This window comes from Onychomys torridus, chromosome 8 (genome assembly GCF_903995425.1).
Source record: "Onychomys torridus chromosome 8, mOncTor1.1, whole genome shotgun sequence".
NCBI classification, from domain to species: Eukaryota; Metazoa; Chordata; class Mammalia; order Rodentia; family Cricetidae; genus Onychomys; species Onychomys torridus.
The window spans coordinates 37,528,579-37,672,757 of NC_050450.1; the positions used below are offsets into that span (position 1 = coordinate 37,528,579).

At 42.4% G+C, this 144,179-nt stretch overlaps 5 protein-coding genes across 11 annotated transcripts; all 5 read left to right on the forward strand.

Moving 5' to 3' along the window:
* The first annotated feature begins 20,581 nt into the window (after positions 1-20,581).
* Zfp62 (ZFP62 zinc finger protein) lies at positions 20,582-39,385 on the forward strand. Of its 3 annotated transcripts, none has more exons than XM_036197969.1 (3): positions 20,582-20,648; positions 32,253-32,301; positions 33,762-39,385. In XM_036197969.1, exon 3 carries the CDS (start codon positions 33,782-33,784, stop codon positions 36,536-36,538), a length of 2,757 nt encoding a protein of 918 aa, XP_036053862.1. In that variant the 5' UTR covers positions 20,582-20,648; positions 32,253-32,301; positions 33,762-33,781; the 3' UTR covers positions 36,539-39,385. The 3 variants fall into 3 exon arrangements, with proteins under 3 accessions (XP_036053862.1, XP_036053863.1, XP_036053861.1); XM_036197970.1 differs by having other exon boundaries at positions 20,584-20,652; XM_036197968.1 differs by lacking the exon at positions 32,253-32,301 and having other exon boundaries at positions 20,592-20,648.
* Positions 20,625-83,056, forward strand: Mgat1 (alpha-1,3-mannosyl-glycoprotein 2-beta-N-acetylglucosaminyltransferase). Of its 5 annotated transcripts, none has more exons than XM_036197975.1 (3): positions 20,625-20,648; positions 64,852-65,266; positions 80,517-83,056. In XM_036197975.1, exon 3 carries the CDS (start codon positions 80,641-80,643, stop codon positions 81,982-81,984), a length of 1,344 nt encoding a protein of 447 aa, XP_036053868.1. In that variant the 5' UTR covers positions 20,625-20,648; positions 64,852-65,266; positions 80,517-80,640; the 3' UTR covers positions 81,985-83,056. The 5 variants fall into 5 exon arrangements, with proteins under 5 accessions (XP_036053868.1, XP_036053866.1, XP_036053864.1 ...); XM_036197973.1 differs by lacking the exon at positions 20,625-20,648 and adding an exon at positions 63,603-63,860; XM_036197971.1 differs by lacking the exon at positions 20,625-20,648 and adding an exon at positions 63,925-64,015.
* A 30,552-nt stretch (positions 83,057-113,608) lies between these two features.
* Positions 113,609-114,579, forward strand: LOC118588384 (olfactory receptor 10-like). Its single transcript, XM_036194654.1, has one exon. The coding sequence runs from the start codon at positions 113,613-113,615 to the stop codon at positions 114,546-114,548; it is 936 nt and encodes a 311-aa protein (XP_036050547.1). The 5' UTR covers positions 113,609-113,612; the 3' UTR covers positions 114,549-114,579.
* Positions 114,580-128,495: 13,916 nt separating this feature from the next.
* Positions 128,496-129,433, forward strand: LOC118588383 (olfactory receptor 10). Its single transcript, XM_036194653.1, has one exon. It carries the CDS (start codon positions 128,496-128,498, stop codon positions 129,429-129,431), a length of 936 nt encoding a protein of 311 aa, XP_036050546.1. The 3' UTR covers positions 129,432-129,433.
* Positions 129,434-143,038: 13,605 nt separating this feature from the next.
* Positions 143,039-143,974, forward strand: LOC118589868 (olfactory receptor 10-like). The gene has a single exon (XM_036197519.1). The coding sequence runs from the start codon at positions 143,039-143,041 to the stop codon at positions 143,972-143,974; it is 936 nt and encodes a 311-aa protein (XP_036053412.1).
* The last annotated feature ends 205 nt before the right edge of the window (positions 143,975-144,179 follow it).

A 144,179-nucleotide genomic window follows, 5' to 3' on the forward strand; every position in this document is an offset into this window, starting at 1 on the left:
CCCAAAATTTGACACAAGGGTGTGTTTATTTCTCTCTTTAAATATTTGGTTGGTTTTGTTGATAAAATATTGTGACTTCGGTGTCTTCTAGGAGGGAAGACTGACTTGATGTCCATTGGCTCTGAGGCATTTGTGAAACACTTTCTTTGACTTAGATTTGAACTGTATATTCGTCTATGAAATTTTTGTTCTGCCACATTCAAGCATGCAGTTATTTCAAACAGTTTACCATGTAAATATCCACTCCACCCATAGTGCCTCCCCTGGCTGTTCCCTGTGCAATATGACCATGCCATTTCCCTTGGCTTTAGTCTTTGGTGCCAGACGCTCTTCCGTATCAGTAGTATTTTATGCTTTTTTTTTCTTTTTGGGAGGCAGAGTCTTTGTATGTCAGGCTGGCCTCAAGCTTCCTATATAGCTAAGGGTTACCTTGAAAACTCAACATCTTTCTTCATCTGTCTGTCAAGTGATGGGATGACAGATGTGCACCACCTGGCCGACATGTTAACAGTGCCTTGCACTGTCAAAGTTTACTGTGTTTCTCTGCACTCCTTGTCAATTTATTCAATTCTTGCTTGTGGTTTCCATCCTTCTTTCTCTTTCAGCTCATTTCAAAGTAAATATTAATATTTTAAGATACTAAAATGCTAACTGCAAATATAAAAATACAATAAAACAACATTCTTATGTATAACTCCATATACATTATCTACGGTCTTTTTACTTTGTTGTTTTCGAGACAGGGTTTCTCTGTATAGCCTTGGCTGTCCTGGAACTCACTCTGTAGAGCAGGCTGGCCTCAAATTCACAGAGATCCACCTGCCTCTGCCTTCTGAGTGTTGGAATTGAAGGCGTGCGCCGCCATCACCACCCTCTTTCCACTTCTAACATAAATATATAACTTAGACTCAAAATTTACATTAGCTACTTTTCACAATCAATGACATCATTTTGTTATAATTCATTCTAAGAATTTATAAACTGCCACTATAATTTTAATGACTGCTTTGGTTACTTTACAATTTTTGTATTTTACAAACATAGATTTTAAAATTATCCTCTATTGTTGCCACTTAGCACAACTGAATGGTGATTACTGAGTACTGTCTGAATGACATCAATTCCTTGAAAATTCTTGAGTGCCATCACATGTAACTGTACCTGGTGAATGTTTATAAATGTCCAGCCTGTGCTTCAAAATCATTTCTGAGCAACACCACTCTTATAAAACTGCCCACTAGGTCAAGCTTATTAATTTTAATTCACATTTCTATACTGTAACTTAGTCTATGGATGTAACCAGTTTTAGGGAGTACCACACACAGTTTCCTTATATTTATGCCTTACTTGATTTATATGTCTTATACATATATTAATGTCATGATAGATCAGTATGTTTTAAAAATTTATTCCATCCTGACCTTGGTTTTCTTTCCCTCCTCTCCTCCCAGTTCTCCCCCGACCCATATCCCTTTGCCCCCAGATCCACTCCTCCTCCTTCCCCTCAGAAAAGAGCAGGCCTCCCAGGAATATCAACCAAACATGGCATGTCAAGTTATAATAGAACCAGGCACATACCCTGATATTAAAGCTGGATGAGGCAACCTAGTAGGAGGAAAAGGGTCCCCAAAGCAGGCAAAAGAGTCAGAGACAGCCCCCATGCCCACTGTTAGGTGTCCCACAGGAACACTAAGCTACACAACCAAGGACACTTGCTCAACTATGTTCATAGCAGCTTTATTCATAATAGCTAGAAAATAGAAACAACCTAGATGTCCATCAACTGTTTATTGCTCAACTGTTAAAAAAAAATCATGAAATTTGCAGACAAATGGATGGAACTAGTAAGAATCATCCTGAGTGAGGTAACCCAGACTCAGAAAGACAGACATGGTATGTACTCACTTATAAGTGGCTATTAGCTGTAAAATAATAATAATCATGATACAATCTGTAGGTCCAGGGAAGCTAAGTAACAAGGAGGGTCCAAGGGGAGACACGTGGATCTCCCTGGGAAGGGGAAATAGAATAGATTTTGTGGGCAGACTAGGGGTAGGTGGGGATGGGAACGGGACTGATTAGGTAGGGGAAAGGGTGGTGAGAGAGAGAGAACTGGAAGAGACAACTGGAATTGCATTTCAGAGGTGAGGTAGAAATCTAGCGCAATGGAAACTCCCAGGAATCCATGAGGGTGACCCTAGCAGGACTCCTAGTAATGGGTCCATCTGAACTGGCCACCTTCTGTAACCAGGCAAGGCTTCCAGTAGAGGGATTGGGACACCAACCCAGCCACAAAACTTCAACCTACAATTAGACCTGCCTGCAAGATGTGCTGGGGCAATAGAGGTGCAGAACTTGTAGGAGCAGCCAATCAATGACTGGTCCAAACTGAGACCCATGGCATGAGAGGGAACCCATGCCTGACACATCTGGGAGGGTCAGGAACCAGAGTCTGTGTAGCCCAGAGACCAACGGTAGAACCAAATGTGATCAGGAGGGGTGTGTGTTGGGGAAGTCTGTAGCTAAAAGTTTTCCTGTGTCCCACCTGGTCTGCAGCCATTCAGAACCAACTCAACACACAGAGGCTTATATCAATTAAAACTGTACAATAACTGTATATGATATATACAAGCAATAAATATTGTACTTACTATATATAGATGTTCTTACATTAGTTATAACTTTTTTATCGGATTTTTATTACACAAAAAAAAAGGGGAAGAGGAATGCTGAGTCAGTGGACGCCAGCCTGCCATCCGGGGAGCAGCATGTAATGGCACACAGGTAAAGCCACGGAACACGTGGCAATATACAGATTAACAGAAATGGGCTGAGTTTAAATGTAAAAGCTAGTCAGTAGTTAGCCTGAGCTAATGGCCCAGCAGTTTTGTTTGATATGAACCTCTGTGTGTTGACTTGATTCTGAATGGCTGCAGACCAGGTGGGACACAGGAAAACTTTCAGCTACAGACTTCCCCAACACACACCCCTCCTGATCACATTTGGTTCTACCGTTGGTCTCTGGGCTACACAGACTCTGGTTCCTGACCCTCCCAGATGTGTCAGGCATGGGTTCCCTCTCATGCCATGGGTCTCAATTTGGACCAGTCATTGATTGGCTGCTCCTACAAGTTCTGCACCTCTATTGCCCCAGCACATCTTGCAGGCAGGTCTAATTGTAGGTTGAAGTTTTGTGGCTGGGTTGGTGTCCCAATCCCTCTACTGGAAGCCTTGCCTGGTTACAGAAGGTGGCCAGTTCAGATGGACCCATTACTAGGAGTCCTGCTAGGGTCACCCTCATGGATTCCTGGGAGTTTCCATTGCGCTAGATTTCTACCTCACCTCTGAAATGTCACGCAATTCCAGTTGTCTCTTCCAGTTCTCTCTCTCTCTCCACCCTTCCCCCTACCTAATCAGTCCCGTTCCCATCCCCACCTACCCCTAGTCTGCCCACAAAATCTATTCTATTTCCCCTTCCCAGAGAGATCCACGTGTCTCCCCTTGGACCCTCCTTGTTACTTAGCCTCCCTGGCCCTGCAGGTTGTATCATGATTATTTTTTTTTTTTTACAGCTAATAGCCACTTATAAGTGAGTACATACCATGTCTGTCTTTCTGAGTCTGGGTTACCTCACTCAGGATGATTTTTACTAGTTCCATCCATTTGCCTGCAGATTTCATGATTTTGTTTTAATAGCTGAGTAATAAACAGTTGATGGACATCTAGGTTGTTTCCATTTTCTGGCTATTATGAATAAAGCTGCTGTGAACAGAGTTGAGCAAGTGTCCTTGTTGTAGACTGGAGCATCCTTTGGGTGTGTGCCCAGGAGTGACATAGATGGATCTTGAGGTAGTTTGTTGTCATTTTCCTGAGGGATGTCCACATTGATTTCCATGGTGGCTCTACAAATTTGCACTCCCACCAGCCCTGGAGGAGCTCCACGTCCTCATCAGCAGGGGCTGTCACTTGTAGTTTCGATCTTTGTCATTCCAACAGGCGTCAGCTGGAATCTTAGAGTCGTTTTGATTTGCGTTTCCCTGATGGCTAAGGATTAACATTTCTCTGGGTGCTTCTTGGCCATTTGAGATTCCTCTGTTGAGAATTATCTGATTAGTTAGATCTGTACCCCACTTTTTAATCAAACTATTTGGTTTGTTGATATCTAGTTTGTCGAGTTCCTTGTGTATTTTGGGTATCAGCCCTCTGTCAGATGTGAGGTTGGAGAAAATCTTTTCCCATTCTGTAGGCTGCTGTTTTGTCCTGTTGAGAGTGTCCTTTGCCTTACAAAAGCTTTTCAGTTTCATGAGGTCCCATTTATTAATTGTAGATCTTAGTGCCTGTGCTATTAGTGTTTTGTCTCCTGTGCCAATGCATTCACGGCTATTCCCTACTTTCTTTTCTATCAAGTTCAGTGATATCTGGTTTTATGTTGAGGTCTTTGATCCACGTGGACTTGAATTTTGTGCAGAGTAATAGATATGGATCTATTTGCATTCTTCTATATGCAAACATCCAGTTAAAATAGCACCATCTGTTGAAAATGCTTTCTTTTTTCCACTGTCTATTTCTGGCATCTTTGTAAAAAATCTAGTGTTCATAGGTGTGTGGATTTATCAGGGTCTTTGATTCGATTCCATTGATCAGCATGTTTGTTTTTCTGCCAATACTACATAGTTTTTATTACTATTTCTCTGTAGTACAGCTTGAAATCAGGGATGATGATACTGAGAAGAAAGTGTATTCTTTTGTGTTTGGGTAAAATGTTCTGTAGATTATATATTAGGCTCATTTGGTTAATAATGTCTGCTAACTTGAGTATTTCTCTGTTTAGTTTTTGCCTGGATGACCTGCCCATTAGTGAGAGTGGTGTATTGAAGTCTCTCACTATCAATGCATGAGGGTAAATGCATGGTTTAAACCTTAGTAATATTTCCTTTGTAAATGCTGGTGCCCTTGTGTTTGGGGCATAGATGTTAAGAACTGAAAAATCATCTTGGTTGATTTTTTTCCTTTAATGAGTATGAAGTGTCTCTCTCTGTCTCTTTTGATTAACTTTCGTTTGAAGTCTATTTTGTTAGCTAGTAGAATGGCTACAGCAGCTTGTTTCTTAGGTCCATTTGCTTGGAAAATCTTTTTCCAACCCTTTACGAAGAGGTAATGTCTATCTTTGATGTTGAAGTATGTTTCTTGTATGCAACGGAAGGATGGATCCCATCTTCACATCTATTCTGTTATTCTGTGTCTTTTTATTGGGGAATTGAATCCATTGATATTAAGAAATATCAATGACCAATGATTGCCAATTCCTGTTATTATGCTGCTGCTGCTGCTGCTGCTGCTGGTGGTGGTGGTGTGTGTGTGCATGTTTTCCTTCTTAGGGTTTTGCTGGTGTGAAATTATTTATTGCCTGTATTTTTATGGGTGTAGTTAACCTCCTTGGAGTTTTCCTTTTATTATTTTTTGTGTGGCTGGATTTGTGGACAGATACTGTTTTAAATTGATTTTATCAATGGAATATCTTGTTTTCTCCATCTACGGTGATTGAAAGTTTTACTGGATACAGGAATCTGAGTTGGCATCTGTGTTCTCTTAGAGTCTGCAGAACATCTGTCCAGGACCTTCTGACTTTTAGAATCTCCATTTAGATGATGGGTATAATTCCAATAGGTCTGTCTCCATATATTACCTGGCCTTTTCCTTTTCAGCTTTTAGTATCCTTTCTTTGTTCTGTATGTTTAGTGTTTTGATTAGTATGTGGCAAGGGGACTTTCTTTTCTGATTCATTCTATTTGGTGTTCTGTATGCTTCTTGTACCTTCATAGGCATACCCTTCTTTAGGTTATGGAAATAATTTCTTTTATTATTTTGTTAAAAATGTTTTCTGGGCCTTTGAGCAAGGATTCTTCTCCTTCTTTTATTCCCTTCATTCTTAGGTTTGGTCTTCTCATGGTGTCCCAGATTTTCTGGATATTTTGTGTCAGGAATTTTTTAGATTTTATATTTTCTTTGACAGATGTTTTTGTTTCTTCTATCATATCTTCAACACCTGAGATTCTTTTTCCCATCTCTTGTATTCTGCTGGTGAAACTTGCATCTGTAGTTCCTGTTCACTTACCAAGATTTTCCATTTCCAGAATTCCCTCAGTTCATTGCTTCTATTTCCATTTTCAGGTTTTGAACAGTTTTATCCATTTCCTTCAACAGATTTCTTTTTTCTTGGCTTCCTTCAAGGGATTTATTCATTACCTCCAGTTGTTTATTTGTATTTTCCTGGATGTCTTTAAGAGATTTGTTCACTTCCTCTTTAAGGGCCTCTAGCATCTTTACAGAGGTGGTTTTAAGATCATTTTCTTGTACTCTGGCTGTGTTGGAATATTCAGGGATTACTGTAATAGAATGGCTGATATCTGCTGGTGACATATTACCCTGGATATTAGTGATTGTGTTCTTACAGTGGCATTTAGGATCTGGGTTTGTGGTGATTATAGGTCTAGGTGCCAATTTCTGAGTTTGTCTTTGTTGGATGGGGGTTTTGTTCCTTGGTTTTCTTGCTGGTCTTCTTGCTGGAGTGACCTGTGGTTGAGTAGAGGGTCTCCATCCAAGTTAGAGGCTAGAGATTTGACAACTGGAGTGGCCTCTGGCTAGCTGGGGGTCTCTGGGGATTTGGGTGCTGGAGTGGCCTCTGGTGGAACAGGGAGTTTTGGCTGGAGGTGGTGCAGGCAGGATAGATAGAGGAGAGGCGGGGCTATTGGAGTTAGTCTGGGCAGGTTCTGGGGGAGTGTTGGTGGCCCTTGAGTGGGGATGGGGGGCTTACCTGGGATCTGAGTGATGGTGTGGTCTCTGGTTGAGATCGATATTTTTCAATGCTAATTTTTCATGATGAATGAACTCTTTTGTTTATGAAATAAATATATTTATAGCAGTGCTTTTTCTTTCTTAAATCTTTTTCTTTTCCAGACACATACACATTATGGTTCTCCTCTGGTTAATGAAAAAAATAAAAAGAAAGAAAGAAAAAGCAAAGGATAGGAAACAGAACTGCTCCTAGGTTTAGTGGAGGATAAAGTTTATTGTAGCTATGTGGGAGAGTATAGCCAGAGGCAGAGACATCTGAGATAGTCTAGAGTGGGCATGACCCTGAGCTGTGCCATGTGGGGAGAGGGGTAGGGAGAGGGAAGAAAGGAGGACCAGGTGCAGCAGCCAGGAGGCCAGAAGGTACAAAGAAAGCAGGCAACCAAAATGGTTGGATTATATAGGGAAGAGCAGCCCAGCCCCTAGGCTGGAGAGCTCAGGGTAGGGGGTAGGGTATGACAGCCAGGAGGGCCCTGTAATAGGTAAGAACTGAGGGATGTAGGGAGAACCCGGCAGCCAGGTCAGCTTTGATATGTTAAATAGACACCTCAGCCATTGGTCTGAAACCTAACAGTCTGTATGTGTCTTTAACAGTTTTCCTTTTCCAGTGAACAGTTGTCTTTTCTGTGGGGAGATGGACTCGGTGTCCATCGGTTATAAGACATTTTTAAATACTTCCCTGACTTAGACTTGTATGTGGTCCTCATCCTTCTTTCACAACTTCCCTGCTATTCCATCTCGTGGATCAGGCTGGGGTGCTGAATGGAGTGGGATACGTTCCCAGAGGTCTCCTGAGCCATGAGAGAGGACTGCACATGAAACAGGCCTTGCATGTCTTTACCCAACAGCGGATTCTGGGAATAAATCGTGTGCATCTTTCCACTTCACCAAGGGCTGAGGGAACCGTCCTGAAATCTCACAGAGTAGCAGAATGCCACCATCGACATTTCTCATGATGGAAATCAGAGGAGCTGAGTCACACAGAGAGAAAGCACACAGAAAGGGAACTTCTAAATTGGAAGTCAACTGTGAAATACATTCTGTTGCGGAAGGTGCAAACTGCAGAAGCTGTGACTGTGTTAGCACCAAGGGGAGAACAACTAACCACGACTTCTGCAAGTGGCATTTGCACCTGCTATGCCAAATAAATTGTTTTGCAAGATGAGTGGACAAGAATGAGAAGTATGCCAGGTGGAAGCACACATATGTAATGTCATGGGAGGGTGACTTCTCTATGACCATTATGTTTTGCCTATGACATCACCACAAAGAGAAGCAAAATTCCATGTGCTGTTTCTGTGATTCCTCAGGGTATTGGCAGTGCAAAAGTCTGATAAATATTTGCTGAGCAGATAAATGAGTGAAAGAATAATAGTATAAACACTAAGAAATTGAGTCTGTATAAGATTCATGTCTCCCTGCTCCTCTGCCTAAGTAAGAATATTAAACCCTATAAACAGCAGAAGTGTTCTGGCAGGTAGAAAAGGGAATCAACTGAAGAAAGGGAACTGAACAATCTTATGTCTACCTTCAGCCTAGCAAGAGAAGGTGGCCGGAGTAACCCCACTTCTCACCAGGATGACTGGCAGCAGGCAGAGCGAGTGGGCTCCCCCTGCTCTCCAGCTTCACCCCGAGAAGGCAAGGGGAAATGACTGTGAAAAGGACAGGTCTAAAGTTCATGAGCTCCCACAAGTTTGGTTTGGTTTTCTCTGACATTTCCCCATCATGATCTTGATGCCATTTGTTCGTAGAATCCCTTTTCTCTCTCTTTGACTAGACTGCTGGAGCTCAGCCTTGGTGCTTGGCTGTGGATCTCTGCATGTGCTTCCATCAGTTACTGGATGAAGGCTCTGTGATGACAGTTAGGGTATTCACCAATCTGATTACTGGAGTAGGCCAATTCAGGCACCCTCTCCACTATTGCTAGTAGTCTAAGCTGGGTCATCCTTATAGATTTCTGGGAACTTCCCTAGCACCCAGTTTCTCCCTATCCCCATGATGACTCCCTCTATCATGGTATCTCTTTCATTGCTCTCCCATGTCTCCTTTGGACTGGACTAGGCCCTCTGCAAGACAGTTGTGTAGCTTGATCTGCTTAAGGGGTCCCCTGGCAGTAGGATCAAGATCCATTCCTAGTGTATGAGCTGGCTTTTTGGAGCCCACTACCTATGGTGGGACACCTCGCACAGTCTTGATGCAGGGGGAGGGGCTTGGACCTCCCTCTACTGAATAGACCAGGCTCTGCTGACTCCCCATGGGTAGGCCATACCTTATTGGAGGAGGGAATGGGGGATGAGTTGGGGGGGGGGTCCTGGAGGGGTGGAAGGAGGAAAGAGAGGGGGATCTGTAGTTGGTATATAAAATGAATAAAACATTCCTTGAGAGAGAGAGAGAGAGAGAGAGAGAGAGAGAGAGAGAGAGAGAAAGGAAGAAAGAAAAAAAAAAGAAAGGACAGGTAGGTAGGTGCTGGCCTGTGCTTCTAGTAGTATGGTACCTATTAGTTGGACTCATCAATGGCAAGAAAGCCAAATTCTAAATCTTGGCATGGGGAAATTGTGGGAACTTGGCCTGTAACCTGATAGGGGAGTCAGTCAGCAGTACCAACCATAGTTCATAAATGAAATCCCCAATCCTCCCTGCATTCTTAGCCTTTTTGAGGTTTGGGGTTTTTACAAACTTAATAACATTTACAGAGATGGTTCCTTGACTTTTTTCTCTAATGCTGATTCTTATTTTGTCTTAAAGTTAATACTTTAATTCCCAGAGGGCATTCTTTCTCCTGTCTCAGTGGTCCCTAGAGTAAAGAGAGGATGTCTTGCTGTGGACCCCACCCATGCATGGCTGGACTGGTGCTTGTCAAGGTGGATTGGACAGATCCTAAGACTGAGTATCAGCTTTGGTGGTCCCGCCGAGATCCTGGAGCAAACCACTCAGTCCAGGGCAGGCCCCTTGATGCCATGATCAGAATTCTCATGCTGCTGATTCTGATGACGGTCCTGGAGTGATACCATATGCAGGGCTTGTGTCACCTCCCTGTCCTGAAGAGCCTATATCTCTTAGCCACATGTGTCATACTGCGTCCCTCCACTGTCGTAGTCAGATGACAGAGTGGCCTTTATTATTCAAAGTCTGTCATCATCTTTATTTCACACCTGAGTAAAACTCTCATAACCTGAGGATTTGGGGTATCTGGCAAAAGGTGGCATTGAGCTACACAGTTCTTCTGGCGCCCATCCCCCTAACTGATCATCACCAACTCTTGTGTACTGAGCTCTTACACTATCTGCAACACACCCCACCCCAAGTCAATCCCACTCTCAGAACAATTACTGCTGTGCTGGGAGCAGGTTGTCTAGCTCTCTAGTCATTCCCTTCGATGGGGAAAGATGCCAGCATCCTCTCGGGGAGGGCTTTTGCTGCCCACTCTCCCCCATGCTATTTCCCTGTTGCACTTTGTATACACTATTACAATTACATGCCCCCGAGGTCCACCCTATCAGAGAATTTGTGGTCAGACTTAAACTTTCTTGGCTACTGCAGTATTTCAGGCTACTTGGACATGACAGTAGTAAACAGGTTAGTGTAACCAAGTAGGCAGTCCATTAATAGGCCGTTTTCTACAAAGTGCTTTAATGTAATAAAGTATTTCAAATCAATAAGGACATTAATGAGTAAAGGGTAACTGATAATCAGTTATTTGAAGGGGAAGGAGCTGTTTAAAATTTATGGTTTAACATTATGTTCACAAATGCTTTTATGTTCTTTTTAAAGAGATGGAGTCTAGTTGCCCTCCCCTTGAGGATGAGCTTGTCTTACTGACTCAGTTCTAAAAACTACTATGTTAGTTCCTTTCCTCTTGTTGTAATAAAACATCATGACCAAAGCAACTTACAAAAAGAAACATTTAATTGGGCTAATGGTTTCAGGGCACTAAGAGTTCATCATGGCAGGGCAGCCTGGTAGCAAGCAGCAGGAATGAACGGCTGAGAGCTCACATCTTGATCTGCAAGCAGGAAGCAGGGAGGCAACACTGGAAATGCCCATGTCTTCTGAAACCCCAGAGCCCAACCCTGGTGACACACCTTCTCCAACAAGACCGCACCTCCAATGCCTTTCCAAACAGCCACCAACTGGGAACTAGCTGGGAACCAGGCACTCAGACACCCAAGCCTGGGGGGGCTTTCTCATTCAAAGCACCACAGCTTCAGAGGCTAGGATGCAAAAAGCTCTACGGAGTTTTTTTTTTCTTTGCTTTTTCTTGCATCATTTGTTACCATTCCATAAGGACACTCAACTAGACCTGTGGAGGGGCCCACATTGTCAGCAGCCACATATGTGAGCCCATTTGGAAGTAGATCCATCTCTAACTAAGACACTTCTTCAAATGAGAGACCTTGTGTCGAAACCACTCAGTGAAGGAGAATAGGGTGAATATGAGCAAAGGACACTGTATACCTACCTGAGTGGAAACATCATAAATGTGACTATAAAAATAAAATGCATTTAAGTTCCTGGCCAAAAGAAACATTATAGAACAATAAGTGCTTTTATGCTATCATATTTTATGAATAATTGATATATATATATATATATATATATATATATATATATATATATATCAAGCTATAACTAGTTCAAAGATCAAAAAGCAGTATTTTAAAAGATAGAACAGAACAGAGTTTGGAAGGAAAAGGATCTTTTGATTCTCATGAAAAATTCTCACATCACTTGAATATATATTTCACCAGCTCATACAACAAATAAAGCCACATTGACCATGTTGTTGAATGATGCCAGCTTTCATTTCAGAGTTAAACATGGTCCTTGGATTCCCCACCCCCCCACACGTTTTTGAGGTGCCATGGCAGTGAAAAGTCTGTCAGTGTCCACCAAATATCCACAGCTCCTCTTGTTGGCAGCCTCCTTTGCAGCTATAATGAATGAGTCTGTACAGCTCAGTCTGGCCAAAAAGATACAGGTGTGACAAAAGACACCCTTAGGCCCAAACCTTAAAAACTATACCCTGGGGTTAGAGGGCCCCAAAGAGACAGCTCCCCAGTTAAAGAACACTTGCTGCTCTTACAGAGAACTAAGAGTTGGTTCCTAGCACCCACATCAGACAACTTAAAGCCATTCTTAACTCCAGCTCATGAGTTTCTAGGGCCCTTTTCTGACCTCTGTGGGCACTGCATATATGTGGTACACATACAGCCAAGCAGGCACACACATATACACAAATCAATAAAAGTAAAAATTTAATAATTAATCAAAAGTACATGATGGAATCCTCCAGCCTTCTCTTCCTCTACAGTGGTAACTCCAGATACTTCAGCTGCAAGACAGAAGAGGGAAGAATTGACTTCAACTGAAAATTGTATGAGACTGACAAATCTTGAGTTACTGGAGTGAAAGGTTTAGTTGTTACTTCAACCAAATCTGACCCAGCCTGACTACCCCTTTCTAGAGTCTCTGGATCTTTGAAGGGTATTCTTCAGAACCAGAGGGCCAATTCAAGATATGTGTGTCTGTCTAGGTGGCTATCTCATTCAGTTTGTGTGTGTGTGTGTGTGTGTGTGTGTGTGTGTGTGTGTGTGTGTCCTAACTCAGAGTCCTGTGCATGCTATTGAGCTTTCTCTTAGTGAGCTACACTTCTAGCCAATTAGAATGCAGACAGTTGACTTATAGAGTTTGGTGTATCCTGGTTGTTTGATGGCAAGTTTCTAAATCCAGCCTGCTCTCCCCTCCAACACAGCTCAACAGCGCCACCTGCCACACACTGCACAACCCAAGGGTCCAGGTCTGCAAGGAAAAGGGAATCAATCACTGGGCAAAGGGGAAGTCAATTCCAAAGGACAGATTCCAAAAATGACTCTCTCCTTAAGGCAGCAGATGTTCCTGAAATGAAGAACAAGTCCACACAGGACTTTGAGAAGATACCGCCTCTAACATAAGGACAGGTAGTCCCTAGAGAAGTCACAGAACCAGACAAAAAGTAAGTTGAGCCACCATATCCTCTCAGCCCGCACATTTGGAGAGAAATCAAGCTGTGAAGCACAGAACCAAGGAAGTAGTTCGCTTCAGGTCGGTTTATTCACCAGTACATATGAGTCCCTTGAGAATTTAGCAGTCTGACTCAATTTAGGTTTGATTTAATTTTTCACTCACGAATGCATTTATTTATTATTGCAAGTATTTATTAATGCAAATATTTACTCAATAGATAGCACATACCAGTTGACTTTGCCCCAATCCTTGAGCATACAAGGACGGGTAAGACTTGTTATATTTTTTGTGGCTCTCGTATTCTCATTGTATTGTGTATTGATTGTGATTAGGGTCATGGAATAAGCTGGTATAATAAGGAGGTGAAATCTTTTATCCTTCTAGTTACCTTATTATATTTAAATTTAAATTTGAATAAACAAATAAGTCTCCTGGTTCAGAGTACAAGGATAGGCACTGAAAATTATTCTTCTCCCCTCATTTTCCAGCAGCCCAGGCATCTCATCATCAGCTAATGTCAGTGGTTTCTGACCAAATGCTTGGGAACATTTTTATAAGCATGCATGAGTATGTTCATGTTTGTTTATCTTACATAAATTATATAGTATTAATGATTGTATTGTAGGGGTTTTCTTGTTGTTATATTGGCTTCTTAAAGCATATCTTTTATTATTATTATTACTGTTGTTATTTTGTTTCTCAGATGATTCTCCTGCATAAGTTTCTTGAGTTTCTGGGACTACAGATCTAGACCACAGCACCTGGTTTATGGCACTTTATAAAGAGTTCCTCTCTTTCTTCTTCATAACTGAGTATGGTATTATGGTTTAAATGTGTTCTCCTCAAAGTTCATACCTTCATGTTCTAGCCCCCAACACCCAAGAATATAATCTATTTGGCTCTAGGGTCAGTTCAGATATAAACAAGTTGTAGTGAAGAAGGTGAGCACAGTGTAACTGATTTCTGTGTAAAAGATAGAGGTGAGCACATCCACACATCCAGGCAGAGCACTGGAGACAAAGGAAGAGACCGGGGCTATGTGTCCACATGCGGAGGAACACTGAAGATTTTCGGCAGGGTGCCAGGAGCTAAGTAAGAAGTGTGGAATAGATCCCTGTCTGAAGGCCCCAGAAAAAACTGACCCTGAACTCTTTTTTTAAAAGTGTGTGTGTGTGTGTGTGTGTGTGTGTGTGTGTGTGTAATGCACATGTGTATGCATGGGTGTGTAGGGCCAAGATCAACAATGGGTGTCTACCTCTGTTGTTATCCACCTTACTCTTTGAGACAAGGTCTCTCATTGAATAAACCCAACGCTCTCTGATTCAGCCAGCTACACAGAGCTGCTCATCTCTGCAACCTGGTGCTGGGGTTACAGACCTATACTGCCAAGTTTGACTTTTTACATGTGTCCTGCCTATCCAAACTCCACCACGCCCACTTTCACAGCAAGCACTTTGTCCCTGAGCCGTTTGGGATTTTAAGCTTCCTGAATTGTGCAAGTTTTTGTTGTTTAGGCCACATAGTTTGTAGTGTTTCACCATGGCAACCCAGGCAAACTAAACCCATGTGGATGTCCAGTAATTCCTTCTATACTTCGGACTTTTAGGTGTTTCTCCAATCCGTTACTTAAAAATACAGCAATGAATCACCTTTTGCTGTACCATTTCACAGTCTGTGTGTGCATGTCAGTTTTCTGTCACTGTGAAAAATACCTAAGCTAAATCAAATTAGGGGAAATAATGGTTTAGTTTGGCTAGCAGGTTCAAAAGTTTTAATCTATGGTTGGCGGGCCCTGTTGCTTTAGGCCTGTAGCAGCATAGTATATCATGGTAGGAATAATGTGGTATAGGAACAGATGCCCCCCTTGAGTCAGCCAGAAAGCAAAGAGGGACAGAAAGGGCTTGGGGTCTCAGTACCCACTCACAGGGCATATCCTCAGGGGTCTAACTTCCTCCATTAAGTTCAGCCATCTCCTAATAATGCCACAGTGATCAAGCCTCTAACACGAGTCTTTTAAGGACATTTTTGATGGCAAATATAGCACTATAACTATGCCACATAGTGAGTGTCTAGAGCAGAATTGCTGTGCCAAAGGCTATGGGCACATGAATCCATACTGCCCAGTATCTTCCCTAGAGGCTTAGTCAGGAGCTCCAACCCACATAGCAGAAGAATGTGTTTCCACATGTTATGTTACCAGGCTTAGGGACCTGCCATTTTGATGGGAAAAAATATGGTGTTTCTGTAAAGTTTGTGTTTGTATTGTTGGAAAAAAAGATTTATTTATGTGTTTGAGTGTATTGCTTGCATATGTGTATGGACATACACTGTGTCCATTCCTGGTGCCTGTGTAGGCCAGAAGAAGACTGGAACTGGAGTTATAGGTGGGATGCTGAGAATCAAACTCTGGACCTCTGCAAGAGCAGCAAGTGCTCGTAACTTCTGAACCATCTCTCCAGCCCTTGTACTTTTTATGAGTCATTCATTGGTGAGAGTTTTCTCTGAAACCAGTTTTCCAGTGGGTGGTTCATCTTCCTTATGACTTTTAGAAAAACCCCTTGTATTTCAGGGGAAATGGCCCTTTGTGATATAAGATGCAAATATTTTTCTTAGGTAGTAATTTGAATTTTTATTTTCCTTGTGGTGATTTTTCCATTTGACTTTGGTGTGTTTGCATTTACTATTCTTTATTTTTCCACTGTTTATCTTTTGTGTTATAATAAAAAAGAAAAGCATTTCTATATTCCAATATGATCAGACATTTTCTGTGATTCTTTTCCTAGTACTTGTGTGGAAGTGGTAGGCAGCAATAGTGATGGTTCATGCCTGTGCATTTACTTATTTATTTATGACAGGGGTTTGCTGTGTTGCCCCCCCGGGGGGGGGGGGGGGGGGGGTGTTGATACCCAGGGTTTAAGTCATTGCTGCAGTCTTTTATGTGTCTAAGACTAAAGCATGCACCCTCCTCGGCCCATTCCTGGCTCATGTGTGCATTTAACAATTTTTTTTTTTAATATCTGAAGCTTAGGCTGGTAGGAAGACTGGGGTTTAAGGAAAAAATAAGGTTTTGAAATGCTTCCCAGTTGTCTTGTGCCATCTTCCCCACACTGATTTGAACTATGACCCACCGTATATGAAATGGCTGCCCTGTGTTGCGCTCTAGTTAGGGTTTATATGCATGCCTGGGAATTATGTGCACTTAATTACTCATATGTTTTAGTAGTCTTCCCCCCATTGCTGGGTCTTTTTCTAAGACGTTTTCTGGCTAGAAGCAAGCAAAGGCCTGCTCACTTTCCATGAGAATTTCAGAATCAACAGCAGGTTATAAAGAGGAGTGTTGCTGTTTGCTATGGGAGTCATTAAAGATGAGAAAAAGGGCAACATTCTGATTCCAAGTCATTTCTGTCACATGAATGCAAGAAACTTTGCATAGGTCAGTTGCACTTCTGTGTTCCCGACAACACTGCAAAGTTTCTTCATATAGGTCATGCACATGTATTGTTAGTTCCTATTTCATTTTTTGCCTTGTTTCTATTATAAATGTACTTTTGCTTCATTTATTAGAATTACAGTTTATACATAAGGAAACTATTGCTTTCATTGTGTTAATTTTGAAAACACATACTTTACAGTGTTGTCTTATTGTTTACTCTGGTTTTCCAAGTTAATTCCTTTGGGCTCTATAAAAATAAAATCTTGTTATCTGGAACTAGGATAATTATACCCTTGCTTTGCAATGTTTATATTCTATTTTTTTTTTCTTTTCCAGCTGCAATGAGAAGTAATGATAGTGATGGGTAACATCTTTTTCTGGCTCTTTGAATGTTTTCAGTGTTTCCCCTGTTACACTAAGTGCCTCAACCCCTATTGTTCTTATTTTAGGACTCTTTAAAATGTTTTGTCTCTTGATCCAGTAATTCCTCCTTTTGTCAACCATTCCAAGAAGCATTCAGAAAAACCTTTGCACAGCATTGTTATAGAACTAACTTACTTCTTAAAGACTTAATTAGGAAGCACCTCATAACTGAACAAGAGGAGAATGGTTAATGAAATTCTAACTCAACAGAACATCACAGAAAATAGTAGCATCATGGGAAATCATAATATATAACATTGTTTTTTAAATCACTCTAAAAGTGCATAGGCAGTTTAATTGCAACACTCTGAAAAACATCCATTCGCTGGCGGGAGAAAAGGAAGGACGGCTTTGTGTGATGGCACACATATTTAGTAAAGCACTGTGGAGACAGGCAGGTGGATCTCCGTGAGTTCGAGGCCAGCTTGGTCTACATAGTGGCGAATCCTAGGACAGCCAGAACTACATAGTAAGACCCTGTCTCCAAATTGAGGAGGACCTTTACGAAGATGTTAATGGTGGTTGTCACTAGGTAACTGTCCTGGTTTTTGTTTGTTTGCTTGGTTGTTTGGTTGTTTTTTGTTTGTTTGTTTTTGTTACCTTGACACAAGCTGGAGTCATCTGAGAGGAGGGAACCTCAATTAAGAAATGACGGACTGCAAGCTGTAAGGTAGATTCCACGTTGCTTGTGGTCAATAGCAATAGAAGCTAACTAAGACAGCAACACAATGGACACAATGGCAAATAATCTTGTCCTCCTTCTTTCAAGTTTTACATGATGAGTTGATGCTTTGCTATTCCAGGAAAGGGGATTTTAAAATAAAACTGTAACCAAATCCAACGGCTATACTTGAGCCACGCCAAATAAGAATACATTTGAGACATCACCATCACAACACTTACTGGCCTTCTGAAGATGCACATCCATTTCCAATGGACACATGACATGATTCATGTATGAAATCTCTGATTTTCTAGTTGCCATATTTAAAGCAAAAGAAGGCATGTGAAATTCATTTCAGCAACACATTTTATTCAACCCATTGTGAGATCCACCTCTTCCTGAGGCACTGCTAAGTTTGAAACACTATTAAGTGACTGTTTAAATCTGTTGTAATCACTTATTGTTAACCAACTCTTCACACTTGCATTGAAAGCATCCCTTCTAATGTTCACCTTCCTGTAAATAGACATATATATATTGGAGGATGAGGCAATAGGACTCCTTAATTAGCAGCTAACTCTCCCTTGCTGCTATTTCTACGCTGGCTACCTTGAGCAAAAACATTCTGAGTCTAACAGTCAAGTTGACCGACCTTATGCCAGGACCTTAGGGAACATTGTATGGACACCCTGAGAGAGGCAGAGCTGGTGGGCCCAGAAAGCCCACACCAGGACTATCTGAAACAGTCTGTACTGGTGTTTTGCTATCTCAGACATCAGTAAACTCTACATAACACTGTAATCATTTCCACCTTGGTTAGAGGGGATGCTTGCCCTGATGATCTAGCATAGTAGCTGTGTGGAGAAGCAAGACTGTGATTGCCCCCCAAAATACCTGTGATTGATCCAAACACCCATTCTCATGCTCTGTGAGCAAGCTATTCAGGTTCATTAGTGAGACAGCTGGGAGACACTCTCCTGCTCTATTTCCTCTGATGTTGCAAAAGCAGGTTCAATGAAGCCTTCTCTTTCATGGTCTGGCCCGCACTTAGGACCGTAGGGTTGGGCTAATACCACATAAAGAAGCAGCAGGGACATCAGAGAGTGGCACCAATGATGGCAGAGGCAGTAGAATGGCACCAGCAGTAACAGCAGAGCAGTTGGCAGACCAAACTGAAAGCCATAAGACAGCTAGCTGCTTCACAGTAGGCAAGAGCCAACTGAACAGTTTGGGACTAGCCTGAGTAGGAAGAAGGGTGGCAAGAAGAGGGAGACAAGAAGGTAGAGCCCTGGTGCTGAAGAAAGAGAAAAGACTGCAAGAAGCCAAAGGGGAGAAGTTGCATCTGGCCATCGGAAGAGCGCCAAGAGCCATCAAGGCATCCCCAGACCTGTAACACGGACCACTGCCAAGGCCTAAGCATTCTGATACCCACGGCTTGTGTGGGGGCTGTGAAACTAGAGCTCCTGACCTCACACTGTCACTTACTGCCATCAAACACTAAGAGAAGGTAAAGCTGCAGAAACCATCAGCACTTGAAAGCCTGCCTATGCTTCCTATTCTGTTAGCGCAAAGGAACTCTTAACCAGATGGCAACAAATGGAACCCAACTATTACCACTCTAGCTTGTCATCAGCATAAGACCATTTGTGTCTTTTATAAACATTCTCTCTTCATTTCTTAGCTTGGACATCCAATGTGAATTTTACATGTGTAATGCATCTTAGTTCAGAGTAGTCATATCACATGTTAAATAGCCACCAAATGTGCACAGCAGCTCTACAATGGTTAATCTTGGTCTAGACTGTCTTGGTAGCTGTTCCAAAGGGGAAGTTCTGAAAAGGAAGTGTGTGTGTGTGTGTGTGTGTGTGTGTGTGTATAAAAGGCCAAAAAAAAAGTGCCTGCAAAATAACAAATCATGGAGGTAAAAACCATCATCCACAATAAAAATCACCCGAGGCCGGGCGGTGGTGGCGCAGGCTTTAATCCCAGCACTCGGGAGGCAGAGGCAGGCAGATCTTTGTGAATTGGAGGCCAGCCTGGTCTATAGAGCGAGATCCAGGAAAGGCGCAAAGCTACACAGAGAAACCCTGTCTCAAAAAACAAAAACAAAACCCAAACAAAACAAAACAAAAAAATCACCCGAACCAAGATGCTTTATTTAGGGTTCCCAATGATCCCCCTCTGCTGTCCTTTACCGAACAAAGTGCTCCAATCCAGATATAGATATTTTTGTTGTCTAAAACAAAGAACAAACAAACAAAATCCCAAAACCTTGGGATGCAGGCCAGCCTACTATAATACCCTTTAATTTAGACTATGAATTCTGCCCCAACCCCCAACCTGTTCATGCTCTTCTCTACAAGTTACTGCTTATTGGCCTGACAAGGACATAGGACTCTTCTCCATCTTAGGGTTCATTACTGTTAGTAGGTACTCTGCTCTATGTCACAGCATACTTCCCAAGGGCCTTGGCCTCCTTAGAGATGCACAGAATTCTGTAGCTTGGTGCCCAAATGCGGTCAAAGACACGACTACACCAAAACTTCCATTCCCTCTACATATTCACGTCAGGGCTTTCTCTGAAAAAAACCAAAAAAGATATAGACTGATGCAGATTACAGGCTTTAAACTGGAGTTTTGTAGCTAGGATAGCGGGGTTGGAAAGGAATTTTCTTAGCGCAGAATGAGGAAGTTAGTTGTTTTCCCTAGATAAGCTGTTTTTGAAACTGCAAAGTATCTGGGGGAAAGGGTCAGCTACGTCTGCAGTCTCAATAGCTGGCTTCCTGGAAACTTGAGCTCAGCTGAGGGCCTTGGCTTTGCGGGGAGTCTTTTAGAAAGAAGGGGTACAGGTCCCTCGTATTTTGCTTCCTCTCAGGAGCTCAGCCCTGCTTCCTAAGGATCTCTCCTGTCTCACTTGGAAACTGTGAGTTCAGAATTCACAGCCAGGAAATGAAGTATCTATTCTACCGCCACTAGATTATTTTATTATCCGCCCCCAGTCCAACCCGGAATATAAAAGCCCAAAACAACAGGAAAACGCCCCCTACACATCTCGGGCATCCGGACTGAAGGACCTCTGCAGTCCTGGTAGGAAGGCCAGCAGCGCACCCGCAAAGCGCGGGTCACGTGCGCGAACAGGGCCCGACCACCGAGTCAGTCCTCCAGCATCCTAGAGCGGCCTCGGAAGTGCCCCCGCGGCGCGGGTCTTTCCGGCCGGGCAGTCCGCGCTTTTGTCCCGCCGGCGGCCGGGCTCCCGCGGCGCCGCCACTACCAGTACGTGAGTCCCGGGCCGCCCGCGCTCCCGCCTCTCCCCGGCCCGCCACGCCCTTCCCTTCTTGGCTCTCGGGTCTCGGGCGGGTCCTTGGGGAGGTCGTGACTTCCTACGCGCTTCGGGAAGCGTCCTTCAGGAGGGAAGGGGAAGGGGAAGCCAGGCCGGAGCCCGGAGGGCAGCTCCTGCCATCTGAGCTCGCCCTGGGCCGAGGAAGGGCCGGAATCCGCCCCGGGTTCCGGGACTGTTCGTAGCCATCTCGGGCTTAGAGGGAGGAGAACCTCGATTATTAGCGCTTAAAATTTTGCCCTGATTGCGGTTAAGTTTGTTTCTGAGACTTAGAGGGGACCTGATTGGGTCACCCCTCTCCGTTATTTTGGTGGGAGAGAGGTGTTGAGAGACACCTGCGGGTGTGGAAGCAAGCCCTTGCACTTCCCGGCCCTCTCCTAGGAGAAGCTCTTATGTAGACCAATGGTTGCGATCTGAGAAGGCCATCTGCCCGACCCCCACCGCAGCAAACAGAAAGTGTTGACTTAGGGAAAAGCTTTGAGAAGTATTGGGGCAGTGATGTAAAAGATAAACAAAGGCCAGATGGAGACGTGCCGGTGCTGGTGTGTTATCTAGGTGGCCAGGACAGTTTATGTACGCCAGAATCTGTGTGTGTGACTTTTTGAATAGGTAATGTTCATGTGACCACAACACCAAAATATAAAAAGATTTAAAAAACAAAAATTTAATGCAAAATATAAAAACTTAAGATTTTCTTTCAGTGTTCTCAATGGTGGTCCTAGGCCCACCTTAAAAAGTAAACACTTTTGTTAAGATCTTGAATAGACTTCCAGGATTTTTTTTTTATTCAAATACCAGCAAATATATAGTTTGTTCCTCTTATTCAGACGGTTGGTAGCATAACAAATCTTTCTGCTTCCTTGTTTCTTTTACTGAATCTGTTTTACATATCTCTATCGGGAGACAGGTTTGTTGTTTGTTTTGCAGACCTTGAGTGGATTGGCTATTTTAAAAGATGTTTTAGATGATGATTGTGTTTTATAATCTTTGAGTTGTTCCCAGTGCTTTTATCTCATGGTAGTATTTGGAATGATTCTGTACTAGGATAAGGATTGTGAAATTAGGGAGAGACTGAGATTAATGAAGTATTTTTTGTTTTACAATAACTCAATCAAAATATGCTGAATTAACTTGCTTCAACCAGTTCCTGAGTGAGCCCTTAGCTTCAGAAAAATTTCTACACTGCCTTTCACAGTCTTTTGCTTCTATTATTCCTGGAGTAGGTAGAACTCTCCTGCACTACTATGAGAATATTCCATTACAAAAACCCCTTCAATCCTTATTCCTAGCTTTTAAATAATAGAGACAGGTGTGTGTGTGTGTGTGTGTATGCTTTTCACACATTAATTTCAAAAATAACCAGATCATAAATCATACTTTTGTCTGGGTATCACTTCTGTCATATAGTTCCATCTTCCATTTGCACATCAACCACTTAGGTGCCCTTGAGTTGGCAAACATTCTCTCTTGATTTCATTCTCATCATCTGAACATGCTTGAATGACTTTTAGTCATTTGAATGACTATTATTCATTATAGTCACCAAATGTGTTATCTAAGAACTTAAGGTATGGAAACCCTGGATCACACTTGAGATATAGGGCATTGCCTTGTTTAATATAGTTGAAACCTGGAAATTCAAAGTAGCTGCAGGCATGTTACACCTGTTTATTGCAGTCTCTTACAGTAGGAGACATTTTCCACTGAAACAGGATTTCTCTCTTGTGAGTTGTTTCAACTTTTTTTTTTTCAAGACAGGGTTTCTCTGTGTAGTTTTGGAGCCTGTCCTGGACTAGCTCTGTAGACCAGGCTGGCCTCGAACTCACAGAGATCCACCTACCTCTCTTCCTCCCGAGTGCTGGGATTACAGGCGTGCGCCGCCACCGCCCGGCAGTTGTCTCAACTTTTGAGAAGTACCTCCTCACTGACCAGAACAGACAGGCTTCTTGCTATCTGCAGACACTTTTATAGGACTTAGGGGTAGAATGTGAACAAGTGTAGAAATAGCCCAGGGTTGTGAGTCTTATGTAATTTGTGAGGTACAGAGACCTTTTCATGGTTGATTTACACTGATGTTACCGGACTGTTACAGTCATGATGTCTATCAAAAACTGGCTAGAGAGATTTCGCATCTAGTTTTGAGAAATTAAAACCTTTTTTGGTTCTTTCTAGTCTTGTGTTATAGGGAACACATGATGGCCACCACATCCATCCTATTGATTATATTGTAATAACTTCATCTTGGAACTCTTAATTCTTGGTTCTCTTAGCCCCTCCCCCAACCCATTCTCCCACTGTGGTGGTGGCAGCAGTGATGTCATAGTCTCAGGAGACAGGCTGTGTGAGTCAAGGCCAGCCAGTGCTATATAGTATATAGTGAGGCTCTGTTTCAAATAAATAAATAAATAGGAAAATTAAGCAAAGTAAAAATAATACAATGAGTGAGCTGTATGCCCATAGTTTCAGGATTCTACTACATTTTTCTCACCTTTGCCTTTTTATTTTTTAACTAGGTTGAAGCATTTTAAAGCAAATTCTGATACTGCTTTTTTTATTACCCTCATATGTTTGTCATTAAAAGTGGCATATACTCCTAACCACTATAGTACCACTACATTACAGCCCATTTTAGCTTTGATTTTTTTTTTCCCCTATCTAGCAGCAGTAGGCAGACTACTGGGCCATTTGTCTACAGTAAGCTAAGAAGGGCTTATACCTTTTTAATGGAATGTTTATAATCACCAGCATAGTCCAAAAAACCTTAACTATTAATACTTATCTGACCCTTTACAGAAAAGTATTGCCAACACCAATTTAATAATGCCTATGCTACTCCTTTACTTAAAACTCTTGAAGAGTAAGTGAACTCTTCAGTTTGAGTCAGACCCTGCTGAGCCCTTGTTGCCTACCTGTCTGGTTTCCCCTGATGATGTCTAAAGTGTTAGGAACATTAGTTCTCCCAAGTGTACTCCTTGGAGAGTACTCCTGAAGTTCTTAGTTCTTCGGGGTGAAGGGCTGCCCTCCCACCTTTTCCGATATCTGTGCTGATGCTCTCTGGGGTAGACCTTATTTCTCCTATCCGTTCATTCCCTGGACTAGCCCCAGGCCTGTTGGTGAGGGAAGAGCTACTTATAATGGGTATGATCTAAGTTCCTTGTGCACCGTTCACTCAGATAACCACGGTACTGGAATGCACCCTCAGTTCTGTTCATAAGGATGGCAGTGTGTTTTATTACACTCTCTCAATTGCCTTATATGCTAACAGCATTTATGCTCCTGCTGTCTTGATGTACTTTTGCCTGTGTTTTTGATTGTGTGAATTATACCGGATGTGCCGAATAGCCCCTACCCAGAGAGGGTTAAGGAGACTTTGGCCTCTGACTAGATTGGAGAAGCAAACAGTAGTGTTTATGATTCCATGCAGTTGAGGCCAGTTAGTAGCCAATTATACAGTCCCTGCAGAAATGAAGTGACTAAGGGAAATTAGAATTCAGTTTGTCAAATAATTGATGGAGGGGTTGGAGAAATGGCTTTTAATCACTATCATCAGGACTTGAATTCAGATTCCCAGGTGAAAAGCCTGGAGTTGTACTAAACTGAGAAAGAGAAAGATGGATCACTGAAGCCTCCTGGCCAGACAGCCTAACTGATTGATGAGAAACCCCGTCTCAGAATACACATGGAGAGTGATTGTTGAAAACACCTGACATCAACACCTCTGGCCTCCATGCACACACACATGTACATGCATGCTTATACATGTGAGCATACCACACACTCATACATGAGGGAAAGGACAGACTGAGAATTAGTGAGTGCAATGGCAGTGAGCAGTAAGTCAGTGTAGTGTCCCTTTTGTGTCTAAGGACACATTAGGTAGCTCGATACAGAGGATTTGGCCTGATGTGGTGGTGTGTGTTAAGGGTTTAGTTTTGTTTTGTGCTACTCTAGCAAATCCTGCAGTCTGGGTAATTTACAACAAGAGCCTGAGAAGTCCCAAATTAAGGTGTTGGCGACTCTTGAGGCCTTCTTGCTCCGTTTTCACTTGGTGAAAAGCACCACATGGTAGAAGAGCAGAGAGAGCCATAATAAGTTCTTTATAAAGAACCCAGTCTCACAATAATGGCATTAATATGCTGTAACATAAAGACAGTGTCTTCATGGCCTTATCACCCACTTCTACCAGGAACAGTGTTACACTTTTATAACCCTCGATAATTGACAGGCTGAAGCTGGCATCTCTGAGTCTGGGACTTCAAGTTCAAGGCCAGCCCCAGTAACATAGTGAGACCTTTATATGTGTGTGTGTGTGTGTGTATATATATGTATATATATTCCAGAAGAGAATTATGGAGGACTGAAAGTACGGCCTAGAAGCTGGTGTTCCTATAATAGGAGAAGTTAGTCTTATAGGCTGTTTTGGATGAAGTTGGGAGAAATAGAAGAGATGCTCTGATTAAGACAAAGAGGACAGTGCGGCCAATAATAGGATCTGTGTTTGGATAAAAGGTTTTGGGCCAAAGAGAAGCTTCTAACAGACAGCTTTTAGGAGTGGTAGAAGTCATACATACGGAGCTTTCTGGCCAGCATAGAGTCAAGAGGAAAGATTTAACGAAAGGGTCAGAACGTAAGAGCATCAGCAGCTTTGCAAAGGAAGCATATTATCTAGAAAAGGCTAGTCAGCGAAAGTTAGTGGTCTGAGTGAAAGAAATCAGCTTGAGTAGATGAGGCTAAGGGAGACAGGTCACTAAACAGAGACAGGGTGGTGAGAGGAACACCGAGAAGGGAAGTAGAATTGATGGAACTCTTAAGGGTAGTTTTTGATGTTTTGAAAACTTTGTATTTGAAGGTAATTTTAAATATACAGAAAAATTCTAAGAATAAGAACAGTGAAAGGGGCTGGAGAGATGGCTCAGCTGTTGAGAGCACTGGCTGCTCTTCCAGAGGGTCAGGATTCAGTCCCAGCACCCACATGGGTAGCTCACAGCTGCCTGTAACTCCATTTCCAGAGGCTCCAACTCCTGGTTTCTTCAGGCACCCGGCACACGTGGTATACAGACATACATACAGGCAAACATTCATACACATGAAAGAGTAGTGAAAGATACTTTTGTTCATATTTACCTGTAGTTAATACTTTATTTCATTTTGTCCTCTGGCTCTCTCATATACATTTTTCCCAAATAATTTAACACATCACAATCCTCTAACCCTAGATACTTTGTTGTATATATATTTTTAATTTAAAAATTAAATTTCAACTATTTATTTGCACATGTGTATATGTGTACATGTGTGGCACAGCACACCTGTGGAGGTCAGTAGACCAATTGTAGGAATTTGTTTCTCCTCCCATGTGGGTCCTGTCATGTCTTCAGGCCTGCTGAACCATCCCACTGGGTCCCATGTATAATTTTTTAAGGAGGGGGATATTTTCTTAACCAACTACAGTACAGCTGTCAGTTTCAGTAAATGTAAAGTTAATATTTTATTTTTCCAACTTTGCCAGCTGACACTTTATTTTGTTTTTTTGAGACAGATTCTTACTGTATATATATATATATATATTCTTACTAGCTGTCCTATGTAGAACAGGCTGGCCTTGAACACAGAGATCGGCCTGCCTCTGACTCCCAAGTGCTGGGATTAAATATGTGTGCCAGCAGATCTGGCTTTGGCACTTTTAAAAAATATAACAATTTTAGCCTTCTTGAGCCTATAACATTTCTAGAACTTCTCTTTGTCTTATAAAGTTTGAAAAAACAGTTCCTCCTTTCCCCACAGCCCTTTAAAAAATAGTCTTCATTTTGGATTAACCTGTTTCCTTATGGTTCGATTCATGTAATATATTCTCATAGGCCCTGTCCTTCTCAGGATGTCATTACAGGAAGCATATGTTCCTTTACCCCACTAGAAATATTTATTCGTATAGAACATCTGTCAAGGCCTTGCCTAATAATTACTATTTTCTCTAATAAGCATTCTGAGAAGGAATATTTAAATCCAGCAAATAGTCTATTCTTTGTGAAAATTTCTCCCCAGACTTAGAATTCATTGGTGATCTTTTCCTTATTTAGTCTTTAATCTGATAGTTATGGGATGCTAATATATTCTGTTGTAATCAAGAAGCCTTCCTCCTTTCCTGGCTTTTTATCTGTAGGGACTTGTGCAGTCCTGTTTTTAGTAGATTATTTGTCATTACTGTGCTTACTTATTGTGCCTAAACTGGATGTTCAATCTGGCTCTTGAGAGTGCCTTGACTTTTCTGTTCTTTCCTTACTTGTTCACAATATCACACCACACCACAGCTCATCTTGTACTTCTCCCATTCCTGGCCATTTCTCTAAAGACTTTGCTTCTCTTTAGTAGGAGATACTAGAAGAAACCAAAACTTTGTGCTTATATCACAGTGCTAATACTTTTCTTCTTGACTTACTGGCAAAAGAGCTTATGTAGAAATTATATATATATATATATATATATATATATATATATATATATATATTATATATATATGTCTACACTTACATACGCACATACTTTGTTTAAAACTGAGTTTATACAGTACTTGTAATTTATCCATATAAGGTTCTTTTTTGCTTTTTCCTATCCCTTATTTGTATATCTTTTCTTCTTTCATGAGAATCCTGACTCCTAACAAAAGTCACATTTGAGTTCCATAGTACATCAAAAATTGTTTCAGAATTCCTTTGCTCATAATGCCAGCAGTACTTCACTTGTTTGAAATTCTCCCCTGCACCTCCCCACCAGTCTTCAGAATATTGAGTGTAGACAAGTATGTCATCAAATATCGTGTTCCTAAGTTAAATAGATGAGGCTTTTTTGTTTCTGTGTATTCGCTTCCTATGGTTTTGGTATCCCTGTGAAACAGAGATGAGGTCACTGTTTCTGTTTACTTCCCATTTTAGCAATTCCCCTCCCTCATATTCACTGATTTCATTTTATCCTTTAGTTGTGCAGACATTATTATGCTACCATAAGTGAAAACAACACTATGCTATAGTTAGTGTCTCTGCACCTCTCCATCCCTGCACGCGTTATTCTGACTCCACCTTTTGCAAATATCAGTTGTATCTTTGTATTCCCATAGAGATAAGCAGATAAAATGCTTGCTTTTTTCTCCTTTCTTAGCAACTGCACTTTTTTACTTTTTGATAATATAATACTATACAGCCTGGAATCTACTCCCTGTCAATGAGATGTTCTCCTTTTCCAGTACTCCTTTATGTATATTTTATATTTTATTTAACTAGTCTTCTGTGCTTGCAGATTTAGTAATTTCCCAGATTTTCAGTTAAAATTGTGCCATAGGAATTCTGTTACCTGTATACATGTTCTTACAGGTGCACATATGTATACACATACGCACTTTTGTAGTATTAGAAGTATTTGTTAATTGTGGATTGAAGGGAAAATGCATGTATTAGCACAGATTTCCCACCACAAGCTTTATGTAAGTTTTCATCCCAAGCAATCTATGAGAATACTTGTTTTCTTCATAGACCAACGGAATCTATGGCCAGCTTTCGAACATTGGTCAGGGTAACATGTGAGAAACTATCTTATTGAAGTTCTAATGATATATTTCTCTTATTACAAAAAATAAGAATATTTTTACATGTTTAATAATTTTTTAAAGGAAAACATATTGACATGGTTAATCATTGTGTGAAACATCCTGTATATTCACTGAACAAAATAGTTATTTTAGACTACAATAAGAAAGCCCACAGCAAGAGAAACATCTAAAGGATAACCAAGTTTGATTGAAATGTTGAAAGGAAGATGACTAGCAGCTAGCTTTAAAACATTTTAACATATTTGATCATAGAAATATTCCAGCTGCAGTGTTTGTCATAGAAGCCTGTGCACCAAGAAGCTGATTCTAGTGTGGGAGTACATTTTTACTTTTTTAATTTAAAGAAAAAACTGAGCCATGTTAGCACCAACAAGTTGCAAAGTATCGTTTGATTCTTTTCTTCTCTAGTTTGAAATTAGAAAGAAAAAGAACTAAGTTCTCAGAGTACACCATGATTGTTAAGTCATAGTCACTGAATTCATGAATGATGGTCTGCAGAAAAGCTACTTGATTCTAGTAGTCCATCCATCATATCTGTAGAGGACTTTGTTAGGCTCTCTGGTCTCTACCAGCTTTAAGCTCCCTACAGGCAAAGAGATCACAAATGCTGGGAGGCTGTCACAGTCCAGAAGGTTATCTATCTCCTTGTAGGGAATAAATTAAGAAACGTTTATAGGCTTTCTCTCAAAGTAGTCACTGACCTCTAGAACAGAACCTGACTGAGGTTTCTTTCCTCCCTTTTTGGTAATCCCCAGATGAACAGTGTTAAAAGGAACAACAGGAATCCAGGAAGCAGTCATAGTGCTTCTAAGCTTTGCTTTGCCAGCTTTATCCCCACTAGTAGGCATGTCTTTGGGGCTTCTTTCTTTATAATGAAGACCCAGTAAGCCACTCTGAAAAGGAACTGATCCTTATGACTTGGAAGAAATCAGCATTTCTGATCCAAGCCGTTGCAGAAGGTTTGGTGCCTTAGCTTGTCCTGTTAGCTCTTCTGGAAGGACAGAACCACATATTCAGGGACTCTGTTTTTCACTTAGGTTTGGGTTCCACAAGCCTTTTACCTTATCTTTTCCTTCTTCTTCGGAAGCCATTCTACACAGAACTTACTTCTTAACACTCCTTTCCTCCTCTCCTCCTTTTACTCTTTCTCCCTCTCCCCTTCGCTCCTTCCCTCTCCTTCATCCCTTATTTCTGAAAGTTCATATGAGGCTCAGTGTATTCCTTATGGGTCCTGATGGTTCTTGACAAGAAAATCCTGATAGTGCTGGGAGTGGACAGTGGTGTCATGGCCTCCAAGGTTGTCATTCAAGTACTTCTAATTTCATAGATTTTCAGTATCTACATCGTTGGACTTGCTATGCTAGAATTGGTACAAAAATTGGGCTTGACACTGTAGGGCTCCTCAAACACCTGGAGTGAGTTTCAACTTCTCACTGATTTCACAGCTGCCATTTACCATTTTCTTTAGTTAATGTGGTCCTGCCCCACATGTGGTCATCAGCCCCAATCTGACAGGTCCATGTCATCTTGATAAGCAACTTCATATATCTTCTACCTTTTCAACTGCAGTAGAGAAAGAACTGATGGCATAACAGCTGTTATACCTTGGAGACCTTGTTTTTCTAGGAACTTCTTGTTGCAGATTCTTAAGGAGTCACTTTTCTAGGCCCTTTAGGTGGGTTGACTCAGATATTACTATGGAATCTGCAAAGTCTGGCAGAAAGAAATGTGAGCATTCTCCAAAGTCTGTTTTGTGGTGAACCAGTCCTGGAGAGGGGCTGGGGGGTGGGAGCAAGGTGCTGGGTATATAATGAGCATGAAGACCAGAGCCAGGTTTGCTTCCAAGAAGCCATTCGCTAAGAACAGCTATGCTGCTGGATTTTGACTTCAGTCTAGCCCTTGGAATATAACTTATTTTCTGTAAGGACTGATCTTTGATAAACTAGCATGAGCTATCAGATGCTTGGGAATCAGAATGGTCTTGGGGGACTCAGATGTACTGGCCTGGTGCAGAGCAGTTATACCAGCTTTAAGGATCAGGACAGTGGGATCTTCAGGCTTAAGGCCCAAACTGCGGAGTCTTTGCAGGCACATAGATACTTGGTTGGCTAGATTTCTGTTTTGAGTGTATTCCAGTAAATAGCCATTGGAACTGTTGATCCTGCTACTGAAGTGCCTCTTTAAACTGATAGATGCGCTCTACCTGTTCATATAGCTACTCCTCCAGGCTTCAGAGGCATTGTAATGGTTTATGCAGCTGAATCAGCCTTCACCAATTGCACATCACCTGTACTTTTTTCATCCTGTAGTATTCCACCAACAGCAAGTTCCAACACATCATTATACCTTGAGAGCGGTTCTGTTACTGAAGCAGCCGCTGTTCCAGGGAGATTTGCTCACTGTTTAGCTTAGAATACCAGTAGCTCTTGGTGAGCCAAACAGGCTTTGGACAGATCCAGACACCTTGGTAACCTTAGGGCCTGAGGTTCTTGGGAGAGTATAGCCTTTTTTCTCACCTCTCGTCACAGTTCTGACAGTATCTCTGGCATTTTCTTTTGGGAGTTGGGGTAGGAATTTGTGTATATGCTATTTTTTTTTTTTACCATAAAAGCATGTATATGTAGTTAAACATCAGTCTTGTACTACATTTTGGTTATGATTAGGAAGCTTTCTCTATATCCAGGTCATAGAGTCATTAACTCGTGTTTTGTTTTGTTTTTCCTAGTATTTGTTATTTTTGTGTCTGTTCTATTATTTCTAGCTTCTTTATATTTAGAGCTCTGTTCCATTTGGAGTTTGTCCCTTTGTGTGGTATAAAAGATCTAATTTTATCTTTTTTATTCCCCAGATGGCTTTATATTTGTTACTGCACAATTTCAAAACTGTCTTTTCCCCAGTAATGCCATCCTCATCATCAGTTTCTGTGTGTAGCTAGAATAATTTCTGGGTATGTCTATTTATATGCCAGTAACACATTTCAATTATAGAAGCACATTTTTAATTATAGCACATGATAATAGCCAGTATGGCTAGTAGTCACTTACAGCTCTTTTTCTTCCCTAGCAACTTTTTATTTAGGACATTGTTTTTATGGCTATGGGAACCCTAACATTTTCTCTTCTGAGGAAGTTAAGATGGAGGGGCTAAAACTGAAAAGGAAGTGGATGGAAAATCTCTGTTGTATGTGAAAATAGAAGAATATAGTTAATGTGTGCTGCTGCTGAAGCTTCTAGAACTATGCTAGGCAACCCATTAGTTCTACTTTTTAAGTGTTGTGGACTGCTCTACCAAAAGTAATTCAGGGAGTAATGGAATTAGGCTGGGCTACATATATTTTAATGTCTGTCTGGTCGTTCTTCATCTTCTAAATGGTCTCCTAAATTTCTAACTTTTTTCTATTCCTATAGAAATTTCATTATACCTATGGAAATGAGTTGGGTAATGTGACTCTGTACACATGTCCACTCCAAATCATGTATCTTTTATTGCCCATTTTCCCCTCACATAGTTACATATAGAGTTTTCTGAGATTCACAGAATTTCATAATAATGTTCCAAAATGTTACCCAGGGCAGGAGGGAAAGATCACATTTTATATGTTTACAAACGCTTCATTTTCTAGGATTGGAATAAGTCATTTTTTTCTTAGAAGTCAGTATGTCAGAAAGTCGGTATTGATATCATGTAAAGTACCTTCAGGAGAACAGGTACCCTGCTTGGATATTAAAGTCTGCTTTGGGAAGTTTATCTTTTTTCTGAATCGTGAGCTTTTTCCATACATATTAACCTTGATCCAACAGTTTAACCTTTAATACCATAATAAGTAATACAATGAATTCTATTAACATTTTGCCCTGACCAAGGGACAAGTACTGTTGTTACTGGTTCTACATGGCTATCATCTAATATTTACAACAGCCCTATTACTTTCATTTTACAGGTGAAGAAACTGCTGTACAAAGAAATTAAGTAGCTCTCTCAAAGATCAGGTAACTAGGTATTTGAACTTACAGTAGTCATTTTCTGGTCTATGTGAGGGGTTGGTTTCAAGATCTTACAGATAGCAGAGTCTACAACAGATGCTCAAGTCCTCTATTTAAAATTAAAGGGTATTTACAAATGACCTTTCTGTGTACTTTAAACCATTTCAAATTACTTATAGTGCCTAAAAACTGAGTGAGTCTTTGTTATATTGTATTTAGGGAATAATGATAAAAATTAAAAGCCTATATATGTTCAGTACAAATGTAACTTGGTTTTTCTGAATATTTTTGATTCATGGTTGGCTGAATCTGCAGATGCAGAATCTACATGTTTGGAGGGCCTATATTTCTTTGCTCAGTGGCTTGAGGTGTTGTCATCTTTGTTTCGCCATCCTCGAGACAAGGCCTTACACCATAGTTCAGGCTGGCCTGGAACATGGAGTCACCTTCCTGCCTCAGCCTCCAAAGTGCCGGAATTACAAGATTGGGCCATCACACTTTACTGTTTGTAATCTTTGAAATGCTGTATGACTAATTAATTCATAAGTAGGAATGAAAACTATTCCTTGGCAGGCTGGAACATGTTCTGCCATATTAATTCTTCCATGATTAGCTACTTTCCAAGGACAGTGTTTTCTATACACAGAAAATTCCAGAAGGGCAGATCAATTTATCGTAGCTACAGCTTTCTTTCTTTCTCATTTCTTGGTCACTGTCCTCATAATCTTATAACTACAACTACCTGCCTGATCCTGCTTCTAGGGTACTGATTTATCTTCTTTTTTAGTTTTACCTGCTCTCTGCTGATTTATGTGTAACTTTTCAAGGAAAAATTAACCTTGCCTTTGTTTTTCTATTTTTTTTTTTCTTTCTGTCATCTGTTTTTCAGAGACATTTTTGTTATTTTCTATGAGATGACATTGAAACTGATTGGTATTGGCTGTGGTTCTGTGCATCACAGCCATTCCCATTTTTAACTTACCTTCATGGTAGGTTAATGAAGAAATGAGAAAGCTCTTTGGATCATCAGCAATCTGAGATCTAGTTTTTAGCAGTAGTTCTCAAGGTATTGAAATCTTATTAATGACCCCCATCATATCCCCAACAATTAAAATGGTGCTTATGGGGCTGGACAGATGACTCAGTACTTAACACTTTAATGCTCTTGCAGAGACCTAGGTTCAGTTCCTAGCATTTAGTGGTGGCTCATAACCATGCTTAACTCCAGTTCCAGGGGATCCAGCTACCTCTTCTGAACTCATTGGGCACTAGGCATGTACCTCGTGTACATTCTTACATGCAAGCAAAACACTCTTACACATAAACTTTAAAGACTTTTTTTAAATGATACTTGCAACACAACAAGCAAATACCTGTCAAAGGGTTAAGTTGATTTTGTTATTTGCTATTGTTCTTTTTTCTTTTTTTTTCTAAATAAACATATCATTTTCATTTTCCTGGTCTAGTGTCACATTTGAAGACAAACATGGAGGATGAGGAATCGGCTAAAAAGAATGAAAGTAATTTAAATACAGACTCTCAGTGTACAAATGTGGAAATTCTTTACAAGGATCATATGCAGAAATCTAAGTTCGATGACACTTGTGTTTGGGTAGAGAAGCAATTGGAAAGTCCTGAATGGAAAATAATGAAGGAAGACAAAAGTAGCATCAGAGAAAAGATTGACAAATCTAAGAACACAGAAAATGTAAAAATAGAACAGGATGATGAGGCATCTGAGAAAAGTTTGTACCCAAGTGCAGATACCATGTACCAGACTGTCCCTATAGAACCAAGAATTCGTGAACAAGAATTGGAGAACATTAATGGAAACTTGCACCCTACTCCACAGCAGAAATCTACCACTGTTAAGAAATCACATAAGTGTGATGATTGTGGAAAATCCTTTAAATACAATTCTCGCCTTGTTCAACACAAGATTATGCACACTGGAGAAAAGCGGTATGAGTGTGATGACTGCAGGGGGACTTTCCGGAGCAGCTCCAGCCTTCGGGTCCACAAGCGCATCCACACTGGTGAGAAGCCCTACAAGTGTGACGAGTGTGGGAAAGCCTACATGTCCTACTCTAGCCTTATAAACCATAAAAGCACCCACTCTGGGGAGAAGAACTGCAAATGTGATGAATGCGGAAAGTCCTTCAATTATAGTTCCGTTCTGGACCAACACAAAAGGATCCACACTGGTGAGAAGCCATATGAATGTGGTGAGTGTGGAAAGGCCTTCAGGAACAGTTCCGGTCTGAGGGTCCACAAAAGGATTCACACGGGGGAGAAGCCCTATGAATGTGACATCTGTGGGAAAACCTTCAGTAATAGCTCTGGTCTGAGGGTCCACAAAAGGATACATACAGGTGAGAAACCCTATGAATGTGACGAATGTGGGAAGGCATTCATTACTTGCAGAACACTTCTGAATCATAAAAGCATCCACTTTGGTGATAAACCTTATAAATGTGATGAGTGTGAGAAATCTTTTAATTACAGCTCTCTTCTCATTCAGCATAAAGTCATCCACACTGGTGAGAAACCTTATGAATGTGATGAATGTGGGAAGGCCTTCAGGAACAGCTCAGGCCTCATAGTGCATAAAAGGATCCACACAGGAGAGAAACCATACAAGTGTGATATCTGTGGCAAAGCATTTAGCTATAGTTCAGGCCTTGCAGTCCATAAAAGCATTCATCCTGGAAAGAAAGCCCATGAATGTAAGGAGTGTGGCAAGTCCTTTAGTTATAACTCACTTCTTCTTCAGCATAAAACCATTCATACTGGAGAGAGACCTTATGTATGTGATGTGTGTGGCAAAACATTCAGGAACAATTCAGGCCTCAAAGTCCATCGGAGGCTCCATACTGGGGAAAAACCATACAAGTGTGACGTGTGTGGGAAGGCCTATATCTCACGCTCAAGCCTTAAAAATCACAAAGGAATCCACATGGGGGAGAAGCCCTATAAATGCAGCTATTGTGAGAAATCCTTCAACTACAGCTCTGCCCTTGAACAGCATAAAAGGATTCATACAAGGGAGAAACCCTTTGGGTGTGACGAGTGTGGAAAAGCCTTCAGAAACAATTCAGGCCTTAAAGTACATAAACGAATCCACACAGGAGAGAGACCTTATAAATGTGAAGAATGTGGGAAAGCCTATATCTCACTCTCAAGCCTTATAAATCATAAAAGTGTACACCCTGGGGAAAAGCCCTTTAAGTGTGATGAGTGTGAGAAAGCCTTCGTCACATACCGAACCCTTTTAAACCACAAAAAGATTCATCTTGGAGAAAAGCCCTACAAATGCGATGTGTGTGGGAAATCTTTTAACTACACCTCACTCCTTTCTCAACACAAAAGAGTTCACACTAGAGAGAAACCCTTTGAATGTGACAGGTGTGAGAAGGTCTTCAGAAACAACTCAAGCCTTAAAGTTCATAAAAGAATACACACTGGGGAGAAGCCCTATGAGTGTGATGTGTGTGGAAAAGCTTACATCTCACACTCAAGCCTTATTAACCATAAAAGTACGCACCCTGGCAAGACACCCTATACATGTGATGAATGTGGAAAAGCATTTTTCTCAAGTAGAACTCTTTTAAGCCATAAGAGAGTCCATCTTGGGGAAAAACCCTTCAAATGTGTTGAGTGTGGGAAATCGTTTAGCTACAGCTCACTTCTTTCCCAACACAAGAGGATCCACACAGGGGAGAAACCTTATGTGTGTGATTGGTGTGGGAAGGCCTTCAGGAACAGCTCAGGCCTCACAGTGCATAAAAGGATCCATACAGGTGAAAAACCCTATGGATGTGATGAATGTGGAAAGGCGTACATTTCACACTCAAGTCTTATCAATCATAAAAGTGTTCACCGTGGAAAGCAGCCCTATAATTGTGAGTGTGGGAAATCTTTCAATTACAGATCTGTCCTTGACCAACACAAAAGGATCCACACTGGAAAGAAGCCATACCGATGTAATGATTGTGGGAAGGCATTTAATATCAGATCAAATCTTACCAAGCATAAAAGAATCCATACCGGAGAGGAATCTTTAAATATGGCAGATGTGGAAATTCATAGTGGCACATTCCAGAAGATAATCTACTATGAGGGAGGGAATGCTTTGGAGGGGACCAGGATGCGGATGATGCCTGTGCCTATATGGGAGGCACAGCCTACCAAGTCTCAAAGAAATCAAATAGAAGAAAAACTTTATGAATGTGAGAATTTCTGAGATCCTTACTCATGGCTTATAATTTTTATAGTGTAAGTGGAAGAATTCTAAATAATGATGAACAATTCTTTATACATGATTCAGTCATAGCAAGGACAGTTCTAGTGCCACAATAGTTGAGCCCTTTAGGAATACAAAATACCACTAGATAGAAAACCTTTCAAAGTGATGGAACATTTAATAAAAATCCTCCCAAATAGGCATACATTTCTGGACATAAAACATGAAGGTAAAGGACTTTAGTTAGAAATCATATTCACCATTACAAAGATGCTATTTGGATAAATGAGTGAATAAGAATGTAGAAAATCTGGTATAATTTTGAACTCTACTTTGGTCAGTATAAAAATCCAAGAAGGGCCACTAACAGGCAAATTCAGGGAGAGAATGGTTTCAGGGAATATCAGTTATTAGTAGTCACGATATAGACTTAATAATTGTTTGTGGTAGGGAGATGACAACTTCTGAAACAAGTTAGATGTCCTAGGAAAAGAAAAGACAAATCTGTGATCGTCACATTAAAATGCAGATTTGTTGGAATAGACTATTACACTAATTGAACTGGTAAGACCAAGTGAACTCTCTTAATAAGTAATACATATGTTAATGAAAGCCTGGAAGGTGGCATTCACACATACTAAAGAATGTAAAGGATTTCAGTATCTTCAGTAAGTAATGGAACACATCTTCACCAAGAGTTTGCACCTTACAGAAAAAAAATTCAGGGAATCCCATGAATTAAAAATGTTTCAATGGAAGGTGTTTTATTACAAGGGCAAAGTCAGTATCAGTAATTAGGAGGAGGAAGTTCCTGTTTTTACAACAATATTAAGTGTTTCAGAAAGTTATAAAGATTTCATGTACTAATGTGTATATTGTCTGTTGTAAAATATGAATATGTTCAGAACTCGATTTGCCATAAAGGGCAGGTAGTTATGGTAAGGTAAAGCAAAACCCCAATAAAGAAATGCCTCAAGTGTAACTAGGCTGTGGCTTACTGTAGATGGAATAAATAGAGAGCTATTTGTGTGTCGTATCTTTCCTTGTTAAGTGGTACAAGATAGCCAGAAAAGTTTCTTATCTGTGAAGACTCATCCACAAGGCTAATATCTGAGGTTTCAACAGAAGTTAGATCATGTTTATCTTGGGAAAACAGATGAATTTTTTAAGAGACCATGGAAAAACAAACAATCTGATGTTGATACTGAGGCTGCATTATAATTTGTTAGAGGGTGCAGGCTGTGTGAGTGATCTGTAACTTTACAATTCATTATGAACAGAATTTAATGCAAAATATTAGTAACTGTAGCAGTAAACATTAGGTATCTGAACAGTAAAAGTATTTACTGTTTTGAAGTATTTCTGAGTTGAGCTCCACTTACAGTATTTGGACAAGTTATTAGTATCAGGTGAAGTCTCAGTTTGTTCTCAGGCTTCAGAGTCTACAGTCATTACTAGCCAGATCCATATTTCTTTAAGGATTCCTATCAAAATAATTCCCATGTCTCCCTCTGGGAGTACTAGAGAGTACTTTGTTTCTGCTTCCAAATTCCCACTAGTAAGTTTTGAAAGATGAGGTGATAAAAGGGAAAATATATTGTTACCACTCAGTTCTTCAGTATAAAGCCCACACTTAACATGGTTTTCTGCATGAGACACTGGTGAATTTAACCCTATCCACAGATTTAGTTTACTCGGCAAATATTTGTTGAGAATCTGCTAGGTACAACCCACTGTCCTAGGCACGATGTAGGGAAAAGTGAGAGCAGGAATCAGTTAAGACTATGAACAAACCATTCTTGATAGATACACACATGCACATACATATGCGTGGCCTAACTTCTAAAAGTGTTGAGGGAAAATTGACCATATCTAACCAGAAAGAGAGTTACGGATATTGTTTTCTTCTGATGAGTGGGAAGTAGAATATCCTGAATAAAGGGAGCAGAGCTAGTGTTGAGGAATCCTCCAGAGTAGCTGTGTTGTGGTAGGCAGAAAGACCAGACTCTCCATTCCCAGTAGCTGTTGAGGAAGGGGATTGCACTTCATTTACTAAAGAAAAGACCACTTTCCATGTGCCTTATGGCCAAAGTAGATAGTGTACTTGTGGCTTGAGTTCCATTCCTCCCCCCACCCACCGTGTGAACTCCAACTCGACCTAAGGTACTACCTAGTTTCAAGGATGACACAGGTTAAGTACAAATATTGAGGTTGGCCACCTTTCAGAAAAGATTGTGAGTTTTGTGGTGCTGTGGATCAAACAAAGTAGATTTATGCATACTATGCAAGTATTCTACCAGTGAGGTACATTCCTGGCTCTGGTTACTTTTTTTTTAAGTTTTAATCCTTATTTTTAAGTATGTGTATATATGGGGCTATATGCTTGTGAATGTATGTGTCTAGGAAGCTGGAGGCATTCCACTGGAGCTGGAGTTCTAAGTACTTGTATGCTACTTGATATGGATGCTGGGTACCAAATTTGAGTCCTCTTGGAGAGTAGTACAAGCCCTTAACTACTGAGCCATCTTTCTAACCTACTTTTAGTTAGGCATCCTGATCACCCCAGTACACTGAATGCTGGGGAAAACTACTGCAACCTCATCTATTCAGAGATGGGAAGTAAATAGGCTAGTGGCCTCTTGGCCTAGCCTTGAGTATTATATGTAGGGCCAGGTAAATGATACTCAGGTGAACTCCAATGTATATGGGTCTCCTGGTTTCTAGTTGTCCCATAGGGACACTATGCTTCAGATTCAATTCAATGAGTTTATTGTGGATAAGCCTGTTTGGGCCAGTTGATGAACGTGAGATTAGTGATCATCCTTGCCTTTTCTAGTAAGTGATATGCAAGAAGAAAATAAAAAGTGAAAATGTTAACTTATAAGTGAATATAAATATATGCAAACATACAATATATATGCACTATATCTATATCTCTATGTACACACACAAATATATATATATATATATATATATATATATATATATATATATATATATATATATATGGTTTCTCTGCGTGCCTTTGCTTGGCACCTTTCCTGGAACTCTGTAGCCCAGGATGGCCTTGAACTCACAGAGATCCACCTGCCTCTGCCTCCCAAGTGCTGGGATTAAAGGCGTGCCCCTCCACCGCCTGGCCAAAATGTATTTTTAAAGTTTGCAAGGTTAACAGAGAATTGACATGGTGAAAAGTAAATTGGAATCTGGAAGATCAGAGGCCTAAAGTGCTTTTATCTAGGAACAGGGTCAAGAGATTTAATTTTAGTTTTTATGAAGTTAAGTGTGTATGGAAGGTGGCATAGACATGTTAACAGGATAAAGATAACTTTAAAAATCTGGGAAGAAAAACCTCAACGTAAAAAACTAACAGACATTCTGTTTCTGGTAGAGGTGGGCTAAGATATTTGGATCAATTTTCAATTCCACTGAAAATGAAAAATGATGTAATTTTTAAAGGCACATAGTAGTATCCTGTTTTTAGTACATTGGCTACTATAACAAATTATAGACTGCATAATTTAGAGATAATTATTTACAATTCTGGAGGCTTGCAAGTGTAATAATGGGGCACCCTCAGGTTGCATGTCTGGTTAGGATCCATTTCCTGAGTCATAGAAGGGACGTCAGTGCACCACATGTAGATCAAGGGGTCTTGACCCTCCTTTATAGGAGCACCAATACCATATATGAGTACTCCACCCTCTTAAATCACTTCCCTAAAGCCCAGCTTTATAATACATTGATGATTAAGTTTCTACACAAAAATATGGGGCGTTGGCAGTGAACATGTAGATACCTCAAGAGAGCACTGAGGCTGGACAACCCAAGACAGTTTAAAAATAGGATCCCGGGGGCTGGAGAGATGGCCCAGAAGTTAAGACTTACTGTTGCAGAGGACCCACACCACGTTTGGTTCTCAGCACCCACTTGGGAAGCTCACAACCTTCCATAACTTCAGCTTTAGGGATTTTTAATGCCTCTGGCCTTAATTAACCCACTTTCCTGGAGGTGGTTTGTCCTCTAGCCAGGCCTGCTACTGTCTCATTGAATTGACCATTAAGACAAGAGTATGTCCCTACCTAAAAGTAGATTCCATTCTTTACATGCCCATTGAGAAACTTACCACTTAGATTCAACATTTCTTCTCAAGCCATGAGTTGTGTTTGTTGTGCTTAGAAAGCAGCAAACCCCATGCAAAGAAGCAACAATTGGTGGCTGAAAGTAGGGTTTTGCCACCAGGAAACCTGGATTTAAAAGAGAATTCTTGGCTGGGCAGTGGTAGCACATGCCTTTAATCCCAGCACTTGGGAGGAAGAGTTAGGCAGATCTCTGAGTGTTTGAGGCCAGCCTGGTCTACAAAATGAGTTTCAGGACAGCCAGGGCTACACAGAAACCCTGTCTCAAAAAATCAAAAAATAAAGACTCACTCCCAGATGCTCCCCCCCATCAGTAACTAAACCACTTATGTTGATATGGCTTCACCTGTCTTGTCAGGATAATAGCTCAAAGGTTATAAAGAGATTAGAAAAATCAGCATAATTGCAGACCCAGAAAGAGTGCCTGAAGTGAGAATTCTGTAAATGAGGGTGTAGCAAGTATGGCTGGCCAAATAGTAGCTCTTTTCCAAGATTGTGGAACACCAAGACACTGAGGTAATAGAAGGCAATTCTTAACTGAAACTCAAGAAAAATTCCCCAAGGTCTATACCAATTACAGATAAAATGAAAAAAGAGGTAAGAAAACCAAGATTTTGGGTCTGTTTTCTCAGTGATAATGTTGCTCTAAGCAAGTGTGCTTTATTTTTGCCAGAGGGGTTCAGCAAGAAGAGCTCCAACTTGAGTCTGGCAATGGACACTATTAGATGAACTGAAGGATGTGGGAATTTTCATCTTTGGTTTAGGCAGCCTTAGGCAACCTAGATACTCATGTATGTACAGTTTGCCCCTCCTCCTTCAGGCTTTTGTTGTTAACTGTGACTTTTTTTTTTAACTTGGTTATTCTCAGATATGCTAGAGAGTATAGAGTATACAAAAAGAGTTAGTGAGTGCCAAGCAACCATTATCTTAACTGTGGCTGTTTTTAGTAAGTGCCCATTAAGGTTGAAAAAGATAAGAGGAGATCCTGGGGTTGTTACGGACTCACTGAAGAAGGCAGACAAAATTCCTCTGGTCTCAGATAAAAACCTAGGGCCAACATTCCAGTCAATGCAGTGATTATGAATTTGTTTCTTGTCCAGCATGCAATTTTCTCATCTATAAAACACGATTCTTTAAGGGTTAATAAAAAAGGGCCAGCAAAATTGCTCAGTGAGTAAAGACACTTGCTGCCATACCTGACAATCTGAGTTTGATCCCTGGGACACATGGTCAAAAAGAGAGGACTCCTGCAAATCATCTTTTGACTTCCACACATGTGCCCACACATACATACATATGTGGATGTCCTAGGAATTGAACTCAGGCCATCAGGCTTTGCCGCTAGCACTTTTACACACTGAGCCATCTCAGGCCCTTATTGTTTTTGAGACAGCTCTCATATGTTTACTTCACTAGTTTGGAATTTGCTCTATAGATGAGGCTGGCCTCTAGCCTGCAATCCTTCTGCCTCTGCCTCCTAAGTGCTGGGAGTTTTAGATATGTAGCACCACTCTTGATGAAGCCTACATTTTCTGTTAAAAATACCATGCAGACAGCTGCTTTCCATAGCTTCTGTGATGCAGCACTGTCTGCTCACTCCTCTGAGCTCTAAGATCCTTTTCCATCTTTCTCTCTCTTCTGGTCACTGGTCAAAAACCTAAGCATGCTGCCCTGACACTGGTCTATCTTACTCTTTCTTCTAAGCTCTTGCTTCTGCCATGCAGCTAGCTGCCTTATGACCTCCATTGCTAAACTTGCCTGCTTTTTTGGACACTAACTCAAAAGGCATGGTGAGCTCTCTTCCTTTCCTTCTATCTGCCACAACTTTTCAGCTTGCCTTTCTTGTTTTTTTTTTTTCTTTCAAACTCTAGTAATACTGTCTTTGAGCTTAAAAAAATATTATATAGACATTATTGTTAAATTGAATAATGTTCTCTTATTTTCAAAAGCTCAAAGCTATGAAGAAGAGAATAAGCATTAATGAAAAAGAAAACAAAGCCAGGTGACAGTACACGCCTTTAATCCCAGAACTCAGGAGGCAGAGGCAGGCAGATCTCTGAGTTCGAGGCCAGCCTAGTCTACAGAGGGAGATCCAGGACTGGATCAAAACTCCACAGAAAAACCCTGTCTCAAAAATCCAAAAAACAAACAAAAAAAGAAAACAACAAAATAGAGATCAATAAAGTCAAGGCTGTCACTTCAAGTGTAGGAAATTTGATAAACTTCTGGTATGATTGAAAAAGAAAAACCAGAAAAGTGTGAGTAATCTAAATTAGAAATGAAAAGGAGGGAATCATAGTAGACATTCCATAAGAAGTCAGGAGTTTATTTTTAGACATCCTAACATTTGGATGTCCTAGTTAGAGCTTTGTTATTTTACTGTGTTCAGCAAACATACTTTGTATTTGCTGTCCTTAAAAATGTGCCAAGACTTGCTTTAGGCCCAGCATGGTTTGCCTTTAGTGAAGGTTCAAAAGAACATGCATTCTGCATATGCTGGATGTGGTCACCTACATGAACTCATTAGGTTAACTTTGTAATGTATCACACATATTCACTGTTACTAATGAATGGTAATTTGTTGAGTTACCCCTTTACTGTGGATTTGGTTTTACTGAGGCCACATGGGTATAGAACTGGCTAGTTGAAACTTTATGAAGGAAAACTTGTTTCTAGGGATGCCTTTTGCTTATTTAGTCTCTTTTCTCTGACATTAATAGAGCAACTTTTTTTCTGATTATTGCGGCATGGCTTATCTCTTCACATTTTTTTAAAACTTTTTTTTAAAACTTTTCTGTGCTTTTTTTATGTTGGATATGCCACTTGGAAATATATAATATTGTTTAATCCAGTCTAATAATCCATTTTAACAGGAACATTAGCCTTTTAATGCATGGTTGCTGATTGCTTTAGATTATTTTTAATTTTATTTGTTTTCAATTGTTATTTCCTATCATGTCTTCAGACTCTATAAGAATTATTCTACTAGAATTCCATTATAATTCTATTTTCCTTTCTGATTTGAAAATTATATTCTCTTAGACTGAATTAAAACCTATTTTTTGAGCTAGGGCCTAGCTATTAGCCTCTAACTTGCTGTCTTCCTGCCTCAGCTTTCCAGCTGTTGGAATTACAAGTATGTGCCATCACATCCAACTTAAAAGATATTTTTGTTAGGAATACATTTCTTGGATGGTCCCATGTTCTTTTGTTACAACAAACCACACCTGTCTTGGAATTTTACTCTATCCATGTATTTGTTAGTATATATTTTAAAGATTTCTTTTAAGGTTTGCTTCTGTATCTTTGGTTTACTTATGTTTTATTACAAAGTACCTTAATGTAGACAATTGTTTTAGTAATCCTATCTTGGTTTCTTTGTGCTCCTGTAGTTTTGGCTCTATGTCTCAGTAAACTAGTGCTGAGATAGTAGATATACAGCCTTCTCTTCCAGGATTTAAATAAAGGTGTATTTGACCTTCTCACTGTATCTCCTGTGTCTCTGGGCATTTTATTCCCACCTATCAGTTTCTTCACTGCTCCCCAAGTTTCATTCTGGATTAATTTTTCCTCTAGTCCACTGGTTTCTCTTCAGTTATGTGATCTGCCACTAAATACATTATATTAAGCATTTAGTTATGAATTTTTATTTCAGTTGCAGACTTCATAGTAAGCAGAATTCTCTTGTATATCATTCTTAGATGCTGTCCATCTTCTATTGAGACAAGGTTTCCCATTGGCTTGAAACACATCAAGTAAGTTAGACTAGTTGTTCAGCAACTACTAGGGATCTGCCTGGCTGCCTGCTCAGCACTGGGATTACAAGCACATACCACCATTCCTGGCATTGGAAGGGGGTGGGGAGAAGGGGCTTGCAAGGCAAGTACTTTACTGATTGAGCCATCTTCTCAGCTCCTAACTGGAGTTGAAAGTTTTCATGTGTCCCTCCCAGCTGTGTGGTCCCTCGGCCCCTTATAAAATCATCACTTAGAAGCTTATGTTAATTTTAACTGCTTGGCCACCAGCTCAGGCTTCTTACTGACTAGCTCTTACATTTTAATTAACTCATAATTCTTACTTATGTTTTCCCATGTGGCTTGGTACCTTTTTTTCAGTTCTGCCTTGTCATCTTACTATCTCTGTATCTGGCTGGTAACTCCTGACTCAGCTCTTCCTCTTCCCAGAATTCTCATCTGTTTACCCTGCCTATACATCCTGCCTGGCTAATAGCCAATCAGCATTTTATTAAACCAGTGTACAAAGATATTATCCCACAGCATTTCTGCTTTTCTGTCTAATCAAAAAGGAAGGTTTTAACCTTAACATAGTAAAATTATATATAACAAAACAGTTATCATTCAAGAATTACAGTTATACTATCTAGTCTGTACTTGGGAAATTCAAAGAAAATTTTCTATTTTATATTTGTGAGTCTAAGGTTTCATATCTAACTTATCTTTTATCATAACCAAGGAAAATTATAACTATATAGTCTTCAACTACATCAAAGACCCTAGAAGGACATAATATTACATAAGTAAACAGGAAGTGCTTTGTAAGCAACTTCCAAAATTCTGAAAATGACAGAGACAGCTGGCTGCCAGGACAGTCACCTGAAGTTCCTTTGCAATGTTGGGGCATCCATTCTTCAGCCTACAGGCCTAGAGTCTCTCAGTTGCTTCTTCCTGTGTCCTGTAGAATGTCTGGCAGTCTCTTCTGCAAAGCAGGAACCAGAAGGACCATTTCACCTTGTTTTGGCAAATTCAGTGGTCATTTTCCTATGGGTCTTGCATGTCTAGTTTATACAACATGTTATCAAGCAGTTGACACAAGGGCATTTTTTGCCCAGTGGCTAACTTTTGCCACAAAGAAAGCAAACTCCATAATGACTTTCATCAGTGCCCATTATCTTCTCTGAAGTAGATTGGTGCTGCCAGGAGAAGACATGTCTCAATGTCCAGAAAGTCAAAGTTCTTAAAACATTTTAAATGCCATATTGTGTAGGTCTTTGAAGTGTTTGAAGATTACTTATCTAATTGAAACATATCTATGTATACCTAGAGAACTTAACTAACATGACTATAAGTTTGATTATCATGGAGACTAATTATTAATCTGTATTTTTAGTTATACATTACAATTTTATATGAGCTATATAAACATAATTCTTAAACAAGTAGAAATATACATACAGTATAACAATTAACTTTAAATTTGTAATAAACTAAAATTATAGCAAATTAAAACATTTTACACAAGTTGTTGCTCTTTAAAAGTAGATTTAATAATCTACCCTTTTATCCTATCATAGCTATATCCTGTCCCCCTTTTTTCCTTTAGAAAGATGTTGACTATGACCAATAACAATTTGTAACCAATCTCTAAACAGAGAATAATATCCATAATTTTTGGAAATGTGGGCATAGTGTTCTAGGCTACTTCCTGCTGATTGTGGCTGTTGGTAGTCTTATGGGGATCCTGAGAAAATTAATAATTATGGTAAGTCCTGACTGGAGTAGTCTGTGACAATGTATTCTCTGAGCCAGTTGCCTTGAAGATGTTCTGAATGTTGGATCATGTGGAGACCTCTCAGGGGGTCTTCCTTGATCAAACCATAGTAGCTGGGAAACAATCCACAGGTTCTCAACTTCTGTGGAAACAAAACCAGAACCTCTTTTCCAAAGCGTCATATCCTTAGACAAACTGAAATCGAGATACCTTTAAATAAACATATTAATCTAACTCAGCAGCTTTTACAATCAAATGTCTCTGCTGTTAAAAATCCCAAATATCCCCAGACTGTGTGTGATTTTCATCTTTATGTGGCTTATTTTTTATATTACTTTTACTGTCTCTTTAAAGACTTTATTTTTTAAAACTATTTCTTTGTATAATTCTTTATATTCCTTTTCCTCTCTCTTCTAAGCCTACATACATTTTTATGCACACTGTAAACTGTTTAGGGTTTATTCCATCTGAATCTGTCTTATTGTGACTCTATTGCTTTAAACTATAGTATGACTAGAACTGAAATGGCAGCTTTGGCTGCTGGCTCCACCCACCTCAGCTTTCCAACATGGTAAAACTATGTTTATTGCCAGCTCTGGGGGAACCATGCTCATCACTGACTCTGTGAAGCAGTGGGTCTATGCCTCTATCAAAGCAGCATGTATCCAAGAAGCCACTTTTTTTTTTTTTTTTTTTTTTTTTTTGGTCTGTACTAGCAAAAGCTAAATCCACCATGTACCATGCTGTATGGCTTGCAGGTGCCACTGTGCACAGTGGTGGGAATCTGCCATGCTGCACTAAAGCCTATATGCTGTGAACCTGCCATAGTGTAGCTCAAGCCCACACACCACAGCATCTCTGTACCATGGTGTCTCTATGTCTGGACCTGCATGAGACATGAAGTAGAAAGCTTTTTTTTTTTTTTTTTTTTCTCTCCATTGTGTGTTTAAAAACCTTTTTAAATGCTGGGTGGTGGTGACGCATGCCTTTAATCCCAGCACTCGGGAGGCACAGCCAGGCGGATCTCTGTGAGTTCGAGGCCAGCCTGGGCTACCAAGTGAGTTCCAGGAAAGCTACAAAGAGAAACCCTGTCTCGAAAAGCAAACAAACAAACAAACAAACCCTCAAAAAACAAAACAAAAACAACCTTTTAAAAACTCTTTTAGGCCTATGGAAATTCGAGAGCCCCATGTTAGTATGTCAAACATAGTTGGAAGTTTTCCTGTGTCCTACCCAGTCCTGCAGCCGCTCAGACCCAAGTAAACACACAGAGGTTTATATTAATTATAACTGCTTGGCCATTTGCTCAGGCTTATTACCGACTAGCTCTTACACATAAATTAACCCATAATTCTCATGTATGTTTAGCCACATGGCTTGGTACCTTTTCACAGTTCTGCCTTGTCACTTAACATTTGTTACTTTGCTTTCTCTGATGTTGATTTTTGGGTAGTCACTGATGCACACCATTAGATTTCCTCAGTCCAAGTACTTAATAGTGGCTTTTTTGGGCAGTAGTGGCACACACCTTTAATCCCAGCAGTTGGGAGGCAAAAGTATGTGGATCTCCAAGTTTAAGAATGCCTGTCTACAGAGCAAGTTCCAGGATGGCTAAGGGCTACACAGAAAAACCCTGTCTCAAAAAAACCAAAAACCAAAACAGAATGGCTTTTCTTTTTCCTTGTTGAAATCTGATAGGCTACACTCTGGAAGCCTGTGACCTTGAGCCTTACATTTCCTACAGAATTCTTTAACAGCTCACATCCCTTCTTGATAGTTTATTATTTTTCAGGAATAAGGAACTTGGCTCAAGAGCTAATAAATTTTGTTCTAAAATCAAGATTCTAAAATGAATTCAACTGAACAAAATTACCCTGCTCAAAGTCTGTTGGCTTTAGTAAGGTTGGGTTTGGACATTCTCTCCATTTCGTTTCTGTTTGCCTCTTACAGAGAAATTTTATCTTCTACTTTTTATAAAATAATATCTGAGATAGAAGAGATCTGCTACCTACTGATAGTTGTAATATCTTAAGGTCATTTAAATTCAGTATCTTAGCCAGGCATTGTGGCACATGCTTTTAATTCCAGCACCCAGAGGCAGAAGCAGATGGATCTCTGTGAGTTTAAAGGCCAGTCTGGTCTATATGGTCAGTTCCAGGATGGCTAGGGCATACATAGTGAGACCCTGATTTTTAAAAAAAGTATCTTTCATTTCTATTTTCTAAATTGTTTAAATAACTTCTGGAGTTTTTTGCTAGGCTCTGTTCTCTGAATATGTCATTAAAACAAAATCAAAGCCAAGGAATAGGGTGTCCTACATTCCTGCTTTATCAGGATGCTGCTTCTTTTAAATCAAAGATGAAGCCAAGCCTGTTATTATAATAGAAATACTGTAATAGCAACACTGACTAATTTTTTCCTTTCTTCCTGTAATTTTACCACCTCCCTCCTACTAAAAAGTACTTTAAAAAACTACTTTTATGAGAAAAGTTGCAACTTTAGTGAGCACCACTCTCACCTCCTCCCACATCTAGAACCAAGTTTGTTTGTTTTCCTGTGGGAACTAGCTGTTATGGCTTGGATATAACTTGAGACCCCCCCCCCCAAAAAAAAATTTTTTTTTCCATGTTCTAGAACCTCCATTCCCAGCGTGGTGATGTTGTGGTGGCTGGAACTTGAAGAGATAGAGTCTAGTAATAATGAGTTAAGTTGTAATGGCCATCACCCCTGGAAAGGGCCTAATGTTGGTCTTCTGAAGCTAGTAAGCTCTTAAAGCATTAGACTGTTAGAAAGCCAGTTCCAACCTTCATTTCTAAAGCATTTTATTCCTTCTGTACATGGCTGATTCCCCTTCAGAGTCTCTGATAGGCTGTGATGTAGCCAGGTAATTCTCAGCAGGACTCTGGCACAATGCTGTTTAGAACCATTCAGATGTCATCCAAAAACCTGCATTATAATGTACACAGCATCAAATACCTTGTTGTAGCAACAGAAAACAGACCAATACACTGACTGGCTAACACTAGTGCACCTTTGGAAGGGCATGTTCTAAGTCTTTCATGTCCCCACAAATCTTCAACATAACCTGAAGTTGACTGTCCCATTATGGCTGATTCATTTAGGAGAAACTAGGATGTGCCCTGGAGTTCATCACTAACTCCATCTCTATTGTGTCTCCTCAGTCAGGAGCAGAGGACAGTGGCCAAATACCATGCCTGAATTTTTTCAAAGAGCAAGGCCTCTATGACTGAGCAGCTTCATGGCACTTACTATGGGGCCTATTGGCTCACTTCTCTTACCTTCCTGATAGTGTTCTTTTAGCCAGTCCCACAACTACAATATTGTAAGTAGGCTATGCAGACTGCAAGGTTAGACCAAGTTCTTTTTGATTAGCCAGGGATTGAAAGGTTTAACAAAAGATAGTGGCAATGGCAGAGAAGAAACATTCAGCACACCACAATAAAGCTCTGCTCTATTGTCTGAGAACATTCCCTTATTGTTGGAATACAACCACTTTAAACTTAAGTATTATACAACTTTTGGAAGGAGATAAATTAATTAATAATCTACCCATTTATACTTCTAGGGATGTGTTCAAACAACAACCTCTCTTAGTTCCTGAAACAGCCATAGCGTCACTAGGGCAACATGTGGGGGAAGTCAACCCAGCAGCTTGGCACTGTTCTTAACTGCTACTCAGCACCAAAGGGGAACTTTCCTCTCCAAACATATGGTTTTGATTTTCTAACAAAAGGATTCTTAGCATACATGACATTACTACATTTGCATTTATATAGTGACTCACGTTCTTGTGAAAATACACATCTTTTTGCATTTTTCCTGAGGGCTTCCTAGTAACTCATTGGTATTCTAGTCTCAGTGTAGCTTATTTAACTACCTTCTCATTAGGTCCTTCAATACTTACTGTGTAGGAAATCAACGGTTACACTTGCCCCTAGTCACTGCCTCTGGAAAGACAGCCTACATGTTTACATCTCATCCTTGCTTCACTATTAAGCCCCAGTGGGCCTGCGTCACACACTAAACTTTTTTCAAGGCAGTCTGCCCCTTAGCTTAGTTTATATTCTCATGAAAATATAAGGTCTATTCACATAGAGCTTGATAACCCTAATTGGTGGCTGTAACAAATTGCCACAGGTCTGTGACTTAAAACATCAATTTAGTATTGTAGTGTTCTGGAGGTCAGAAATAAAAAATGGGTCTCACTGAGTTGTAGATGCCACAGACTGCCAAGGAAAAGCCAACACTGGTGCCCTGATGGCCTCATGGGGCACTTCAACTGTTGCTCTGGACCACCCACCTGCTCACCTGTGAACTATTACCTGAAGGACAAGATAAAGACTTATCTTGTTGAAGCCAGTGGATTGGCCCATAAAATCATGTACCCTTTCAGCTTTCTAGTTTCTGACAACCCAGGGGGTTGTAATCAAAATGAGTTGAACAGAAGACAGAAGGGGAACACAAACACCATATTATTTTCATGAGCAAGAAATAAGCATTTGGGTACATTTAAGTCACTGAGGTTTGGGATTTATTTGTTACCCACACTTGTATATCCTACCTTGGCTTATAAAACATCCACTGACCTCCATACTACTAGTCAGAAGAGGCTAGGTTGCTATCAATGAATTAAAGGTAGAGTGACCAACATAATTCATTATACAACTGTTCCAGTGTATTATTTTCAACTATCTCTGGCTGAGTGGTAAATTATGTGGATGTTTATATAAAAAGAGAAAAGTACCCTGTACCACTCTTGCTTCATGGTTTGGGCTAAGCATTCTTGCCTACAATCTCTCTGCTTAACTCATTTCAACAATCACGCTGTTATATAGGGCATTGCTGTTACTTGGATGGGTGAAGTTGTGTTGTTAGTTCTGTACAATTTATTCATGCCAAGATTTGTGTCATTCAAGATACAAAACAGCCAAGTATGGTTTTGCGCATTGTCATTTCTCTAAGGCCAAGCATAATCCATGGTACAAAGAAGACCTCTAGTGAATAGTTGTGGAATGAATGAATTATACTAGTGATGGTTCTAAGGCACTATAACTTAAATGCCAAACTCTGTAAGTATGAATAAGATACTTGTAATAGGCCAGAGGCAGGGTTGACAAAATAGCCATTCCATGCAGGGGAAAGCCAAGTCTTAGACCCGTAAGGGCAAGAAGTGGTATATCACATTTTTTCATACTCTTTTAGCCAGACCTTAGTTACAAGTATATACCAAGGGAAGCTAAGGTATATTTGCCAACAGTTCTTTCTCTCCTTGCTCTTTACAAGATTCACCAAGATGGATCCTATGCCCTCACCTCACTAAGGTTAGGCTCTGGCCAATGGAGCGTGAGTAGAAATGATAGTGTGTCAGTTTTGGGCTGAGACCTTGAGGTGATCCAAGGATTTTGTTTCTGTTTGCCATTGGCACTGCTACCACCCTTCACGAGCTGAGTCTCAGTTTGGTAGTCATTGGTGAATGGAATCAGAGAAATAAATGACGCAGCTCTGAATTGATCTGTAGCCTGAAGCAGTGCTGCATCTGATAGCGTGGGAAAACTAACAATTTTCTTTACAAGCTACTAAGATTTGGGTACTGTTTTCCACAAACTTAGCCTTTGATTGCAAGGTTACTTTTACTATACATGGGAAGAATGAACATTTGTGAACTATAAGTGCTTTACAGACATGAGAGAAGCCGCTCCCAGGACAAAGCAGAAACAACTTCTTAGAGAAGATCATTTAGGAGTTCAAAGAATAGGTGGCCAGATTGGTTGCACAACTAATGTAAGCATGCTTTCCACATGTAATGGAGAAAGGATAGAGATTGGTCAGTCAAATGTCCAGTGACAAAGCAGGAGCACATTTGCCTGGAGGCATCTTGAGAATCAAGGCCAGGTAAATGATGGAAAACTGGGTCAAAACAAAACATTAAACCAGGTTGGGGGAAGTTTTCACATTGAGTAAAAATGTGGTGCTAACATCATAAGCCTGAGATAAGTGCATTTAAAAATATTATGTAATTCATGTCAGTCTGTCACTAAGAGGCCTGTACTATCAATTGAAATCTACCTCTAAAGGATAATTTCTCTGGAGAGCTCCACTGCCTCCAACTTCTGCAAACTGAATGCAGCTTTTTATGGGAAGCAGCTCTCTGAACTACTTGCTGATTATTCTGCCAACAAGAATTTGGATATGTAGAAATGACATTGATTTTTTTTTTCCCTACTTGGTTAATTGCTAGAGACTGGAAAGGTAGAAAGCTCTTAAGAGCATAGCAACTTGGGTGTGAATATCTACTTTGAGGTGTATGAATTAGCCACTTATCACATATTGGCTGCTAACATGAAACTGGCTGAAGAAAGTAAGATGATTAACACATTTCTTCAAATAGGGATATAGTCTAACTTTGACCCAGTTTTCCCTTAATACTTTATGAAAAGTATTGAACAATTAGGTATCAACAAACTGGAACTATAAATGCCTTCAACTTACATTTATATGTGCCAACATTTTACAAAATTTTAATTCTCTCTTTTCCACAAACACATTGATATATTTTTAAAACATACAGTAGATACAGCACAATGATTGCTAAAAATTTCAATATGAACCACCTAATAAAAGCAATCTTTTATCGAATTATACCACTATCACATTAAAGGAACTTAGCAATTATCCTTTTAGTAACTACAACTAATATAGGAGTCATTAAAAACTAAATTTAGGCTGGGCGGTGGTGGCGCATGCCTGTAATCCCAGCACTCGGGAGGCAGAGGCAGGTGGATCTCTGTGAGTTCGAGGCCAGCCTGGTCTACAAAGTGAGTTCCAGGACAGCCTCCAAAGCTACAGAGAAACCCTGTCTTGAAAAACCAAAACACAAAAACAAAACAAAAAAACTAAATTTATGTGTATGTGCATGGCACTTATGCCATAGCGCATGTGAACATGTTAAAGGGCAAAATGAGGAAGTCGTTTCTTTCTTAACACTATGTAGGTTCCAAGAACCCACCTTAGGTTGTCAGGCATGGTGGCATGCTCCCCTTCCTTCTGAGTCATCTCACTGGTCCCCCTAAGTCATTTTTTAAACTTTCTAATTGTCTTCTCAAGATTTGTATGGAACTTTCTATGATGCAACCAAGGTTTGAGGGTTCCATCTGGAGGTTAATCTGGAAAATCTCCCCCACATTTCCTTCTATATGGTTCTGACATATGGCACAGACTTGAAGAATCTGGGTAGCTAACTTGAAGGAGGCTGCATATTCTTGGCTTATCTACTGCTTTCCAGTGTTATATATGTTTTAAGTAGTATCACCTTTCAAATGAAGTCTAAAAGTTTGATTAGATTGGGGTTTAACAGTTTTTCTAAGAACACTTCATAGGCACCATGCAAGGAAGCCAACAAATTGGAATCTTCCACAAGGGATATGTAATGATTAAGATTTGGTTGGGGAAGTAACTGCTATGTTTCCATGGAAAAGTGCATTTGCCTAGAAATAGAGACTGGAACAGATAGTTTATATGCTAATACACTGTGAGTGGTACAATCTTATGAAATCAAGTGAGGAGAAGGTAAAAAAAGGGGGGGGGGACTACAATAAAGTCCCTACCAAGCTCTCCATGGCTTCATAGACAGCAAGGCTGACATGCAATGTTAATGCACCAGGACTTCTGAACAGTGTTACTTGTAGTGGAATTCTAGTAGAATCATTGTATCTAGGGCAAACATTAGAATGGTTGTTTTCTAGTGTTTTGACCTTGAAGAAATCATTGTAGGAAATAGTGAGTATTCTCTGTTATCTATAGTTGTTTTTCTGAAGAAGCTTACAGCCTTTGCCTGGCTTTGGTCACAAGATGGTCCTGGCACACTGAAATGTCTTGCATTTTGAATACTGCAAATAGTGCATAATAAGGAGTAAAATTGCAGGGGTGTGATGTTTTCTTTCTCGAAACAGATTAGATTAGGGGCTTGGGTATGAGGAACTTGTTTTATCCCCCAAAACAACTTTTGTGTAACAATCAATAGATATGCTCCTGCACAGCAGTTCAAGGTTCAGCTCATCAAGACTTCCTCCCTGCTGCCACAGAGCCTGAGTCACGTCCTGGAGCACCCTTCTTTGTTTGACCATCCTGGGTAACTTAGTTACTGTTTCTGACAAACGACTGGGGAAAGCCAAGGCCACTATGCTTCTTGGGATCCTGATCTGCTACTGCAGATCCAACCCTGGCAGGTGTAATGACAACCTCGCCGAAGGCCTATCATCTCAAAAATAAGATGGAAGTTGGTAATGAGCATCAAGTTTATCTAGTAATCAGGATCATTCTCTTCTCCCAGCCTTCCCTGCTGGCCCTTCTCCTGCACTTTGTAACTTAATTCTCCTCTTGCCACTCACTGCTCTAGTTTTTAGAGACAGGGTTTCTCTGTGTATCTCTGGTTGTCCTGGAATTCACTCTGTAGACCAAACTGGCCTCGAACTCAGAGACCCACCTGCCTCTGCCTCCTGAGTGCTGGGGTGAAAGTGTGGGCCACCATGCCCAGATTGAATTGTAGTTTGCTTTTTATTGCCATGATAAACAGCATGACCAAAAGAAACTTGGAGAGGAAAAGGTTTATTTCAGATTATCCAGGCAGGAACTGAAACAGAAGCCATGGAGAAATACAACTTACTGACTTGCTTAGTCTGCTAATACAACCCCAAAACCACCTGTTCAGGGGTGGTACCATCCCCAGTGGGCTGGGTCCTCCCACATCAATCACGAAAATGCCTGCAGGTTTGTCTATAGGCCAGCATGATGGGGACATTCTCTCAATTGAGAATTGAGGATTCTTTTCCCCAGATGATCCTAGGTTGTGTCAAGTTGACAAAAAACTAACCAGCAGTGTTACCATGAGGCAATTTTTGGAAAACTAATGTAAGAAATGATGAAATATGTTTTTTGTTTGTTTGTTTGGGGGGACTTATGACCCCACAGGCTAGTCCAGTCTTTCAAGGCCCATCTATCAGTCTGCAGTTTGATATATAATTGTGAAAAGCAGCATACTGGTTAATAGTCACATAGAGGGTCTTGAATCAGACTGAGTAAGTCCTAGCTATGGGACTCTGACAAAGTAGAAATTATCTGCAACTCAGTTTCCTCATCTCTTAATCAGAGTTGCTTTGTGCCTGGATTCATTTTTTAAAAAGATTTATTTATTTATTATGTATACAGAAGAGGGCACCAGATCTCATTACAGATGGTTGTGAGCCACCATGTGGTTGCTGGGAATTGAACTCAGGACCTCTGGAAGACCTCTGAGCCATCTCTCCGGCCCCTCATTTTTAAATTTGGTATTTTCTTAATTGACTTTCCATGTCTTCTAACATCTTATCTGCTTTTAGAATTAATATTTTCTTTAACTGAACTTCTATTTCTTCTAACTTCTTGCCAAGACCTGAAATTCTCTTTTCCATGTCTTAATTTGTTGTTGAAGCTTACCTCTAAGGTTTGTTTGACATCTTGAGTTTGTTTTACTTTCAGTTTAACTTCAGTGTGGGGTTTCTTTAGTAATTTTTATTTCTCTCTTAAATTCTACTTTCCTGTCTTGAAATTTTTTCACCATTTCATTCAACTCTTTTGTTTCACAGACTTCATTAAAACATTTAATCATATCCTCTTCATGGTCCTCAAGCATATTCATAATAACTATGCTGAAGTCCTGTGCTTTAGCTAAACTGCTTTCTTTAGGGCCTAAGGTTGCCAGCTTCTGGAGGAGGTATACTGTCTTGGCTCTAGGCATCTGGAGTTATGATGTCTAAAGTGTTTCTTTGCATAGGTATCTGGTCTCCTCTTTACTGGGTGGGTGTTCTGTTTTTGCTGCTGTTGTCCACTCTGGATCCTAAGTGTGGTGGCTGTGGGGTCCCTGGTAGAGTGTTTCTGCGGGTCAGCAGGTGTCACAAATGAATGGAGTTGGCTAGCTGGGAAGGCTGAAAGGGGCAGTGGGAAAGAATGAGGACCAACCTGGTTCTGTACCAAGAGTCGGAGTCCCCAGAGAATGGAGGTGGGGTGAGAAAAGGAGAAGGACAAAGGATAATGAAGGTCACCTGCCTGAGTCCCAGCCTCCTGTGGCCACTGGGAGTCTCTCTCTCTCTCTCTCCCCCTCTCTCCCTCCCTCTCCCTCCCTCTCCTCTCCTTCCCCGCTCCCTCCCTCCACTGAGGGAGGTTTCAGCAAAGATCTTCTGTTCAGCTCCACCTTACCAGCTCTGCTGTTTCAGCTCTCCTTTGTTTGTCCAATGAATGAAGATTTTCACACCCAAAACTCTTTTGAGAAAGAGATTTATTTGGGAAGAAGGAGTCCAGGAGAGTAGCTGCCTCTACCAGGGTAGAGAGGACAGTCTTTTTCTAACTGACCAGGCAGAGTGGTTTACACAGTAAGTCTTGGGGGGGGGGGTGGGGGCAGGGTCAAGCCCAGGCAGGGGCAGAGATGGCTCTGATCTGACTGAGCCAAATTGTGTTTCTTTCTGCCCTGATCTGAGCCACCTTTCCCCAGTTCTGGGCTCTAGGGTCAGGGTGGGTTTCTTTAGCCAGCCTCTTTTCCCTACACTCTGGAGCAGGTTTGAGGGTAATGACACTCTTTTCAGATGAAAAGGAACATATCAGATAAGGACAAAGGAGGTTTTGGTAGGGAGAGTTTCCTTTTTTTAGGGTGATGCACTGGAAAGAGTAGCCAGAAGGCCTTCCAGTGAGCCTGGATTTTAGTAGGGACATGTGGGCAGGGGATATAGATGTGAGGTCTTCAACATACATATGATAATTCATAGTCACGAACATATCATCTCACTAAAATGAGGTGCATAGAGCAGTCATTTCCATGGACATAAAGTGAATGCTAGGGTCTATCAGTAAAGGGAAATGGGGAGTTACTGCTCAGTGGGCACAGAATTTTAGTTTTGAAGGATGAAATAAGTTCTGAAGATTGGTTACGTAGAAATGTGAATGCACTTGGACTACTTAACTTCATTTTAAAAGGCTAAGATGGTAAAATTTATGTGTATTTACCAAGATAAAAATATTTTTGAAGCAGTGGAGGAAAAAAACCCAGGAGCTATTTATGTCATAAAATCAAACTAGTAGAAGGATTTTAGAAGATAGCCATCTTCAATGTCCAATACAGCAGACTGGAAGACTGGAAGATGGAATGACCAGTAAGACTGACCTCCTACTAAAACTAGATCTCACTTTGAGTCGCCACAGGGAGCTCAAGAGTTAGGGGTACCCTGAACTCAGCACTCTTTACCTTGCCTTGGCATTATGAAATGGATCTGGGTCCTAGAAATGAAGCTCCAACAAGCAGTGCATTTAACACGATGCACCATGACGGCTCTAGGGGACCTAGAGATACTTCTAGGCCTTATGAAGGCTCTGTCACCCTAAAGGCTGATGTCCAGATACATACACTTTCATATTGAGACAGTGAGATTTATCTCATGCCAAAAGAGATTATTATAGGCAAAACTCATATCTATGCTATTTTGCACTTGCATTTTCTATGATGTTCTCAACAGCAATGTAAGGTAGCTCCTTTCTTAAGATCTTCATTTTATAGAAGAGGAACTGAAATTTGCACTTCATGGTAGGTATGTGTTGAGGTGAACATTAGACTCTCATTTTCAAGTCTCTGGTTTAATGCAAGACCACTACAGGGCACTGGGCACTCTTCACCCTTCTCTTTACCCCCGCTGAAGAAGGCAATCAAGAGTGGCTCAAAATACTCCTTTCCTAAATTGTTTCTTTTGTTAACTTATTGGGACTTTCTACTAGGGTCACTTAGGTCTTCCAAAGTGGCATTAAAAACAAAGCACTTCTGGAGAGGTGGCTCAGAGGTTAAGAGCACTGGCTGCTCTTCCAGAGGTCCTGAGTTTAATTCCCAGCACCCACATGGTGGCTCACAACCATCTGTAATGAGATCTGGTGCCCTCTTCTCGTGTGCAGAGACACATGCAGACAGAACACTGTATATACATAATAAATAAATCTTTAAAAACAAAACAAAACAAAACAAAAAACAAAGCACAAAAACTTGAATATTGTTACCTGCTGATGTAGAAACTGTTGCTACCAGATAATTTTACAACTCTTTAGTAAAAAACAAACAAAACAATAACCATTTACTAAGCTCTATGTATTTTGCCTTGTTAAGAGGCACACAAGACCAAAACACAAGTTCCTATATCTACAAACCACACTGGAAGACAAGATTTAAATACGCAAAAGCTATCTAAGAATGATCCAGAAAAGTAAATAGTAAATTGAGTTTACAAAGTAAGTTCCAGGACAGCCAGAGCTGTTACACAGAGAAACCCTGTCTCAAAAACAAAACAAACAAAACCAAAGCAAATAATAATAATAATAATAATAATAATAATAATAATAATAATAAAATATCCTGCAATGTCAGTTTGCTCATCTGTGGGATCCTAGAATTTAATGAGGTTATTCTAAAATTTCCTTCTTTCAAATAAATGGCTACCTAGAGCTTTCATTGTGTATAAAACAGCATCACAACTCTTCTCATTTTTATAGAATTATGCATGGGCTACTTTTCTATTTGGCAAGTGAAGAAACCTGGGCACAGAGGGGGAGGGGGAAGAGTCTGTCCATGGGTACAAAGCTTTGTAGTATGGTAGCATTGAACTCAAACCTGTTCTGACACTCTTTGCCATAGCTCCTTCTGTGCAGGATAGACTCTTGCTTCCTCAAATTTCTTTACTTTTTAATGGGACGATGTATGTTGTTTTGTTCTTGGAATACTTATTTTCTGTTTTCCACTGTTCCACAAATTTGGCCCTCTTGGTTCAGATTTCTACAATGTGCAACCAATTTTCTAACATTTTCTTTGCTGCATCTATTCTGTAGCAATTTTCTTTTTATTGGAAGGAGTAAAACTCACTCTTATTTTAAGTCCGGCCTCTTCCTAGCTATCCCATTTCTTATAACTTGCCAAGTTAAATTGTCAGCATTCTAGAACTCTCTTTTCCACTCCTCTTTCTTAGTTTAGATTCCATAGCCTCTTCATGGGAAGATTTCTACCTAGTGAATCACTAGAACCCAAGTTTCTTCTATGACTGCTCCAGCCTCTCTGGCTTTTACTGTGGGTACTGCAGATCTGAGGAATGCAGAAAGGAATTAGACCAGGGACCACTATTCAGAGTGAATTTCAATACAGGCAAGAAAGAAGTATCAACTACACAGTGAAGTTTCACGTAGAGTGACATTTAAGTTGGTAACAAAGTCCGATAACTTCAGGAAATAGAGGAGATGGAGTATCTAGGCTGAAAGGAGCTGGGTCTCAAGTCTTTGGGGGCCTCAGGCCAACAGTCTCTGGGCTCTTTCCTGAGACGAACTGCCTGATCTGTTCCCAATATTGACAAACCCCAGAAAAGGCAAGCTCTCCCCCACCCCCTGCCCCCTGCAGCATTCCCCTCCAGCTGCAGCTGAGGGACTCTGATCCATTTGATATATTACCCAATTCTCTACTAAAATCCCAGATGTTTCTCAACCACTCAAAAAAGCATGTCAGAATGCAAGCAAGGAAGCCTAATAAGCCCAATCGACATGTCCTCAAATAGTCTGACTTTTTAGTAGGGTAAATCATCTGAAAAAGTCATCTCTTTAATAGTTCCTAGGAATAAATCAGTGGTCACAGACACACACCAACTTATCAGTGAGAGAACTGTGAAGTAGCAGATACTGTGGTAGACTGGACTTTTATGAAGTCCATGGTCTTCCCACCCCACAAACTGGACTGCTGAGCTACTTTTAACTTACATTTTTCCATTGTTCTGATGGAGCTTAGTGTTTGCTCTGAGAGGGATGATATATTAACAATATATTTGTCTCAGAGTAAAGATAGATCTAGCAAAGATCAGAGATTGTCCTGGGGGAAGATTAGCAGATGTATTTTTCTATATGCTTAATAAATGTTATTACTTAAAACAATAACCACTTAAATACTTTCCACAAGTAAAAATGATTATTCTGGCTTTAAAAAACAAAACAAAACAAAACAACCCTTCAAAATAGTAAAGGATGAAAAGGTTTTAAGTTAGTTGACATTGTTTTCTCCAAATTTCAAATGTTTTAGAGAGGCAGAGGGAAGTGATTTGGTCAGGGTACATGATGCACTGGTCACTGGAATTAGGATCAGAACCAAGCTCTTGAATTTAAGAATCAGAACCAGCTTAGAATTTAAGAACCACAACTACCCCACTTGAGTTTGGTTGTACTTGAAGTAAAGGGTGTATTTCTCTCCAACCCGAGGTACTTTCCTTCAAGACTGTTGGTGATAAACCTTTTCCCAAGAGATAGTCTAATCAATTTTATACCTCTCTGTACACTTCTTTACATTAGCACTTTTTTCATTTCATTTTTATTTTGTCAATTTCTGAGAATGTTTCCCCACTTCATGTGACCTAAAATGTCCTGAAGGCAAAGCATGGGTCTATTTCTGATGGTGCTCCTTGATCAGTTCCCTCTCCTACCTTCTCCCTTTGTACCCTTCTCCCACACAAGTAGAAACCCAGTATTGGAAAACTCAGCCTCTTGACTCAAGGCTTCAATTACTCATGGTGTATTACTAGGGCAACTCCTATTTGGGCCAGTCTAAGGAAGCACAGAAATGGGCAAATGCAAATTCATACTTAAACAGGCCTGGGAAAAGCCATAACTAATACGGGTAAAGAAATACATTTAAGAACAACTTGGATTTCTCTATTATATCAGTTGTATTTTAAGAACTCCAAGAAAAGAGGACAGATCATAGACAATAGGGAGCAGACGTTCAAGTCTCTCTCTGTTTGTAAGTGGGAAGAGTATTGCAAGTGCTTCCCTTGAAAGCTCAGTATACACAGCTCCTTGGCACTTAGGATTACTGCCGTGAACTCCCAAGTACTACAGATTTGTAAGCTCCAGTTTTAAAAGGGTCTCCACACTCATGGTCCAACCTGTTCCTTATGAATACCTGGCAAGGTAAAAGATAGGTTTCTGTGTCCTAGTTTGGTGAAGAAGAAACCCAATCTCTTGAGCCTACATAAAAAGATGACAGCACCTGAGCCTATCAAATATTCATGGAATTGAACAAATATATAGACAAAGGTTTTAAGGAAAATAGGGTGTTTACTCTTAAGCAGTATGTAATTTAACTAGAAAGAAATGTCCAAAGTTCAATTAATTAAAATCACAATTTAAAGATTAAATAAGTCAGGATAAGACATGAAAGAGTAAATAAACCTTTTATGGTGAGATGAGACACTGTGCTTCACTTTCTAAGTGCACTTAACATAGCCTTATCCTATCAAGGAAGTGAGATTCCCAGGGTGTTGCTCAATATTCTGATTTTTCATAGCATCTAAACAGTCTCTAGCTTTACACCTTAGTTCTTGTGAAATCTGGGTTTGCCACATTGTCTTACATCAGAAGTGCAAATGCTGGCTAAATTAACATTTTTTAAAAGATTCATAGAACATGAAAAAAGGGGAAAATTTAGTCTTTAATATTCTAGAAAATTCTATCCTCACCACCTGAGTTGCTGAAGGGGACTGATTTTAGAAAATGGTGCAATGACTAATGAATTACTCATGCAGAGAGGTAATGGAAAAGCGAGTCTTAGGAAGACAGGATAACCAGGAAAAAGGAGACTGTAAATAAGAAGTCAAAACGTCCTTTTTTAGGACTGTTTCCTTCTGCAACACAGTCTGGTAATTATGCTCACTGGTTCAACAGTGACATGAAGGCTATGGGGTAACAACCACTTCCTGATTGGATCTGAGTGTACTCAGTTATAGTCACCTGCCCACGATCAAGCCAACCAAAGCAGCACACATAACAGCACTACTGGACCTGGTGAGTTACAAGCAGACAGACAAACAGAAAGACAATGGAGGGGGAGAAGGATATGTCGAGGGGTGCCCAGAAAGCACAGGCAGTAAGAGCGGGGGTGGGGGTAGGGGGTGGCTATGATCAAGATACATTGTGTACATGTATGAAATTATCCAAGATTACATAAAAAAATAGTCTAAAAGTAGTCAAATCATTGCATGGAGATCAGGTGTGGTGGTGCACACCTTTAATCCCAGCACTCAGGAGGCAGAGGCAGAGGCAGAAGGATCTCTATGAGTTCAAGGACAGCCTGTTTTACACAATGAGTTCCAGAACAGTCAGGACTACACAGAGACCCTGTATCAGAAAAAATTTAAAAAACCAAAATTACTGCATGGATATATTTGTGAATAAATGGTAAGAATGGTAACAGACATTTTGAGCCTTTAGTACACAGACTGGGAAGTTCGAAGCACTTATGCATTAATTCATTTAATGCTCACATGAATTGAATAAAGCAAAAGGCTTTCATTACTTTTATTGTAGGTATGAAAAAACTGAGGTACAGAAAGTTCTGGCAACTTTTCCAAGTTATCACAGTTGTTTGCTGGCAGAACTGGAATAACGTAAAAAACAGAATCCTTAGATTTAAGGGTATTTCGAAAATAAACAGGAAAATAAACAGTGCAATTTGGAACTTTTAAGTCTGGTGCTTCAAAGAATAGTTTATTTAAAACGATTTTTATTTTATGTGTGTGAATGTTTTGTCTGAATGCACAGAAGTGCACTATATGTATGCCTGGCGGCCCAAAGGCCAGAAGAGGGTACGCGATCCCCTGAAAACGGGATCACAGATGATTTTAAGCCACCATGTGGGTGCTGAACACTGAATTCAGGTCCTCTGTAAGAGTAGCACGCATTCTTAACCGCTGAGCCCTATCTCCAGCCTCAAGTATGGGCTCTTTTAAAACAGGTGGCACTTGCTAGGGCAAGACCATGTGACCGAGTGTCACAGAGTTGAGTAGGCTCTAACATCTCTGCATCCGCCGTTACACTTCCGTCGCTCTAGGAGCTCATCCCTGGGGTTCGGACCTGGGGCTAGTCAGTTACTAGTTCCAAACCGTGCGTGTTCAGTAAACAGTAACCGGGCGCTCTCCATCCTTTTTAGGATGCAGCGGAACGTAGCGAGGTCCTACCTCATTCAGCGATGCAGTGGGACATAGCGAGGAATGAGATAAAAACTTTTTCTAGCGTTGCTACGCGGGAAACTGAGCTCAGTAACAGGTTTGCTATAACAGGCCTTGCCGATGACTGGCTCTTGGCATGAAGAGTGCCAAAAAGACCTCAAAAGGCCCCCTGGCCTCCGAAGCTGCGTCAACCAGGCCGTTGCTAGGCGACCTTCGGGCGGTGGGCTAGTGGTAGGGCAGCCTGCGCAGGTTCCTCCCCCTCGGGCAGTCGGAGCGTCACCTCGGGCGACCGGCCGAAGACCGGCGGCGCGTGCGCGCTGCTTCCCGCGCCGCTCCCAGTGACGCACGCTCCGGCTCTAGGCCTCAGCCTCCGCCCCGCCCCCCGATGTACGGCTCCCGCCCAGAGTCCCCGGCGACGTCCTCACAGGGGGCTTCTGCAACGCCTCGTCCTCCACCTCGCGCACACTGCAGCAGACGGGCTCGAGGGTGCAGACCCACCTCCCGTGCTCCCGTGGCCGCGGTGGTGACGGGCGGGCAAGGGCCAGGCGATTGGACGGGATGCGAGGAGCCAGCGGTTGCCCGGTTCCTACTTCCGGAGGACGGGCGGAAGTGGCTGCGGTGCCTGGCGGGAGGGGGACGGGAACGCGAGGGGAGGGCCGGGCCGCAGGGGGTCGAGGGGGTGGGGCCTGCTGGCGGCGGGGACCGGGCCCCGGCCTGGATCTGGAGCTGGGAGGGCCACGGCTCCCAGCCGGGATCGGACGGGCGGGGTCCAGGTAAGGAGCCGGCGCCGAGAGGGACTGAGTCTGAGGCGCGGCGGAAGCGGGGGATCGGAGTACTGGGAGGGTCTCGGTGTCACTGCCGTGAGAACGCTGTGCGCGGGGTTCCGAAGGAAGGGTGGGAGGAGTTAAGTTCTTGGCGGGGGGTGTTCTGTGTCCGCCACGCCCCTACAGGAAGAGGGGTGCGTGTGTGCGTGCGTGTGAGTGTGTGTGCGTGTGTGAGTGTGTAAAACTCACAGAGGAAAGGGGCACCAAGGAGGGTTCCCAAACTGAACAATTGGGGCTACTGCAAGCAGGACTCAGGCCTCCAATATTCCAGAAGAGTGCTCTCGGGAGTGGCCCTGTGGAGGAGTTTGAAAGAAATTGGGAAATACATCCTTAGCCTAGATTTGGAAACGGTGGGGGAGGTGAGGGTTGCAGGGGATGCCTGTGGAAGGTGCCAGCATCGAGGTGTGGGTAGGATTTAGTCCAATTGACAGGAGGTAGGAGATTAAAACACTTAACACCCCGAGAAGCTTGAGAGAGGATTAGTAGCTGGTGTTTTAGAGAGTAGGACCTTATTTTCTGTATTTTTTTTTTTAGAAGACTGACAGTACTTTTCTTTACATTTCTGTACTGAAAATAGGTATGGCAGGAGTCCACAGACATGGATGCTCAGAATGTTGGGGATACAGTATCGCATGAAGTGTGTACTTTTTATACACATTGTGTGGAGTAGTTAAGGAAGAGAGTTTGTTGGTTGAACACAGTAAAGGACTGTAGTAAATATGGAGGTCTCGGAAATCCATGTGGGCATAGATGAGAGAATGTCATCATGTTTAAATGTTCCACAGGTTCACACAGAAATCAGCCTCCTGGGCCATGTCGATGTCAAAGCCTGTTTCTTCTGAGCCCCAGCAGAACACACGTGGATCAGCGGACGACTGCTCTTGCCTGAGCAAGAGATGGCATGATACCTGGAGTCTGCCTACTGCAAGCCTCTGAGCGTTAGAAGCCAGCTGGATGAAGGGATGTAATAGACGCCTGGGAGGGACACTGAAGTCAGCAGTGGGGGGGGAGGGGCCTGGACACACCCCTTCCCCCCCAGACTCCTCCCTGACAGGGTCCACCCAGCCATGGACTTTGGACCTGGATAAGTGGAGAGAAGCTGCGCTTTGGTGGATCTTGTTCTCAGTTTTGGAAATGGAGTGTTAAGTGGGGGAGGGGCCTGATGATCTTCAGGAGAGCAACTGAGAGAAGAAAAGAAAGGTAAGGTTTCTATCTCCTTTCTCACCGAGTGCCTTGCAGTTGCTGTGCAGGAGATGTGAATGGGAACAGTCTGGGAATGCTGCCATGTCTAAAGTCCGGGCACCTCCTGTGTCCTGATGGCACTGAGGAAGCGTCACCTCTACTTCATTCACTCTTTCAAGGGGCAGGTTTGTTCCCAGCCTGTTCCTGCCTGAGGCTACAGCAGATAGCTGTAAAGGATTGTGAGTACTTGCAACTGTGAGCTTAGGTAGGCGAGGTTAGGTCAAGGAGAGCGTGCAAGGTAATGGGGCTTCTGCAGGGCTGCTGGATTAATTACCTCTAAAGGCCTTTCCACTAGTGAGATAATAGGATTTCAGACCAGTCTGGACTACGACCGAAATGGATTTCTCTGGCACAGGCAGGCTGTTCAGTTTTGGGGATCTCTTAATAGAGTAAGACTCCAGGGGAGGGAGAGTGTGGGGCTGGAGGACAGGAAATGGCTAGATAGCTTTCTAAATTGTCTCTCTTCCTTCTTCCCCAGTAAGGAAGTTTAGGTCATGAAACCTCATGCACACAACAGAAGTAGAGCTTGAGTTTGGGGAGCAGCAAAATTGGTGGTCTAGTTCAGACTTGGCTGGCCAATGTACAGCCTGAGAAATGTTAACCACCTTCTGTCCTGGTCTCTTCACACTAAAAGAGACTTCACTCAGGTTGCTACAAGGAACACATGGAATGAATAATTTTGCATTTTGAAAAGTACCCTGGGTCTTATACATATAAAACAGCACATCAGCTTTATTTGTTTTCTTGTTTATTTTAACACATAGAAAAAGGTCTGGATGAAAGTTCTTTTCTTTTATTGAATGAACATGCTTGCCAGAGCCTTAACAGACATCTTGTTTTTGTTTTTTGTTTGTTTGTTTGTTTTTTGAGTGGGGTTTCTCCGTGTAACAGCCCTGGCTGTCTGGGAACTCTTTTTGTAGACCAGGCTGGCCTCAAACTCACAGAAATCCATCTGCCTCTGCCTCCCAAGCACTGGCTTCACCACCACTGCCCGGCCACCCTAGCAGACATCTCAATCAAAGGCCAGCCTGGTACTTGTTGCATCACGTTATGTAAAAGGTAGATAGTTTTAGGAAATCTTAAAGGATCCTGTCAACTCCTGCATTGGCTCTGATGACTCTCCACTCATCTTTGCTGTGCCTTTCTCTTGGGGTAGGGGGAAATTTGAAGTCTCAAGAGCCAGTGAGAAGACTGAACCCGATTTCTAGGAGTCGGTGCTGGACCTTTTCTCCTCCTTCATAGCCTTGTTTGCTCTTTCAGGTGCCAAGTGTTTCCAGACTGACATCTCTTGGGCTTTTGTTTTTCTTCAGGTTGTTCATAACCCAAAAAAGTTGTCTTTGTACCTGCCTGCTCCTTCTTTGAAAGTTTACCTACACCAAGGTGCCTGCTTTTCCTAGTGATGACAGACAGCAAAAAGCAAGGGACACACTGGTGGCAAGGGCTGAGGTCATGAAGCCTGGAAGTCAGCTGCAGAGAACCTCACATTCACTGAAAACAATGACCGTTCTTCCTTGTCATAGGAGTTGCAGTCTTTCCTCAGTGGCCTGAGGACTGAGCAGCCCAGCCTGAGTAGGTCTTCTGGCTCTGAGTTGTTCTCTCGTCTGAAGCTTGTCACCGCCCCCTTAGAGGCCAGGCTGCTATCAATGAGTCTCAGTGTCAATGTGTCACCTTCTCCAAATCCACTGAGCAAATGCATGGTACTAATCTTTGCTTATGCCTGGGGATCACAGTGAAATCTTTATGGCTATGTGATCCCAAGATGCCTCCTGAACCACCTGTAGGGCATAATGTGTTCTAGAACTTTCCTTATCCTATGCAGAATCCCTGCTGGCCTGCCTATAGCACCCAAAGTACTGAGGAGTTTTGTTGCACTGACTAGTGTTAATGTCATTCAGAGTGTACAGGCTCATGTCAGTCCAAGTGTCCAGGCTGTTATCTGGCTTACCTCACTCTAAGGAAAGTGTGGGCATTGTTTAACTAGTTTTTTTTGTTGTTGTTGTTTTGGTTTTTTTTTTCGGTTTTTCAAGACAGGGTTTCTCGGTGTATAGCTTTGGCGCCTTTCCTGGAACTCACTCTGTAGCCCAGGCTGGCCTCGAACTCACAGAGATCCGTCTGACTCTGCCTCCTGAGTGCGGGGACTAAAGGCATGCGCTACCACCCCAGGCTGTTTTCCTAGTTGGAGGAGGAGCTACAGAAGCCCAAGCCCGGAGCAGGAAGAGCTCACCTAAAGGGTGTGGCACATGCTGACAGCACCGTGCAGTTGAGTGCTGAGTTGCCTTATAGCTTCAGACAAGTTCTCCAGGGAGAGAAACTCAGTGCCCTGACAGCCTCCCTGGTAAGTCATTTCCTCTTTAGTGTGAGCTGGAGTCTTCACCTGCCAGAGCACTGCTGACTCTTCTGCCAGACATTTCTCTCAAGCTTTCTCACAGGGCCAGCAGATTGCTAGGGTACCACACTCAAGTGTGTCAGGCTTTTAGCCAGGACTAGTGGTGAATTTAATCACACATTGTGTGGGGATTTTAAACTGAATTTATTTAGCCCTTCCTTTATTCTCAGAGGACTTGGAGATGGCTCATGAAAAGATTTCATAGGCATTGCTCAGTGGTCTGTTGTTAATGAGCTGAGGTTCTGTATCGGTATGTGGTTTGGGACAGACATGTTAGGAGGAGTGATAAAGGAAATGAAAACATGAGCGTAACACTTTGGTTTTGCTTCCTCTTATGGTTTTAAGTAAAGATCGGTCACAAATTCAGAGCATGAATCCTTTCCATACTGCAAACACGTAATGGTATGTAGGCTGAAGTTTCTGAGGAGCCATTTCCTGGGATGGTTTTTACTTTGCTCATTAGTTCCTTTTTGGTGGTAGTAGAGTAGGCAGGCAAGCACATTACCTTTTAATTCTCTGTCATCCTGCGACTAGATCTTCCTGGTTTTCCATTTGCACATAATCTGATCCCAGGCTCATCATCCCCAGAGTCTAGACACCCAGCTCCCGTTTCTTCAGTTCGTCCCTGATGTAACTAACCTCTAGAGCCCAAGGCCCCAGTACTGACTGATACTTGTTGCTGCTTAGACCAAATGCTGTCTATTATTCCTGTTTAAAAACTCATCCCATTCCAATTCTATGTTGTATTCTTTCTTTGGGGGTAGTCTTCTTGTGTTTGAGGATCATCTTGGAGTTTAAACAAAGACCTTCAGAGATGGACATGGTGGGGGGAGTTGTGTTCTCCTGATCTGTGTCCTGTGTAACTGCCTTATGAAGGCCTGGGCTGCTCAGTCTTCCCCATCTCCAGTACCTATTATGTTATGCATTTTATCCAGGATGGTGATTGGAGCTCCTTATATTTTGGATCTATGGACCAGTTTCCCAACTTTTTACACTTCTAGGGAGGTTACACTTGGTCGTTTTTCTTCACACTTTGGCACTAAGTGTAAGGGCTGTAAGTCCCTTAGTTCCTTTTCATGGGAAGTGACAAGAGGACCAAAGTGTAGAAAGTCAGTGGCGTTCTCTTGGCACATGTATGGGCTTGAGTTTCCTGTCACAGTCTGTGCAGTCAGCTAAACTGGAAATGGTGGGCATACACATACCACACCCACACATAGTCGGCTTCACTGACGTGTCAGCCCTTTCCTCTACTTCAGGGCAAGATTCCAACTGCTGCTATCAAGATTTCTCTGCTGACCCACTGTGTTCCTGTCACATGGGTACAGAGCCATCTCAGCAGTTCTCAGGGACAGGTGGGTGCCAGGTTTGAAAGCTGGAATGCCTAAATCTAAAATCCGACTATGGCTTATGACTTAACAGAAAGTGTACACTTACCCAAAGCCTCAGACCTCTCTGTAGAACAGGATGATGCTGAACTCTGCAGAGATGCTGGGAGAGAACAGGCCTGAAGGGAAGGGTGACTATGTCTAGTGATTCCTTACCACTTTAACTCCTCACCTGCCTACAGGAGCCTTAAGACACTCCCTCCTTTGTACATAAATCCTGGTGTCATGTTGGAACAAGCTAGTGAACACAGGTAAACACATACCTAGGAGTCCTCTGAAAAACTTAATGAAGCCTGCAGGTAGGAGGGTCTGAGATTTGAGTGGATTGAGTAATCAAATGGCAGTGTTCTCTGAAAAGTCAGCCCCTGCTCCCCAGTCTTAGGTGTAAGAGATGGTGGTGGGAGCCCAGGTTTATGCAAAGGGCCAGGTTCAGCAGGATGTGGGAGAGAGTGGGGCTGTGGTGCTGACATGAGTGGACTGTAAGGATTCCAGATACTTCTGAATTCCGATGGCCCAGCCAGTGAAATCTTGCTCTGGGTAGCCTATTATGCAGAACTCAAACCTCAGAAATTGTGCTCCAGGGCCACTGCTGACACCTAAGTCAGGCCCTGAAGCTCCTGGTTTGCATTTTTCCTCCCCTCTCAGACTGCTTGAGGCTCTGATTGAAGCATTCCTGCTGAGCTTGTCCTGCTTGTTCACCTGGGCCCTGACGAGTCCTTGTCCCCACCCCCCTCAAACTCCCTCCAGGTTTCCTTTACTTAAGATACAAAGGAGTACAGATCCAGGTACTCCCCCCATTCACTTTTAGGGTTACTACAAAAGCCTGTGATTGATCCCTTCCCTTCTTAGGGCTTCGGTTTTACACTGTGTACAGGCCTATCTCTGGTTTCCCCACCCACAAAGGAAGAAAACAAAGATTCGAAAGGCCTTGGGCAGCAGGTGTTTCCTCCCTAGCTTCCCTTTTGGCACCTGGCGCCTGTTGACTGCATGCACTGCACTCCCCCTCGCCTTTCTCCAGCATATATTCTACAGCGTCCCTGGTTTAGGCATAGGGAATAGTTCCTAGGTTCTTCGTGTTGGGTTTGGTGAACGCTTTCCTTAGGAACACTCTACCAAGTCCCGCACCCCTCAAAGTCGGTGGGGCTCTAGACTCGTGGGGCTGGGCTGGATAAGAGGACACTCTTGGGGGAAAGTCTATACTGGACTAGGCTGAGGGTGTGAGTGGGATCTCCAGCTACACTGGGTGTTGTGACCGGAGAGGGAAAGGGCCCCAAACCAACAAACAAACATCTCTTCTCCTCTGCCTCTCGAAGTTGGGAGACCCGGAAAACGCGTTGTTTAGATCTTGACGGGTGATCGGGAAGTCAGCCGACGAGGCAGGCCCCGGAAGGAGGGGCCAGCGCGGACTAGCCCGTGGCAGGGCGGGGACCAGCAGAGGGGGCTGGGGGAGCGCCGCCCCGCCCTCCTGGGGAAGGGCCACGTTGCCCGCTGGCCGGGCCCGGCGGGCGCCGCAGGAAGGCCGGCGAGACGGGACGCGGCCGAGCTGGCGCTGGGTCTCGCCGGTCCTGGGCGAGCCTGGTTCCAGACTAGCAGAGTTGGGAGGATCTGGTGAGCTGGGCCGGCGTCCTGGGGCTTGTCCCGGAAGAGCAGGGAGGCCGTGCGGCCAGGCGAGTCGGTCTGAGTCCCGAGAGTGCCGGAAAGCCCGGGCTGTTGAGGCGGCGAGAGTGGCGGGCCCACCCGGGGCTGCGCCGCGCCAAGTCTCCCCGGCGCGGGGAAGTGGGAACTTAGCGCTCAGCAGCAGGATTCCCGGCGGGCCTTCCGCTGCTGGAGGGAGGGCGGCTTCTCCGGGAGGGGGTTGTTGTGAAACTCGGCTGCAGGGCACTGCGGATGCTAGTGAGGGAGAGGTGGGGTCGCCCTGAGGGAGCGGGGGACAGGGATGGAAAGTGGACTTTCCCAAGCCTCACCCAAGTCCAGGCTTCATAAGTAAAAGAGCTTGTTTTTGCTCAGCCATAAGGAAAATTTGACCCAATATTGAAATACGTAAATTGGCAAGAAAACTTTTTTCCTTGGCCTCTTTGCTAATGTATGTGGAACGGGGCCCCCAAGAGGTGCATAGTCCCCCCCCCCCCCATTTTACAAAATGTAGTGCAGAGGGACTGTGGCCCACCAATTGGTGCCTCCATGGAAGAGTGGCCTTAGGCTGAAGCTTCATTTTTGTTACCCTTTGCTACGGTAACGGCTTTTATGCTAGAGAACATCGTTGGCCCACTTTATTGTCTTTTTTAATACTATCTAGGCTAGAGCATCCTGTATTCTGGGGTCTTCCCATTTCAGTCACTACTACTTGATCATTTCGTATGGAGATCACTAATAATGGTGGCCTTGCATCCCTGCTTGTTTCTCAGATGGCTCCACCACAGTGTGTTCAAAGTCCGTGGCATGTGCAACAGGTTAGACTTATTTTCTACTTAGGACACTAGGGAATTATCATTCTTATCCAGACATCAGGGGCCTTGGAGATGACCGAAGTCAACTTGTCTGTTTACAGATGAGGAGCTGACGCAGCGGTTCATCAAGTTACTGGTTCAGGGGGTATGGGGCTTGCTGTTGCTGGGCTGTGGGGCTTTCATGCTTTTTGCTGTACCAGCATTGTGTTTCTCTCTCACCCTGTCCCCCAGAGTGAATAACCTGTATCCCTTCCCTCCTGGGTCTTACTCTCTACACCCTTGAATTATTTAGCACATCTACTCTGACTCCTTTTCAGTTGTCCTTACTCGGAAATTATGGACCTGGTACATCACACAAAGTGTAACGACCAGAAAGTAATTCACTTAGACAGCCATTGTCTGTGATGTGTTCTGTGTGCTTCGGATTGTACTGGGCGAGGCAGAATAGGAGGGCAGTTCAGTAACATTTCCTCCGTCTTGATACCTAATTTAAAGGCTAGACATAACGTTTGCTTTCCTGCTCCGGGGGAAGTTGACTATTCGCTGTTTACTTGTTGCTTAAGGAACACCTTGGGCAGAGAGAAGGGCAAGCATGAATGGAATCAAGAATGCTAGAAGCTAGATGCGATAGTGCCAGCTTGTAATATCAGAACTCAGCTGGCTGAGGCAGGAGGATCATCAGTTTTAGGCAAGTTTGCACTATGTATGCCCTCTTTTAAAAAAAAAGTGTTAGAAAGGAATTGCTCTTAGGCATCCCTTCAGATGAAGCATGTGAGTAGGTCCCATAGGGATTGGCAAGACTTGCCCAGGGCCACCTGGCGTGCAACTGAACCCTCAATATGCTGAGACTCAATTCTCACTCCAACATGGTGCAAATGTTGTGCTTGGTGGTGTGGATTCACCTACTGATTTCCCCCAAAGGGGTCCTAAAAGCACTGGGAAAATGAAAGCCAGTTTTGAGTATGTGTATCACAGGCATATCTCATAAACATTGAAATTAAGAACTCAGGTCAGGGTTGACCAGATATTCTAATTTGAAAAGGGAAATATGGCAAACTGTATATTCTTGAAAAGCTTTGTTCATAAACATTCCACATGTTGCTGTTTCACTTTGCCCTCTTCCCACTTGGTGAGATTTTCCATTTTCATCCCTCTTTTTTTAAAAATTGTATGTATGTACACGTTATGCATTTGCATAAACCACTTGCCTGCCTGGTGCTCTCAAAGGCCTGAAAAGGGCATCAGAGCCCCTGGAATTGGAGTTACTGAGAGTTGTGAACTGCCATCTGGGTGCTGGGAATAGAATCTGGGTCCTGTAGAAGAGCAGCCAGTGCTCTTAAGTGCTGAGCCAGTTCTCTAGCCTTATTTTCATCTCTTAAATATGGTGGGGACCAAGTTTCCTTGGGCAGTGAGTAAAACAAAAGTGATGTAAGGCTGCGTGAAGAAAAGGCTTAAATTGGCTCCTTCTCTTTCTTGGAGCTCTTCCTTGTCTTTGGAGCCCAGCCACTGTGTTCATAGGAAGCCTGGGCCACATGGAAAGAACACATGATGGTGTGGCCAGCTCTCCAGCTACTACCCCAGTTAACATCAACGTCAGACTACAGATGTGTTAAGAAAACAGCCGTTTACAGGAGTCTAGCCCTTAGCATATGAGTCTTCTGGCCTGAGGTCCCAGCAGAGACAGGAACTTCCCTCTGCCCCATTTTCTAAATTCTTCAACTAGTGATACTGGGTGAGGGAATAAATGATTGTTACAGTTTTAATCCACTAAGTTTTGAAGTAATTCATTGTTTACCAAAAATACTGATAAGAAATGGGGGTGAGTAGAGCAGTCTTCAAAATTTGGACTGGGGACCTGAGTGTAGCAGGTAGGGAGGAGCACTTGCCTGGCTTATCAGATATTCTGTTCCATTTTCTTCTCATTATTTTAAGTACTGACACCTGTAATGAATCACCCCAAACTTAGTGGGCTTTCTTGTTGCAGTCAGATATGACTGGTCCCCTTTCGTACTTAGTGGTGGGTTCTAGCAGTCAGCTGGAACATTCGCTGAGCTTGTCAGCCAGAATACCTTGAATGTTCTGGCTTGCTATGCGGCCCAGGTTAGTCTTGAACTTGCAGCAACTGCCTCTGCTTCCTGAGTGCTGAGAGAACAGGTGTGCTCCATCATACCCAGCTGTCTTGTCTTTAAGGAACCACTTACAGGAGTCACACACTACTTCTGGAGTCATAGGTCTCCTCAGAATCAAAGAGAGGGTATGTGTACTGTCCCATATAGAGGAAAGAATAGCCAGCCAGTACTTTGAATGAAGAGCTTCCAGGAGGGGAGATGTGGCAGTCCTCTGTGGAAAGTGAAGTTCTTCACTTTTGCTACTGTTTTGATCTTCATTATCCCTGGTTTAGTTAATACCACAAATGGTACTTCATGCAGCCTTTCAGACTTCACACGTGTGCAAACACGTGTAGCAGATGTAAAGCACATAGAGCCTCTTTTCCTAAGGAGTGAGGTAAGAGCTGAGGAAGGTGTGGTCTTGGTTCTGTTACCACATGGAGAGCGTGCAGAGGAAGAGTAGTCATTGGGAGGCTCGGCTGTGTCTGTCTGGGATGATACAGACCTGAAGAATGTCAAGGTTTTTAGGTGGAGTATTGGGTAACATTCCAGGAGCAAAGACACAACAGTGTACAAAAGCAGTTACTGGGGAAATAAGTAGTCTTCTGAGGCTATTGTATGAAATCCATGTCATTGGTGGAAATGAGATTACAAAAGAATGCACATCAGTTGTTGTGAAGGCCATTTCTGTTGATGTTTGTTTTTTATTCTCTTGGCTCTTTACTCTTTTGGGGGGACCTGCCACCCAGCTCCCAGATAAATCACACATGGAGGCTTATTCTTTCTTACGAATGCTCTGCCTTAGCTTGGCTTATTTCTAGCCAGCTTTTTAAAAATTATACCATCTACCTTTTGCCTCTAGGCCTTTATCTTTCTCTATTTTGTATACCTTTCTTTACTTCTTACTCTGTGGTTTACTGTGTAGCTGGGTTGCTGGCCCTTGGTGTCCTCTCCTTTACTTGCTGCGCCTCCTTTTTCTTCCCAGATTTCTCCTTCTATTTATTCTCTCTGCCTGCCAGCCCAGCCTGTCCTTTCTCCTGCCTCACTGTTGGCTGTTCAGCTCTTTATTCGACCAATCAGGTGTTTTAGACAGGCAAAATAACACAGCTTCACAGAGTTAAACAAATGCAACAAAAAAGAATGCAACACATCTTTGCATCATTAAAACACATGTTCCACAGCATAAACAAATGTAACACATCTTAAAATAATATTCCACAATTTTAATATTTTAATAATTTTAATAATAATTTAACAATTTTAATAATTCCAAAATATTGGCATTTCTGTCAAACTAAGGAGTTTGATTTTTCCCTCCTGTGGGCAGGGCAGCCTCTGATGGCTTTTAATATTAATATGTTCAAGATTCTCTTGCTATTAGAAGGTTGTTTAGAGAGAAGCCACAGGTAGATCAGGTCAGCTGGGGAATTACATCAGGGATTCCAGATTAAAATAATATTCATACTAGAGAAAGAAAACAGGTTAAAAAGTTTGAGGGCATGAAATGAGAATGGCAATGAATGGAGAACTGTTTCAACCCTTGTATAACTCTGAAGCTTCTAGGACTAGATATGTTTCTGAAGTTAGAATCTAGCACAGAGTGGGAAGGGGTTCATGAGCCTCCACCCCTAGCTGAGGAATTATTGACAGCTGCTGGCTTCAGGAGAAAGAATGAATTTTCTTTAAACATGTGACTCCTGGTAGATTGTCCATGTTTCAGTGGATGGCTTTTGCACAAATTGGAGAAGTTATGGGTGGATTTGGACCGTGTGTGTGTGTGTGTGTGTGTGTGTGTGTGTGTGTGTAATCAAAATACAGTGTATGAAATTCCCAAAGAGAACATAGATCTGGTGCACTTATTCTGTTATAAGAACAGTGTATGGGGGCTGGAGAGATGGCTCAGAGGTTAAGAGCACTGACTGCTCTTCCAGAGGTTCTGAGTTCAATTCCCAGCAACCACATGGTGGCTCACAACCATCTGTAATGAGATCTGGTGCCCTCTTCTGGCCTGCAGGCAGAACACTGTATACATAATAAGTAAATAAATAAATCTTAAAAAAAGAAAAAAAAAAAAAAGAACAGTGCATGATAATCCACTATGTTTATTTCTGTAGCAGAATGTGAGTAGACACCCAAGTGGGCTGGAGAATATAAATAGCCCCACATTAGATTAGATCAGAGGCTACCAAATGGGGTGCTGTTTTCTTATCAAGCGAGTTTAGAAACATGTTTTTCAGTGTGTTTTGGATTGGAAATGGCAATGGAGAGATTGCACATGTGTGTGGTGTCCACATTGAAGACACTTTGGAGGTTTCATGCACATATGAATGTTGAAGTTTGTGGCTTGCCAGTGCGTGGAGCTGACCCCTTCCTTGTGTTGTCCTTTGCTGGTTTCACTGGTGTGGATGGTAATGGGGAAGTGGACTATCATGATCTGAAAGCATCAAGGAAGATGTTGATCTTGGTGTTTATTTTGTTGTATAGCTGGTACTGTTCTCAATGCGCTATGGGTTATCTCATCCAGTTCTTAAAGCAACTTGCTGAGGTATTCCATGATGGTTTCCATCTTAGAGGTGAGGAAATGGAGTCTTAGAGATGCGGGAAAACACAGAGTGATGCCAGGCATTGCTTCTTGGCTGTCTAGCTTTATCTATATCTGCTGTGTCCTCCTAAGGTGCCTGAAAGGACTGAGAGCAGTGCTCCCAGGAGCAGCTTGTCCACCCAGCCAAGGCCTGCATTGGATCCCACCTCCAGACATGGCGACTGCTGTAGAGTGCGTTACTTGTGGTCAGTGTGTGCTCACACACTACTAACATCCAGACATAGCTGAATGTCCTGCCCTGGAGAATATGTGGGAAAATGACACAGGGAATCTTGACGAGTACCGGTGGAGAGGCAAACAGGGCTTCAGCGGGGCTTGCCTTCTTCCTGGCAAAACAAGCTAGTGCTATTGAAGAGTTCCTAGGCCTTCCAGAGCTTGAGTTCCTAGGCAAGGGCTGGGGTAGGGCAGGGAGGAACCGAGAGCTTGCGAGAGCTTTTCCCTAGAAGCCATCCAGCCACTCTGAATGTAGACTTGCTAATAATCCTGCTGACAGACCATCCAGGCTTGCTTTGGTCTGTATGTTAGTAGGTGCATTGTACCTAGTTCAACATCTAGAGAAAATGAAAAGTCATTTGAAGGTGTAAAGTCACTTGAAGGTGATTTCTTGAGGTTTTGCCACCAGCCTGAAAACTTACAGGTAGGTCTGAAGTGTGTCATTGACAATTCAAGGACAGTCTACTCCCCTGTTCCAGAAGATAGCACTTATGAAGTTCAGTCTCTGTCTGTCTCCCACCTTTTATATCAAAGACCTTTTCCTGCTTAGTCAGTTAGAAAGCAGGAAGATGGCGGTACCCTGAAATCCTGGCCTTTGGAATACAGGGAAAGTTTCAACACTGACCACATTTTGAAGGGGAGTGAAGGAGAACCTGACAATTGGTACATTTCTCACCTCTCCCAAGAAACGAGTGTAATGAGGTAGGGATATAATGTCACAGCTGAGTGGAAATGACTTAAGGTTTCTATGAATACTGGCATTCTGGAACTGTGAGGTGGTTGGTTTCTAGGAGGAAGACGAATGGTGGGCCAGACAGGGCTTTGGGAGGACAGGACCCAGTCACAAGGCTGTAGAGAGTAGATCTGAGACCCAAGATTTTTAGCTAGGATGGAGAATAGGAGTGTAGTGCAGAGGAGGGTCAGTGAGACCATGTTTTTCCCCTGTGTCCTGGCCCCTTCCTAGAGCCTGGCAGGGGCAGGATTGAGGGATTTGAGGTGAGACTAGTCCTCTCTTTCTCTCCTGAGTGTGCCCAGCGGGGCAGTGCTAATGGGTGAAGTTATTCCATGTTGGCCACGCTGCCGTATTTTATTTTTTAAAGAAACTCTATTTGGAAATAGTACAAATAAGTTTCCCTTCAGAGTGATACACACTCTCTCTCTCTCTCTCTCTCTCTCTCTCTCTCTCTCTCTCTCTCTCTCTCAGGCCAAATGAGCTTCCTCAGCTGAAGAGGCTTCTAGTTCTTGTCTCCTCACGCCTTACAAGTTCATCTGTTGTTAATGTTATGCCCCATTCAGCCTATGCAGCTACGGTATTTTCTGTTCTGAACTACTTGAGGGCATCTATCTGTCTTGGACCTTTGCCTCTAAATATTTCAGTGTGTATTCCCTAAGAATTGGGGTGTTCTCTTACATTCCTCAATAGATACCGCTTAATATATTTTAACCTACTGTCAATATCAGTTTTACTTTGTATAATTAGTGTCTTAAATTTTTTTTATTTTTGTATTTTATGTGTATGAGTATTTTGCCTACTTGTACGTATGCCTTCATTGTGCCTTCAAAGGTTACAAGAAGGTATCAAATCCCCTGGAACTGGAGTTGTGGATGGTTGTGAGCCACCTTGTGAGTGCTGGGATCTGAACCCTGGTCCTCTACAAAAGCAACAAATGCTCTTAACCACTGAGCAGTCTCCAGCCCCTTAGTGTTTTTTATAAGAAGAGTTATATTGAAGTATAATTGACACACAGTAAACTACATGCCTTTAAAAGGTACAGTTTGTTTTGATAATTATCTATCTATCTAGCTATCTATCTACCTACCTACCTACCTACCTATCTACCTATTTATTTCCGTAAAACTGTCACTATAATCAACATGATAATCAAGACAGCAAACATCCACTCACTCCAGAGTTTACTGATGTCCTCCAGCCCCAAATGGAGAACTTAGGTTCTTCAGCTGTCCCTAAGAGACTTGGGAGGTTGTAATTTTGGTTTTGTACCAGTCTCATGAGTAACGTTTAATTTGCATTTTGCTTATACTTGAAATTGAACATTTTCTGTTATGTGTAAGGACTATATGTATTTCTTATGAGCTACCCTTATTGGCTCATTGTCTATAGAATTTTTTACCTCTTTTCCCTCTGGTATTTGAATTCTTCCCCTCGCGTGGTCTTGTGTGGCTGTGATCGATGCTGCAAAAGTGTCCAGTTGGTTCTTTTTCCTTGTGCTGTTTCTTTCAAGTCAAGAAAAACATCCGTTTTCTTTTGTTACACCAAGATTTTGAGTCAAACTTAGAAAGCCTTTCTTGGCACCCATGTTTTCTCCTCCACTTTAGTTTTTGTTTGTTTGTTTGTTTGTTTGATTTGTTTTTAATTTGTTTGAATTTCTGGAGCACTTGGAAATTATCCTTATGTAGATGTAATTTTACATCTATATTTCTCAAATTCCTGTATAATAGTTATAATCTTGTTCTATTCCATTGGATAGTCTGCTTATTTATAACACAGTCTAATTGCAGACCTTTACTAGTTATTATTTTGATATCTCATTGAACAGGTCCCCCTTCACTACTCATTTTTCCCAAATATTCTTGTGGGTTTACTTCTTCATGAGAGCCTTAGTGACGTTTTTGCAGTTCCGTACAAAAGCATTTTTATTGAGATTTTTTTTTTCTTTTTGTTTTTTTGAGACAGGGTTTCTCTGTGTAGTTTTGGAGCCTGTCCTGGAACTCACTCTGTAGCCCAGGCTGGCCTTGAACTCATAGAGATCCAACTGCCTCTGCCTCACGAATACTGGGATTAAAGATGTGCACCACCACCACCTGACTTTTATTGAGATTTTTGATGATCCAGTGTGGTTAACAAGAAAAGGGATGTTTAAGTATTTTATGTTCTTCAGTAATTGTAATTTTGTTTCATACAGGCTTTTGAATGCTTAAGTTCATTTGTAAATATTTTTGTGGACTTTGCATGGGATTATCTCCATTACTTCTTGTAAATTATTATTTGTGGATATGAAGACCATTGTATGTTAGTTGTTTTTACCCTTGGTTGCTGTATAGCTGTTTCTAGAAACCCTCACAGCATCAGCAAACAGTTTTATTTCACCTTTCAGTTGTGCCACTTGTATTGACTTGATTAATAACCATTGAGATTGTGGGCGGCGTGGTCCTAAGATGAATGTAATTACTATTATGCAGATGCATTCCTTCCTGGCTCTCAGGCTTCTTGCCCCTCTCTAATAGCCTCCTTCTGTTTTCTTTCTTTTTTTTTCTTTTCAAGACAGGGTTTCTCTATGTAGCCATGGCTATTCTGGAACTTGCTTTATAGACCAGGTTGGCTCAAACATCTACCTGCTCCTGCCTCCCACGTGCTGGAATTAAAGTCATGCACCTCCACTGCCCAGCCCCTCTTCTATTTCCAGGTTGTTATTTGTTACCAAAATGAAAGAAAATGTGTTCTTTGGTTTTCATGTTTGGCTTTTGATCACAGGATCACTTGAGCACTATTGGCAGGATTGTATTCTTGCTGGCTGAGTAATGCTTCATTGTGTATCTGTACCACATTGGGTGTGTCTTACTCTGTCACTGACACTAAGGCCCAGTCCATAACATGGAAGTTGTGGGGTAGTACCTGAGTGTTGTAGGCAGCCTGGCTTTACTTCTGACATCATTGTATTAAACAGAACAACCAGACACAGAAAGACAAACACTTTCTCTAGTGTAATTCCTTACTAAGTCAGCTGTGGTATTGGCTGGAGGACTGGGAGACTGGCTCAAGGACAGGAACTGAGATCTGTCTGGTAGGGACCAGGGGTTGGGGTTTTCCTTTTTTCTTGGCAGTTCTGGTCCACGAGCATCGTTCTCTGCCTCCTTGTCAAACTGACGTTGTTTTTCTGAGGACTCACGAGCTCATTTTGAAGTGGTCGGGCATATGGTCCTAATCCTGCAGTCATCCTCTTTGCTCCCTCTTTCCTCATTTCTCACCGGTGCCCAGCCTCTCCCCTGTGGCACGTGGAATTAGACATACTTGAGGTAACAGGTGGTGTTCTCTCTCCTCTCTCTAGGTACGTGGAGTCTTTCCTAGTCTCAGCCCAGAAGAATAAACCCTTAGACTTGGGGAAGTGAGCCAGGCAAGCCAAAGGCAGCCTTGAGCCCTCCCCTTGCCTGCCCTCCCCTGTGGGGGCCAGGATGCTGAAGAAGCAGTCTGCAGGGCTTGTGCTTTGGGGTGCTATCATCTTTGTGGGCTGGAATGCCCTGCTGCTCCTCTTCTTCTGGACACGCCCAGCACCAGGCAGGCCACCCTCAGACAGCGCTCTGGATGATGACCCTGCCAGCCTCACCCGAGAGGTGATCCGCCTGGCTGAGGACGCCGAGGTGGAGTTGGAGCGGCAGCGGGGACTGTTGCAGCAAATCGGGGAGCATTATGCTTTATTGAGCCAGCGGTGGAAAGTGCCCACCGTGGCTCCTCCGGCCTGGCCTCAGATGCCTGTGACCTCCTCACCGTCCGTGATCCCTATCCTGGTCATCGCCTGTGACCGCAGCACTGTCCGGCGCTGCTTGGATAAGTTGTTGCACTACCGGCCCTCAGCTGAGCATTTCCCCATCATCGTCAGCCAGGACTGTGGGCACGAGGAGACGGCACAGGTCATTGCTTCCTACGGCAGTGCGATCACACACATCCGGCAGCCGGACCTGAGTAACATCGCTGTGCAGCCAGACCACCGCAAGTTCCAGGGTTACTACAAGATCGCCAGGCACTACCGCTGGGCACTGGGCCAGGTCTTCAACAAGTTCAAGTTCCCAGCAGTTGTGGTAGTGGAGGATGATCTGGAGGTGGCACCAGACTTCTTTGAGTACTTCCAGGCCACCTACCCACTGCTGAGAACAGACCCCTCCCTTTGGTGTGTGTCTGCTTGGAATGACAACGGCAAGGAGCAGATGGTGGACTCAAGCAAACCTGAGCTGCTCTATCGAACAGACTTTTTTCCTGGCCTTGGCTGGCTACTGTTGGCTGAGCTGTGGGCAGAGCTGGAGCCCAAGTGGCCCAAGGCATTCTGGGACGACTGGATGCGCAGACCTGAGCAGCGGAAGGGGCGGGCCTGTATTCGTCCAGAAATTTCAAGAACGATGACCTTCGGCCGCAAGGGTGTGAGCCACGGGCAGTTCTTTGACCAGCATCTTAAGTTCATCAAGCTGAACCAGCAGTTTGTGCCCTTCACCCAGTTGGACTTGTCATACCTGCAGCGGGAGGCCTATGACAGGGATTTCCTTGCCCGTGTCTATGGTGCCCCCCAGCTACAGGTAGAGAAAGTGAGGACCAATGACCGGAAGGAACTGGGGGAGGTGCGGGTACAGTACACTACTAGAGACAGCTTCAAGGCCTTCGCCAAGGCCCTGGGTGTCATGGATGACCTCAAGTCTGGTGTCCCCAGGGCTGGCTACCGGGGAATTGTCACTTTCCAGTTCCGGGGCCGGCGTGTCCACCTGGCACCTCCACAGACCTGGGATGGCTATGATCCTAGCTGGAATTAGCAGCATCTGCCTTTCCCTGCTGGGTCTCCTTGCCATATCATGAGTTGAGACAGGCGTGCAGTCCCTGGGCTATACCATCCTGTCAGTGGTTCCCTCTTGGGTCTATAGATCTTCCTTTTTTCCACCCCCGTCCCCAGTGGCATTCTAGTGCACAGATCATAAGATGAGGGTTATACTCCCGTTGTCAAGGGAGTCATATATCAGGAGAACTATTGTGTGGTGTATTTGGGTATTGAACAAGAAACCACTGTGTGGTATGGGGAGGCTTGGGCTTGTTGGGGCCAGGGTGTCCTGAGTTCTCGCGAAGGGCATCGTGCAGAGAGCTTGGCAACTCCAGCTCTCTTAACCAGGCCTGTCAGCCCTGAGCTGGCTCCTGTCAGTGTGAGCCCGCCTTATGTACCTACCCTTTCTCCTCCTTCCCCCAGTGTGGGGCTGGGTGATGGAAGAAGGAATGGGCTTGTGGCCAAATGAGACTAACCAAAGGGGTTTCACTGTCAGGGTCAGACTGGAGTTGTGGGGGTCAGGGTCACTGCCTCCTGGCTTCTCCCAGTGCTGACTCCCAGTGCTCTTTTCCTGCAGCATAGCAGCTTGTGCCTGGGAGATGGGAAGTGAGAAGGGAAAGCAGCCTTCTCCTGTGTTAGAGTCAAGAAAGGTGTCCGGAGGAAAGCCTGTGCTTGGGCACCCCTCTTCTTGCCCGTGGCCCCCCTCTTTTCTGAAAGTCAGTTCCCTCTGTGGTGTTTGGAAGGATAAAGTGCCAGCCAGGTGGAAGACAGTGGACTGACTTCTGTGCCTCTTTTTTCCTGAGGTTTGGGGTAGAGGCTTCTCCCCAAGTGGTGGCTCTTGGTGGCCGTCTCAGAGCTAAGTACACCAGTAGCTGAGACCAGGACATCTCTGACCCCAAACTAGCTCCTGTCCTGCCTACCTAAGCATCCCACATCTTTCCCGGCCAAGATGCAGGTAACAGGTTGGAGAGAAATTTGTGTGTTTTGTTTGTTGCCTGATCTTAGTTTCATGGAAGAAAAATGGAATCTACAGAATTATTTTCAAAAATAAAGTAAAGGCTGAATTGTCTGAAAAATATGTGTCTGTGTCCTAGGAAAGGAGGTAAAAAGTGGGGTTGGGGGACAAAGGGAGAGAATAAAGTCTACAGAGCTAGACTTGAGGGAAAGAAAAATAGGATGGGTGGGACCAGGGGTAAGGCAAGGGAGAGTCAAGGATGGAGCCAGGTAGGGGAGCAAGCTAGCTTGTGGGGAGGGCCCCAGGCTGCAGGCCTACTGTTCATCTTCAAGTTGGCCACCGGCTCCTTGGTTAACAAGTGGGTCTGGAGTGGTCTGCAAAATACCTTGGTGTCTCAAACCTTGTAGGAGCCGTCTTGTGCCGTTTTGTACACGCAGACAGCATCTACTGGGTACCTCAGCAAGCTGCCCATGAATCCAGGGTTTGCAGTGGCACTTAGGACTCCTGATTGTGACCTCAGCGAGAAGACGTTTATACTGACAGAGCACATCTGTCCTTCCCCCAGCGTTTACTGAAACTTCACCCAGATCACAAGCAGCACCCTCTGAGAAGTTTTATTCCCCTAACTAATTTATATGTGTGTTTATACGTATGTGTGTGTATGTATGTATGCATGCATGCTCATGTGTGTGCAGGTACACATGTGTGCCTTTTTATGGAGTCCAAAGGTCAACCTCATGTCCTTCCTCAGAATACTGTCCATGTTACTTTTGAGACAGTCTCCCAATGGCAGAGAACTTCCCCATTATGTGAGGCTGGCTGGCCAGTGAGCCCACGGATCCACCAGTCCACTTCCCCAGAGCTGCCATAATTGGCCTGTTTACATGGATTCTGGGAGTTGAACTCAGATCCTCTTGCTTGCGCAGCAAGTAATTTATTAGCTACTCCTCTCCCCCGAGCCCAATTTTTTTTTAACAAAGTGATTCTTGAGAACTCTGGGTCTGACTGTATGACAATCAGATTTGGATCTGGCCAATAGTGGTAGTGATCACTGGGAGAAGTCGGGGGTTAGTGACTTTGCTGTGTGGCTCAGGAGTGTAGACTAAAACAGTGGAATCCGTTTCACTCATTTTAAACTTTTACATTGTGGCCTTGGTTGTGCCTCCCCTTGATGCGCTCAGATGGATTATTTAATACTAATTTTTTATTTTGAAAGGAGATAGTCCATTGTTTGTAGCTACAGACACAGGGACTGGAAGAGGAGACACCTTGTATCCCTGACCATTGAGTCGGGAGTAGTTTGTCCGGACTTCATGTTCTCAGCACTTAATGAATGTATTTAGCAGTCACTGGCCAATTGCTTTGCTGGGAGCTCTGCCAGCAGAGAGTCAGGCACGATAGGGGTGAGCTTGATCAGGGGTGCTTGGGCAGACCCTGGATTTAGATGAAATGTATGGCTGCTGTAAACAAGGGAGATACAGGATATTCCGTTCCATCCTTTAGTGCCGCCTTCAACACCCTCCCCAGCCTCGTTCGGCCCCAAGGCAGCAGGTAGTACTAGATTTCCAGAATGAACAGCCAGTGGTCTCCTCCCCTGGGTGGTGGGTGTGTTAGACTGAGTCCAGGAAATACAGAACACAAAGAGGCAGAAGGGGATGACTTAAGGCCCGCTAAAGCTGTACAGATACTTAAAAATAGCCTGGCTTCTCGGGTTTTCCTCGAAATGAGGATTACCTTTTTGAGGTCTCTTCGTATTCTGTTGGCTTTTGAATTTATGCCCCCAAAGAGTCATCTTGCTGCATGTCAAGGCACCCTTGAGGTTCACGTGTGCGTAGTTGACTAGGAACCCCGATGCTCTTGTGGAGGACTGGTGGGTGTACCAGCTGGAAGACCCCATGGTGGCAAACGCTGTAGAGTCCTGTTACCTTGCTGTTTAGAGACTCCACAGTCATCTTGGGGTCACCTCTAAGCACTCCATGGCCCACCCACTGCCATCCTCTTGATGCCCCTTCACTAATGACTCTGATGGCTTCGGGACAGCCATCTTTGTTTTCCATATGGCCTAGCCCTCTTCTCTAGGTCACGTTGACATCTCGTTCGTGGAGTGAGTCACCCAGTGTAGACAGATGTATTGGATTTCGTCTCTGTGGCAAGGCTTCTGAGTCTTCAGTAGACTGCCCCATCTCTTCCCCATCTGATCCCTGCCTGATGGGTTGCCAGGAGAGCTGAACCTCTTAGGGAAGACCAGGAGGGTGGGAGTTAGAGGGTAATCACAGCACTTGATTGAAAAATCTTACTTGTAAGAATGTCTTTTCTGGTTGGGGATTTAGCTCAGTGGTAGAGCACTTGCACCCTGGATTTGATCCTCAGCTCAAAAAAAAAAAGAATTTCTTTTCTCTGTCATTACGTATTTATTTTAGGAAGTCAAAACAGATTGCAATAATATCTATGCTTCTTTACCAGATTTATATTGTGCTGTGGGATCCTACCAGACTTCTTTCTCACTCAAGTAGAACATTTATTTATCAACAAATTCATAAAGTTCTGCAAATACTTAGCTTATATAAGTTTATATAACTGATAGGTTTATGTAACATAATGTTACCCTCATTCTTAAAAAATATGGGTCTCGGGCTTCCAGGTAGGAATTTCGGAGCAGCAAGTGGTTTGCTACTCCAGGAGCCCTTGGGCCCTGTTTTCTACACACTTGGCTAGGCTGGACAATTCACAGGGAGTTCTTATGTTTGGAAGCAGAGGTTAGAGGCCCTTTCAGGTAAGGGATCAAGTGCCATGTTCTCTTGTCCTAAGGCTGGGAGATCAAGCATGGTGGGCACAGATTACCCAGGTGATGGGCCTGAGCTGAACCCTGCACTGGGCCCACTGTATGTCTCACTCCAGAACAGACCTTGGAACCTGCCAGGGTTTCGTCGTATGAGGTCAGGACGGTAGTACCCTCTGGAAGATTATGAAGATGAACTAATCTGTACAAGAAACATGAAGACAGTCCAGTGGGAATCGTCTCGTGCTTTCCTTTCCCAGTGCTCACCTTGGTTCCCCCGCTTTAGGCCCTCACACCTTCAAGAGTCTAAAGAGGGCTGAGTGGCAGTCTTGGAAGCTGTGTGCATGGGGACCACACGGTACTGAAGTTGGTGTGCTTTGTCCTGCTGCCTCACTGCTCATTTGAAGTCTGACTCTTTCTACTAAAACTGTAAGTGACTCAGAACTAGAGTTAGCTGCACACAACAGGAAATTTGGATCTAAAGAAATGAGAGAGGGGCTGGCGAGAGGGCTGATCAGGTAAGAGGACCCAAGTTCAATTCCTAGCACCTACATCAGGCAGCTTACAGCCACTGGTAGCTCCAGTTCCAGGGGATCTGACCTCATGCTTCCAGGGGCACCTGCACACATGCGGTACATAGACGTACACATAAAACTAACATAAGTCTTTCCAAAAAGAGAGGCGCACAATCTAGGGCTGGCTTGGTGGCTTCTGATGTCATCAGGGTTTCAGATACGTGTTGGTGTCACCCTCCTTAGCTTGAGGCTTCCATTCTGGGTGTGACTTCTTGGCTCCGAGAGCTCCAGCCCTCACCCAGGTTAGGCTGGAAGAAAGGAAGACAGGCTAAAGGAGGGCCAGCTTCTATTTCTGGAAATCTGCAGCCATTGCCTTGTCACAGGTCCATGGCCACAAACAACACAGACATGCTCTCAGCAAAGGAGATGGAGAAAGTAATTTGCCAGCTAACCTGACGTTTAGTCAAACTAGAATTCCAATACCAAGGAGAAAGGGAGTGAGGTTGGGAAGCCATCGATGCTGTCTTACCTGCAAGACTAAAACCAGTAACAGTGGCTGAGGGTTCTTGGAGAAGGAAGGGTAATGGTGGTGTTATGGAAGTGCATTAAGAATCCTGACCCAGAGAAAGGCAAATTAAGCTTCCTGAAACCCTTACTGGGTTCTGTGAGGACTGGCCTATCATGGTGAGGCCTTCCCAGGGTCACACAAGAGTAGTATTCTTACGGTTTTACCTTATTGTTTTTGGTTTTTCAAGACAGGGTTTCTCTGAGTAGCCCTGGCTGTCCTGGAACTCTCTGTAGACCAGGCTGGCTTCAAGCTCAGAGGTCTGCCTGCCTCTGCCACCTGAGTGCTGGGATTAAAGGTGTGTGCCACCACCGCCTAGCTAATATTCTTAAAGCCCAAATACACCCACAGAAATGCTTATTGACAGGCACACGCAGTTGGATGAACAATCATCTTCAACCTACGGCTCTAGGGTCCCCATTCAAGATGGACCTAGGAATCAGGACAGAGTAGAGGGGAGGAGAGGACAAACAGTTCTTCACAGACCGACACAGTGCTCACATCACCCTCCCCACACACATGCACACACATTCTTCACAGACCGACATAGTGCTCACATCACCCTCCCCACACACATGCACATACATTTTTCACAGACCGACACAGTGCTCACATCACCCTCCCCACACACATGCACATACATTCTTCACAGACCGACACAGTGCTCACATCACCCTCCCCACACACATGCACATACATTCCATTCTTCAGAACTTAGCCCAGGGCTCTTAGTTGCAGATCAGGGAGATGGAATCAGCCTCACCACAATGTGTTCAGCTAAAACTCTTACCTGGCACAGGCATAGGGTGGGGGAGTGTGGTTAATGGGCCGGCAGATGCATGCGTATGGAGATAGTGCACCTTTGGTCAAATACCTCTGGGGAATGTAATTATATTTCAAGGTTTCTATTTAAGAAAAAGGAACAACTCAGACCCTGGGGTGGGTGCTGAGAACTCCGTACCTTTCCAGAGGAAGGTGCCAATTGGCACACACTGTGGCAACAGCTGCCTCCATCCTGTATGAAGCTGTAACAGGAGTCAGGCTTTGTACATGCAGTTAGGTTATTGAAGGCACATTAGTCCTTCACATGGTCCCTTTATGTCACCATATCAAAATAGTAGACACAGGTGGTCTGTGAAGTAGAGGTTTCTTTTGGCTCAGGATTTGGAAGTTCCAAGTCTAAGATGGGCTACTCTGCTGGCTGGTTGGCAGGATCCATGTCCGTGTGAGTGCTCACATCTCCAGCAAGGAAGCAGACAGATGAGCACGCCTCCAAGTGACTGCAGGATTCCCACAGGCTCCCTCACTGCCCGGACACCACCCTGGGGACCAGGCCTTTTACACAGGGCTTCTGGAAAGAACTCGACATTCAATAACAAAGCTTGTGCGACTTCATGATTTGCTTAGAATCTTGGGCTGAAAGCTGCTGTAGGAAGTCTGTCTCTCTTCTCTGAGAGCATCTCACTGGAGAGGCCAGATGGGATGGTTGGTGGGCAGCAGCATTTGCTGTTTGGGTGAGTGGGCCATCTTCCATACCCAGTCCTGTGGAGCCTTGGGAAACCCAAGCCTAGGCTGACGTCTAACTACAACGTGGTGTGAAGTAGCAACACCTGGCCAAGGCCTTCCTCAATTTCTACCCCACGAGTAGCAAAATAAATGATTGTTTAGTCGCTAGGTTTGAAAGTAGTTGATCAGTGAAAATAGTTACTGGTTGGAACTCTTCTGGCTGTTGGGTTCTGTCCTTGAAATGGAGAAGTCTTTGCAACCAGAATGGAATGCTTAAACAAATATTTTGAGGATAAGAATTTCCAAACATTTACTCATTACTACCCAAGGGTGAATATGGTGTCCATTCTACTACTAAGGTAGAAATTATCTTTGAATTAAAGGATAGGAATATTATTTTATTCACTCCCAACTTTTTTCATTTTTGTATTTGAAGTATTTTTCAAGTTTTTACTAGGAAAATTTAAGCCCATAGGGAAATTGAAAGATTAATGCCAAGAAGACACATAATTCTTCTACAGAGATAATATTAATATTTTGTCACGTGCCATTTACATGCACATTATACACACACCCTTTTATCTGTCCCATCAAATAGGTTATAGGGCAAATCTTTTAGAAATAACTTTTAAAATTAATTAAGTTCCATATGACACTGTGGGTTTCTCTGGTGTTTTCATACATGCACGCCATGATACTTAGTTCTCATTCACCCCTCTTCTCTGCTTCTCCCCATCCCGTCTGCCCTTCTCTTCCACTTTCATGGCCTCTTATTCCAGAGGTTCTCAACCTCTGAGTCATGACCCCTCTGGGGGTCAAACAGCCCTTTCACAGAGGTCTCATGTCGGATACCCTGCATATCAGATATTTACATTACAATTCACAACAGCAGCAAAATTACAGTTAGGAAGTAGCAACGAAATGATCTTATGATTGGGGATCATCAGACATGAGGAACTGTATTTAAGGGTTGCAGCAGTGGGAAGGTTGAGACCATCTTCCTTACTCTCACTTCCCTCCCCAGAAGGTCTCTTCCTCTTTTCTCAGGTCATGGTCCCCTTTCTACTTCCAACATACGCGCGCACACACACACACACACACACACACACACACACACACACACACACACGCACACACACCCCACCAATCAATGTTCCGTATATGGGAAGGAAACATGGTATTTATCTCTCTGCGTCTGGCTCATTTTGCGTCTCGTAACCATCTGCAGCCATTGACTTCACTTGAGTGTCATGGTTTAAGTTTTTTCGTACAGCTGATAAAATTGCATTTTGTGCACACCACCTTTCTTTGTGTGTCATCTGTTCGATGGGCAGCTAGGCTGTCTCATTTCTCAGCTAGTGTAGCTACTGCAGCAGTAAACATGGATGTGCAAACATTTCTGAGGGATGCAGACACAGAATCCGCCAGCGACATAGCTGGGTCATATTCTTCTTCTAATTTCAATATCTTGAGTAACAGCTGTACTGACCTCGAGAATGGCCCCAGCTCACACTCCCACAAGCACCGTACAAGGGGTCCGGTCTTCCACCCTGATCCCACCCCTGCGTTTCTTTTCCTGGTGAGAGCCCTTTTGACTGGTTGAGATAAGATAAGAAAGCAGTTTTATGTTGCATTTCCTACTAAGGCTAAGGATGTTGAGATTTTGAACATTTTGAAGTGTTTTCTGGTCTTTTAAGTCTTCTTTGGAGTATTATCTATTCAGATCATTGCCCTATTTAATTGATTGGATAATGGTGGGATGTTAATTTTCATCACTTATATACAAATGTTTTTAGAAATCTGTAAGTAATATGTTGATTGCTCTGCCATTGTAAAAATGTAGAAAATTAGAAAGAATTAAAAGTCATTAATAATTTCACTTCCTAGATTAATTTTTAATCTAGGTATACTAAGCAAGTTCATTAGGCAGGAGTACCCTCTAGTGGTAACTGGGGAAATTGCATGAGATGGGAATTTTTCTTCTCAAGGTCCCGTGGTTGTATTGACTTGATTAGACTCCTGAGTTTCTGAAACTGATGAAGATCCTGTTGGCCCACACCCATCCATTATAACAGCTGCCTGTCTCTGCTCCTGGCCTGGCAGCTCTACACTTCATTCAGATGGCCCACACATTGAAGTCAGTGCCTTTCTTCCCCAGCAAGCGGATGTCTCTGGTTTTCCTAGGTTCTTTCCCTCTCTGTCAGTTTGTCCTTCCTGCCCCTTCCTCCACTTACATCGTGTCTTATGTACACGTCATACCTTCTAGGACCTCTGATACAATTTGCTCTCGATAGTTTTCAACCTATCCACTTTGGCCTCTTTGCAAATTAGCACACTCAAGCGCCTGCATTTAGATAATGAAGTCTCTAAAATACGTTTAAAATGTGATATGTCTTTTCCTTACAAAATTAAAAGCAATAAAAACACCCTACTCACATCACTTAGAAACTGTTGTTTGCGAAGACATGGGCAGGAAGCTACACACTTCCTGCAAGCGGTATTCTCAACCCCTTCCCAGGCAGTTCAGAGAGGACTGAACCACACCTCACACCCCACACGGCGAGTCCATTTGTCATGTGCACAAGTAAGAGCAGTTCTTCCTCTCAGGATAAATGAAGAAGGTCATTGTCATTGTGACAAATCTGTCAGGAGGAAGTAGGGGGCTATTTGTCCCTGTGGCAAGCATGTGTGGGGTCAGAATGAAGAGAAGAGGCATCTGGACATTTAGGAAAGTGTCAGTCCAGGGTGGGCTGGAGGGCAGTGACAAGACAGAACTGGGTGAATCTCAGGGTTTGGGGCCAATGACCGTGTTGCCTTGCCTCAGCCAGCGGCTTCTCGAGAGCCTCGTGCTGTGAAAGGTGGAATGTTTCCAAGCCCTTTCTCATTTGGGACATCCGGAACACCACGATGTGACCGGCTTGTGAAATAAGATTACTTCTGACTAAAATGTAACAACAGTGTCAGCTAGGGGAGGATGAGATGGTGGATGGTGTTGAGTAAAATGCAGCGATTCGTTTAATGGAGCATGTTAGAAATTTTATCTGTGAGATGGGGGTAGATTCTTACCTGCCATGTTTGTAATTTTCTCACGTCTACCCATAGTAAATGGGTTAATGCTTTGAAGACAAGTTTTCTCCAAAAACATAGCAACAAAGTATAAATAAGAAAGGAGATAGACATATCTTTGGTGAAGTAGTTTTTTAAAAGTATCCAGAACAAACACACAAGAGAATGGTACCCGGGACTTGCTTCTCGTCCAGGAGACAGTGGACTGGCATCTTCCAAAGGTTCAGAAATTTGGTCAACCTTTCTAAATTTTATATTTGGCCAAAATTGTATGTGTTAGTAAAGATGAATTCATAAATTGGTTTCACATGCATAATATCTAAGGGGCTTTGCTCCCATAGATTCTCAATAAAAGAAACAGTATAGATTAAAAGGGCCACAATACATGAAGTATACCTTTTACACAAATATACACAATATCTTTTACAGAAAGAAGGGGCCGGACTTGGAGAACAATAGCAAGCATAGTTACTAGTCGGTAGGGAAACTTTCTTAGCTACTGCATGTAAAACCCCATTGCCTTGTTTAATGTGGTGTGTGAAGCTACACTCCCAACAAGAATAAACGAGACTGGGAAACAGGTATTTGAATAAACAGTGTGCATGTGGGGCCAATGAACACTGTTTATTGGGATGATAATAGTAATGATAATGGTTAGAAATATATATATGCTGGGCATCTCTAATCTCAAAATTCAAAGTCCAAGTTCTCCAAAATCTAAGCCTTTTTCTATATAACCTAGGCTGGGCTGGAACTCACTATGTAACACAAATTGGCCTAGAATTCAGGGTCCTTCTGCCTCTGCCTCCCAAATGCTAGGCTTACAGACAGATCTGTGCTACTAGCTCAAAAACATTCTTACTGTTAACATGATACCACAAAAGGGGCATTCCACATCTTACATCATATGGAGGGTCATAGTCAAAACATAGGTACATTAAACATATATATTCATCTATACATACATATATATTTGCCTTCAGTGTACATATATACAGGGCATACATGAACTAGTAGGCTTGGTCCCATCGAGGAGAGAGAGAGAGATTCGGAAACATTTGTTGTTCCTAGCATAAGCATTTTGGGTAATATTAGGCATTGACTGTGGTTTGGACTGTGGTGCTCCTCACTCGGATTTCCCATGGTCTTCTCAGAGCAGGTTGTGGGTGGACACTTAGACGTTCATATGTCAGAGCACCAGCAGGAGGGCAAGCTGGGAGGACCAGTTGGCAAGGACGGCATCCAGGAGGTGAGGCTTGAAGGACGACTTGGGACTTTTTCCTGAAGATGTCCTTACTGTTAGTTATTTTGGCGCTCTTACCCTGCGAGAAAACATCCTGATCACAACAAGACCACAGAAGAGTTTTTATTAAAAGAGGATAGAAGGCGTGACAGGCCTGTGTGAAACACACACGTGGTCAAGAGAAAAGGAAGAGAGGAGAAGAAGAGAAGAGACCGGTGCAAAATGGCGCCGGCTTTTTAAAGAGTGAGCTGCCCATGAGTACAGGAACGCATGTGGCTACTCCATGCATGCGCATAGATTACATGGCCATGCACACTTTACGCAACCATGCAAAGCCACGGAGTCCTAGTCACGTGAGATGTTTTGACCCGGAAATGGCTATTTTGAACTGGAAATAACTAGGTGGTCTGCCAGGCAAGCCCAACCCTGTGGGCATGTTGTGACTTCATATCATTCCTGACTTGTTTTTCTCTAAAAAAAGAAAAAAATGTGAATGAGTGGGTATGGGGCGCCATTTCTCTCAAAGACTGCTTCAGGCTGAATGGTGGGTGTCGATTGGTTCTTGGAGGAAATGGGGAAGCTGGCTCCTGAAGTCCTGGGATGAAGTCCTGCAATGAAGTTCTGTCATGCCTTGTTCTGCAGCTGTCCGTCCTTCATGGTGTGGCTGGGAACCTTCTGTCTGACAGGACACTGGTGACATAAAAGCTTAGAGAAAAGACTCATTATTTTATTTTTGGAGTTGACACTTATCTGAGGTAGATCTGGCCTGTCCAGATGGAGACATGTTAAAAGGTGGCTGTGATGTTGTAGTACTCTGCTTGATTTATATCCGAGACAAACCTTATTCGAGGTAGTTTATTTAAGGCACCTGTTTGTTTTGTTAGTTTAGCATTTAGGATACACAAGTGGATCCTGATGTCCTCTGAAGCTTGAGAACACACGAGAACTTATTTTTTTGAATTAGGGACAAGGCAAAGATCATGGCCATGTCTATATGCACATGAGAAACACAGGCGGTGACTTTGAAGTGAGACAATGAGCTCTTATCTTAGTTGGAAATCTTTCTCATTAAGTAACTCTGAAAGTACAATTAAATCTGGTGAGGTAAGTAAGACTGTCCTCTATACCTGACAATAGAAAGGAATAGTGACATCCTAAAACTCCCAGGACTGAGTGAATGGCTGTGGTGTCCAGAAGAAAAGAAACTGATCTCTTCCCTGCTGAGTTCTGGGTTCCCTGCTGTGTCTGTAGCCAAGCCTAGGTTTGCTGGAGGTCTTAGCTTGATGTACCCATGTGTCTTGGCTCCTGGGGGCAGTCGGCTGACTGGTTGTCTTTCTAGGTGGCACCTTTAACAAGGCTGTTGATGGCCTGGCAGGGCATTTGCTAGCTCGTGGTCTTTTTCACTTAAAACAGGGACCCAACAGCTTTTGGGAGTCAGCGAGTGTCAGCACTTGGCAATTTTGTTTTCGGGCTTTTATCTCTTCCCTGGCATACCTTAAACGCCACAGATGACTCTTTTGCCTGTGGGGTCAGGACCCTTGCTCTCCAGATACTTAACTTTTAGCTGGGAACAAGAGACGGATTTTACTCCATGTCCCGAATTTTTTTCCTGACATTGGTGGCTTAAGGACAGCTTTTGGAAGGTCTGCCAGTAGGCAGACTGTAAACCGATCCTTTTGGAAGACTTGCCTGAGGCTATAAGCTGATTTTTTTTGGCTTAGGAGCCATCCTGATTATTGTAAACTTAATTGTTTAGATCTCAGCTACTTTTAGGCCCATCTGTGCTTCTCAAGGCAGTTTGAGAATGAGTGGGTGGAGTTAAGGTGAGTTAGGGCGAGTCTTAGAAACCGCCCAAGCCGCGCATTTGAGTCAGACAGAAAAGGTTACACATGGCCAATGCAGAAGTGGGAAAGGAAAGAAAGGGTTTAGAGCTTTGGCAGAAAGCTTGGACATAAAGTAACTCTTATTTTCCCGTTTACTGGCTGAAGTACCCACCACACTGTTATTCGGTCAGGTTTACCCGCCGCATCTGCCAATGTAAGTGGGTGGTATCCACCCTTTGTCCCATGGCTGTAGCTGAGTGGAAAATAAAAAATAAAAAAATAAAAAAAGACAAAAAAAAAAACCAAACAAACCAACAACAACAACCGGGATCAGACTTCAACTCAGGCATCCCGAGAATGAAGTAAGATCTAAGATCAGCTCAAGTCCCCCCCCACCCCTTCATCAAGGGATGGGAAGAGCTGTGACTGTGCTGCTGTTGGTCCCCCTGGTAGACCCCAGATGACATTTTTGCTCCTTCTTGTCGGGAGCAAAACATATGCCTGCCATTGCCAGCACAGCCCGAGGACAACCCCCGGGGTGTCCATTGCAAATATATAGCTCAGATTTCAGCCATTAGAACAGCAGACTCACTGAGAAAAATTGTGGCGGTATCAATAGTGGAAAGCTGTGCTTCTCATGGCTGGCCACCACCCACAGTGGCCAGCTGGAGGTGCGTGCTGGTTGGCAGAAGAATCACAAGCCATGGTTACCTTTCTAGAGCTCTATTGGAGGGGGGTGGGGAGAGAGACAGAGAGACCTCACAGAGGGAAGAGAGAAGAGAGAATGAAAATTGGAGCCTGAGCAGGGCCTTTGGAAATGGCCACTGCCGAGGAAGAAGAATCCAGAAGAGGAGCTAAAGGAACAGATGCCTTAGGAGTAGGGGTGGGAGCCAGAGGTCGGATAGGTGGAGGTTCATTAGCAGCATCTAGAATCAGAGATTCCGGAGTCAGAGAATCTTCCGGTTTACGCATAGCTAGGAGCACATGAGCAGGAGGGAAGGAATCCAGAAGAGACAGTTTAACACTGAGAAGAAAGCTAAGATAGAGAGCAACTCTTTCCATTTGCCTGTTCGATGGCCAAAATTAGATAACTCCCGTAAAATATTGGGATTTTTGTTATTTTCTAAAGCATACTTGGGGCATCTCTCAGTACAGAGACGGATAAGCTTAGGAATAAGTCAGCCTAAGGGAGAGGAAGGACTGATTGGGTTGGAAGCCTTATTTCCCATGTCTGCAGCATAGAGGCAGAAAACAAAAACAAAAACAAAAACAACAAAAAACAAAAAACAAAACAAAAAAACGTGATCCAGAGCCAAGACCTGAAGGCGTCCCTGAGACCGAGGATGGATCTCAGGCACAATCTGCTCTGTCACTCATCAGCTGAGAAGCAGTGACCCCGCTGTGTGAAGCAAGGATTCCCCGGGAATCCTTAACGTCCAACTGCCCCATCGAGCGTGCAAAACATGCCGGCTTCACACAGCCCCAGGACGCAGCCGACGGCGGTGGTCCTATTGCGAGAAATATCCCAAGCTACAGATGTGGGAGATGGCTGGAAATTTGGGCCTGTGATGAGGGCCGACCATAGCAAGTGGAGACCGTGGCCGGGGTTTCCCCTGGTTTCAAGAATAACCAGTGAGGCGCCAGACACTCGACGGTAATTCTCACGGATTCAGGAAACCACTTACGCTAGCCAAAAAAGGGAAAACTCACCAATCAGAGGAGCGGTGTTGCATGTGGATTTGTGCAGCCAGGTGAATGGACAGTGGTCTGTCGAATACAGAGCAGAGTCCCCAGTCTGTGCGGAGCAGAGTCTCCGTTTCCCGGGTTTCCAGGCGCAGGGGTGCCTGGAAGCACCCATTCCATCACAGCACCAGAATGTTAGTTATTTTGGCGCTCTTACCCTGTGAGAAAACGTCCCGAATACGACAAGACCACAGAAGAGTTTTTATTAAAAGAGGATAGAAGGCGTGACAGGCCTGTGTGAAACACACACATGGTCAAGAGAAAAGGAAGAGAGGAGAAGAAGAGAAGAGACTGGTGCAAAATGGCGCCGGCTTTTTAAAGAGTAGGCCGCCCATGAGTACAGGAACACATGTGGCTACTCCATGCATGCGCATAGATTACATGGCCGTGCACGCTTTACGCAACCATGCAAAGCCATGGAGTCCTAGTCACTCGAGTTGTTTTGACCTGGAAATGGCTATTTTGAACCAGACATAACTAGGCGGTCCACCAGGCAAGCCCAACCATGTGGGCATGTTGTGACTTCCTATCCCTTACCCCCTGTCTGTAGTCCGACCAAGCTGACCACATCTTGTCCTGCTTCCATGCTGACCCAGCCCTAGTTCCCACATCTGATTTGCTTTTCTAGTCTCTTCAGCACCTCATAGCCACACATATCCTGGCTGTTTCTTTATAGGTTGGCAGGTAGATAGCAACTGAAGGGTTCAAAAAAAGCGTGGTGATATTTATTTGTGCATCCCAATAAGTTTATCTGAGGATCAGAGGAAAAAGCCAGCCACTATATTAAACATAGAAGTCAGGCAAGGATCTATCTGGATCTCTGTGAGTTCAAGGCCACACTAGGAAAAGATCCAGGTGTGGTGGCACATGCCTTAAATTTCAGCACTAGTTAACCATGGAAGTCTGGAGGTCTGTACAGACAGACAGGAAGTGACAAAGCTGGGCAGGAAGAGGAAGTGATGTAGCTGGACAGAGAGCAAAATGAGATAGCAGAACAGAAAGGCATGTAGTCATGGATATACAGGAAGTAGGTCTCTGGAGACTGAGGTGAGGTGAGGTTAGTTTGTGACTTTGTGACTTCCCATATTCCTCTGATCTCTCAGGCTTTCACCCCTATATCTAGCTCCAGGTTTTTATTTAATAAGACCATTTAGCAATTTGTCTCCAAAACAACAACAATAAAAAAAAAAAAACCCGAAAACCCACATCTGTTAAAGAGGGGCACAGCCGTCCAGGCTTTTGAGTTTCTGGATCCTTTGCTGTGAGTCAGTTTTCGTACTCATGGATTACCTAGCTGTCAGTATCTCTGAAGAGGTGGTTTCATCTCCAGTGGGAATGGCTGCAGTCTGGTGTTCCCTTTGAGAGGGCAATCTGTATATCTAGTCTCAGTTTGCACTGGAGTGCTCCAATATCCTCTCACACCCTTCACTAGTTTATCCTTTGTATTCATTGACTCTTCCCCAACCCCATTGTCAGCCCAGGAGTAGGCTTTCCCAGGGAAGGAAAGCATGTCTCTGTTGTTGGAAGCCAGGCTGCTCCACTGTGGCCCAGGGGGTCAATGTACCTGCTGAATTGACCTACCCTCCATCACCACAGAGTGTGCAAACTGATCAAATTGGAGGTTGAAAACCACACTGATGGAATCCCATCATTCAGGTGGTCTGTGGCCCCTTAGGAGAACAAGAAGGCAATTCAAGATAAGATAACATTAGCTTTTAACCACTGAGCCAAGGTTCCCTGGAAGCTTTACTTTACTTTACTTGCTGAATCCTAGAGGTCAAGGTATCCGGCTGCCCTTCTTTTTTAAACCATCATAACAGGAGGTTTTGGTGCCATCACAGTCTAAGCAGGAGCAACCCTCCCCCACCCCACATTGTTTTCCTAATAGTGAAATGTATGCACGTTAGAAACAATTTGATAAAGATTTTAAAAAGCTCACCCATACTTCCAGCACTCTAATCACCGTTAACATTTTTGGCTTTCACTACTTCTCTGCAAAAGTTCAAAGACAGTTATCATGGGGTTCTAGAGAGATGGCTCAGTGGTTAAGAGTATGTGCTGATCTTGCAGAGGACCAAGTTCCCTTTCCAGCACCTTGCTGGGTGGCTCGTGACTGCCTGCAACTCCAGTTCCAGGGGATCCAACGCCCTCTTCTGGACTCCATGGGTAATTACATGCACTTACCCACACACAGACACATATGCACATAATCAAAATTGAAATCTTAAGTGAATACAGTTATCATTATTGCATAGTTAATTATATGTCTTTTTTTTCTTATGAGAAATGATATGAAGTCACAACATGCCCACACGGTTGGGCTTGCCCGGCAGACCACCTAGTTATTTCCGGTTCAAAATAGCCATTTCCAGGTCAAAACATCTCAAGTGACTAGGACTCCGTGGCTTTGCATGGTTGTGTAAAGCGTGCAGCCATGTAATCTACGCGCATGCGTGGAGTAGCCACATGAGTTCCTGTACGTATACGCGGCCCACCCTTTATAAAGCCGGCGCCATCTTGCATGAGCCTCTCTTTTGCTCTTAATCACGTGTGTTTCCCACAGGCCTGTCATGTTTCCTTCTGTCCTCTCTCACTAAAAACTCTTCTGTGGTTTTGTCGTGTTCGGGACGTTTTCTCTCAGGGTAAGAGCGCCAAATAACTAACAGACAACACATTCGTTATGCAGGAACAAAGACACACTGCACAGGAAGGCAGAGGGGGATTGGGGGGACAGGACGCTCAGCCAGGACAGCTGCCACAGGAACAAGATTAGAACTGTTCAGAAGCAGCATTGAACACTAAATCATTTTTACAAGTGTAAGTCAGAGCCTCATACAAAAGGAAGACAGGGAGAAGCCACTCGTGAAGTAAATAAAATCTATCTACACAGATATGAACATCCATATTTTCTCAGTGCTTTCCCCCCACCCAGTTTTCTCCACAAGGAACAAATCAGACGAAGGAAAAGTTCATTTCTCCAGAGTCGCTCCGTTTACTGCAGGTTAGGGAGAGGGCCCTCACATCGGCTTGGATTCAAGGAAGCTGATTCAGTGCTGATGAGTTAGTGTGGGAATGCTCAGGGACATAGGCATGAATATTAAGAAGGACAGGAAAACACGGCCCAGTGCTGGAACATGGAAGTACCCGCCTTCAATCCCAGCATTGGGCAGGGGTGGGAATCAGGAGTCAGGAATCTGGAAGAGGCAGATGTCTGAGTTTGAAACCAGCCTGACCTAAATAACAAGGTCCAGGCCAGCCAGGGTTACCTAATAAGAACCTGTCTCAAAAAACAAAAACAAAACAAAACAAAACTATGGCTCACCTAGTTTATACCTTATGCACAAGGGCGCCAGTGTCTGGAAGCACATGACTGTTCACTGAATCCTTATTCTCACTTGCAGAAGCAGAGTCATGTCGAGCTGTGAGACAGAGGAAAGCGGTATTTTGACCCAGCGCACTGGGTCAGTCGCACAGCACAGTTCCAAGCAAGTTGGCAAGGATGGGCATCTGACTGCTTGGTGGGTGAGCTTTCTGTGTCCCTGGATTTCCCTCCGTGGGACTGCAGCCAGACTCTCTACGGTTCCCTCGGGACCCCAGACAGCTAGCATCCGGATTGACATGTTTAATTTACTGCTCTGCTCCAGCTGACTTGTCCCGTTACCCCGCCCTCACCCCCTAGCTTCCAACAAGGGATTCTGGGAAATGAGAAATGGGACTACTGTGCTGATGACTGCCGGTCTTATCTGAGGCCTCCCCCAGGGACTTCACCACGATGTTCTCCTTAGAATTCAGCTCGTCCCCAAATTGCTCATGCAAGCCTCTCCCTGGAGGAATCGGTTTCTGCATTCCTTATTAGCCTGGGTCAGAGTTTAAGAATGCCCTTGGATATTACGTCCTCATTTAAACCTTTGATCCTTCAATGAAGAGGAATTTTTTTGTTGTTTATTTTTAACACACTAAACTGCTTTGTGGGGTGCCGTTTGAGATAACTGTAAAATAATGAAAGACTGTTTAGTACTTGACAGCATCAAATAAAACTGGAAACAAGGAGGCTAGAAGATGGCTTAGTGATTAAGAACTGGCTTCTCCAGAGGATCCCGGTTCTACCCCAGCACCCACAGGTGCGTTTTAAAACAACATGAATTTTTTTTTTTTTTGTTCTAGGGGAGGGGTTTGTAACCTGAAAATTTCCCTTCTTTTCTTCTGCTTAAAACTATAGCAAATTGTTCCAGGTTGGCCTGGTCTACAGAGCAAGTTCCAGCACAGCCAGGGCTACACAGAGAAACCCTGTCTTGAAAAATCAAACCAAACCAAATAAAAACAAAACCCCCAGAACAAAGCAAATAAAAACCTATGCAAATAACCAGGCGGTGGTGGCACACGCCTTTAATCCCAGCACTTGGGAGGCAGAGCCAGGTGGATCTCTGTGAGTTCAAGGCCAGCCTGGTCTACTGAGTGAGTTCCAGGAAAGGCGCAAAGCTACACAGAGAAACTCTGTCTCAAAAAACCAAACCAAACCAAACAAAAAAAAAAAAAACCCTATGCAAATCATTCTATTATAGTGTGTAAGACAAATTGCTTATCGGTCTTATTAATAAAAAAATTCCGGAGCCAGATATTGGAGTTAAAGCTGAAAGATCAGAGGAATAGGACAAGCCACAGCCAACCTCACCTTACCAACCCTCAGCTTCCAAAGAGATCTACTTCCTATATAGTCACGCCTATATGCTTTTCTGTCCCTGCCATCTCACTTCCTCTTTCTGCCCAGCACTGTCACTGCCTGTCTGTCTTTACAGACCTCCAGACCTTTATGGTTAGCTAGTGTTGGAATTTAAGGTGTGTGCCACCACACCTGGCTCTGTTCCCAGTGTGGCCTTGCACTTACAGAGATCTAGATGGGTCTCTGCCTCCTGAATGCTAGGATTAAAGATGTGTGTTACCATTGCCTGACATCTATGTTTAGTATAGTGACTGGCTTTTTTCTCTGATCCTCAGATAAGCTTTATTAGGGTGCACAATATATTGGGGGACACAATATATCACCACATTTCCCCTTTTTTGTCTAAAATAAAAAATAAAAAAGCTATAACTAATATAAGAAAAACTATATACAATAAGTACAATAACCATATACAATATATATAAGCAATAAATATATGAACAATGTCTAGTACATTTGCATTTGACAAATTCAGAGAAAATACTACATTATCTATCCTATTTTTGTGAATCCAAAGGATTGCATTAAATTTACCTTCTATCCAAATTTTCATTACTCAAACTATCTTTTGATATCTTTCAAACTTACATACTTTATACCTCTTTGGTGAGTTTCTTTTCTGAATTTCTTAACAAGGAAAACTATAACTAATCTACAACTCCCTCAGAGACCCAAGAAGGAAATAACATTACCTAGTTAAACGTGGAGTGTGAACAAGCAACTTCCAAAAAGTGTGAGTTATGACAGAAACAGCCAGCTGCCTGGACAGTCACCCGAGGTTTCTCTGCAACATTGGGGCATCCTTTTCAGCCTACAGGCTTAGCGTATCTGACAGACTCCTCTGTTAAGCAGGATTTTCTAAAGTGCCTTCCTACCCTGTCTTGGCAAGGATCAGCAGCCCTTTCTTTTGTGTCCTGCTTGTCCCATTTGGACAGCATACCATCAGCAGTTGAGGCAAGGGCATTTTCTTGCCCAGTGACTAACTTTCACGACATATGGAGTCTCTTCACTGCCCATCATCCTTTCTTAAGTAGATCAGTGCTGCCAGGAGCAGACATGTCTCATAGTCATGAAAAAAGAAAAAAAAAGGCTACATTATTATGTATTAAAACATCTCAAATGCCAAATTCTGTAGTGTAGATGTATCCGGCTTGTTAAATAAGAAACACAGAACCAATTGCAGAGTTAAAAACCAGGAGGTCAGAGCAAAAGCGGAAAACCTTACCCTTCACTGCTTCTGCCGTTCTTCCTCTCCGCAAGAGACCTATTTCTGTGCATCCTGTCTATTTAAAGACTTTCTGTTCTGTTTTCTCATTGGTTGTAAACCCAGCCACATGACCTCCTTGTCACTGCCTGTTTGTACAGACCTCCAGGTCTTCTATGGTTGGTATTGAGATTAAAGGCGTGTCTGCCATGTTGGCTGTGTCCTTGAACACACAGAGATCCGCCTAGCTCTGCCTCCCAAGTGCTGGGATTAAAGGCGTGCCCCACTACTGCTCAGCTTCTGCTCTGGCTTGCTCTGACCTCAAGGCAACTTTATTGACATACAAATAAAATCACATTTCAATACAAATAAAATATCACTATACTGTAGCTCTCTGAAGAGTTTGAAGATGTCTATCTAAAATATATCTCTGCTTGACCTTAAAAACATACCTAAATGACTACAAGTTCTATTGTAATGACTATTAACTTGCAATTCTTATATCCTAATTAGTTGGCAATACTTTGAGGAGAGGGGACTTTTCACAATAATAAATGATACAGCTCTCTCTGTGCCCAAATATATATGTATATAACCTGTGTTCCATATCCATTGACCAGCTACAGCCATAATGAGCCTGTGCAGGAGACAGCACATGGCCAGACTCAGGACACAACAATGGCTACTCCTTCACCTGCAGTGAAAGCCTGTCCTTCCATCAGGCACTCTGACTTCCCACAATCTCCAAAGGACACCCACATGGTCCTCATGCTCATGAGTCATCTGTCTGAATGCAAAAACGCAGTGCAACTCCCCTAAAACATCCTCATGCCAGAAGCTGGACACTTGGTCTCCAAATGGAGAGCCAGGCTAATTCAGGCTAAGGTTTAAAGCTTCTCACACTTATTCACTGAACTTTCCAACATTCTGAATAACTACAGAGAATGCACAGTGGCCTCATGGCCATGTGTGCTCAGCAATCTTCAGTGTTGGATGTCAGTCATGTTTTACACCCACCATCCAGTCATGAGAAACACTGGAAACCTGGTGGTTGAGAGACTGCAGCTCCTGCACAGGGGAAGCATGGACTTGACAGGGTCCCAGGTCAGAGCAGCTAACAGAACAAGCTCCCAACACTGCATAAACTGCATGTGGACAGTGGGCCTGAAACATATCTAGACAGAATGATGATTCACAAACACAGTTATTCAGGTGGAAGGTCCACTGAGGATAGGGCAAGTGAAAGCATGTGCCCTCAGGATTCTCACACCTCATTCTGGGCTCTGTCTGCAATTCATTCTATTGTGGCTCATGAAAACTGTGTATTTATTCACTATTGATCTATACATTTTTGTATTGTTCCCTCTAAAACTAAGGACCACTAGCCTTGCAGGCTAACACTCAGCTAATAACCCATCACCCACCACAAGCTAAAAGATTAGTGGTGCAGAGGTAAAATAGGAAACGAGGTATGGTTACATTTGGAGCCAGATGCAAGGGGCAGAAGATGGCACCCTGCAGGTGAGCGCCAGCAATAAACCATGATGCCTATGGAGAATCTGAGTTGCCAAGACAGAGGGTGAGTTCAGACATTTGAGATGAGGAAGCAGCATTGTCAACTGTATGCCTCCTCTCAAGAATGCAGTGACTTCAGAAAAGATGGAGGGCTGCCACAAGATGTATGTGATTCCCATGGAGGTGTCTCTGTGAAACACTTCCAGCTACTTTTCCAAATCTATGTGTTTCCAAGGACAGTTGACACAGTTTGGGAGAAAATAAGTATGGACCAAGCTGGGAGGTAACTGAGGCCAGGATGCCCTTTGTGATTCTCAGAATGAAGTGAGATGAGGCCTATGTGACCTCACAGGTAAATCTCTGCCACAGTAATATCAGTGTTCTTTGCCTGAGGGCAACACAGAGTCCACCAAGGAGTGCTGGGATTCGAAGCAGGCCCAAGTGTCTGGATAAGTTTGGGCTGTTTTCTGGGATGGATGCTACCTGAAATTCATCATGTGAGTGACTCAGTCAGTGTGGGGCACTTCTTCATTGAGGCTTTAAATGGGGAGAATGAAACATAGTGAGGTCATTGAAATGTTCCTGCCTGAGGACAGCTCATCCTAAGAACTAGAAAGATCAAGGATCAGACATCTTATAGCAGTGGGACTGGTCCCTCAAGACCACAGGGAGAGACACCTCCCCATTTCACCAGGGAGAGTGTAGCATGAATCTTAATAGGTCTTATTAATAAAAAATATTCAGGCCAGTTATTGGGGTGAATGCTGGAAGATCAGAGAAGTAGAACATGCCACAGCCACCTCACTTTGTCAGTTCCTCAGCTGATACTGTTTCTTCAGACTGGAAGCTTCTGAGTCCTTATCCAAATGGATCTCAGATGAACTGCTGCTCAAAGCCTAAAAGCTTACCCAGCACTAGTTCCTGGTCCTCACACCTTATATACCATTTCTGCTTTCTGCCCTCACTTCCTGGGATTAAAGGCTCACTTTCTGGGATTAAAGGCATGAGTCACCAGGCCTGGCTGTTTCCAGTGTGGCTTTAAACTCACAGAGATCTGAATGGATCTCTGCCTCCCAAGTGATAGGATTAAAGTGATAGGATTAAATGGTGTGCCACCATTTTCTGGCCTCTAGTGGCTGTTCTGTTCTCTGACCCCAGATAAGTTTATTAGGGTGCACAACATTTTGGGGAACACAATATAACCACAGGAGAGAGGCCTTGAATTGAAGCTGCACAGGTGTCTCTAGACCAGGACTTAGCATCCAGCATAGGTAATGAAGAAGGATCCATTCCTGTTTGAATTAGACCACCACATTAGGTCAGCACTCATGGCTTCTCCAATGAAGGTAGGAAAAGCACATGGGGGACTGTCATCTGCTCTTTCCTGAGGACTTCAGTCCCTGCAGCAGCAATGTTTTCAGCTGTCACAATATGGACACAAACATCCATGTCACTATCAGAGTAAACATCGTGAGAGCACTCTACCTTCTAATTCTGTAATTATGGACATTTGTACTTTGTATGTGTGCTCATGTGTGCGCTTCTGTCTGCAGGTCCATGTCATATGTGTGAAAGTGCTTACAGGGGACACTGAATGCTGTCACATATCTTCCCTATCAATATACACATTGCTGTCTGAGACAGGGTAACTTTTTGTTCAGGCTTTGCTCATAAGATGAACTCAGCACAGGGAAAGCCTTTCACAGTGCTGGGATGGAGTGCTCAGCACAGTTTGGGAAAGCATGGTTGTTCCTCATGCTGCACTCAGGCACAGAAGAATAAGCTGGACACAGGTGTGGTCAAGCTTCTGTTACCTCATATAATAGCTCATTACCAAGGTAAAGGCTGTGGTGTTGATGTGAGGGAAGTCAGTGTCTACTTTGGTGGGCCTGGATTCTGAAAGAGTTGCTTGCAGGTGTGCAGTGAGGTTTGGGGTATGTGGTGGGAAAAATACATATAGGATTCCTAAGATGAAGACCTAATTAAATAGTGTATTATATTGAAAAGTGGGAGGGTGTAATGTGTGAGGCACAATGTGGTCCTTGAGGCGACCTTTAATAGGACCTGGATTACAGCAGTAGGAAAAGTTGCAGTATTTATTAGTGGGATGTGTGCCAAGAAATTGTCAAAATAAGGACTCAGGGAGATGACACCCACAACTCATCAGACAATGAGGCCAAGGGATGGCCACACTCAGCCTGTACTGCAGACTGGTACAGGATTCTCCAGTGAGTGACATTCTCAGAAGTCATCGGTTACCATTGCATGGCCAGGCAGAGAAATTTTATGACATCTTGATTTCTGGGCAATTCTACTTCAAGCTGTGTTTAATGGTGGTGAAGGAACAGGTTTCAGGACAAATTTATCAATCAGTTTGGTACCAGGACCCAGAAGATGGCACACTCCAAGTTTCATGATGAAGAAACTTGCTGATAACCAGAGCATCAGAAATGACAGACCAAAAATGACACTTTGCACATTGAGGCCGAGTATGCATACCTCATCTCCACTGGACTTGTTCTTCCCAGGGTTAATGTTCTCTAGAGGAAAAGGAGGCTTGTATCTGAGCTTCTTCCCATGAAATGGTCATAAAAGATGCCTTCAGATACTTCCCATAAGTATTAGCCCCAAATATACCCATGCATCTGGACAGCCCTTGAGATTTCCCAGACAGTGAGACCTGGCCTCTGTGACCTCACATGAGGGTCACTGTCATGGTTAAGGTATGCTCTATATCGAAGGGCAGCAGAGTCAGAGTAGGCAGGAATTTAAACCCAGGAGAATGTGCGCAGGGATCCATTTCAGGCAAGTGACAGCAGAAAATTCTTTAGGTGAAGAAGTGATCTCACACCAGTGTATGTAGTTGGCAGGGGGATTTCTGGAAGGGTTTTGAAGGTACAATTCAGTGTCTGAAGGGTTTTTAATGGACAAGACAGGCGTGATCTTCAGAAGAATTGCAATTCAAGGACCAGAAAGAAATCCTCACAGAGCATGGCCATTCATAACATACAGGGACAAGACACCATATGCAAATCAAGGAAAGAGGCCTTGTGAAGATCTGCACAGCCTCCAATGCCTTAGCATGGCATCCTCTAGATTCATAGAGGACTCCTGTCTATTGTAACTACTGTGATACTCCTTCATGGGAGGGGACCACAGGAAGAAATGCAGCATGATGTTTTGTTGGGACGCTCTTGTGGGTCTCACAACCTAGAAGCGTCAGTCATTCTGTATGAGTTCACGGGCACTCCCCACCACAGGACCAGTAGCTGTGCAACAAGAAGGGCTTTCCTAACTCTCTTTCTTCCCTACAGATTTCATCTTTCTATTTGTATAATGTAAATTTATATCATCTGGATGGTGGGCTATAGATATCAATGACATGCCATAAAAGAACACCAATATTATCCTCTTTAATTATCCACATGTCTATGGTTTTGTTTTGTTTTATCTTTTTTTCAGAAATGTTGACCATATATGAACACTAATGTAAAAGTATGTTTTGACCTATAAGAACTCAGAATGATCCACTACATCAGCTGTAAAGAAACTGGAATGTTTGACCACAAGGATGGCTAGACCCTCAGTGGTAAGATATGTAGGCATGATCCAGTGGCTCAAAGGAAAGAGGCCTTGGGCACTTAAAAAATAGTGTGAGTGGGCCTGAGCCTGACCCTGAAAGGCCAAGCAAAATGCAAAAAGCAATGTGGTTCTGGGATGTGCTACAAGCTACAAAAATATATGAAGTAGGATTTCAGCTGATTATGACAAGCTAATGACTGGAAGAAGCCAAGGGCCTTCCAGGGGTCATGCTGAGGCTCAAGGAGTCTTGTTGATATTGGCTTTTGATTATTAGCCATTTCTTGCTATGAGTTTCTTGTGTGCTATTGTAGCTTTTCCATCATTTATTGGGCACCATTTCCCCTCTATTAATGGAATAGATAACCTTCTGTGCAGTAATGCAGCCAGGATCCCTAATTTCAGGCCTTCCTGTAATTATTGTCATTAGCAGCATCTGGCCAGGACCATCCCTGGATGGATGAAAGAACCTTATCAGAGATACCTCTGTACTCTCTAAGAACAGACTTAAGTGTCCAGACTAACTGTTTGAGAAGGCCTGGCAGATGTGCTAATTAAGCTTAACTTTCTCCTTTCCAAAGTCTTATCTCTGGTTTTAGATCCACCCTTAACAATTAATTCAGAACTAAACAGTTCCAACTTATAGGTAAATCAAGCTGTGATGGAAGTTGCCTAGCCAAGTTATCTAGCGACCGAGCACACAAGCCAGAAATAGCAGGAGCAGAGAGAGCTTGGAGAGATAAGGGCCAAAGGGATAAAAAGGCAGTTTTTATTTTCAGAGTGGGGGAGACAGAGAAGAGAAAACAGAATGGAAGAATTAGGTGGGTTAGAACTGGAGGAATGAACTAGATGGGGAAGAACTAGATTGAAGGGCTAGAAAGAGAGAACTAGAGGGACGAGATGGCAGATGAGGAAGAGCAAGATGAGGAAGAAAGAGATGGGAGAAGAGCTAAGATAGGAAAGAACTAGATGGATGAGAACCTAGACGGGGCAGAAGTAAGACGAGAAAATTAAGATAGAACTTAGAGGGGACAGCAGATAAATGCAGAGAGAAATCAGGCAAGAAAGAAGCTAGGCAGGAGAACAGAACTGAAGCTGTGTAGATAGGATCTTATCCCAGAGGAATAAAGTAGATGGACAAAGAACTTGGTGTACTTAGATTCATTTCCCCCAAATAATTCTCACCGTTTGTAGTTTCTCTTCTGGGACCCTGGGAAGTATATTATTAAGGTTGGTCCTTTTAATAATATACAAGAGAGATGATTCCCACCAACCCCTCCCTAACCATGGATACACGGAGGACATATTTTACAGACCGGAACATACACATGGATCATTTAGCCTACCTTCATGATGTAATCACCTCCCAGAGGTTCCACTTGTCATGTCTGGAGCTATATGATCACAGTATGGGAATTTGTGGTCCACCGTTTTAAAAAAGAGCAGGGGGCCTAAGTCTTATAAACCAGAAACATGGTTTTTGCTCTTCTGCATGGTTACTCCAACCTTCAAACCTCCAGCTGTCAGTAACAGAATATTCTTCACTGTTCTACAAGCAGGAAAAGATGAGCCTTCTCAAACCACAAAGATGTGAAGGGAGCTGCAGCCACCACCACCCCTAACACTACAGGGACAGACAGGAGGAGCTACATACAACAAACTCCAAGCCTCTCAAATCAGCCTGGCTTTGGTCTCATATAAACCAGGAAAGCATGAAAGCTCCAGGGCTGGCGTTAGAATCCTTTCTTAAGTGCTCCCAGAGACACACTTGTATTTATAGACACATAGGTTGACCATCAGCACACAGAGGTTCAATTACACCACACAAAACCCCTAGGTACCTAGGAAAGGCTACAGGGCAAATAAACATTTCATTGATAATATCAGTCAAATATCTGGCCACATAAATGGCCAGACTTCACACATTCCAGAGAAATTCCAGGTACCTCCCACATGGTCAATACTGGGACCTCAAACACATTAGGCCCAAAGACAGGATATGTCATAGTATGGGTGACCTTTACAGTCCAGTGGAGAACCAACAACTTAAACTTGAAAGAGTCTCAGGACTGATCTGTAACATGATTCTTAAAAGATCTTATAATAAAAAACCCAGAGCCAGATATTGGGGTGAAAGCTGAAAGATCAGAGAAGTAGAACAGCCAGCCACTAGATTATCTCTATGGTATCCTCAGCCCCAAGAGAGCAAGTTCCTATTTCCTCATGCCTTATATACCTTTGTGTGTCCTGCCATATTACTTCTTGGGGTTAAAGATGTGTGTCACCACTGCCTGGTTCTGTTTCTCTCATGTAGCCCAGTGTGGACTTGAACTCACAGAGATCCATTCTGCCTCCTATGTCATAGTATTAAAGGGGTGTGTGTGTGTGTGTGTGTGTGTGTGTGTGTGTGTGTGTGTGTGTTTGTGTCTGTCTGTCTGTGTCCCAGGTGATCTTATTTCTGGGGAAAATAGAATGAACAGATTCCATTTTATCTCTCCCTTCGAAAGCAGCTATAAATTGCAGACAGTAAACACAAAATTTTTATTTGCGCACCTGAAATTTAAATAGGCAGATTAAGGGGAAAACATATTTTAAGACCAACAAACTAGCAGTGATTTTATCATGTCCTCCCCTTTGTATCCACCTGTCTCAGTACAATATGGTCCAAAGCCTAGGACATGGACACTGGGCACACATAAACTGTTCCGGGACAAACGTATAGCTCTGCCTCAAGGATGGAAAGGGAGACTATGGGGCAGCCCGTTTTCTCACTTTCTTGTGTCCAGGAGCCCCAAACATGTGTTCGGTGAAAGCAGTTCAGAAAGGGGAGAGAGCCTGCCACAGAGTCCACGAGAATCAACATCTTGGGAGACTGGAAAATTCTCTGATCCACAAAACCCTATTGTGTTCCCTCCCTCTTTTCTCTGCTTTTCTGCCTCTTAGCTCCAGTCAGGCACAAAAGGGAAGTACATAGTAGAGAATCTAAAAAAAGATCATCTGTCTGTGTGGAGAGCTATGTGTAACAGGTCTTTCTTTGAACCGCCAGCTCCTGAATAATAACACGGAGACTTCTTATTAAGTATGAAAGTTTGGCCTTAGCTTAGGCTTGTTTCCAACTAGCTCTTAAAAATTAAATTATCTGGGCAGTGGTGGCACACGCCTTTAATCCCAGTACTCAAGAGGCAAAGCCAGGTGGATCTCTGTGAGTTTGAAGTCAGCCTGGTCTACAGAGCGAGATCCAGGACAGGCACCAAAACTACACAGAGAAATATTGTCTCAAAAAACAAAAACAAAAACAAAAAACAAACAAACAAAAGAAACTTAAATTAACCCGTTTATATTAATCTACATTCTGTTATGTGGCTAATTACCTCTACTCAGTACCACATGATCAATTTCCTCTGGTGATAGAATTTCCTGCACCTCAGATTCTTTCCCTGAGTTCCTATATCTCCCCAGAAGTCCCATCTATCCTCTCCTGCCTAGCTACTGGCTGTTCAGCTCTTTATTAAACCAATCAGAAGGTGCCTTAGGAAGACACAGAAGGACAGAGACACATCTTCACACAGTGTACAAAAAGATTATCCCAACTGCTATGTTTCCATAGGACTATGTTAGTACTGGCAATTACGTTTTGATGTCCTGAGACTGAACAATTCCAAAAGGAGACTGAGAAAAAAAATCAACAACCATACACCAAAAAGAAAATATTTAGAAATTCATTTAGCCTAGGAAGTAAATGCAGCACACAGAAATCTATAAAATGGGAACAAAAGAAATGCAAGCAAATGGAGATACCATGACCATGGATTAGAAAGCTAAATATTGTTAAGATGGCAACACTATTCCAAAATACCCTCCAGATTTAATTCAATTTCTACAAAATGGCAAAAATTATTTTTATTGCAAAAAAGAGAGACACCTACTCTAAAAGTCATACGGAATTTGAAGGTCCCCTGAATAGTCAAACTTTTCCTCAAAGAATAAATGCTTAGTTGGATCAAAGACATATGTAATTGAGAACATAGGATTTGATTAAAATTCTATAGAAATAAGACACCTGGATTGTGGTGAACATGGTAGGCTTGTATGAGAAACAGAATATGATCTAATTTTAGGACTAGCAGGACTTGGGTTCAAGTTGGGGATATGTGAGGAATCTCACAATATAAAGTTGCATGAGCCCAGTGAAATGGTGTGTTCTAAGGACCCTGAATAGATTAATTTAGACCGGGCAATGTGTGGGGAATAGAGGAGCTGAGACTGGGCAGTGTGTGGGGAACAGAGGAGCTGAGACTGGGCAGTGTGTGGGGAATAAAGGAGCCAAGACTGGGTAATGTGTGGGGAATAAAGGAGCCAAGACTGGGCAGTGTGGGGAATAGAGGACCTGAGACTGGGCAGTGTGTGGGGAATAGAGGAGCTGAGACTGGGCAGTGTGGGGAATAGAGGACCTGAGACTGGGCAGTGTGTGGGGAATAGAGGAGCTGAGACTGGGCAGTGTGGGGAATAGAGGACCTGAGACTGGGCAGTGTGTGGGGAATAGAGGAGCTGAGACTGGGCAGTGTGGGGAATAGAGGACCTGAGACTGGGCAGTGTGTGGGGAATAGGGGAACTGAGGATAAGAATATCTTGGAGAACCAATCAGTCAGTTATAATTGCCACATTGGGACTCGGAGGTCTCAAAGGCACAATTGATAAATAATTCTGTTGCCACTGCAGTTAAAGAGGTATAGGCAAAGTCCAGAGTGGGAAGGGTGGTTTAATAATATACCGGGTCCTTCCTGGTTTTGATTAGGGTAAGTGAACCAGAGTGCAGTGGAGGACACTTCTTCTTAGTTATGTGCTGGGGCAGGTGAAACTGTAGGGGAAGAGGGTCATATATATAAGCAAGACTTATCTATGAACACAACTGGGCTCAAAGCCCTCCATGTCACAGATGAGGTCAGGACCAAAGAGGAACATGTCTCTCATGATCTTCCAGATAGAAATGAGGGAGATAAACACAATTGTTTTCTTTCCCAGAACTCAGTGATTACAGAGTTGGCGAGCTATGCTAGTTTTACAGACCATTCCAAAACTCAAAAACTGAGATGCCTAGTATCTAAAATGCAAAGCAAATAGAAGACATCAAATCCAGGGGACAGAAAACAGAACCATAGTCCATACTGTGGAAACTAAATGAAGAACAATTTATTAGAGGGGCTGAAGATGGAATAAAATCCTTCTTAATTTTTGGCAAAGTACTGTGTGGGAAGTCAGTGTTTGAAAAGCAATGTATTCTTCAGACTTTGAATTTCAGTTATTCAGACTGTACTCATTTTATTCCCTGGTTTTATACTATATAATGTTGCTGAGTTATTATTAAATATTTCATCAAGGAGTCTTGAAGATCACCATAAATATTTACAGGAACAAATAAATGTGGTGTGATTTCTCTAGAGTGGGTGTTTGTGTTGCCACGAGAGAATGACTGAGTCAGAGAAGTACAGACTGATGCAGAGTGAGTCCAAGGATGATTTATTGCCTACTCAGCTTTGGTTCAGTTCTCTAGAGGCTAAGGAGAAGGTTACATATGCAAGCATAACAAGGGGAAATTGGGTTAGATTTAGTGTATTTTTAAACATTTAAATTATCTTTTAATGACATAGTGTTGATCTCATTCCTTTCATCAAGCATTTAGGCACTGATACTGCTGATGCTCCACATCACGAAGACTGGTGAGTATCTATGTCTATCTCTCTGTGTGGTTTTGAGTGCCTCTGTATATGAATAGTCTCCACAAACAATGAAATATGATTGTAGTTCTGACAATAAAACCAGGGCTTCCCCAATACTAGGCAGTTTCTTAACACTTCTGTCTCCAAAGCCAGTAATAAAGTTATTAATAAAGTTATTGGATGAGAAGTCAGACACTGTCTTCATGCTGGCAAAGTGAGTTGATGATGCATATTACAGTAAAGAAGACATATTTGAGCCTCACTGAGCAGGGGAGTGGGTTCTGTGGATGTTGGAGATCTGAACCCCAGTCCTCACTTGTGTGGCATGTGCTATACCTCTGTGCCTTCCCAAGACCAGTTTCACATGATTTTAAAAGCAATTCCCATGGTACTGAGTAGGTCCAAAACTCAGTTTAATGGGAACAGGACCAAGAGGCCGGGCTAAAGTCTAGGAACAAAGAGATGGCTGAGATGTGGTTCAAACACAGATGACGATATTCCTAATCCAGATATATTCTGCCTAAAGTAGAAAATAGTAAACCTAGAAGGCTGAGGTAAATGAACTGGATACCAGAATAGATAATAAACTCATCATTTAGGAGTACTTAAGGAGTACTCTATCCAGGGAGTGTATGAACCCTTATTTTTCCCAGGATGCACTGATTTACCTTCTGGTACTTGTTCATGTCAAAGGCTATGGGAAGCTTCAACAACAGTTTGGGAGGAGGCTTCATTTTGGTGGGCTTCTCAGACTGGCCTCAACTAGAAATCATCTTCTTTATTTATATTTTGATTTTCTACTCCTTCACTCTCTTTGGCAACACTGCCATCATTGCCCTCTCCCGAATGGACCCTCAATTACACACTCCCATGTACTTCTTCCTCTCCCATCTCTCCTTCCTGGACCTCTGCTACACCACCAGCACTGTGCCCCAGCTCCTGATCAACCTTCTTGGACTTGACAGGACCATCAGCTATAGTGGGTGTGTGGCCCAGCTATTCATATTTCTCGCTCTGGGCTCCACAGAGAGTTTGCTCCTGGTGGTGATGGCTTTTGACCGCTATGCTGCTGTGTGTCGTCCCCTGCACTACACAACCACCATGCACCCCCTTCTCTGCCAAGCATTGGCTATTGTCTCCTGGATGGGAGGCCTCATGAACTCTCTGATCCAGACAAGCCTCATGATGACCATGCCTCTCTGTGGCCGTCGACTGAATCACTTCTTCTGTGAGATGCCTGTGTTCCTCAAGTTGGCCTGTGAAGACACAGAAGGAACAGAGGCCAAGATGTTTGTGGCCAGAGTGGTGATTGTTGCAGTTCCAGCTGTGCTCATCCTGGGCTCCTATGCACAGATTGCCAGGGCAGTGCTGAAGGTCAAGTCAAGAGCTGGGCGCAGAAAAGCCTTTGGAACTTGTGGGTCCCACCTCCTGGTAGTTTCTCTGTTTTATGGCTCAGCCACCTACACATACTTACAGCCCAAGGACAGCTATTCTGAGAGCAAGGGGAAGTTTGTTGCCCTTTTTTATACTATCATCACCCCCATGCTCAACCCTCTGATTTATACCCTGAGGAACAAGGATGTGAAGGGGGCTCTGTGGAGGGTACTGGGGAGAGGCACAGCCACAGGGTAGGAAAGAACAGGTGAGCAGCAAAAGGCTTTATATTCTGTCAGACCAGAGGGCTTCAGTGGGAGGGGGAGTTGGATGTCAATGCAAATACAATTAATTATGAACATTCATGTGAGTGTCAAAACATATAAAAACAGAAACACAAAAACAAAAACAGCAGATAAAGGACTTGTTGCCCAGGATCAGAGTTTGATGCCTGAATTCCATATGGTGGAAAAGGTAGTCCCTATACGTGTGTGTGTGTGTGTGTGTGTGTGTGTGTGTGTGTGTGTGTGTATAATAAATCAATAATCATAATAAAATTAAAATAAAAGAAAACAGTCCCCAGGAGCATCAGAACTATAGTACCGTCCTTAATTGGAAGTTGGAGTGGGGATCTGCTCTCTGTCATCACTGCTCAGCAAGGATAAATGTGAATTCAGACACAACTTTCCATAGGAGACTGGGAGAGGTTGACTGTGAGCACCTGTGGAAATGGGCCGGGTTCTTGGCAGGGAAGAATGTACTGTGAACACTTGTGGGAACTGGATTGGTTGTGGAAAATCTGAATGTCATAGGATTTATAATTCAATTGTGGTGTCTGACTTTGAGTGTTGCAACTCAGAATGATAAATCCAAGGGTTTGTTCTGATTTTCTATCCATTTTGTATCTTCATTTTAATTTAGTATCCAAACATTCATATGCTGTGTTTTGATCAAATCCACCCACAGGTCTTCCTTCCAATTTCTCCCTTTCCCTCGACACCACTTCTCTCTCCCAACCTCATGCCTTTTTAAAAAACACAATCCAGAGGGTCCATGTAAGGCCACCTGCATGTGCATGGATGTGGAGCATCAGGTCTAAGTGGGGCCTCAACATCACCCCATTTTCCTAATGTATCGTGACTCTATCTGGCTTTGGTCATAACTCAGGGTCTTTTGTGAAGGCCTCCTATGCTTGCTTACCATTCCTAGCTTGGAATAAACATGCTAATGTTGAGCAGAGCTGCTTCATGTAGCATGTGAAATTCAGACATGTGTTCATTTACCCTCTTGGAGAAAAAGGCAGAATCATTTATTACACACACTGCAAGAAAGCAAGGCAACAAAGGTCTCCTAGCCGAAGCCTGAGTGTCTGTCATGCCAGCTGGCAGCATTCCTCTCCTGTTAGATAGAGGTGAGGAAAGGAAAATGATTACATAAATAGTAAACTAAGAGAAATTCAAAAAATCTGTAACTTATATATGTCCTGATGCAAAATTTATATTGAATAAAATCTGTATTTATAAGAAAATTAGTAATGGATTTTTAAAAGAAGCAAGGGAAGAGGCTATTATTTGTTGTGTGACCAGCTATGTGAAAGTTGATTTGGGGGCTCCATTTCACTTCCCCTCATCTCTGTTTTATTTGACTATGAGACTTACACCACTCTCTCAAGTATTTAAATGGTGGTTTTATGTTTAAAAGTGTAGGGATCTTTGTTGATAGACTTTTGAAAGTATGATAAATTTTGTGTTAACTGAACCATGTTTTATTATAATAATTTCCCACTGATTTTGCTTATGTTTGCAACTCATTTTGCAAACCATGACATTAATCCTTTCTCAGTATTGTCAAAGTTGTTATATTTTGTTGTATTCTTTAGTTGATGCAAAAATACAATTCTCACCTCAAAAGTTATTTTGTGGATTTTCCTGGGCAGATGTGAGGAAACATCTACTCACCTAAGATAGAGAAACCATGACAAACCAAAGAAGTTATTTCATCCAACTCTACCTTAGCACACCAGGGAATTCATTTGGGGTCACTTACAGGAGTGTGAAAGGCTCAAAGGCAGCTGCATTACCAAAAAGCCCATCCCAATATTGGTGATGGCACAGGAAAGCCACATTCCTGGATTTCTCTGCCCAACTTGCAGGTGTCTCAGCCAGTCAGATAGAGTCTCCTCTCCATAGCAGTTGTTTCTGCTTATGTAAACTTGGGGAAGACTGGTGTAAATCTCGTTAGTTTTAGGAACTTCTTCTTTTTTTCCATTTTTCTTTATTAAGAAATTTTCTACTCACTTCACATACAACCCACAGATCCCCCCTCCTCCCTCCTACTACCCCTCAGCGCTCTCTCCCAAGCCACCCTTCATCCCCACATCCCTCAAATCAAGGTCTCCCATGGGGAGTCAGCAAAGCCTGGCACACTGAGTCTAGGCAAGTCCAAGTCCCTTCCCACTGCACCAAGGCTATGCAAGGGACAGATCTGGATCCCTCTGGCTGGGTGCCCCCCAAACAGTTCGAGCCAAATAACCGTCTTCCATATGCAGAGGGCCTAGTCCAGTCCCATGTGGGTTCCACAGCCACCAGTCCACAGTTCATGGGCTTCCGCTTGTGTGGCCTGCCATCTCTGCACATCCTCTTATCATGATCTTGACATCCCTCACCTGCAGAATCCCTCCTCTCTCTCATCAATTGGATTCCTGTAGTTCAGCCTGGTGCCTGGCCATGGATCTCTGCATTTGCCTCCATCAGTCACTGGACAAAGGCTCTATGATGACAGTGAGGTTATTCCCTAGACCAGTCACCAGAGTAGACCAGTCCAGGCACTTCTTCCTCTCTGCCCTCACACTCTGTCCCTGTTCTAGCTCGAACCTCCCATTACCCTATGTTCTCATCCCCCACTCCTCGCCCTCTGCCACCCCCACACCCAGTCCCCTCATGTAGATCTCATCCACTTTTCCTTCATAGGGTATTCCATGTGTCCCTTCTTGGGTCTTTACCTGTTAGCTAGCCTCTCTAGAGTTATGGGTTGCTGTATGGCCATTTCTTCCCTCACATCTAGCATCCACTTATGAGGGAGTACATACTATGTTTGTCCTTCTGAGTTTGGGTTTCCGAACTCAAGATGATATTTTCTAGTTCCATCCATTTGCCTGCAAATTTCATGATATTGTTTTTTACTGTGTACATGTTCCACATTTTCTTTATCCATTCTTCAGTTGAGGGGCATCTAGGTTGTTTCTAGGTTCTTGCTATTACAAATAATGCTGATATGAACATAGTTGAGCATGTGTCCTTGTGGTAAGATTGAGCATTCCTTGGGTATATGCCCAAGAGTGGTATAGCTGGGTCTTGAGGAAGACTTATTCCAAATTTTCTGAGAAACTGCCATACTGATTTCCAGAGTGGCTGTACAAGTTTGCATTCCCACCAACAGTGGAGGAGTGTTCCCCTTGCTTCACATCCTCTCCAACATAAGCTGTCTTCAGTGTTTTTAGCCATTCTGACAGAGTTTTTATTTGCATTTCCCTAATCACTAAGGATGTTGAGCAATTCTTTAAATATCTTTCAGCCATTTGAGATTCTTCTATTGAGAAAATCAACTAGATAGACAAGCCCTTATCCAAATTAACCAAAAGACAGGGAGAGAGCATCCAAATTAACAAAATCAAAAATGAAAAGGGAGACCTAACAACAGACAATGAGGAAACGCAGAGAATCATCAGGTCATACTTCAAAAACCTCTACTCTACAAAACTAAATAAATGGATAATTTTATAGATAGGTACAACATACCTAAGTTAAATCAAGACCAGATAAACCTTTTAAATAGTCCAATAACCCCTAAGGAAATAGAATCAGTCATTAAAAGTCTTCCAACCAAAAAAAGCCCAGGACCAGATGGTTTTAGCACAGAATTCTATCAGATCTTCAGAGTTAATACCAATTCCCTTAAAATTGTTCCACACAATAGAAGCAGAAGGAATATTGCCATACTCCTTCTATGAGGCTACAATTACCCTGATTCCTAAACCAAACAAAGATGCAAAAAAGAAAGAGAACTACAGACTGATCTCCCTCATGAATATTGATGCAAAAATACTCAATAAAAGACTAGCAAACAGACTCCAAGAACACATCAAAAACAATTATCCACCATTATCAAGTAGACTTCATCCCAGGGATGCAAGGGTGGTTCAACATACGAAAGTCCATCAATAATGGTCCGTAACTCAAAGAAAAAAAACCACATGATCGTCTCACTAGATGCAGAAAAGGCATTTGGCAAAATCCAACACCCCTTCATGATAAAGGTCTTGGAGCAGTCAGGAATACAGGAAACATACCTAAACATAATAAAGGCAATCTACAGCAAACCAACAGCCAACATCAAACTAAATGGAGAGAAACTCAAAGCAATACCACTAAAATCAGGAACAAGACAAGGCTGTCCCCTCTCCACATACTTATTCAATTTAGTACTTGAAGTTCTAGCCAGAGCAATAAGACAACATAAGGAGATTAAGGGGATACAAATTGGAAAGGAAGGAGTCAAGCTTTCCCTATTTGTAGATGACCTGATAGTATACATGAGTGACCCCAAAAATTCAACCAAGGAACTGATATAGCTTATAAAAACCTTCAGCAGCATAGCAGGATACAAGATCAACTAAAAAAAAAAAATCAGTAGCCCTCCTATATACAATAGACAAACAGGCTGAGAAAGAAATCAGAGATACATCACCCTTTACAATAGCCACAAATGATATAAAATACCTTGGGGTTACGCTAACTAAGCATGTGAAGGACCTATATGACAAGAACTTTAAGTCCCTGAAAAAAGAAATTGAAGATGTCAGAAAATGGAAAGATCTCCCATGCTCATGGATAGGCAGGATTAACATAGTAAAAATGGCAATGTTACCAAAAGCAATCTACAGATTCAATGCAATCCCCATCAAAATACCAACACAATTCTTCACAGATCTAGAAGGAATAATACTCAACTTCATATGGAAAAACAAAAAACCCAGAATAACCAAAAGAATCCTGTACAATAAAACAACCTCTGGAGTCATCACAATCCCCGACCTCAAGCTCTACTATAGAGCTACAGTAGTAAAAACAGCTTGGTACTGGCATAAAAACCGACATGTGGACCAATGGAATTGAATTGAAGACCCTGACATTAATCCGCACACCTATGAACATATAATTTTTGACAAAGAAGCCAAAAATGTAAAATGGAAAAAAGAAAGCATCTTCAACAAATGGTGCTGGCATAACTGGATGTCAACATGTAGAAGGCTGCAAATAGATCCATATCTGTCACCATGCACAAAACTTAAGTCCAAGTGGATCAAAGACCCCAACATAAATCCAGTTACTCTGAACCTGATAGAAGAGAAAGTAGGAAGTAGTCTTGAATGCATTGGCATAGGAGATTACTTCCTAAATATAACACCAGTAGCACAGGCACTGAGAATTCTCTGTTAAGCTCTGTAGCCCATTTTTTAATTGGATTTTAATCAGTATTTTGAAGTCTAGCTGTTTGAGTTCTTTATATATTTTGGAGATCAGTCCTCTGTCAGATGTGGGGTTGGTAAATATCTTTTCCCATTCTATAGGCTGTCACTTTGTCTTATTGACTGTGTGTTTTGCCCTACAAAGCCTTCTCAGTTTCAGGAGGTCCCATTTATTAATTGTTTCTCTCAGTGTCTTTGCTACTGACATTCAAGCATACTTCCTCTTTCTCTTCTATCAAGTTCAGTGTAACTGGACTTATGTCTTTGATCCATTTGGATTTAAGTTTTGTGCACAGTGACAGATGTGGATCTATTTGCAGCCTTCTACATGTTGACATCCAGTTATGGAAGCACCATTTGTTGAAGATACTTTCTTTTTTTCCATGGTACAGTTTTGGCTTCTTTGTAGAAAATCATATGTTCATAGATAGGTGTTTGGATTAATGACAGGGTCTTCAATTCAATTCCATTGGTCCACATGTTGGTTTTTATGCAAGTACCAAGCTGTTTTTATTGCTGTAGTTCTATAGTAGAACTTGAGGTCAGAGATCATGATGCCTCCAGAGGTTGCTTTATTATACAGGATTTTTTTTTTTTTTTTAGTTATCCTAGGTTATTTGTTTTTCCATATAAAGTTAGGTATTATTCTTTCCAAGTCTGTGAATAATTGTGTTAGCATTTTGATGAGGATTACATTGAATCTGTAGATTGCTTTTTAGTAAGACTGCCATTTTTACTATGTTGATTCTACCTATCCATGAGCATGGGAGATCTTTTCATTTTCTGATATCTTCTTTGGTTTCCTTTCTTCAGAGACTTAAATTTCTTATTAAAAAGATCTTTCACTTGCTTAGTTAGAGTTACCCCCAAGGTATTTTATATTATTTGTTGCTATTGTAAAGGTAATATTTCTTTAATTTCTTTCTCAGTCCATTTATCATTTGTATAAAGGAGGGTACTGATTTTTTTTTTTTTTTGAGTTAATCTTGTATCCTGCCACCTTACTGAAGGAGTTTATCAGCTGTAGGAGTTCTCTGGTAGAATTTTTGGGGTCACTTATGTATAGTAGCATATTGTCTGCAAATAATGAAAGTTTGACTTTTTCCTTTCCAATTTGTATCCACTTGATCTCCTTTTGTTGTCTTACTGCTCTAGCTAGAACTTCAAGTACTTTATTGAATAAATATGAGAATGGACAGCCTTGTCTTATTCCTGATTTTAGTGGAATTGCTTTGAGCTTCTCTCAATTTAATTTGATGTTGGCTGTCAGCTTGCTGTAGATTGCCTTTATTATATTTAGGTATGTTCCCTGTATTCCTGATCTCTCTAGAACCTTTATCATGAAGGGGTGTTGGATTTTGTCAAAGGCTTTTTCAGCATCCAATGAGATGATCATGTGTTTTTTTTTTTTTTCTTTCAGTTTGTTCATATGGTGTATTACATTGACAGATTTTCGTATGGTGAACCACCCTTTCATCCCTGGGATGAAGCCTACTTGGTCATGGTGGATAATTTTTTTGATGTGTTCCTGGATCCGGTTTGCCAGTATTTTATTGAGTATTTTTGCATCAGTGTTCATGAGGAAGATTGGTCTGTAATTCTCTTTCTTTGTGCATCTTTGTGTGGTTTGGGTATCAGGATAACTGTAGCCTCATAAGAAGAATTTGGTAATGTTCCTTATGTGTCTAGTGTGTGGAACAATTTGAAGAGTATTGGAATTATCTCTTCTTTAAAAATCTGGTAGAATTCTGCACTGAAACCATCTGGTCCTGGGTTTATTTTGGTTGGGAGACTTTTAATGACCGTTTCTATTTCCTTATGGGTTATTGGTCTATTTAAATAGTTTATCTGGTCTTGATTTAACTTTGGTATGGGGTACCTATCCAGGAAATCATCCATTTCTTTCTGATTTTCCAATCTTGGAGTACAGGTTTTTGAAGCATGACCTGATGATTCTCTGGATTTCCTCATTGTATGTTGCTATGTTTCCCTTTTCATTTCTGATTTTGTTAATTTGGATGCTTTCTCTCTATCTGCTTTTTGGTTAGTTTGGATAAGGGCTTGTCTATCTTGTTGATATTCTCAAAGAACTAACTCTTTGTTTCATTGATTTTTTTTGTATTGTTCTGTTTCTATTTTATTGATTTCAGCGCTCCTAGGCTGAGTTTGCTTCTTCTCATTCTAGAGCTTTCAGTTGTGCTGTTAAGTCACTAGTGTGAGATTTCTCGAACTTCTTTTGTGGGCATTTAGAGCTATGAATTTTTCTCTTAGCACTGTTTTCATGGTGTCCCATAAATTTGGGTATGTTGTACATTTGTTTTCATTGAATTCTAGCAAATCTTCAATTTCTTTCTTTATTTCTTCCTTGACCCATTAGTAATTCAATTTGGCCTTATTCAGTTTCCATGAGATTGTAGGTTTCTGTAATTGTTGTTATTGTTGAAATCTAACTTTAAACTATGGTGGTCTGATAAAATATAGGAGGTTATTTCAATTTTTTTGTTTCTGTTAAGATTTGCTTTGTGACCAAGCATGTGGTAGATTTTGGAGAACGTTCCATGGGTTGCTGAAAAGAAGGTATATTATTTTGTGTTAGGGTGGAATATTCTGTAGATATCTATTAAGTCTATTTGAGTCATAATGTCTGTTAGTTCCCTTATTTCTCTGTTAAGTTTCTGTCTGGCAGACTTGTTCATTGGTGAGAGTTGGGTGTTGAAATCTCCCACTACTAGTGCATGGGGTTTGATGTGCGATTTAAGCTTTAGTAATGTTTCTTTTACAAATGTTGGTGCCCTTGTATTTGGAGCATAAATATTCAGAATTGAGACTTAATCTTGTCAGATTTTTCCTGTGATAAATATGTAATGTCCTTCCCAATCTCTTTCAATTGATTTAAGTTTGAAGTCTATTTTATTAGATATTAGGAAAGCTACACTAGCTTGCTTCTTAAATCCATTTTATTTGGAAAGTCTTTTCCTAGCCTTTTATTCTGAGGTAGTATCTGTCTTTGAAGTTGAGGTGTGTTTCTTATATGCAGCAAATGGAGGGAATTTGTTTTCATATCCATTCTGTTAGCCTGTGTCTTTTTATTATACGTGAATGGAGACCATTGATATTGATAGATATTAATAACCACTCATTGTTAATTCCTGTTATTTTTGGTGGTAGTGTTGTGTGTTTACCTTCTTTGGTATTTTTTGGTATGGGACTATTTATTGCCTGTGTTTTCATGGGTGTATCTAACTTCCTTAGGTTGGATTTTTCCTTTAAGTGCTTTCTGTAGGGCTGGATTTGTGGAGAGATATTGTTTAAATCTATTTTTTTCTCCTTTTTTTTTTTTCCCGAGACAGGGTTTCTCTGTGTAGCTTTGCGCCTTTCCTGGAACTCTCTTGGTAGCCCAGGTTGGCCTCGAACTAACAGAGATCCGCCTGGCTCTGCCTCCTGAGTGCTGGGATTAAAGGCGTGTGCCACCACCGCCCAGCTTTAAATCTGGTTTTATCATGGAATATTTTGTTTACTCCTTCTATGCTGATTAAGAATTTTGCTGGGTATAATAGTCTGGGTTGGCATCCATGGTTTCTTAGTGTCTGTGTAATGTCTGTTCAGGACCTTCTGGCTTTTAGAGTCTCCATTGAGAAATCAGGTGTTATTCTTATGGGTCTGCCTTTATATGTTACTTGTCCTTTTTCCTTTGTAGCTCTTAATATTTTTTCTTTATTCTGTATGTTTAGTGGTTTGATTATTATGTGGCAAGGGGACATTTTTTTTTTTTGATCCAGTCTATTTGGTGTTCTGTAACCTTCTTGTATCTTTATAGGCATTTCCTTCCTTAGTTTGGGAAAGTTTTCTTCTATGATTTTATTGAATATGTTTTCTGTGCCTTTGACTTAGTTTTCTTCTCCTCCTTCTATCCCTATTATTCTTAGGTTTGGTCTTTTCATGGTGTCCCAAATTTCATGGACATTTTGGGTCATGACTTTGTTGCCTTTAGTTTTTTTCTTTGACTGATAAATCTATTTCTCTACCATATCTTCAATGCCAGAGATCTGCTCTTCCATCTCTTGCATTCTGTTGGTTATACTTGCATCTGTAGTTCCTGCTCATTTACTAAGATTTTTCCACTTCCAGCATTTCCTCAGTTTGTGTCTTCTTTATTGTCTCCATTTCAGTTTTCAAATCTTAAACTGTTTCCCTCATTTGTTTAATTGCTTTCTCTTGGCTTTCAAGGGATTTAACTGGTTTCTTCCAAGTTTTTGTTTGACTTTTCCTCGATTTCTTTAAGGGAATTTTTCATTTCCTCTTTTAAGATCTCTAATATCTTCTTAAAGTCATTTTTATGGTTGATATCTTCTGTTTCTTTTGTGTTGGTATGTTCAGGTCTTGCTGATTTAGGTTCTGATGGAGCCATATTGGTTTATATATTGTTGACTGTATTTTTGCACTGGCATCTACCCATCTCTTTTACACTTGGTTCAAGCAGTATCTGTGTCTCAGGGAGCCTCTCTTGGTCTGATTGATATTCTTGATCCAGTGGGAGCTCTTGGTCTAGTTGGTGCTGATGTAGTCTTTATCTCAGGGAGCAGCTCTTAGTCCAATTGGTGCTAGTGGGCTCTGTCTCAGGGAGTAGCTGCAGTCTTAGTGCATGGTAGATGGTGGTAGTCTGACCTGTCTGCAGGAGGTCTGCCTGCCAACTGGCCTGAAACTGCGACTCTTAGTCCAATCGGGTGCTGGTGGGCTCTCTCAGTCCAGTCGGGTGCCGGCAGGCTCTGTCTCAGGGAACAGTTGCTGTCTCAGTCAGGAATTCCTTGAGACTTGTTTGTTTTGTTTACTTTCTAAGCCTTAAGGAACCTCCTTCGACCTTCAAAGAGGGAAAGTTTCAATGCAGAGGAAAGACCTACAAAAACAACTTCTTTGGGTACTTACATTCTTTCTGCATCCTCTTCTCCAACATGCCATGAATCTTGAGGCAGGTGATAAGGATATTTGATAGTTTTTCTCCATCTAAACCAGCCCAGCATTGGGCTGTCTGTCAACTTTTCACCTAGGCATATTGGCCACTATGCCAGAGCAATAGTCACTTCCTGTGTGTGGAAGGTAATTTGGCAGTTGCTTTACATTCATTTAAGAAAATAATAACAGAAACACTGGAACCTCTGACCACCCCCTTCTGGCTCTGAGTACCATTTGAGGTCCCTGCAGAGGAATGGACCTCAAATTCACCTGAAAAGCAATTCACCCATGACATTTGTGCCACCACTGCACCAGTGGACACAGCTTGCCTGGCATATTGGTAATGGAGTACATGATGTGTTTCGTGAGTGGAACTAGTGGTGACAATTCTCCTCCAGAGGCCAGTGTGGTGCCTCTAGCACAACAAAAGGCAGCTGAAAGGGAGAGAGAGCTACCAGTCGAGTCTAGCTTTATTTTACATGTCTGAGAGCTAAAGCCTGTGACACCGTCAACAATAAAGACATGCTGTCTAGGTCTAGCATCCACCAACACCATCAACAATAATGCCATAGTCTAAGGAGCCTCAAGGACCTTCCCTGGCCAACAACTCAAGAGAAGTAGTCCTTTCATCTTATTGGAATCTTCACCCAACAACCTTAACTGCCTTTTCTCACTCATCTGTGGTGTTTTTGTCTAGCTCTTTAAGTAATATCTGCATAGTTCTTACAGATGATTTTACAAATCAGTGAGATGCTCAAGAGTTTAACAATATGTAATGAAACATTTTTACAGAGAGTGGGTAGGATCTCTGAAAGCCTACTCTCATCCATTTTAAATAAGTGCCAGTTGGTGTTGAGCATCTAGTGGACATTTAAAGAGAAATGTTAGCATAGTTTGGTAGAGTACAAATGGATTTTCATCACTTCTGCTGATCATTTAATTATTGGGGACAGCAGCATGGACAGAAGACACCACCCCTCAGCCATCCTCATCCTGGGGTACCTTGATGACACAAGGCCACTGTGCATTGCATTTTCTATGGTGGTCTTTGCAGGGCTAGCTTATGATGCTCAGGCTGGCTCAGGCCTGAGGGTAGCATTCTGACCTGGTATGCCTGCTTCTAGTACTGGACACTCAGATCTGACAGGCCATAGGCCAACATTGTGGCCCTTGGCTTCCATTCGCTGCTAGAAGGACCTTAGGCTGAACAAACAATTTGTGACCTATGACTTTTATTTTCCATGTCCCATGTGCTCTGGGGGACATCTGTCCACCTTAAGACAGGCTTAGTATTTTCTCCTGTGAGCTATTGGTAGGCTTTACATCTTTCCAGAAGCTCCCTAGCACAGCATTGGCCTGTCTGTCAACTTTTCACCTAGGCATTCCAGTTCACATACAGTGATAAAAAATCAGTATCTTAGGGGGTTGGGGATTTAGCTCAGTGGTAGAGTGCTTGCCTAGCAAGCATAAGGCCCTGGGTTCGGTCCTCAACTCTGGAAAAAAAAAAATCAGTATCTTTAATTTTTAGCTTTGTTGAGGATAAAACCAGGGCTTAAAATAAGAACTAGTAATTTTGATGTAGATTTGTGTGAGAGAAATATAAAGCATCAGATTTTAATTGGACAAATAATCTACATTCATGAGAATGAACTTAAGATGGAAATTACATGGATGATGGTAAAACTTGGTTGGGTTATGTAAGACATGGAATATGATCTGATGGAAAGGCTAATTAAATTTGGGAAAGTATGAGAAATACACTAACACGGTTTTGCACAAGCCATATTAAAAGATGTGTTTTGACCACCTGAATGGGTCACTTTGGCTTGGGCAGTGTATGAGGGATAGAAAGAGCTGAGGAAAGCAGACAGTTCCTGGAGAAGCAGTTAATTAATTGTAATTGACTCTGGGGCCCCCAGAGATCTCCAAGGCCACATTTGAATAAACATTCCTGTTTCCACTTCTATTAAGGAGGCCCAGGCAATGTCCCAAGGGTGGGGGTGGTACAGTCTGCCTTAAGGTGAGGTTGGATAATATAGCAGCTCCTATCAAGGACAGTTGCTTATGGTGAGGGAGCCAGAGACCAGTACAGGATGTTTCCCCCTCTGCCTTTAGTTATGGGTCTCAGCAGGTGATCCTGTTGGAAGAGGTGGCCTCAGGTAAGCATAATTTCTCCAGGATCAGAGCTGTGTGTGATCCAGCCTGCCATATCATAGATACAGTTGGGACCAAAGAGAAAGAGGTCTTTCTCTAACACTTCTAGATGACATTGGTGTGGAATGGGTTTCATATTATCTAGAAGCCGGTGGGACTGAGGGAAGTAAACACAATCCATGCCCACCAGGACTGTTTTGAGTACAGACTGGGTGGGATACTCTGGATTCACAGTCTTCTACAACTCCATTTCTTTGATGTCCTGGATCTAAGATGCAATCCAAACTGTAGAAAACAGAACCAGGAGACAGATCACAGTCATGTTCAGAGCTGCTGAAAATCAATTAAGAACTGTTTATTAGAGCGGCTGAGGATGGAAGAGTATTCTCATTTGGAGGCAGTGTTCCCTGTGGGGAGTCGAAGTTCAAAATGTCATATTTTCATTCAGACTTTGAATTTTTGTTAAGTTGACCAGACTCCTTTTATTTTCTGGTCTTATACTACATAATGCTAGTGTGCTATTATTAAATATTTCATCAAGGAGTTTTGAAAATCACCCCAAATGCTATGGGATAGAGTGGGTGAGGTGTGATTTCTCTAGATGGCATTGCCAAGAGAGAATGACTTGAGTCAGAGAAAGTACAGTCTGATGCAGAATGAGTCCAAGGATGATTTAATGCCTACTCAGCTTTGGTTGAGAGTTCAGTTCTCTAGAGGCTAAAGAGGTTACATACACAAGCATAACAAGGGAAAACTGGGTTAGATTTAATGTATTTTTATACATTTAAATTATCTTTTAATGACATAGTGTTGATCTCATTCCTTTCATCAAGCTCCAAGCATTTAGACACTGATACTGCTGATGCTCCACATCACGAAGACTGGTGAGTATCTATGTCTATCTCTCTGTGTGGTTTTGAGGGCCTCTGTATATGAATAGTCTCCACAAAAAATGAAATATGTTTGTAGTTCTGACAATAAAACCAAGGCTTCCCCAATACTAGGCAGTTTCTTAACAATTCTGTCTCCAAGCCAGTAGTAAAGTTATTGGATGAGAAGTCAGATACCATCACTGTGCTGGAACAGTGAGTACATGATGCATCTTAAAACAAAGAAGACATATTGGAGCCTGATAACTCACTGAGCAGTGGGGATAGGTTCTGTGTATGTTGGAGTTTAAACACCAGACCTCACTTCTGTGGCAAGTGCTATACCTCTGTGCCTTTCCACAATCTGTTTCATACTATTTTAAAAGAAATTCCAATGTTACTAGGTAGGTCCAAATCTCAGTGCAATAGGAACAGGACCAAGAGGCTGGACTAAAGTCTAGGAAAAAAGAGAAAGAGGAGATATGGTTCAAACACAGATGATGTCATTCCTAATCGAGTTATATTCTACCTAAAGTAGAAAAAAGTAAACCTAGAAGACTTGGGGAAGTGAACTGGATACCAGAATAGATAATAAACTCATCATTTAGGAGTACTTAAGGAGTACTCTATCCAGTGAGTATATGAACCATTATTTTTCATAGGATGCACTGATTTACCTTCTGGTACTTGTTCATGTCAAAGGCTATGGGAAGCTTCAACAACAGTTTGGGAGGAGGCTTCATTTTGGTGGGCTTTTCAGACTGGCCTCAACTAGAAATCATCTTCTTTATTTATATTTTGATTTTCTACTCCTTCACTCTCTTTGGCAATACCGCCATCATTGCCCTCTCCCGAATGGACCCTCAATTACACACTCCCATGTACTTCTTCCTGTCACACCTCTCCTTCCTGGACCTCTGCTTCACCACCAGCACTGTGCCCCAGCTCCTGATCAACCTTCTTGGACTTGACAGGACCATCAGCTATGGTGGGTGTGTGGCCCAGCTGCTCATATCTCTCGCTCTAGGCTCCACAGAGAGTTTGCTCCTGGTGGTGATGGCCTTTGACCGCTACGCTGCTGTGTGTCGTCCCCTGCACTACATGACCATCATGCACCCCCTTCTCTGCCAGGCATTGGCTATTGTCTCCTGGATGGGAGGCCTCATGAACTCTCTGATTCAGACAAGCCTCATGATGACCATGCCTCTCTGTGGCCGTCGACTGAATCACTTCTTCTGTGAGATGCCTGTGTTCCTCAAGTTGGCCTGTGAAGACACAGAAGGAACAGAGGCCAAGATGTTTGTGGCCAGAGTGGTGATTGTTGCAATTCCAGCTGTGCTCATCCTGGGCTCCTATGCACAGATTGCCAGGGCAGTGCTGAAGGTCAAGTCAACAGCTGGGCGCAGAAAGGCTATTGGGACCTGTGGGTCCCACCTCCTGGTAGTTTCTCTGTTTTATGGCTCAGCCACCTACACATACTTACAGCCCAAGGACAGCTATTCTGAGAGCAAAGGGAAGTTTGTTGCCCTTTTTTATACTATCATCACCCCCATGCTCAACCCTCTGATTTATACCCTGAGGAACAAGGATGTGAAGGGGGCTCTGTGGAGGGTACTGGGGAGAGGCACAGCCACAGGGTAGGAAAGAACAGGTGAGCAGCAAAAGGCTTTATATTCTGTCAGACCAGAGGGCTTCAGTGGGAGGGGGAGTTGGATGTCAATGCAAATACAATTAATTATGAACATTCATGTGAGTGTCAAAGCATATGAAAATAGAAAAATAAAACCAAAAACTGTCCTGGGCTGGCAAGATGGCTCAGCAGGTAAAGGCACTTGCTGCCCAGGTTCTTAGTTTGATGCCTGAATTCCACATAGTGAAAGACCTCTAACCTCTCTCTCTCTCTTTCTTTCTCTCTACTTATCTCTCTATCTCTATCTCTATGTCTTTCTGTGTATGTATGTGTGTATATAAATATATTAAAATAAAACAAACATATTAAAAATTAAAATAAAAAACCAGTCCCCAGGAGGCATCAGAACTATAGTACCGTCCTTATTTGGAAGTTGGAGTGGGGATCTGCTCTCTGTCATCACTGCTCAGCAAGGATAAATGTGAATTCAGACACAACTTTCCATAGGAGACTGGGAGAGGTTGACTGTGAGCACCTGTGGAAATGGGCCGGGTTCTTGGCAGGGAAGAATGTACTGTGAACACTTGTGGGAACTGGATTGGTTGTGGAAAATCTGAATGTCATAGGATTTATAATTCAATTGTGGTGTCTGACTTTGAGTGTTGCAACTCAGAATGATAAATCCAAGGGTTTGTTCTGATTTTCTATCCATTTTGTATCTTCATTTTAATTTAGTATCCAAACATTCATATGCTGTGTTTTGATCAAATCCACCCACAGGTCTTCCTTCCAATTTCTCCCTTTCCCTCGACACCACTTCTCTCTCCCAACCTCATGCCTTTTTAAAAAACACAATCCAGAGGGTCCATGTAAGGCCACCTGCATGTGCATGGATGTGGAGCATCAGGTCTAAGTGGGGCCTCAACATCACCCCATTTTCCTAATGTATCGTGACTCTATCTGGCTTTAGTCATAACTCAGGGTCTTTTGTTAAGGCCTCCTATGCTTGCTTACCATTCCTAGCTTGGAATAAACATGCTAATGATGAGCAGAGCTGCTTCATGTAGCATGTGAAATTCAGACATGTGTTCATTTACCCTCTTGGAGAAAAAGGCAGAATCATTTATTACACACACTGCAAGAAAGCAAGGCAACAAAGGTCTCCTAGCCGAAGCCTGAGTGTCTGTCATGACAGCTGGCAGCATTCCTCTCCTGTTAGATAGAGGTGAGGAAAGGAAAATGATTACATAAATAGTAAACTAAGAGAAATTCAAAAAATCTGTAACTTATATATGTCCTGATGCAAAATTTATATTGAATAAAATCTGTATTTATAAGAAAATTAGTAATGGAAATTTAAAAGAAGCAAGGGAAGAGGCTATTATTTGTTGTGTGACCAGCTATGTGAAAGTTGATTTGGGGGCTCCAATTCACTTGTCTTCATCTCTGTTTTATTTGACTATCAGACTTCCATCACTATTGTTTACTTCCATGTATTTAAATGGTGGTTTTATGTTTAAAAGTGTAGGGATCTTTGTTGATAGACTTTTGAAAGTATGATAAATTTTGTGTTAACTGAACCATGTTTTATTATAATAATTTCCCACTGATTTTGCTTATGTTTGCAACTCATTTTGCAAACCATGTCATTAATCCTTTCTCAGTATTGCCAAAGTTGTTATATTTTGTTGTATTCTTTGGTTGATGCAAAAATAAATTTCTCACCTCAAAAGTTATTTTGTGGATTTTCCTGGGCAGATGTGAGGAAACATCTACTCACCTAAGATAGAGAAACCATGACAAACCAAAGAAGTTATTTCATCCATTCTACCTTAGCACACCAGGGAATTCATTTGGGGTCACTTACAGGAGTGTGAAAGGCTCAAAGGCAGCTGCATTACCAAAAAGCCCATCCCAATATTAGTGATGGCACAGGAAAGCCACATTCCTGGACTTCTCTGCTCAACTTGCAGGCATCTCAGCCAGTCAGTCGGAGTCTATCTCCATAGCAGTTGTTTCTGCTTATGTAAACTTGGGGAAGACTGGTGTACATCTCGTTAGTTTAAGGAATTCTTGAGACTTGTTTATTTTCTTTACTTTCCAAGCCTTAAGGAACCTCCTTCTACCTTCAAAGAGAGAAAGTTTCAATGTAGAGGAAAGACCTACAAAAACGACTTCTTTTGGTACTTAGACTCCTTCTGCATCTGCTTTTCCAACAGGCCCTGAATCTTGAAGCAGGTGATATGGATGTTTGATAGTTTTTCTCCATCTACACCTTAGTATTGGACCACTTTACCAGAGCAACAGTCCCTTCATCTCGGAAGCATGGGCAGTTGTGAATCTTCTTTATACTTCTTGTTGCTAAAGAGAACTCTCCCTCCATGAACAATTGAGGTTAATAGTAGTAATGATTTATAAGTACACACACACACACACACACACACACACACTCACTCACTCACAAACACCACTAATGTGTGGAAGGTAATTTGGCAGTTGCTTTACATTCATTTAAGAAAATAATAACAGAAACACTGGAACCTCTGACCTCCCCCTTCTGGCTCTGAGTACCATTTGAGGTCCCTGCAGAGGAATGGACCTCAAATTCACCTGAAAAGCAATTCACCCATGACATTTGTGCCACCACTGCACCAGTGGACACAGCTTGCCTGGCATATTGGTAATGGAGTACATGATGTGTTTCGTGAGTGGAACTAGTGGTGACAATTCTCCTCCAGAAGCCAGTGTGGTGCCTCTAGCACAACAAAAGGCAGCTGAAAGGGAGAGAGAGCTACCAGTCGAGTCTAGCTTTATTTTACATATCTGAGAGATAAAGCCTGTGACACCGTCAACAATAAAGACATGCTGTCTATGTCTAGCATCCACCAACACCATCAACAATAATGCCATAGTCTAAGGAGCCTCAAGGACCTTCCCTGGCCAACAACTCAAGAGAAGTAGTCCTTTCATCTTATTGGAATCTTCACCCAACAACCTTAACTGCCTTTTCTCACTCATCTGTGGTGTTTTTGTCTAGCTCTTTAAGTAATATCTGCATAGTTCTTACAGATGATTTTACAAATCAGTGAGATGCTCAAGAGTTTAACAATATGTAATGAAACATTTTTACAGAGAGTGGGTAGGATCTCTGAAAGCCTACTCTCATCCATTTTAAATAAGTGCCAGTTGGTGTTGAGCATCTAGTGGACATTTAAAGAGAAATGTTAGCATAGTTTGGTAGAGTACAAATGGATTTTCATCACTTCTGCTGATCATTTAATTATTGGGGACAGCAGCATGGACAGAAGACACCACCCCTCAACCATCCTCATCCTGGAGTACCTTGATGACACAAGGCCACTGTGCATTGCATTTTCTATGGTGGTCTTTGCAGGGCTAGCTTATGATGCTCAGGCTGGCTCAGGCCTGAGGGTAGCATTCTGACCTGGTATGCCTGCTTCTAGTACTGGACACTCAGATCTGACAGGCCATAGGCCAACACTGTGGCCCTTGGCTTCCATTCGCTGATAAAAGGGCCCTAGGCTGGACAAACAATCTGTGACCTTTATTTCCTATGTCCCACATTCTCTGGGGGATATCCGTCCACCTTAAGACAGGCTTAGTATTTTCTCCTGTGAGCTATTGGTAGGCTTTACATCTTTTCAGAAGGTCTCTTGCACAGCATTGGCCTGTCTGTCAACTTTTCACCTAGGCATTCCAGTTCACATACAGTGATAAAAAAAAATCAGTATCTTTAATTTTTAGCTTTGTTGAGGATAAAACCAGGGCTTAAAATAAGAACTAGTAGTTGAAGTAGATTTTTGTGAGAGCAATATAAAACATCAGATTTTAATTGGACAAATAATCTACATTCATGAGAATGAACTTAAGATGGAAATTACATGGATGATGGTAAAACTTGGTTGGGTTATGTAAGACATGGAATATGATCTGATGGAAAAGCTAATTAAATTTGGGAAAGTATGAGAAATACACTAACATGGTTTTGCACAAGCCATATTAAAAGATGTGTTTTGACCACCTGATGGGTCACTTTGGCTTGGGCAGTTTATGAGGGATAGAAAGAGCTGAGGATAGCAGACAGTTCCTGGAGAAGCAGTTAATTAATTGTAATTGACTCTGGGGCCCCCAGAGATCTCCAAGGCCACATTTGAATAAACATTCCTGTTTCCACTTCTATTAAGGGGGCCCAAGCAATGTCCCAAGGGTGGGGGTGGTACAGTCTGCCTTAAGGTCAAATTGGATGATATACAGGCTTCTGTCCTGAGCCAGCCTGTTATGGTGAAGGAGCCAGAGAATAGTACATGATATTCCCCGACTTAGTTATGGGCCTCAGCAGGTGATCCTGCTGGGGAAGGCAGCCTCAGGTAAGCATGATTTCTCCCAGACCAGACCTGTGATCCAGCCTGCCATATCACAGATACAGTTGGGACCAAGAGAAAGAGGTCTTTCTCAAACACTACTAGATGACATTGGTGTGGAATGGGTTTCATATTATCTAGAAGCCGGTGGGACTGAGGGAAGTAAACACAATCCACCCCTCCCCCCCATACCAGGACTGTGGTGAGTACAGACTGGGTGGGATTCTCTGGATTCATAGTCCTTCTATAAACTCAGTTCCTTTGATGTCCTAGATCTAAGATGCAAACCAAGTTGTAGACAACAGAACCAGGACACAGATCACAACCATGGTCAGAGCTGTGAAACTAAATAAAGAACAGTTTATTAGAGTGTCTGAGGATGGAAGAGTATTCTCATTTGGAGGCAGTGTTCCATGTGGGGAGTCGGAGTTTAAAATGTCCTTTTTTTCATTCAGATTTTGAATTTTAGTTAAGTTGACTAGACTCCTTTTGTTTTTCTGATCCTGTACTACATGGTGTTAGCATGCTATTATTAAATATTTCATCAGGGAGCCAAATGCTATGGGATAGAGCGAATGAGATGTGCTCTCTCTAGATGGTGTGGGCAAGAGGGAAAGATTGAGTCTGTAAAAGCACAGCCTACTGCAGAATGAATACAGGAAGATTTAGTGCCTACTGGGCTTCGGTTCGGAGTTCAGTTCTCTAGAGATTGAGGAGAGAGTTACATATTCAGGTGTTGCATGAGAAAGAGAATTGAGTCAAATTCAAAGATGGATCCTTTAGTAATGAAGGTGATTAGTAAATCTGCCAGACCCCTCCTTTCTTCAGACACAGGATTCTGGGTTTTTGTTCCCTCAAAGGTAGCTCCACTGCAGTCAGACAATCATTAAGTCAGTGTATTGATATGAAGGATATTCTTATCATTTCTACTATCAAGTACTTTACTACTGACAGTGTAGGTCGGTGGTAAAATCTGGGCACGGGGAGCCTTGGGATTGATTCCCAGCACTGCAAACTAGTTAATTATTTATGGAGACCATGAACAGACACACACATATCCACACTCATATCCAGTCACACACTCTGGGAGATAAACACAGGCTCTCAGTGATCTCAGTCAAGATCACCAGCAGTGTCAAACATGCAGATGTCGGGTTTCTTTGTGGTTCTTAAGGAGACTGTGAGTAGGGTTTGCATTTTAAAAGATAATTTAACACTAGAGAAATGTGTACTTTGAGACTGCTACTCTTAGAATTTCTCAGTGTTTGTTTGTTGTTCTTTGCCTGTTCGATCTTTGTTACATTTCAAGCATTGGTCTTCATTCTGCCCTGAGAAGAACAAAGAAAGGCCATCACCTTTTCTATATGAGGAAATATTTAAACTCGAATATAAGCCACCACACCTATTTTTAAGCAACCTGTTTTTTTTTAATCTAAAATGTGCAACGAAGGCATCCAGTTCTCACCCAAGATGCCTTCAGATGGCTAGTTGGTGTTTTAGAAGCATTGCCTAGTATACTTTTTAAAAATATATGAAAATACAGAAGGATCCTCTGTAAATATTAAATGGCTGCTCCGGAGTCACCAGGGACCAGTTATATCAGCCTGATCTAATTTTCTTCCTTTGCTGGAATAAGATATGGCTAATTCTTAGGGAAAATGGTCATTTTGAAATTCCCACCTCCACTGGAGGACCATGGCATTCAGTACAGTTTGCATGTAGTCTACATTTCATTTACATATAGTCTACATATCGTTTATATATAGTCCCCCCTTCAGTGCAGGGAAGACTGGCAGTTTTTGAAAGGAGCCCTGTGATCACTGTGTATGATCCCATCATGAGAACTTTCTCACCCTTCTCAGCTGTGTGCACTAGCACTATGTACATGAAACCCAATTCTGCCCTTTGGCTCACTCATTTTATCTAGAGTGGAGCCTGCTGGTGGGCTTACACTCCTGGCTTCACTGTATGGAGTTTAACAGGAACCCAATGCCGAGTACACATGGAGTAATGTGCAACTCTTCTAGAAAGGTGAAAGACTCAAAGGGAATTGGCTAAGCAGAGGTCTTCTCTTTGTGATCAGTAGAAGTGGATGTGAGCAAATCCCAGCCAGGAGCCCAGGGAAGGGTGGAAAAACCCTCTATGAAGCATTAGTAATACATCATAAATGCAACTACTGGTTCTAAGCAGTAGAAGTGTGTCGAACGCAGGCTCGGTGAGATCACCTGTGGTGAACACATGGTGTCCTTGATATCAGTCCTATGGGGGCATTAAGATACTTCAGCTGATCTTGGATATTCATTTCTGAAGACCATCCAATCTCAGCAGGGCCCTTGGGACTAGGAAGTAGAAGGAATTCTCAAAAGAAAAATATTCTGATGGCTGTCCACACCAAATGGTCATTACAGGGATACTTAACATACAAAACAGACATACAAGTAACATTATACAGCCCAAGCAGGCTATATTTAGGAATATATATGCATGGAAATATACATATATGTATGCAACAACAATTAATGAAAGAGCACAGGTTGGTTTATGGGAGGGTCTGGAGGGAGAAAAGAGAAGGGGGAAATGATTATAACGTCAAAAACAAAAGTAATAAAAACATAAAGGCTCACACTGGGGCAGGCAAGCATTGAGGTTTTGATTAGACAGAAGGAAACCAGCGTAACATAGTAGTGATGAGGATATATGTTGTAGTACCTCTCTTCTCGACCACCATCTTCCTGTTCTCATCCTTAAGAAAGAAGGCACCTCCACATCTCTTTCTAAATATGGTTGAGACTGCTTTTCTCTGAACCTCTGAAAGTTGGTGCTGCCTTCAGACTTGGAGTCTCTTCTGCTGGTTTCACGTGGCAGTCTTTCTCCTGCATCCTAGAATTATAATTGCAGATATGCTGGAAACAGCAATGCTCTCTGGAAGCTCGAGAATGGTGTTGCAGGTAAAATAATCACATCAGAAATTAAGTTGGACGTCATAGTCTGTATGTGAAGGTACGGTGCCTGGGAGGCTCTTACAGCAAGGGGTTAGCTCAGATGGGAAGCATTGAAGCCTGTCTCTTAGAGAAGTTTTTATCAGCCCAGCTGATGTTCAAACCCACACCACTCTTGTGTGTGTCATGGTGGTGATAGAGTCTGCTATGCAGTATAGGTTGTACATGGACATTCTTCACCCATACAAATGAAGTGAAAACCACATTGGTCTCAAATGCCTGCAACATCACCAAATTCCACTGAGGGGAAAAAAAAATCACCCCTGATGAACTGCTTTCTCAAATGAGGTGACATGGAAAGGTGATTGAACAAGGTTGGAGTACAGCTACTGACAGCCAGTCTTCTGGTTAGGTAAATTCTGTAATGTTGCTCTTTCTGAAACAAGCACATGAGAGTAAAATTAATTCTTGAAAGGATTGTGATTGTGCAATTAACAGTGATTTGCATTCATTCTCCCTCCTCCCCCTCCCTCTGTTCCTGTTCCTTTAGTACAATTTCCCCAAAGAGTACAATCTCATACCTATTTTTTTTCAATCCTACATATCTTGCACTTGTGTCCTGTAACCTCACATTGTCCCCTTATTTCATCCTCTTAACGTTTATTTTGTTATATTACTTTTCTTTCACGTTGTGTGTGCTGGTGAGGTGTTGAGGTTATACTTTTTTTTTCTCCAATTCTGGCTTATTTCTCTTACAGTGTCTCTCAGTTGCCTCCATGATGTTCTCAGTGGCGGTATCTGCTGTTATCATTGTTGAGCAGTTTTGTGAGTGGTGTTTGATAGTTACGGTCTTATCCTTTGCTCATGGAAACACATTTCTTCCAATGCTACTTATGTGGGAGACTGTCCTTTATTCTTTGTGTCCTCCTGGTGTCCTTAGGAAACAGCCATTGACTGTGTACTGAGATTTGTTCCTGGCCTCTCTCTCCCACTCCAGGGGCCTATGTGCTCTTTATAGCTCTTAAAAACACTGTTGCTTTGTAACGTTCTTGGAAGTATGACATATCCAGCTTTGTTTTTCTTTCTTAGAGCTAATGTGGCTATTCGGGGTTGTCATCCACATTCTTGTGAACTAGTTGGAAGTTCTGCAATTTTGGTATCTTCCATTATACAATTGTCCAACTGTGCCTGAGATAGATAAAATGATCCACTTGTCTCTGTGGGTATTTGTCCAAGAGTAGAGTACTGTTAATGATAACTCTTTACTGTAAACACAGTTAAAAAACTATTTTCTCTTTTTAATTTAAATTTCTATTTTTTGAGAATTTCATATATGAGTAATGTATTCATATAATTTCCATCTCTTCTTCTCCCCACTCCAACTTCTTCCATGGCCCTCACTCTCTCAAACTTATGACCTTATCCTTTAATTATTATTGTTTCTCTCTCTTTCTGTCTCTGTCTCTGTCCCTCTCTCTCTCCCTCTCTGTCTCTCTCCTGGGTATATTTAGTGTTCTTTGTATATATGTAATAAACAAACTTTTTTATGTTTATTTTTGCTTTGAATAAGGAAGATGTTGGATGGTGGGGAAATTTAAATCCCCAGGAGAGAGCTGTTAGACCCTTTGCTAGATCCTGGCTTCCTTGAGCGGAGGACAATCGGCCGAGCTGCCACTCAATGGCAGCGGGTCAGACTTCCCTCATGGCAGCTCAGCTTCTGAACGTACTACAGATGCTTTGAGGAAGGCATGCTACCACTCCTGCTGTTTATCCCAGCTCCAATTCTTTTAAGAACCTTAAACTAGATTTTGGATTTTTGTCATCACAAGCCTTGGAAAAATCTAGCAATCACTTTCACTCAGGGCAGAAGGGAAGAACTCCCCTTACTTTATCCCCCAGAAGGGCAGCTGCAGCCTGCTGCCCCCACTGCAGCCTGCTGCCGCCTCCCACTGCTGCTCACCGGTGCTGGAAGCTAAGGATTACATAGGCATGAAGTGCTGGGGCCTCTGATATTTAAGCCCAGAGCACTAAGCTTCCAGTCACAGGATCTATAGCCATAAGGCTGGGTTCTTTTTCCCTCCTTTTTTTTTTTTTTTTTTTTATTAAAAATAGATTTTTTTTCTCACATAATAGATTCTGATTCTGACTTCCCCTCCTTCTACTCCTCCCAGTTCCTCCCCACCTCCCCTCCCTTCTGATCCACTGTGCCCTTTCTGTCTCTCATTAGAAAACAAATATAATGTAAGATAAAACAAAAACCATCACATCAGAATAGGACAAAACAGATAAATAGAAGGAAAAGAGCGTAAGAAAAGATGCAAGAGCCAGGCGGTGGTGGCGCACGCCTTTAATCCCAGCACTCGGGAGGCAGAGCCAAGCGGATCTTTGTGAGTTAGAGGCCAGCCTGGTCTACCAAGTGAGTTCCAGGAAAGGCGCAAAGCTACACAGAGAAACCCTGTCTTGAAAAAAAATAAAATAAATAAATAAATAAAAAAAGAAAAGATGCAAGAAACAAATACAGACACAGAAACCCACTTGTTTGCACACTCAGGAATCACATAAAAATACTAAACTGGAAGCCATAATATATGTGCAAAGGACCTGTAGGGTAAAAAGATAGAAAAACATATAACTATAAAATAAAATAAAAACTAAAATTAAAGAAAAAAATCCCTGACACGACATTAGGAGTCAAAGAACCACCAATGACGCCATTGAATTAGTTTCCTATTGGCCATCTACTGTTGGGCATGTAGCCTACCCATAAGAGTAGTTGGTTTCCCCAGTGAGACTCCCTTGGAGAAAACTAAATTTTTATTTGCACGTGATTATTAACTGGAGATAGGGTCTAGGTGGCCCCCATCCCTAACCCAGAAGACGTAGGTTGGCTTCTAAAGCCTGGAGTCCCTAGTTTTTAGGGTTTAGAGATATATGCTTCTGGGTCTGCCCATTTAGCCCCAGGCTTCTCCTGAGTATTGCCAGCCCTCTGTAGAGCATCTAGCTGCCAGCAGCAAGTGTTGAAAACTAAATTTAATACCTCTGCTTCAAAATTATCCAAGCTTTTTATTCATTAAAATGATCATTGCTGATGTAAGGCTCTGAGTTTTATCATATTGAAATATCTTGGATCATTGTTCATTTGATTATCATATTAGAATTATAACACTAAGCTTTGCTGATTGAAAATACATTAATTGGGGGCTGGAGAGATGGTTCAGTGGTTAAGAGCACTTGTTAAGAGCATTTGCTGCTTTTCCAGAGGACCTGGGTTCAATTCCTAACACCCTCAGGCATCTGTAAATTCTGGTTTTGGGGGATTCGGTGCCTTCTGGACTCTGTGGGCACCAGGCATACACAGCATACATACAGAAATACATGCAGACAAAACACCCATACACACAAAATTTAAAGATGAAAAATATTATTCACTTCTATATGCCACAATATAAAATCATTGTTAGCAGTATAAAATAGGAGTGAATAAAAAACCCTGTGCAACTAAGTGAGGAACAGTGCAGATGTGCTGAGACATTTGTGTACATCAGACATGGTGCTAGCATTAAAAAATGCATTCATCCCCTCATTCATTTATTTATTCATCCAATCAGTCAATAATATTGTTTGTTATTTTCCAGCTACTGCAGTAAGTGTTGGACGTACAATGCTGAGTGAATTATGCAGCCTAATTTGCACAAGTTAATTGCTAATTATGAAGGCAGAACAGTGTTAACAATGAGAACAAACAACCTATTGTAATACACATGACACATTATTTCATGTAACCACAACCCAAATTGCTTGGAGCCAGCTATTTCCTTTGTTTTATGGGTAACTAAGCTGAGACTCACAGAAGCAAATATTTCAGAGCAGGAGGCACAGCTGCCCGTGTTAGAGCTGATCTGTGGGGCCATGATATGGACCTAAGGGCGTTAAGTTCAGCATTGACTCACTGATGATAATATTCCAGTTTGGTAAACTTGCCAAAAAAGGAACTAATTAAGTATGCAAAACTGCCTCCCCCTAATCATAGGCTAGTAGATTTTGGAATGACATTTCTGGTTTTCTCTCTTTTTGGCATGCTTTAATATAATCTTATTTATATTTGTATAAGAAGTGTCCATCTTTTGAGGAGAGTGATAGTTTATGCCTATCACACCTCTACCGTTTGTTGATGTGTTAGCAGTTGATTTGCAGGTAAATTTCATGAGCTCTAAAAAGGTGAAGGCACATGATACACTGAAGAAAGTTTATTCAACAGCCATGCTGTATCTGGAATGAAAGTGACATTCATTTGACACCCTCAGTACCAGAAAGGCATGTGATGATGTTTATTAATTATTTACTATTTCTGTGAAATGCACTAATACTTACTTTTATATTTGGCCTGTCCCCTACTGTAGCAGGAATCTTAAAAAGTCTTACTAATAAAATCAAACCTGAGGCCAGGTATTGGGGTGAATGCTGGAAGATCAGAGAAGCAAAACAAAACCACAGCTACCTCACCTCACCAGTTCCTTAGCTGATTCTGTTTCCTCAGACTGGAAGCCTCTGGGTCCTCATCCGAATGGATCTCAGCTGAACTGTGCTGCTCCAAAGCCTGAATGCTTATCCAGCCAAATGCTGCTAGTTTCTGGTCTTCATGCCTTATATATCTTTCTCTTTCTGCTGTCACTCCCTGGGATTAAAGGCGAGTGTCTCCATGCTGGCTGTATCCTTGAACACACAGAGATCTGCCTAGCTCTGCCTCCCTAGTGCTGGGATTAAAGGCGTGCACCACCACCACCCAGCTTCTGCTATGGTTTGCTCTAACCCATTTTCTAGCCACCATTTTTGGCTCTGTATCTAGTGGCTGTCTGTTCTCTGACCCCCAGATAAATTTATTAGGGTGCACAATATTTTGGGGAACACAATACCACCACACTTCCCCTTTTTTGTCTAAAATTTAAAAAGGTTATAACTAATACAAGAAAAATCATATCCAATAAGTATATACAATATACACAGTCAAGATTACATTATGTCTAGTTCATTAATATTTGACAGATTCAGGAGAAAAACTCTATTATATATAACAATGTCCAGTCCAGTAACATTTGATAAACTCAGACCAAAAATTTTCATTACTTATCCTATGTAAAACAAATAGTTCCTTTTTAAAAGTAGATTCAAAAACTGATCTTTTTTTCTTATCATATTCATATTCTCTTTTTTCTTTTCATAAAAGTTCCAACAATCTACCTTTTGTCATTTTTTATATCTTTCCCTTTTTCTTTTTAGTGTAGATTCAATGATCTACCCATTTATCCAATTATTTCTTTATCTTTTTTTCTCAGGGTCCTCATATCTATATTCTCCTTTTTCTTTTTTAAACAAAAACTCTATTTTTTGGGTTAATTGTCAAGTCCTGTATCATTTGTCCCACTGCTGCATAATGATAAAGTTCAGGGCTTGTCACAAGTCCTTGTTCAAGTAGTCTGTCAGGCTGGATCATCTCAGCTAGCCATCTCAAAATTGTCCTGAGCAGTTTGTAGCCCAAAGTCGATCTTTCCATGGTATTAATCAGATTAATGGCTTTATCATAGTCTACGTGGAACACAATACCACCACACCCTACCACAGAGGAGCTTCTAGAAGGACAAACACTTGTGGCATGAATGTCATCAAGGGAACAAAAGGAACTAGAAGGAACTAGTTTCAAAGAGGGCTTGGATAGAGAAGAAAAAACAGCTTTTTCTGTGGAATTGAATTGTGAACATTTTTAGCTAAAGAAGCAGGGTCAAATCCCAAGGAACACATTTCTTGCTATTTTTCTCTCCAAAGAAGTGAAACTACTTCTCAGTCTTCTGTGACAGATGGCAGCTACTGTGAGTGGGGCCTCTTGGATGGGTTCACTGACAATATCCATGGTGTAGAAGGAGGCAGATGAGGACCTAGGGGTCAAAACTGTGATTGCCTCCTGGCTGAGCCTGGATTCAAATCTGAAATGAGCTAACGAATAGACCTTAGATTTTCAAAGCACTTTTTAACTTTTGAGTAAGAAACATTGGATCCACAAGTCTGAAGGGCCAGGTTGAAGTCTTAGAGCAAACAGCTGAGCTACAGTTCAAACAAAGATGATATCATTCCTAATTCAGTTTATAGAAGAGAAAAGTAAGAATAAAAGACTGGATAAAATAGAATTGAATAATAAAACAGATCAATTTGTGATTACTTGAAGAATGCTATGAATAATGTCTTAATATGTTTTCTTCAACAGATGCCCTGCATTGTCTTCTGCTACTGTGCAGGCCAAAGGCTATGGGAAGCTTCAATGCCAGTTTGGGCAAAGGCTTCATTTTGGTGGGCTTCTCAGACTGGCCTCAATTAGAACTCATTCTTTTCATCTACATTTTGATTTTTTACTCCTTAACTATCTTTGGCAACACCACCATCATTGCTCTTTCCCAATTGGACCTCCGATTGCACACACCTATGTACTTTTTTCTCTCCCATCTCTCCTTCTTGGACCTCTGCTATACCACAAGCACTGTGCCCCAGCTCATGATCAATATTGAGGGACATGACCACACGATCACGTATGGAAGGTGTGTGGCCCAGCTCTTCAGTGTCCTTGCCCTGGGCTCGACAGAGAGTATGCTTCTAGTGGTCATGGCCTTTGACCGCTATGCCGCCGTGTGTCGCCCACTCCTCTACACAACCATTATGCACCCTCTTCTGTGCCAAGCATTGGCTATCTCATCATGGGTAGCAGGCCTCGTGAACTCCCTGATCCAGACAGGTCTCATGATGGCTATGCCTCTCTGTGGCCATCGACTGAATCATTTCTTCTGTGAGATGCCTGTGTTCCTCAAGCTGGCTTGCAAGGACACAGCTGGAACAGAGGCCAAGATGTTTGTGGCCAGAGCCATAATCTTGGTTTTCCCTGCGACACTGATTCTAGGATCCTATGCACACATTGCCAGGGCTGTGTTGAAGGTCAAGTCAGTATCTGGCCGCAGAAAAGCTTTTGGGACTTGTGGATCACACCTCCTGGTGGTTTCTATGTTTTATGGCTCAACCATCTACACATACTTGCAACCAAATGACAGCTATTCTGAGAATGAGGGGAAGTTTGTTGCCCTTTTTTATACCATAGTCACCCCCATGCTCAACCCTCTGATTTATACCCTGAGGAATAAGGATGTGAAGGGGGCTCTGTGGAAGGTGCTTGGGAGAGGCATAGAATCAAGGTAGTAAAAAACAACTTTTTTTTTTCTGTGTTGTCTCCAGGATAATTGAGCCCATTGGTCTCTAGAAAACAATCTTTATGGGCTTGTGGAGAAAAGAGTTTCACTGGAAAAGAGGGAGAGAGGAAAGAGGATAACACGGGGTAAAAATGATCAAAATTCAGTATATACATTTATGAACTTGTCAGAAATACTAAATACATCCTCAGTAG

Coding starts and splice junctions, on each gene's coding strand:
- Mgat1 (XM_036197975.1), top strand. CDS start 80,641: ATGCTGAAGAAGCAGTCTGCAGGGCTTGTGCTTTGGGGTGCTATCATC.
- LOC118588384 (XM_036194654.1), top strand. CDS start 113,613: ATGGGAAGCTTCAACAACAGTTTGGGAGGAGGCTTCATTTTGGTGGGC.
- LOC118588383 (XM_036194653.1), top strand. CDS start 128,496: ATGGGAAGCTTCAACAACAGTTTGGGAGGAGGCTTCATTTTGGTGGGC.
- LOC118589868 (XM_036197519.1), top strand. CDS start 143,039: ATGGGAAGCTTCAATGCCAGTTTGGGCAAAGGCTTCATTTTGGTGGGC.